The sequence below is a fragment of the Sciurus carolinensis genome, chromosome 7, assembly GCF_902686445.1.
Source record: "Sciurus carolinensis chromosome 7, mSciCar1.2, whole genome shotgun sequence".
NCBI lineage: Eukaryota > Metazoa > Chordata > Mammalia > Rodentia > Sciuridae > Sciurus > Sciurus carolinensis.
Window position 1 is genome coordinate 109,237,063 of NC_062219.1, and position 119,244 is coordinate 109,356,306.

Consider the following 119,244-nt stretch of genomic DNA (forward strand, 5'->3'; position numbering starts at 1 on the left):
GGGCTGAGAAAATGAAGGAATCAGAAGTAATGCACTGTAGGTTTGAACCTGGTTGACTAACTGAATGGTGTTACCAAAACCAGGACAAGGGATATACTTTGGGAAATGTTCTCCTTTAAAGAGGAATGAAGAAGTGCCTGGTAGGGAGGGAAAAAATGGGTAGAAGGTGACTCTAGGTGATATAATGCTAAGACATGAAAAAAGTTTCAAAAAAGAATTGTTTTACATGTTAAATGCTTCAAGATGACATATGAAAAAAAGTCCATTTGCTCAAAGTCCTTGGTGACTCAAAAGAGAATGGCTTAGGGAGACAGATGATCAAGAGCTTCAGAGAGAAGGAAGAGAACAAGTGATTATGATTTGGGGTTTTGAGAAATTTGGAAGCAAATGAAAGGGAAAAGACAGGGTGGTAATCCAAGGATAGTGAGAGTCAAGGAAGATTTACTGTTGAAATTTTTGGAATAAGTGATATAAACACATTTTTAGGCAAAGGGATTAAGGATTAACTAGGGGGTCAGAGCTCAAGAGCTAGCTACCGAGCCCTGGAAATCTGTGCTAAGCAACTATGGGAACCCAGTGGTGGCTTTCTATTCAGTAATCTTTTGTAATTTCTTCAATATCCTTTTGTGACCTTTCCCATGAGTCCCAGAGAGAGCAGAGAAGATGGCTTCATGGATTCCCAAGGACTAGAATTTTCTGGGGACACAGTGGAATATCAAGAAAGAAAGATATGATGCAAATTTGACAGAGAGTGTTTAAACATCTATCCACAGCATCTGGGTTAGTGGGAAGGTAGGAGAAGCTGAAGGAGTTGGAAGTGGGGCCTCAGTGAAGCCAGAGTCCCATGAAGTGAGGAAGGGAAGGGAAGAGGGTATTCCCACTTCCATCCCCAATTCAAACTTAATCATCTATTTTGAAATTACTGCAGTATCAGATGGTGACACTGTGCACAACATAGGGTGATTGACATTCAGATGGGATGAATGTCATTGTCATTGAAGTGATCGAGGAAGTGAAAGGCCAGGAACTTGAAAGTGAGGGAAAGGATAGAAAATGATGGCAGAGTGAAGAGTGACTGTGTGAGCCAGGTGCCAGTCTTCAAGGAAGAGAGAAGAGCAAGAGGAGATGGATCAGTATGAAAGGAGTGGGAAAGTGACAGGGAGAGGGAAGAATCTGTACCTGGCAGCAGGGATGGGCATGGTCACCCAGGGAGACAGCAAGAGATCAGAAGGTGAGCCCTCCCTACGCTATGCATACTGCTGGGTCACAGAAATGCCTCAAGGGAGAAACTATCTATCCTGCAGACCCAGGAAGACCTGCCTCACCAGGGACTTCCACATTATCACAGTCCTGACTCCTGGATGGTGAGGTGATTTCCCACAGTCGCGTCTTTGAAGGGAACTGCTCTCTGTTTACTTATTCACTTCACCTGAGATACTGAATGGCAAAACTCAGCCATTCAGTGGTCTGAGACAAGGACCATCCCTTGCCTAATATTGAAGTCAGAGGTTAGAGAAATTTAGCATTAAAGCCATAGCTTTCTTCTCTTTTCCATCACTAAAAAAAAAAAAAAAAAAAGAGGTGGAAAAGAAAAAGGAAAAAATTTAGTGTACTTTCACACCACACTGGCTTGTTGCTAAAATTCCATGAGTCAACCCAACCAACCAAATAAAATAAGCAGAATTTTTATCTGGATGCAGTATGCCTGAATTTAGTTGTTACAAACAAATTCCTCTCTACATCATCCAAATGCAATAATTGATTTTTTTATCCTTCCAAAGATTTATACACTTAAAAGCAAGTTGTCTTTATGAAATTTTTAGATATATTCATTGAGGTTTTACACAATCTCTTGAACTGTATTAAAGGGAATAGAGACTCCTGAGCTGTCAGTACAAGCAAGGACCAGCCCCTGCTGGGCCTGGACCACTTATGTGTGGGACCCATGGGAGGTACTGTACCTCAAGGGGACTTTCAGGATGCAAGGTTCCATTTCATTTGGAAGAGATGAACAAATCTGAGAGAGATAGAGGCAGAGTGCAGCCCTTTCCTCAGTGACTGAAGATAATTATAGTCTTTCCTAGATTTCTTTTTCTAGTAACTTTTTTCTACCTCGATTGCAGGTGGAGGATAAAAAAAAGTGCTTAATCTGCGACTCAAAATGAGTGTATGTATTAGTAACATCACTCTTTTCTTTTTTAAAGTCAAATTTAAGAAAAACAAGCATCTATATTACATACCATGTAGAATTAAAAGTTGATACTTTGCATTTTCGTTTTTGGTTTTACATCAGACATAAAGCAGCTTAGTCCTATTCCCTGTCTTCCTCCTCCTGACTGGTGTTGTTAATTATATTTTAAACTTATATCATTGTGCATTTATTTTTCTGCAACTGATTTTTCCCCACTTTTTCCTCTAGTTTTTTTTTTTCACTTATTAATGTTATCTATTCATGCTGGCACAAATAGACCTAATTCATCAGTCCAGTAATAATGCAAAATTTTTTTATCCATTTCCCTAGTTTGTGTGTGTGTGTGTGTGTGTGTGTGTATGTGTGTGTGTGTGTGAGAGAGAGAGAGAGAGAGAGAGAGAGAGAGAGTTTCTTTGGGTGCTAATTATTATAAAGAGCATTACAATTGAACACCCTTATATTTTCTCCTTGTATACATAGGGAAGACTCTCTGGAATGTATACCATGACCAGAATTTTGAGCTATCCTGGATGATGCTGAACTGCTCTTTAAAGTGATTTACCAAATTATACTTTAGTAATTGGTAGTAAGTTATTAATTGCATTCTTCAAACACTTAGCTTTGAGAATTCCTAATTCCCTAAAACACTCAGTTTATGTATGTACAGATGTATGTATTTCTTTAATTTTTCCTTTTTTTTTTTTTTTTTTTTGTATGGGGGATTGAACCCAAGGATGTTTTACTTTCCAGTTACATCTCCAGCCTTTTTTTTTTTTTTTAATTTTGAGGCAGGGTCTTCTCAGTACATTGCTGAGATTAGTTTCAAACTAGAAATCCTCCCGCCTCAGTTGCCTGAGTTACTGAGATTACAGATGTGCATCACCATACCCAATTTGACTCTTTTATTTTTAATGGAAGTACATAATGCTCATTTGCTCAGGTGAACCTTTCTTTTTTCAAGAACAAGCCCACTCATGTTCCACGTACATGTTCCCTCGTTGATAGGCCTGATCCTATGGTTACACATTTCCTTTCATCTCTCAATGAAATAATGAAAATGAGGGCTCCTTAATACTGCTCCCAGCTCTGTCTTCTGTGGCAAATGTGATGTCAGTAGATGGCAAAGAGAAAAACTGTAAAGGGAACAGGGCTAGCCTCTGATGCAGGAGAACCAAAGCTGGCATGACTGGCCTTGCCTCACAAGCTCTTTTATTTAGCTCTTGCCAAAATGGCTACCTGGCATGACAGGGGATCCCTGAGCACCTTGCAGAGCACATTTGTTCTGGTACTGGCCATGGTTGTTTCTACTCCAAAATCAAGATTCATTCTTTCCAGGAAAAACCAAACTCACACACTGAGCTGTTAGGTGTGTCATTTCTCCCCTCCAAATAATGGAATCAATTGCAAAATTCACTGTAAAGGTAAAAACAAAACAAAACAAAAGGCTGCAGGTACATGGGTTTATTTCTGGAATCTCTGTCCAGTTCCATTTGTCTATGTGACAGTTTTTCTGCCAGTGGCATGCTGTTGTGGTTACTGTGTCTCTGTGGTATGTCTTAAAACAGGTATTGTGATACCTCCTTTTGTTCAAGATTGCTTCAGCTTTTATTCAGCATATTGTCTTTTGAATTTCATAAGAATTTTAGAATTATTTTTCTGGTTCTGTGAAGAATGGCATTGGTATTTTGACAGAGATTGCTTTGGGTAGGATGGACATTTTAACAACATTAATTCTTTCAATCTAGGAACATCTGAAGTCTCTCAATAATTTTGTTTTATTTATTTTTTCTTTTTTCTTTTTTTAAATGCCAGGGCCTTGCGCTTCCTAAGCACATGCTCTACCATTGAGCTTTGCCCTCAGCTCCTTCTTTAATTTCTTTTAGCACTGTTTTATAGTTTTCATTCTAGAAGACTTTCACTTCTTTAGAAAAGTTTTTCTAGGTATTTTATTTTATTTTAGTTATTGCAAATGAGTTTGCTTTCCTGATTTCTTTTTCAGCAAACTCATTATTGTTATATAGAAAAAGTATTGACTTTTTGTATTTTTAATTTATATCCTACTACTTTGCTGAATTCATAGTCTTTTGGGGTAATCTTTAGGATAACACACACACACACACACATAAAATCTAATCATTTGCATAGAGAAATAGTGACTTCCTCTCTTCCTGTTTGTATAGTTATTATTTATTTTTCTTGCCTAATTGCTCTGGCTAAAATTTCTAGTACTATATTGATTAAGCAATAGAACTGGACACCTTTGTCTTATTCTTGATTTCAGAGGAAATTGCTTTCACTTTTTCCCCATTCAGTGATGTTAGCTGTGGGTTTGTCATACATAACCTTTTTTATGTTGAGTTATGATTCTTCTATGCATAATTTGTTCAGGGATTTTATCATAAAAGGATACTGAATTTTATTAAGTACTGTTTTGCATCTATTGAGATAATTGCATGATTTTTATCCTTCATTCTATTGATATGACATATTAATCGATTTGAATATGTTGGATCACATGTTGTATACTTGGGATGAAATCAATGGTGAATGGTTTTTTTGTACCAGAATTGAGCCCAGAGGTGAGACACTTAACCACTGAGCCTCATCCCCAGTCTTTTTTATGTTTTATTTTGAGACAGGGTCTTGCTAAGTTGCTTAGGACTTTGCTAAATTGCTGAGACTGGCTTCAAACCTCAGCTCCTACTACCTCAGCCTACCAAGCTACTGGAATTACAGGTGTGCAAGACTGTGCCCATCCTTGTTACTGTTTTGTTGAGAATTTTTGCATCTTTATTCATCAGAGATATTGTTCTATAATTTTTTTAATTGTGTCTTCGTCTGATTTTGGTAATAGGGTAGTGCTGGCCTTATAGAATGAGCTGGGAAGTGTTCCCTCCCTTTAAAGTCTATGAAACAGCTTCAGAAAGTCAGCTATTTTGCTGCTGTGACTAAATGATCTGACCAGCTTAATTACAGAGGAAGAAAGGTTCATTTGGAGGTTCATGGATTTAGAGGTCTTAGTTCAAAGGAGGAGGGCTCACTTTCTCATGGCTTGAGGTGAGCCTGAACATCATGGTGGAAGAACGTGGCAGAGACAAACAGCTCACATCATCAGAAAGCAGAGAGCGACTCCATTCTCCAGATACAAAATATATACTCCATAGCCACGCCCCAATTCCCACCTCCTTCAGCCACGCCCTACACCACTTCAATTAATCCCGTTAGGGATTAATTCACTGATTGAGTTAAGACTCTTAAAACCCAATCATTTCTCCTCTGAACTTTCCTGCATTGTCTCACATGTGAGTTTTTGGGGGACACTTCACATCCAAACCATAACAGTCAGCCTCTATCTGCACTGACGGTTTTCTGGGGAGACTCTGAACCTTAGCCCTGCCAAGGAGAGCCTCTTTCCCCCAAATGTGTAGACAGGGTTTCTCTTCTATACTATAGTCCCCGGTGTCTGAATCTTACAGGTTTTGAGTGTCCTCTTGCTGATCTGCAGTTTTGTCAGTCACCCACCTTGAAACACAATTATACACCTGTTACTTTGTTTCTTCTTTAGGGAAGAGAAGGTGAGGGCTGAGTACCTCTACCTGGCAATCATGTTCTCCCATCATTTACTTTGGTCATCAGCATGCTTAGTTTATTCTGGTTTTATTTTACATACTTGGGGAACATATACAATTAGTCAAAATATTTAATAAAATGATTCTGCCAATGCAAAGTCCTAAAACAGCTAGTAAGTTATATATATATGTCAGAGTTATATATCACCTGACTCTTGTCAAAAGATCATTTTAAAAAAGATGAAATCATAACTCTTTTTTTTGCCCGTTTTTTTATTTTTTTAATTTATTTTTATTGTAAACAAATGGGATACATGTTGTTTCTCTGTTTGTACATAGAGTAAAAGCATACCATTTGCATAATCATACATTTACGTAGGGTAATGATGTTTGATTCATTCCGTTATTTTTTCCTTCCCCCCCACCCCTCCCACCTCTCTTTTCCCTCTACACAGTCCCTCCTTCCTCCATTCTTGCCCCCCTCTCCCCCCCCCCTTATGTGTCATCATCCACTTATCAGTGAGATCATTCGTCTTTTGGTTTTTCAAGATTGCCTTATCTCACTTAGCATGATATTCTCCAATTTCATCCATTTGCCTGCAAATGCCATAATTTTATTATTCTTTATAGCTGAGTAATATTCCATTGTGTATATATATATATATATATATATATATATATATATATACCACAGTTTCTTTATCCATTCATCAATTGAAGGACATCTAGGTTGGTTCCACAGTCTGGTTATTGTGAATTGAGCAGCTATGAACATTGATGTAGCTGTATCTCTGTAGTATGCTGATTTTAAGTCCTTTGGGTATAGGCCAGGGAGTGGGATAGCTGGGTCAAATGGTAGGTCCATTCCAAGTTTTCTAAGGAATCTCCACACTGCTTTCCAGATTGGCTGCACTAATTTGCAGCCCCACCAGCAATGTATGAGTGTACCTTTTTCCCCACATCCTCTCCAACACCTATTGTTGCTTGTGTTCTTGATAATTGCCATTCTAATTGGGGTGAGATGGAGTCTTAGTGTAGTTTTGATTTGCATTTCTCTTATTACTAAAGATGGTGAACATTTTTTCATATGTTTGTTGATTGCTTGTAGATCTTCTTCTGTGAAGTGTCTGTTCATATTCTTAGCCCATTTGTTGATTGGGTTATTTGTATTCTTGGTGTAGAGTTTTTTGAGTTCTTTATAGATTCTGGGAATTAGTGCTCTATCTGAAGTATGAGTGGCAAAGATTTTCTCCCACTCTGTAGGCTCTCTCTTCGCATTGCTGATAGTTTCCTTTGCTGAGAGAAAGCTATTTAGTTTGAATCTATCCCAGTTATTGATTCTTGCTTTTATTTCTTGTGCTATGGGAGTCCTGTTAAGGAAGTCTGATCCTAAGCCAACAAGTTGAAGATTTGGGCATACTTTTTCTCCTATAAGATGCAGGGTCTCTGGTCTGTGAAATCATAACTCTTGTACAAATGTGAAATAAACATGCAACAGAGATTTGATCTGACTCATGAACTAAGAAGGGGACAGTAAGATGTTAAAACTCCTTTAAAAGCAAATGTTAAGAGAAAACATTTATAATTTATACATAGACATCTAGGAACTTGATAATAGAAATAAAACTAGATAACTTCTTATAGTGCATGAAAATATAATGTTCGGAATAATAATTTATCCAGACTGAAAATCATTTATATCTCTACCACACAAAATTGATTTGCATTTCTATGAAAAATAATAATTTGCATCACTATCAGTTTCTACATCTTTCAGGATTACAAAATAGACAAAGATAATTAAAGGCATATACCCCTATAGATTCAGCTTCCATCAAAGGGTCTGCTAGACCCTGTTGACAGGATAATCAGTCATTTGTTTCCATTTTAAAGCCTTTCACTGTCTTTTCTGACATTGACATTTCCAATAGAAATAATACCCATTAATTAGGATCCAAATTGAGAAGTCATGAAGAAAATTCAAACAATTGATTAAATAAATATGTTTTATTATGAATGTGTGCTTGTATTAAATCCCAATTCTGTTCACAAAATGAAATATCTGGAGTCACACATATTTGATGATAGATGAGCACATGGGTCTCTGTTATGGTAGCTGGTACTTCAATCAGGCAGACTCAACTGGAGCTTCTTAGTCAAGTACAGCCTTTATGAACACAAAAAGTTTCCCTTGATTCAGGGAAAATGAGAAGGAATCAGAACGTATGCTGGAAAATTCTATTGGAAACCTGTGGTGGAGGTGTTCAAAACCAAGAAATGACAAATGATGCTGTGGCTTTAATAATGTTTTGAAGTTCAAGCAAAAGGCAGAAGCGAATTTCCATGTTGTAGCAGCAGCGCTGTGGCGTGACCCTAGACCCCCTTCTGCATTTCCATTCATTGGGAGCTAGGAAAGGTGCAGGGAGTCCATCAGGAAGTGCTGAGTCAGCCCTGGTGCAGGGCTTCTAGGTGAAAAGCTGGCCTTCCGTGCTGGTTCTCCTCCTGTCCCCATGGTCTCACTGTTTTCTAACCTTTGTCCAGCCTGCGTTTCTTCCTGCCTCTCCTGCCTTTATCCCCTTCCCCTTCGTCCCTCTTTCCTTTTCACTCTTTCATTTGATATTCCCTTCTTTCTCCCTCTCTTCTCACCTCCAGTAACTTGGCGTTCTCCTTCACCCTTACTAACTTCAGTCCTCTTTCTTGTGGGCATGGCTAAGGTTTCATTTTCTGAACAGAGACCATCACTGACTCATAACAGTCTACGTGAGAAAAACAACGTTCAGCACACGACCAATAGTGGCATCTTAGCAAATACTAAAACAACGTCCCCTGTGAAGTTGCTCAGTCTTGGCTGCCAAAGTTTAAACTATAAAATTCTAACAACAAACTTGTGTTTTCCTATTTTTTTTTCCTTTCCTCTGAAGTGAATGGGTGACTTTAAATAACAATGTTCCTCCTACTAAGCCTGAACTTACACAAATCAAACACTCTGGCCCTGGGTTCTGGGGGTATAATGCTGAAACATTCAGTTCAAGACCTCATGGAGTGAGAGCCCATAAGGCAGAGGGACAAACAGACAGGCTTCCTGACTTTGAGTGTGATGAAAGAGGTAAGTATGATTTGCTAGGGAAGAATAGTAAAGGGGCACAGAAATCAGAAAATGCATTCTGGAGGATGTGAGAGTCAAAGGACTGGGTGTTGTGGGGTGGGGGACATTCTTCTTCCATAAATTGAGAGAGGTGGAAAAGGAGGGACTGTGAAAGGGACTGAAGAAAGGACAGGTGGAGGAGTTCCTTGAAGTGAAGTAGTAAAGGTTAGCCTGTGTTTTGTTAAAGCTTCTGGCTTTTATTCTTAAGCTAATAGAAGATTCGAAGCATGGGACTCATGAAGACTGCTCTTGAGAGAGTTTGCCCTTGCTGCTGGGAGGACAATGGACTGGAGGTGAGCCACTGACAAGGAACAACTGGTGTGATTTTAACTCAGTGATACGTTTGCAGTCTGTGCCTGCTCACACCCAGAGCTCAGCAGCCCCACACCCTCACCACTTTGCACCAGGCTCCAAGTGTATTGATCATCACCCCATAGAGCAAAATGGAGCTAGTCCAGGTCACTTGACAACTCAGCCTGTTAAAATCAATGCACCCAAGAGTACCTGTGCCCATGGCTGGCTTCATGGGTACACAACCTATACAGTTGCACAGAGACCTGTGCTCAGAAGTAACCCCCGCCCCGACTTGGATTAGTGTCCTGTTGTGCCATCTTGAAATTTAAAATTTTTGAATGAGTGGTCTTGCATATTTATCTTACACCAAGTCCTACAAATTATGTAGTGTCCTACTGCCAACTGTGAATAGTAGCCATCTGATAATTCCTTAAATCCTAGTATAAAATGACCTCAGGAATATAGGACTTTTTCCAAGATTAGGAGCAGCATATCTAGACTTTCCTAAGATAGAGCAGAGAGGGTCTATCCTGAGGCATGGTGGAACTGACTTCCCTAACCTGTTCTCACCTGCCTCTCACCAGCTGCTCTGTAAAACCACATCTGGACCACAGCCAGAAAATGCTTCAGTGCAGTGGAAGAGGATGAGGGCAATCTTGACCGTTGCAGAGTTAAACACTTGGAGAAACCCCAGGAAGAAAGTACTTGGGGAAAGGTAAAGCTGGTTGTCCCGTCGGCTCCCTGCTTGTTGCCCTGCTTATTCTCATTTTCATGGTTCGCAGCTTGTTTATTCTCTTCTTTCCAGTGGTCAAAGAACAAGTTTAAATTTCTTATTTCCTCTGGGGAACCTAGAGAGAGGCATGAGGCACCAAATACAGGAAGTCATGTGGAGAGGATCTCTTATTTATTACAGTCCCCATATTACTTCCCTTCTCTCAGCCTCCGCCCCCACCTCCAGCCACACTGTGTCTCCTTGTTCTTTCCTGCAGCAGAGAGCAGAAGGCAGTTCACCTCTGCTCCCTGAGGTCTGGAATCCTGCAAGCCCTGAGTGTCTGAAGGCTGTTCTTGTGAAACTACACCCTTCGCTGGTTGTGTGATTGATTGGGGCACTCTTAAGTTTCACCTCAACTAAGGGGTTTTGGGGAAGATCTTCAGTACAGGGCTGCATTTCATGAGACTGAAAACCACAGAAGAGAAAGGTAGGTACCTACACAATTTTGCTTTGTCTTGTTGAATGTGAATCAAGTTGCTCTGAGCTAGCTGTGAAGGTCCAATGTAGCACTTTCCGTTGGCTGCATGTTTTCAAGCTATGTGTCCTGTGGAGATTTGCCGATTTATGTGATCATGAGAGAAAATAGTGAGAGGGAGATGAAATTTGTGGTTTTGATTCTATACATCTTTGGGTAAAGAATCCAACATGGTACAAAGTACAACATAGTACAAAGAACATAGTACAAAGAACATAGTACAAAGAACATGAAGCCAATTCTTATTTTCTTTGTAGGGAAAAATCTTATTAGGAATAGTGTTTTTTGGTTTCTATGTAAAGGGAAAAGTTTGCCAGCTGCCTTTTTAATAATATAGCCTCCTACTATGATTTTTAAAATTAATTTCTGAGCTTTTTAGTTAAAGATGTATTAAAATTGACAGAGGATTTGGTAATAGAAACAAAACAGGTGCTTCTCATTGGAGATACCTATAAATTATAAATAAAATAAAAAGCACTTTATTCAGGGATCTGGTGGACTTACATGTTATTTTCCAGAACTTTCTATGAAAAATAGTTGCTCTTCCCAAGGTTTTCTGGAATTTGTTATAAGTAGTGACAATGTGTATCCTGTGATAGCTGAGAAATCTGATTTTATTTATTCTGTTGTGTTCATCGTCTGCAGAGATGGTGTGCATCTTTATCTGGCTGCTCTTTTTGTTCGCTGTTGAGTCCAAGGCAATGTTTTAGTTGAGACCTAGAGAAAGGTTAATGCATATTCAAATAACATTACATATTTCTCTGGATTATTGTGGGGGTTTTATGTTTTTATTTTCATTTCGTTTTGTCCTCATAATCAACTTTTCCTCTGGGAGAAATATTTTATACTGACTTCATGGAACATCAACCAATTACCCCTATCCTGCATTCCATTTTCCATATCCTACAGAGTTCTTGGGAAGATGCAGTGCAGATCATGTCCCTCTTCTCAGTGAAATATGTCATTGTACTCCACTGCTTACAGTCACATACTTCACCTGCAGTCAAGGGGCCTGCTGCTTCACGTGTTGCTTGGGAGCTTGTTGGAGATGCACATTCTCCATCCTTCCCCAGACTTATTGGATTTACATTTTACCCCGATTCCTGGGTGATCAGTCACTGACTTGAGGAGGGTAGATGAGACTTTCAAGGCCCGTTTTGCCTGCCTCACCTCTCAAACCCAGAATTTCTAACCTTACTGAATCTTGCTTCCATTTCCCCAGCTAGTGAGTGCTCTATTGCCCACCTACGTCTGGGCATGCTGTTCTTCCTGCCTGGATACCTCCATTCATTTATCTTCTCCACCCAATTACCCATTACAGCCTGATTTGCACCCCTCATTACCTCTTATCCAGTCCACCGCTTGCTGAGCATCCTCCAGGGCTGTGATTTTATGGCACTTAGTAAAATAATTCTGTCATAGCCCTTACCACCTTAAATGACAGTTGTTCTGTTTATTCTCTTCCTTGAGGAGTCATGGGTCTTTTATTTCTGAATCTGTGGCACTTGATACAATGCCTGGCATGTAGTTGTGCTCAGTCAACGTTGGTTGAATTCAGGAATGAATGAACGAATGTGTACCTTGCCTGAAGAACCTGAATTGATTATCAGAATGAGAGCTAAGTGTTTCCAGGAGCTTCCCAATCCCTATAACATTTTCCCACACTCTTTTTCTCTGAGACTTTGCCAGATGTATTTATTCAACAAATACTTTGAGTACCTGCGATGTGTCACACTTTCTAGAATCTATTTCTCCATGTGTCTGTGGATAGCCTCTCTCTCTCTTTGGGTGATTTCCCATCAGTGCTCCTATTCTTCATCACTCCAAGTCAGGGATTAGCTTTTCAGCAAATACATATTGTGCACTTTGCACATACCAGGGAGATTCCTACATGCAAGGATTGTGGCAGCAAATGACGCAGATGTGGTTCCTGCTCCATGCAACTCTCCCTGTGGAAAACTTTTTATCATCCTCTACCCTGTTCCTCCTTAAGGAAAACCTCAAGAAGCCTGCCCTCTTATAAGCATTGGCACGTCCAAGTAAAGACATCAGAAACAAAGTAGGAAAAAGTAGAGCTATGCTCTGGGGTCCTGGGTTTGCTCCTGTACCTTTGGCTCTCTTACCAGGTTGACTTTAGGTGAGACCACAAACTTTCCCAAACCTTGATTTTCTCAAGTGGTAAATAAGACAGAGCCACAGGAGAAAAAAGCCCTCAACTTCATGGAATGCACAGAGCAGACCACATTTAGGGAACCTCTGCTTTCTTGCTGCATGATAATAGAAAGACGATTCTCTGTAATTCTCTGTGTCAGAGCAGCAGAAACTCAGGGGAGCTATTTCGTTACTATGCCATGTTCTCAGCTATAGATCTTAACATTATCCTTTGGGACCTTTCCCCAGAGCACAGGGTGGCAATGGCTCCTCAGGAGCATGCCCTGTGATTTAGAGAAGATCCACTAGCTATTAATTTGGGAGTGCAGTGTCAGTTTGAAGTAGGGAAGCTGAAGAGGGAGGTAGTACCATCCTTAAGCATCCTGTGGTTTTGGAAAGCAGTCCAAAGGAAAGGAGGTGGCTCTACCAAGTGGTGCAGGAAAAATCCAGAAGCCTGTAGACACAGAGCCAGTCCCATATGTCGATCCTCACACAGGGCTCCTTTTCTCACTACATGCAGGATCTTCCTCTTCGCTCCTAAGGATTTGTGTGTTAGCCAGATTTTACCTGGAATCAAATGTTGGGGCAGAGCATGGTATCATTTGCCCCAGGCCTTGTGCTCCTGTAGGGTGCATGGATTGCTGGGAGACAACCAATACTTTCTGTTTGTTCTCGAGGCCTGACCTGCAGGCCTAAGCAAACAGCTTTGGCAGTCTCAAGGGACCACTTTGGCTCCCTTCAACTCTTTCCCTACTCCTCCATCATCTGAAGCTTCCAGATGAAATACCCCTTGGACATCTGGAATTCTTTCTTGCTTCCTGCTGCTCATCTATCCTGTCACCTCAATATTTCCCTCATGACCACCTTGGATACAGCTCACTCTCAGCAGCACGTTCTTGCTGGTCATTTCCTAATTGTTCAAATTCCATTTTATCTCTATTAATGAGCACAAGTTATAGCAGCAAAAGAGATGTTAACTGGCATGGGGAGTTTCCAGTGGAGTGCCACAGATCTCAGACTGCAGGTGAGACCAAACTTGGCTAATCAGTTCAACATTGTTCTTTTAACCAGAGGCATGTGGTGGGTTAGAAAGAGGCAGACATAGTTTTAAATCCCCCTTTGGCTACTTCCTTAAGTAAGTAATTGTACTTACTACCTTTTAGTTTTGTTTTTGACAACATCTGCTAATACATAGCAAAGTGTAGAGAAGATTGGTGAGCCAAACTGCATAGTACATTTCTTCAAGAAATATATCATCTCTTAAGAGGAAGCTCACCAAGGCGATGAAAATGAGAAAAATATCATCTGCAGAAGAATATTTGAAAGAACACTTAGGGGATATTTGAAGGAAGAAGTAAGTCTTGCAGCACATGAAGGCTGCTTTCAAATATTTAAAGGTTGCTTCCAGTGGAAAAAGAGAAGGCCACCAGATCAATTAATGGAAATTATAGACTAACAGATTTCAGCGGAATATGAGGAAGGATTTACACACCATCAGAATGGTCTAGAACCAGGAGAGCTGCCTTGTGGCGTGGTGAACGTCCTGTCCCTGGCAACATTCCATCACCCTGGAAGACCAGAGACCGGGGTGTTCCCAAAGCGATGCCTGCACTGGGTGTGGTCTCAGCGATGACCTCAAAGGTTCCTTCCCGCTACCAAGAGTCTCCTGATGTCAGTGCCCTAGCCCAAGCCATCAAATAAAGGACTGAAAAAAATCTCCAGGTCAGAGTGAGGGGGGCTGACTTTCCGCTAGCTAGTCCTCCTTTTCTGTTGCAGTGATTTTAAAATAGGATCCTTGTAACAACAATGGGTTAGGTTGGACTTCCAGGAAAAAGAGAAAAAGAAATGAGAACAATGAGGAGGGAAAAGTTCATCCCAAATTCCTCTTCTTGGGTTACTCTTTAACTAGATGGTGGGTTATTGCTTGTGCTGCAGAGACATTTCTATCTGATGGAAAATTGCCACGTTTTGGTACATTTTCAGCCGAAGTGGTGCCTGGCAGATATTAGCAAGACTCAGAGTTTCGTCCCTGATTTCTTGTCTATCTATAGATTGGAAGGACTACGACGTGGACATATGTTCCAACCACTTGGGAAATCTAATTTTGAAAAGTAAAAGCAAATGGTTCTATCATTCTCTAAATTATAAGGTCTATGGTGGGATAATCTGACTTGTGAGGGGAGGAGGGAACTGGCTGGAACTGGCTGCCTGCTCTGCACCCACCTTTATCTCTCTCTAAATAAGCTGCATTATTTACAGCCTCTATGCTAGCTGAAGACCTGGACACTTCTAAAGAAGTGAGAATTTAGCCTACGGAGGCCCAGGCGGCCCTGGGATTCTCTACTCTCCATTTATCCTTCCTGGACTCAGAAGAGCTATCTGGTCACACAGCTTGGGATCCTCATATCTTTTCAAAGACACTGGGCAGCATCTCGGCATTCTTTTTCCTTCTCCAATTTACTTCTCTTGCTTTGAGATCCTGGAAGAAGAAAAACAGGAGTCCTTTCAAACAGAAGTGGGTGTCAGCAAGTGCCACCATTTGTCAAATTGAAACAAAGTCTTGATATATTTTATTCTCTAGGTTTACCTAGGCTTGCTTTCTTAAAAACAACAATATTAAAACAATCTCTTTGAAATATAATCAACTGTGCAGGGCAAAATCATAGAAACCCTTGCAGACTGTGTGTTTATTTTTAGATGCACATCAGCCTACCCAGCATAGCAAAGCAACTGTCTAATGTCCAAAGCATGGCCCTGGGAATTTCCTCTAACAAGGTTGTGTTTCCGCCCATTGTTGCAGTACAAAGGGCAGAAGGAGGCTGGAGTGGAGGCTCATGTCAACCCCACCTAGAGTGAAATCTGGGACCTGTCATCCCTTGGTCCTTAAGGTTGTGAATGCAGCCATCAGGGGTATGGGGGTGGTCAAGTGGGAAGTAGCTTGTGATTCTGGGCAGATGCAAATGAGTAGACGTGGATGATTATTTCATCTAAAAATATCTCAGAAACTAGCGATGACAATTCCAAAACAAAGGCTCTGCTTTCTATTTGTAGTCAAGTATCTAACCCTTACCGGTGCTGTGAAGTGGACTCTTGTATAATCCTGAAACAGGGATACCATTTGAGGATGCTGGGTTGGAATGCAATTAACAAAGCAACTTTAAATATGTTTCATGTAAAAAAAAAGTCATAAAAGAACATACAGCTCTAACTAATGCACACATGTATACATACTTGTTACTTGTAAGAGCAAGTATCAGATCCTGGAATCACTCAGATTTTTGCTATTATCGTAGGTCATTTACTGATCTTTGATTTACTCATCTACCAAATGGGTAAAACAGATTCCATATCTTAACAGTTTTGGAATACATAAAGTACAATGCTACAAATAATTGAACCTAAACTGGACTTTGACTTAAGATTTTGCAATTTGGTTCTAATATGCTGTGATCTCCTTGCAAGAAATCTCTGTTAAAATATTTAACATTAAGCTTCCAATTTTTGTTTATTTCTTTTTTGCTACTGCAATGAAAGAGCTAGCAGAGCTTTCATGTCTTTGTGAAGCTCTCTCTTCAATGTGCCAGGTACACTGTTTTGGGGTCTCAGGGAGATGAAGAGGTAGGTCTCAGGTCTGCACACAGCAGTCCACAGCTGCCCTGACCCATGTTGAGCCTGTGATCTGCATTCCAGCAGCTTCATCCCCAGCCCCTGCACAATCAAAGGCCCAAGGAGCAAGAGGGACTTGCACGTACAAATGTCATCAGGGAAGGGTTGTTGGGCTTTGCCAGCAGGTGGAAATCCAGGCCACCTCCAGGATCCCAGATGCAGGAAAGCATTTTCTAGCCCTTTGGTGAGAATGCAAGAATCTTAGTAAAAATGCCTTTATGGATTGTTTTGTTTGCAAGTGTTTATTATCAGACACCCTCAGGGGTTCACGGGGCAGGTTGAGAATGTCCAAAGTGAGGCCTGGGAATTTCCTTCCACAAAGGCTGTGCTTCCTCTCTTTGTTATTCCTCAAAGAACAAGTTGAAGCTTTACTAGAGATCCTTACTTAACCCTTTCTCTTGCTTGGGCTCTTACAACTCTCCTTCACAGAAAAATTACACTGCCACCTAAGAAGCAAAATGATATTTGGATTTCAATGGTGTGCATGCACCTGCAGATGTGCAGGTACCTGTGCATTCATGTCCATGTGCGTGTGCTTGTGTGTGTGTGTGTGTGTGTGTGTGTGTGTGAGAGAGAGAGAGAGAGAAGAGGAAATAGGCAATAAACATTTCATTTTAAAATTTATAAACATTTAAAATGTATAAGCATTTTATTTAAAAAGATTTTCACTCAGTGTGATAACATGCACTTAATGATTGATCAGATCAGATAAAACATCTACCTTCTTCGACTTAATCTGCATTCCTGTTACAAATGCTGACTCAATTTCAGTTCCCTGTCTCCACAGCAGGATCCTTGAAGGATTATAGTTGGTTTTACTCCTTTAGAGTTTGCTTATTGGCTAAAGCAGGGGCATGATGAGTTGAAAGATCTGTCAAAAAATCAAGAATTATTTGTTGAGTTTACTCCACATGCCTGAACACTACTAAGCACTGAGGGAATGCAAAAGCACTGCCTGCAGAAAAATTTCAGAGCACATGACATATTTATATATACATACAGATACAAACCTTCATTTATTGTGAGGGTGCAATGAAGCCAGATAATTGTTTGGGTTAAGGACAGAAAAGATTAGAAAAGGGACATGATCCCTTGTCCATCCTGGGACTCTTCAACGTTTTCATGGTGTCTTTACTGTCCTCAACCCTCCAAGCACCAGCACAGGAGAGCACCCACATGCACACTGACACATCCACACCTTGCTCTCAGGAGGCAGTTTGCTATCTTGAAGGAAATCCCTTGGCCTTGTCACACCGATTCCATGCTAGTTTCAACCTTGACACTCATCTCTTGGTCCTCCCCTCCTTCCCTAAAGGAAACATCCAGAACTTCACTCTCACTGGCTCCTGTCCTCCCAATGACTTCACTACATCCCCTTTTATTGGCTCTTTTCCACTGACATATAATTCACATCTTAAAATAATAGAAGCAGCTCTTACCCTCCCATGTTCCTCTTCATCTGCCTTTCCCCTCAGAATTCTTGAATCAAGGATGTTTGTGTCTTTCTCTCACCACTAACCATTCCCTGTTCTGTGTCCCTGATCCCAGGTATACCTTCATAATCACCCTTGCCAAGATTCTCTATCACCATTATGCCCTCAAATCCATCTCATTTCATCATCAAAGCATCTGGAGCCATTGACTACTATGTCTCCTGGTCTTGTTGCTCTCTCTTGGGATGCCACAGACTTCTTTCTGGCTTTCTTCCTTCTCCTCTGGCTATGACTTCTTAGTTTACTGTGCAGGTTCCTTTCCCACTGCTTTCCCCTCAACTTCCTGATAACTTGACCTGGGTCACCTTCTTTTCTCTATCCTCCCTGTAGCCCTGCTGAAGTACATTCCTCTGCCTAGAATTTTCTTTCTTCCTTTCTCTGTTAACTACTCTCTGAAGCCTATTTTAAATGTCACCAGCTTCATCCCCCCATCTCTCTGCAGAACTGGCCTCTGTTCTAGGTGCCTTGAGGCACTTTCCCCATGCCTCCCTTCCAGTGCTTTCCTTTCAAACCTCAGTGCACGTTCTCAGGTGCTTCTTTCCTAGGACAGGGTGCCATCCAATTCATGTCTTCATTCCTAGTCCCTGGCATCATACCTGGGGCACATTAGGTTTTCTATAAATGTTTGCTCATTAGGAATGCAAACGTGTCTTTTCACAGTAACTTAATTCTAACCAAAGTAACATCTTGTACTGTTTCTGGATGGTTGTGATAGCAAATTTTAATTTTAATGTAATATTTAAATTATTCATGTTTAGACTACTAACCAATTTGTTACCTTTTCTCAACATCAGAATCACAATTCTGAACACTTCCTGAATTTTTAATCCTTGTTTAAAAGCAAGAAATGAATGACAATTTGGATTTCAGGCTGTATTTCAATCTACATTCAGGAACAATTTCTGAGTGTGTCATGAATGGTACTGTATATTCATTCACATACCTTAAGCATGGTGCTGTGAAGTAACAGAAATAATATTATGTCAAGGCTGCTGCTTCACTGTGCATGGTGGCATTGCATAGATTTTCCCATAGTTGTACCTGTAGACTTGTCCTTTCTTCTTTCAAAGCACAGACTGCCAAGTTTTCCAGAGAACTGTGGTGATCACAGAGAATGAGCCTGTGTACTGAGGCAGTAGAGAGTCCATCCAATCTCCTCCCTCCTAGGAGCATGAGGGACAGAGAAGGGTCTTAGGGTATAGGGCAGAGGTTCATCCAACTCAGAGTGGTGGGTGAGGTTCTATGTCCCTTTTGGCTCTCAGGAGAAAGTATGTGCCCTGCTAATTTTGGAAAAATCTAATTTCTTTAAAATCTCTATTTTGGGTTTTTATAATAATATGCATAGAATATTAGTATAAGAAATGTAAATGACAAAGGAGATACTGGTGATGCAAAGCATGGTTTGTCTAAGGGTGGTCTAGAGACCAGAACTGATTGGAGTGTTGGCCAAAATGCAGATTCCCAGGCTTCCGGAACCTATTAAATCAGAAACTGTGTGTGTGTGGGGGGGCAGTTGGCACAGGTGGGACAGCAGTGCTGCAGAATCCACACTTTCCAACCAGCTCCAACCTGTGGATGATTTATGTCCTATAGTATTAAGACAGAGTTCCACACAAAGCAGTTCTCAAAAATGTTTGTCCAGGCAGCAAATTGGTCATTCAGGAATATGAATGAATTTGTTGGTAAAAAGGATAGAATTTTTAAAATAAAAATATACAACCAAATTGCTAACATAACCTGACATGTAATTAGAGAATGAAACTGGGCTGCTTATAATAGAAATTAGTAATTTTCTGCAAAATTAATCTATTTTCCCATCTGTTGTCTGTAAGCTCTACTTGCTTATTTTATCAGGCAATTCTGCCCATTGCTTGTATGCCTAGGTTTTGTATCTAATGTAAATTACAAAATCTGAGTGTTGTTTTTTACTTGAAACTCATCTCAAGCAAATAATTTCATAAACTACAAATTTCAGTATTGCATGAGTTCATTTATTGTACTGAATGAGCCTTCAAAAAGTCAGACCCTTAATTAAGGAATTGACTAATAAGTATTTCCAATTTACTAATATATCCTAATTATGTTTTTATCTCAAAACTAAACTGCCAAACCACAGTGTGTACACATGCGTGTACACACACACACACAGACACACACTGATGACACACAAGGGTCATGAGTGTGCAGTCTTAGTGGGGGACCTGTAGGGCACTGTATCAGAAGAAGAGATGGAGAAAGAAATAGTGGGAGTTTAGAGAGGCAAAAGCAGTTTGGAGAGATAAAGGGAGACACACACACACACACTCACACACACATATAAAAAAATAGAATCTAAAAGTGTTCTATATGGAGGTTTCTAAGAAGCTTCTTAGGACTTTCTGGTTCTTTTTGGTCTGGGGAGGGGAGGGTGCAATGGGAAGTAAGCAGCACTTAGCCTGACCATGATGGTCATTTCACGAGACCTACGTATACCAAAACGTCACCTTGTGCAACATAAATGTAAACAATTTTCATTTGTCAGATATATTTCAATAAATCTGGGGGAGAAAAGGAGTAGGAAGAGGTAAGCTGGTTGTGGATGCAGAAACTGTAATTATTAAGGGTTTTAACTGAAGACAATTGTGTATGTGTGCGTGTTGGGAAAGAAAAACGATGCCCCCCCTGGACTAAGCCAAGAGCTTGTCTATCTGTCAGTATTTCTCGAAGTGATTCCAGAGCTTCTGATCCAGTTGGTTTAGGCCTGAGGACTAGGGATCAGTATTTTTTTCAAAGTGAGAACCACTATGATAAAAAATAATCATGCTGCATCTCAGTGGTTATTAAGCTTTTGTATAATTCAGAACCACCCAGAAAGTGTCAAAACACTGGTTCCTGGAGTCCACTGCCTGTATTTTGAATTCGGAAGTCTCAGGGAGGATTTGTTTTTCTAACAAACTTCCAGGTGGTGCTAAGAGAACTTGTTGCATGTGTATACTGAGCAGAATCTCGGAGTGCAAATCCAGGAACTGAGTCAAATTATTTGGGCATGTCTTTAGTCTCACTAAAATTTGAAATGTCCTGGAAGGAAAAATTACTAAATCTCTTATCTTCTTTGCTATCAATGCTTCTCTTACTAACATTTTGGTAGTTTAAGAAAATCCAACCCAAATATTTCTGACAATTCTGGTTCATTTTGGTCTTGTCAGAGGTCAAAATATGGTGACTTGTAGGGTTCTTTGGAATTTAAAAAATTAGTTCTCTGAAGTTGGTGTTTGCTAAGCAGGAAGCCACTTGTCGCCCAAAACAAACACTTGAGTCAAGCATTTGCTCTTTTGGAGGCCTCAGAGCTGTGGCTTTGGAGCATGTTTCTCTATATTCTAGAACAGTCCAAATCTGAGTCTCTATGAAATGGGCTGTCAATGTGGAAATGGGAGATCTGTGTCTCTGAGTGTGGTCAGCTGGTGAAGACCTAAATATATCCTAAGGGCTGTTATTTCCTTCTTGAAAGATAAGGCAGGAAGAGGCTGGGAAATCCAAACTCAACTGGACAGATGGATGGGGAAGAAGGGATCCTGTGTGCTTATTTTCCCCTTTGTTTACAAAACCAAAACAAATTTTAAAATCCAAAGGCCAAAATACCTTCTCTAATGTCACAGTCACAAATGAAATCACTCACATTCAACATTTGGAAGAAAAAGTTGGATGTGAAAAATAAGCAGCAGAATTAATCATTAACATAAGCAAGTGAGGAATCAGAATGAGGCCCACAGGATCGGATAAAGAGAGCAAATCATAAGAGGAAAGTTTCTGGGAAGTTTTATAATCAGCTCTGCAGCCTGAACTAAAGCATATTAAAATGGAAATACCATTCCAAATTTCTGGAAGCACCTAGGATTCCTCATTCATCCAAGGTGGATTCAACTCCATTCACCACCTCTATTCCATACAGAAGGAAGGGTCTAAATGTATGTTTGAAGATTTCCTATACAATTTGTCACCTTTAGTTTACCAGTGAAATTAGATGGTACTCCCTATTCCAGATCCTCACAAACAAAAATCAACCCTTACTGAAAGTCACTTTTGAGTTTTGAAACAATGAGTTCAAAGGGAAGTCGCTAAAAATAATTCGAATTAACAGTGATTGTATAAAAAGGAAATAAATGGAAAACTACTTTCGTTGAGTACTAGAAACAATACGCTTTCATTAACCTGCTCTTTCCCCTCATTGGTTTAATTTTCACTCTGGAATTTTAGTTGAAGTCACCCAGATGTACCAGTTTGGTGGTCTATTTATTTGCTGTTTCTGCACAACTCGCCACAATCCTCCCAAACCAGGGCCTTCTCTCCCCTCCATATCTGTCAGCCCATCTGGTTTCTACTCAGCTTTAGCCAGGTCTGCACTATCTCCAGATACCTGAGGCTGGTTACTCAGTGACGCTGTGAAAGCAAGTTTCCCACCCTAACCAGTAGAAGAGGGTCACTAATTAAAAGAAGAATGAGTCCCAAGGACTGTGGCTTTGATATAATCAGTAAAATTGAAAGAATGGAAAAATAAAGTGAATCTGGAGAGAGGCGAGGGCTCCCTGTGAGGTATTGGAGCACATCTGAAGTGGCTTTCAGAGTGTCGCCTGCATTGTAGTCAACTGGAGAGCTTGTTAATGGAGAAAATTCTGGGACTCCACCTGAAGATCTGGAGAGAAGGTCACAAGAAGGGTCTGGGGATCCTGGTCAATGGATGCCCTGAAGGCTTATTAAGTAGTCTGCCCATGAGATTCACTGAGACCCAGTCCAAGGTACTGATCTCTGCCCACCACAATGGTCCTTCATATGGCGGGAAGAGGAGATGGACTTGGAGATGTCATTGATTGCTTAGAGGACTTCTCACCTTTAGGGGCCTCAGCCACCAGAACCTCAGTTTCCTTTTCAATAGCTACCCCAAGCTTCTTATTCTCATTGCCTTCTTAGACGAGAGAGCAAGAAAATACAGAAATAGATAAGTGCTACCTGCCAGTCAGCAACGTTTGTCAAGGGTGAGAGCAAGGTGGGAGGAACTCATCTTCCTTGGCCGTGATTCTCTGCTTAAAAGACTGGAGGTGGTGGTTGTGAGGCCAGCAGAAGGGAAGGGAAAGAGCGTGGGATGCCGTAGAGGGCACTGGGACATGCTCATTCTGCCAACAAAGCATTTGCAGGGCTGGCTTGGGAACTTGTTTCCAGGATTAAAGAAGGTACATATTTCCCAAACACACAAAATGAAACTGCAAATCATATTTATTCACAAACAACTCATGATAGGAAACATTTCTCATTATTGATACTCAATATTGTCTTGGAACTAGAGCGATAACTACTGGAAGGCACTTTGCTTGGGGCACTGAGGACCACATTAGAAGGGAGGTGTTTCGATGGCCTGAACTGCTCTGGTCAAAGATAAGAAAAACTAAGGATCTAGTAGAAAACCCAACAGTGGGTAGGGGTGAGCAAGGGTCAGAAAGGGGACTTGCAATAACATGGAAGAAAAGGGCTAGATGCCACCTGCACCAACATATACACCCCTATTGCCCTGGCCCTGCTTCATGTATCTTTATAGCATTTTTGCTCATCTGATATAAAATGCATTTGTTTGTTGTCAGTTACTCTATCAGTCAAGGTCCTGGCAGAAAAGAAGTGACACTTTTAAAGGTTAACTGAAGAGATGGGGTAGTTAAGTCAACAGAGGACCAGTCGCATGGGGCGCTGCCCTCAGACATCTCTTCTCCTCAGGCTCAAAAGGGCAAAAATTCTGGGGAGGTAGATAGTATCAGGGGATTCTGTCCTGATCTGTGGTTGTGGGTAATGGGGGATCTCACCAAGGCCTGAGGCTGAGGAAGGAGGAACACGGCCACTGCCAAAACCACAGTCTGACTGAAGGGCAGAGGTACGATTACCTGGCTCTCCCTTCCTTCCATCCTGCAATCTCCTGCTGGAATCTCCCACTCTCCACCTTTCCCATTGCTCTCCCAGAGAACAAGGTGCTTCAGGGTGCAGGGATGGTCTCTTGGGGGCACTGAGCAAGGCTGAGAAGGGCAGAGATGGACCTGGAGGGTAAGCTGAGGCCAGCCAGCACCCTCCGGGGGAGCAGCTCCTGAGTCACTACTCATCCACACCACCTACAACAGTATCTGGAGTATAAATGTTCAATCCATATTTGGTGATGGGATGAATGCATGCATGTCTTGGAAGAAGAGGCATGCATGCTGAACAAAGAGTTAAGCCTCTTCCTAGGGTGTGCGATATAAATCCCATACTGTCCCTATTATCATACTCTGTTGAATACAGTCTTCTGTCATGTGAAGGAAGTTTGGAGGGGGACAAGCTCTGCAGCAAGACCTGGAAGAAAAGAATGAGAAGATACTTGACATCTAGACTATATATATATTTAGTTACTTGGAAGTTGGTTTTACAGATTTCTACATCAAGCTGTAGGACCTGTTGAATTTTGCTGACAATAGACTCTGAGCAAGGATCCAAGTGCCGCATGTCCAACAGTACAATTGTGAAGGTATGCATGTCGGGGGAATTCTGCAGGTGCCAGACTTGCAGGAACATTAAACCGGAACAAACCCCCACCACGGGCAGGAGGCAGCTGCTCTGGGTTCTGAAATGCCATGTCAGTGTCTCCTCCTTGAGAGACTTGAGGTGATCTATAGGGGCCTGATACCCTAAGGACTGTTTCTCCTACAAGATAAGTTCTTTAAATCGGATAGAGGTATGGATATTGCTGTCAGAGGCTCTGCTTTCCGCACAGGAGTCATTCATCCCACATTCTTGATTAGGGAGAAGTTCAGAAGGTAATAGGACAGCCTGTCCCAGAGGGCTGCTTCACCCCTGTCCCCCAGCAAGGCTTCCTGCTTCCTTCCTTCAGGGTCAAGTGGAGCTAAAGCTTGTTTCCCTTCTGACCCCAAGTCAGTACCACACACTACACTTATTTTTTTCAGGTGGCCGGGGGTCTTGGAACTGTTCTGAAAGAGAATCATGAATGCCTTCCTTCCTCTCAGTTGGAGAGACATTTCCAGATGGAGCTAATTAGGAGCAAGTGGGGGACTAGGTAAGGGAGCAAGGCAAGATAAGCTTCCCCTGGAGAACATGGGAAATGCCTAGTGAATCTTGGGGTTCCTTCTCCCTGGCGTCTCTCCCCACTTACATTTGGCATTGGCAGGTCTTTCCTCCCCCATCTTTACACCCGAATCCTAAAAGGGTTGCTCCAAGTGAAGATGGAGGAAACTAGTTCCAAAACGAAGGTCTCCTATGCTGGCATGAAGAGTTCAGGACACACTCCGGAACTGGTGACACCAGGGTGGGCCCCAAGTGCCGGTGATGAGGTGGTGCTCTTGCCTTCTTTACTCCAGTTGGCAACATGTAGAAATGTGAATGTGTGTGGTGTTAGGTGCACGTGTACCAAGAGATTAAAAATATATCTGGCTTTCCCTCTCTTAATGCTCCAGGTCAGATGAGGCAACCAGAGGGGTGTGGGCCTGGAATAATCATGTAATTGTTGATGCGTAGCTGTGTTTTGTGTACTGTGTTTCAGGTCTAAAAATAATTTAGCAGTCCTTAGACACAGAGTCTGGTAAATAGAAGGCAGTGTAATTAGGAAAGGTCTGGAATTTGGAAACCTAGACCCCCTCATTGAGGTGAGATAGGCCATTGAGCTGTGGGAGGCTGGGTGCTTTCCATGAAACAAGGCCTCTGTTTGGGCAGTGCTAGAACATTTCAAAGTGCAGAGCAGAAGTAGCCACCACAAATGCCTTTTCCATTCATTTCCCATCTGAAAACCTTAGAAGGCATGGGCTGGAGCCCAGGACCACTCACCTCCATGTTTACTAACCTCATCATCAGGCCAAGGGGAAAGTCGGTTCATCTCCTAGAGTTTGCCCTTATGGTATAAAGCAGAACAGACCAGTGAACACCAACTTCTTGGGTCTGGAGGGACTGAGAAATGAATGGATTTGCAGCCAGGCACTTGATACAAACAGCTAATACCTCAGTATTGAAGAAAGTGAGGGAGGTTACTAATATGTATAGGAGATTATGTGTCCTCACATCTTCTTTAAGATAATTCCCTATAGGGAACATAAATAGTGTTCTTGGCCTGTTAAGACTTTGCTCAGTGTTTAGTTTCCCAAAACTCAGTCATGACCTCCTGTCATTTTTCAACATTCTGCATCTCTGTATTTTTAAAAGACACATTCTTCCTTCTCCCCAAGGAGTAGAACTTCAGAAAATTCAATTTATTCTCACTTGTGCTTCATTTTTCGTCCCCACCACTGCTGCCACAGCCTTGTGCTTCTTCTCAATGAGCTATTTTCAGTCTCTTCTCAGAGCTGAATTCTAGAGCCATGGTCCTTCATAGACGCAGGCATGGGCCAGTATTTTATCTTGGTTTCTTTCCCAAGCAAACATTGTCATTGTGTCTGATATACTATATATTCTTGAGGAACTTTTTAAAAAGAATATATCATCCCTCAGTGGAATTGAGAGGAGTGTTAGTTCAGGGATATAACTGTAGGACGTAAAGCAGGGGTCCAGGAGCAGGGACTCAGTAGGGAGGTGGGATGGTACTTGGGGGATGGTAATTTTTACCACAGAGATGGCTCGTCTCTGGTTGACCAGAAGGCAGTGTTGAACTATTCATGCTATTCTTATATCATAAGTCTTGGAAAATTTATTGAACATCTGTTATGTGCTGGAGATTTATGTCTGTTCCTCAGAAAATATTTTTATTCTGGTCAAGGTAGTAGAAGACACTTCATTGTTCATGAGGGATTTGCTGAATTCCTATAAACAAACAGGTGAGCTTTAGGGGGCATTAACATGCACAGAAAACCTTGCGTGGATATGTTAGCAACCAAAACCTGCTGTGATTTTTCTTTTGAATGTACTGATTCTGCTAATGGTGTTTCCTAGCTAGTTGAAAAAGAGACAAGGAGTGAAATAAAATCTGACCTTTATTCATTTATTAATTTTAAAAAGCATTAGTTGAATACTTGTGTTCTTTTTTATAGTTACCTAGCATTTTATTTCATCTTTTAAACCCTCGCCTCAAAATTATTCGCTTATATTGTTGAGAAAATTGTTTTTAAACTACTAATTCTTGAGTGTTCAGCTCCTTTTCCTCCTCCTCTTCTTCTTCATCTTCTTCTTTTCTTCTTCCTCCTTCCTCCCTCTCTCCCAGCTCCCCACCCCAACCTCTGGCAGTCTTGCCATGTTGCCCAAGCTGGCCTCACACCCTTAGCCTCAAGGTTTTCTCTTGCCTCAGCCTTCACAGCCTGCCCAGTAGCTACAGGCATGCACCAAACACATCTGGCTTTTCCTCCTTTCTTAAATAATTCTTAACCTAGGTTCATGGATCCCACATGAATAAAATTAAAGGAGTCCACAAAATTACATGGGAAAATAATCTGCCCCTATTTTCACTAACCCCTAATTAAAATTTAGTATTTCTGCTAATTAGGAAATGAACCCTAGCAGTATTAGAGGTACCTGTAACCATCACCAATGGAAAGCAGATTTGAAATATTATATTACTGTATTGTAGATTCTCAAAATCTATATTCTAACCACTTTAAAATTGTGACTGTTATTACCCCTGGATTATTAAGTCTTTTACTCAAACCAATTAATAAAGAAGTAAATGTACTTTAAATCACATCATTTTAATTGTATTTCAATATGATTATTTCCCTTTGCTATCTTGTATATTTTGGTTTTTTGCATTTATAAACATTATTCTAAGAAGAAATCCAGAGATTTCATCAGGTAGTATAAGAGGTCTACGGCACAAAATCTTCTTTTAAATGTTGTTTTAGTCATCCTTTCAGTGAGAGTCAGTAAGACAAGAAACCCTTTTGTTCTTAATATGTCTAAAAATATTTTTATTTCACCCTCACTCATGGATAGTATCTCAAGCATGGAGCTAGATTGGGTCACCCTAGAAGCAATCCCAGGAGAAAAAGGAGAGAGAGGCCCTACATCAGGCCTGGGATCACCAATTTCTAGAGATCAGGCAGAGGAAGAGAGGCCATGGAGGAGTGATCAGAGTGAGGGCCACAGAAGAGACCAGATGATGGGTTTCAAGGGGGGAGACACCCTATCAAATGGTGCCACAGGTCAGGGAAGATGAGACTGGGAATAGAACCCTGCTAGGTAAAGACTCTGGGACCCCTGAGAACAGCAGTGATCCAGGACCAGGGAAAGAAGAGTGATTTGTCTGACAGTGGGGCCCCCAAAGAGAGCTGAGCAGCTGGAGGCAGAATCTGCTTATTGGGCTCTTTGTTTATGGTTTGGCTGAAGCTGTGTTGAGTAGGAAGATGAGCATTTCCATGTAACTGACTGTTTTCTCAGTGAAGCATGAGGCAAGGCTCTTGCTGGAGGAGAGGGTGTGTGATGGTCGTTGTGAGGAGTGATGAAACCAACTTAAATTGTAGAACCGCCAGGCTCTGTGATTGTAGCAATTTCACCATGGTGGTAATATATGAGCTGTGTACCTGCCCTCAGATACCCGTAAGAACTGCTCTGAGCATTTGAAAAAGCCCACTCTTGCCTCTCCCTGGTTCAGTTTCATTCACATGGGACAGCAGAAAACCCTGAGTTGGGGACAGGGGAGGGGAGATCTCTTTCCTGACGGATGTGACCAGGAATCCTAAGGACTATAGAGAAGAGCACCCGGGTTTTTGATTTTGGTAACCATCAACACAGATGAAGAATAGGGGGGAAATCCAGATGGCCGGACGAAGAGGAATATGATGAAAAAGAGGCTTCATTCACGAGGATGCAGCAGGAAGACAGACCTTCACAGGTCAGGAAATGGGCCGCACCGGAAGGCAACCCCGAAGTCAGCTCCATCCTGAACTTGGAGCCCCTGGAATTGTGAGAGAGTACATTTCTGTCGTTTGAGACACATCGTCTGCCGCATGGTCTGTGGTACTCTACTATGACAGCCTGAGCTGTGGCCAACATTTCTAAAAATCACTGATCCAATGCTCTGTGGAACTCATCTAGCAATGTATGAAGGTCCCCATTTCTCTACGAACTCACCAATACTTGTTGCTGATTGTCTTAACTATCCTGAAACCACTCACTCTTGCAAAGGAAAAAGAATGATCACCAACAACAAGTGGTGGTTTCAACCAAGCAATACCAAGAGCCAGCTTCGTTCTCAGGAGAGAGCACTTCACCCCTCACCTCATGGTTTCCTGAGAAACTTCCCTAGTAATGAACTATAGAAACGATCCCTTCAGACATAATATTGATCCACAGTATTACCTAACTCCAAAGTTCCTTTGTTGATGTCTGCCTGGATGATCTATCCATGGATGAAATTCGGTGTTGAAGTCCATAATTATTATTGTATTGGAATCTGTTTCTCCATTTAAAGATACATTAATATGTGCTTTTAATTTGGAAAAAAAAAAGAACTCTGCTGTGAAATCCATCCTCCATTGCTCCCCTCTCCTCTCCACCTCATCATCTTCCTCTTCTTCTGCTCTCTTTCATGTTAAAATCTCTTTAACTGCTGACTTACACTAATTCACACTAATATGTAACTTTCTGGAAATGGAATTGTATGATATCAAGCTTTCAAAACTATTTGAGTCAGAGGAGAGGCTGTTTCTTCATTTTTAACCAATTTTTCCCTAAAATTGTAATTTCAGGAATTAGGGGCAAATAGATATAGAGGTTTTGTTGTTGTTGTTATCATTTGTCACTTAGGTGACAACTTATACATCCGGCATCATATTTTTCAAACCACCATGGTACCATTCACTATACTTTCAGTTCAGTCGTATTCCAGTTTGGAAAAAAAATTACTTAGTATTCTTTCATGGAAGAAGATGGGCCTGGAAAATTTTGGCTAATTTATTTCAATGTCCTTTTTTGCTCTAATTAAATCATGAATCAAGAATCATAAAGAAAAAACTACCAGATAGGCATGGTGATGCATGCCTACCCAGCAACTTGAGAGGCTGAAGCAGGAGGATCACAACTCAGAAGCCAGTCGGACAACTTATAAAGACCCTGTTCCAAAATACAGTTTAAAAAATGACTGTGGGTGTATCTCAGTGGTTAAGCACCTTTGGGTTCAATCTCTAGTACAGCAAAGAAAAAAAAAAAGTCAAGACTACCAGCATAAGTAAGTAAGTATAGTATGATTTCTTTCAACACTCAGAAATCCCTGCTCCATCTCAGACATGAGTTGTATATGGATAACCTCCCTGCTTCTACCTGTGAAAATGTTCCAGTGTAAGGAGATGATTGTCTTAGTAGACTTCCTTGGGAGGGAGCTGTCTTTTGACGAGCACCTTGGAAACAATTGAGACCTAGACCCCTGAGAAGATAGTAGAGGTTTACATGCATAAGGTCAGGAATGGATGATGTTTATTCCTGTAGAGGGGGGAGCTGATGGAAGAATAGACTGCAGAGAAGAAGGGGAGAAAAATCTACCAAACTAGAGAGGCTGGCACAAGAGAAGGTGGAGCCTGTGAAATGGCACAGTGGAGGGGTGGACAAGGCACCCGACAACAGTGATGTCCACTGTTCCAGTCACCTTTCAAGCAGGTCTTTGACTTCCTCACCTCTAAATCTTCATGTTCACATTTTCTGTGGGTGTATGTTTCATGGAATTTGATAAAGAAGCTGCATCTCCTTTGCACCAACCTGGGGCATCCCAGATGCCCATATGTGGAAAGTGGTGCTCTGAACTTCCATAACTGGGATAGGGCAATTTTACCTAGAGTGACAGGGGTCCATGATCAACATTTAGGTTAGGCTTAGTTCTCAAACCCAGTCAGACCTGGATCAACTCTGGTGTTCCTGTGGTGGTCACCCCATTTTCCAGCATCTTTCTAGTTAGAATCGGATAAGAATGTAATGGAAGCATTTTAGCCAGTTTGTAGCTGGAGATTTTGTCTATGTAGGACAAAACAGCTAGCTAGCATGATGTGGACTTAATCCTAGCCTGGCTTGGAGTGTGGTCTGAAGAAACTCCTGGAATAAGCTTTCTTGTTGACTTATTGATGGGGCAGGTTTGTTTATGGGTGTTGTCAGAAGTTGAAGGCCTTTATCACCCCTTACAGTTAAATATGGGATTCAGGAAAATGTGTAGGACTTGGTGGTTATTGGAGGAGATGACAAGTGTCATCTCTATTTAATTAATAGAGATAAACAATGGCAGATATTTGACTATGCTCACAGTGCAGAAATGTAATAGGACTTTTCCTCTGGATGCCAATTATTCTACTTAGAACCATTTCTCCTTCCAGGAAATTAGAGATAAGAAGGGGACACTAAGATGTAATGTTAAGGGGACTGAATGGAAAAGTGGAGGACCTAAATTCTAATTCTTGTTCTCACATTAGTAGGTTTTGTCGCTTAAGTGTTTAACTAACGTTAAACCTTTCAACTTTGCCCGATGCTAGGGAATGAGAACAGATGATCACCTGGCCCCCCTTCAGGCAAACATTCCTTGATTCTGATTTTTCTCCTGGCACGGATGACTCTCCAGCTCATATTTTCCAGTCCTTTTGGCAATATGGGTGTTCCCTAATTACCTTTGTAAATTCTGAGGAAATTATCTCTATAATAAGGGGGCTGTATATTAGGGCCATAGGGAAGGTTGAGGCCTTGAAAACAGCTTAGGACAATGGAATGTGAATGGAAGATGCTCTCAAGGCTTTGTAGGTCCAAATTCAGGACCTACCAGATATTTGCAGATAGCCCTTGCTGCCACTTGCAGTCCCCAATCACCCACATCAGGATGCACAACAAAGGAGCAAAGGTTAACAGTGGATTGGTCACCCAGTGTGCATGGTCCAAAGAACATGTATGTATGCTCTAAGAGGAAAAGGGTGGCTTCCTTCTTTGTAGATTCCCTCCCAGGCTGAAACAAGGAGGGCCCAAATTCTCAAACACCCTTGCATGATACTGGGGCAGGGGGCAGGGACTGGAGGAAGAGAATTGAATGACACATTCACTCAATCAATAACTATAACATCATATACATCATGAGGGTGACACATGTCATGCCATGGCGTCAGCAAGCACCTTCTCCTACATGGATGGCTTGTCCTCTCTAAGAACTGAAGATGGCACTTGCAGAACAGAATCAGAATTGCCTAAGGAAAGGTCAATAAAGACCAAGTGAAGGTCTTCAGACCTCTCCATTGCCCTCTGTTCATACCTCTATGGAGTCATACCTTAAGTTTCTCTGTACCCAGAAAAGACAAGGAAGGTAGGAGAGTCCAAAAGAAGGTTCTACTTGGAATATGTGTGAGATTTCTGGCAGAGGCTGGGGCCATCACTGGAGGCATAAGCAGCTGTAGAAAGGAGTTGTCAAGTGTGTCCAGTTGGCTCAAATGACAGAAGCCTCAGAACCTCCACAGCCAAACACCATCTGTATCTGAAAGACGAGTACATGGAGAAGGTGTGATGACACTCTTCAACAGTGGACAGTGAAATCTAAACCCAGGAGGCTGCGGCTGAGCACAAATGTGACCAATCCCATTAGTGGAGATTCTGCCAAAATATTCACACAGGAGATAAGAATAAAACCATTTATGTACTATAAAACTGCCCAATTATTTATTGGTTCCTTTCAGGCATAAGGACAGGTCAGTGCCAGTGAAGACTCTTCCTGGCCTTGATACAGAAATACCAAGAGAACTGACCCTGGGCTACATCGGGTCAAAAGGGTTACCAACATCTGGTTGAGGATATAAAATAAAAGAAGGAAAAACAAAGGATTTACCCTGTCAAGATGTGGAAGTGGGAGTGTTTTTAGAGTTGAATCATTACATGCTTTTTTGTATATGCTGCTCTGGGGCTGGGGCATTACTGTAATAATTTTGCTGGTGTGTTACACTTTCAAAATCGTCAGTCATGTCTTCCCTCAGGGAGTTTACCTTCTAGTGAGGGAATGGCAGCTTTTGACAGCCCGAAGTGGAACAGTGCCCTGGAGTGTACTGGAGGTAATGCATGCTATGGTAAAATAATTAAAGGGGATCAGAAGAGCTGACATGTGGAATATGGTGGTCAGCAAAGGACTGGCTAAGAAAGCTGTATTTGAGAAAAGTGTGAATGAGGTGAGGGAGTCGTCACCAGAAAATCTGTGCAAAAGAGCAGGGACATGGAAACTGCTGGAAAATATTTATTTGTTTGGTGCTGAAATTTCTGTCTGAGTAAGTAGGAGCTCTGTCTCTAGTAACACTGTACCCTGAAGTTGTACAAGACCCTTCCTACTTACAAACATGGTAACAAGACTGGGGTATTAACTACTTGGGCTATGTTGGTGTTTTGCTTGAAGAAGTTTGAGTTTAACTTGCCACCTGCTCCAACATTTTAGAAGTCAAAAGAAGGATATATGTGTCAGTCAATTCCAGCTGTAGTTATGACAGGACAAGGCCTCTCCATCAGCAGTTTATTCTGGGCTGCAGCCGACACCATATGGTGGTTCCATTTTTTTATTTGCATTTGTTTTCACTGTAAAGTGTGTGCAGAGAGCACAGAGTGTTCCTAGCAACAAGCAGGGGCCTGTGGGTGAGGGGAATTGCTTCTCAGGGAAGGGACAACCACTTTGACAGTGCTTCATTCCTCGTCAGGGAGCCAACTGCACCTAACCACTGAAGTGCAAGCACAGCATTTTGAAAGAAGCATTTGCCAGGGGCTAACTCTGAATGTAGAATATATCCAATTACTTAAGGCAAAATATATCCAATTCAATTGGTAGAACACAATTGAGAATCACTACCTAGAAGTGGAAAATAAATTTTGAAGGTTCATTCTCTCTTTATTCAAATATTGTCAGCCTTCCATATTCTCTTGGTTCAGAATTCATGAATTCCATCAATCTCAGACTGAAAATATTTGGGGGAAAATCATCTTTATATTGAACATGTATAGACTTTATTTCTTTGTCATTATTTTCTAAAAAATACAATAGAACAACTATTTACATAGCATTTACACCGTATTGCGTTTATTAGATATTATAAGTAACCTACATGATTCAAATTACATGGGAGGATATGTGTAAGTTGTTATAAGTAAACACAATGCCAGTTTATATAAGAGACTTGAGCATCTGTGGGCTTTGGCGTGTACTGGGATTCCTGAAACCAATCCAATAGGGATGACTGTACTTAACTTTTGCCTTCAGTCTACCCATACTGTACCCTAGTGCAATTGCAGGCAAGAAAGAAAGGAGACCAAGAAGAGGTGGGGGACAGGGAAAGAGATGCGCTCAGAGGGAGTAGAGCCACGTCTCCAGATAACAGCCAACCTGCTTAAGATTTTCTTGAGCTTCATGGAGCCTCTGACGAACTCAGCGTGGTTATTATCTCATTTTCACCCATAGTAAAACTGAACCTCAAGGAGGTCAACTAAGGTGCATAAGGCCACATAAATAGACCTGGGTGGGGCAGCTCTTAGAATCCCTACAGTCTGACTCCGGAGTCCTTGCTCAGACATTATGAGGGCTTCTCTAAAACCCTACTTGGGGTTCCTGGGGGATTTATTTCCCTAGCAGATTCCTGCGCTCCAGGCCACGCCTCATTTATCAACATTTTGTGGGTGGAGCTCTGGATATTGAACAACATTTGAATAGCATTCTCCAAACAATTGGACAATAATCTATCACTTCCCATCTGTAGTCTGACTTTGGGTAGACCACTATTTCTCCTTCGACCTCAGTTACCTTACTCGTAGGATGAGGATGAATAGGGTTAATTGCAGCTCAAAAACTGTGATTCAGAGTTAAACCCAACAACCTGACTGCAGTTTGCCAACTGGACCTTTTCCAGGTCTCCTTATCTTTAAATATCAGTGTTATCGACATGATATACAAGTGTCACTGAATATGTAGTCTGATGCACAAATGTTCATAGTTTCCCAGGAAACCTAGGAGAACTGGATATTCCCTTCAGGTGGAATATTCAAAGTGTACCCCTCCTCAAACCCAGGGTCGGGCTTCTCAACCTGAGGGGATTCCTTTATTCTCTGACTTCTTGACACTGCTAGAGGTGAGGAACTTACTGATCACGTAAATCTTCCCCACGCAATCTAAACTGGTGGTCATCTTTAGAATTTTTAAACCAGGCATCCAGCACCACTCCTTAGCTCCAACCCAGTGTTGGTTTGAGCTGGTTTCGTTTTTTTGATTCCCCCCGCCCCCCTTCAGAGAAAGAAAAGCAAGAACAAGGGGCATTGGCCAAACAAGTCTGTCCACTTGGTGGAGAGGTTTCCAGATAAGAGAATCTGAAGGACTTCCCATGGGCGTGAGGGAAACTGCACACGCCATCCGGGGAAGAGGACCAGGAAATCACTTCTTGTTTTTAAAACAGCAGCGAGGCTCTCGGGGATGGTTCTGTGAGGTTTGGAGGATCACAGCTGGGGGAGACCCCAGTGAGGCTAAGCGTAGGCACAGTAGCTGCCGGTCTTTGCTCAAAGTGTGCCATGAGTCCTGCTTGGCTCTCCCTCCACTGGGAGTGAAGTCCCTGGGGAGGCTGCAGGGCAAATGGCCTTGTAAGGGAAGCTTTTGGTCGTCTGTTCAGAGCAGGAGCCAGTCTGAGAACTTCAGTCTTGCACTGGTAACAAGTGATTCTCCTTCTGTGGTCTGTCTCCCATTGTAGCAAGTCCTCCGAGGGACCCAAGTCACTCTGGCATTCCTCTTCAGGCATCTTCCAACTCTGATTCTCGTTACTTAATTTTTTTCTTTCCTAGCTGCGGTGTGTGCAGGGAAGGGAAGGTATGGTGTCAAGAGCACCGTGCATTCCAGTGGTCCAGATACTAAGATTATGTTTAGGAAGATTGTCAGGCAACTAGCTGCGATTCTGTTGGATTTTCTCTTTAGTACAGATTGTTTGCGGTTTTAAAAATGAATTCTCCCGTTCCTGAGCCAGAAAATATGATCAGGACTACAGCATCTGTGAACAAGTGTTCAGTTGCCCTACCATGAGCATTTCAATGGCCAGGTAGTCATTGTGGTTGTGCTGAGAAGGTGGAAGCTGCATCTAGACAGCAGGAGGAGCCTGGCATGGTCTCTCAGCTCCCAGTCCAGGGTCAGGGCGAGGGAGACCTCCCAGCCATGGCTGATGGGACTGGAGCTTGTGGTCAGACCACAGATGGAGGTCAGTGGGAGTGTTGGGGCTTAGGAGCTGGGCACACTTGTTTTGAACCTTCTAGAAAGAAGGAATAGCTCTGTAGTGTGTGGCTTGCTTTTTAAACCATGTTTTCTTATATTTTGTACAAAGGCAGACCTTAACTATTTTTCCTTTCATAAGAGCTTAATGCGGTTGACTTTTCCATTTTTGAATTACATAAGTAATACGTGAATATATTCTTAAAGACTATCTGTTTAGTTTTTTAAGAGCTATGTTCCCCAGTATGCATATTCCCCACCCCAAGATTATCCCATCAATACTTTGCTGCATTACCAATTGAAGGACTTATTTTCTGTTCTTCCCTGCCCTTATGACAAGTGGGGACACAGGAACACAATGTATTTTCTTGGTCAATTCCTGTCCTGACCCATGACAACACCGTGGAAGGTTAAAATGACCCAGGGGGAACACAAGTAGCTCTTTTAACACTTAGCAAAGTCTGAGAGTTTTACTCATTTTTACCACTACTACTTCTGTGTTGGTTTTGATTTTGGTGATTATCAATATTAATAACTTCCTTATGATGAAGTTCTAGATTTGCTAAGTAGTGGTTTGGGCTTTTCCTTAAAAGAAATCAGAGACAGCCTTTTCTGGAAATGAAAGAGGGGAAAATAAAATTTAAAAAATGACCTAGATAGATTGATGGGTAGATGGATAGATAGATAAAGTGGTTGGCACAGGGAAGCTGGGGTAAAGGTAGGAGAGATTCCCTTTTTATCTGATGGATAATAAATGCAATAAACAGAGATATTAATTTTCCATCTCTTTCAGTCTTCTTTTAAAGGTGGCATTTTATTTACTTATTTATTTGTGGCACTGGGAATTGAACCCAAGGATGTTTACTACTGAGCTACATCCATTTTTATTTTTATTTTGAGACAAGTTTTCACTAAGTTGCCCAGGGTGACCTTGAACTTGCAATACTCCTGCCTCAGCCTACTGAGTAGCTGGGATTACAGGCAAGCACCTCCACATTCTAATGAGGTGACCTGTTAGATCTGCCCCCATCCCCTATATATTGTTAAAAGACAAGTAAGTGAATAAAAAAAATTAATATGGGTCATGGACAGAGACTTTAGAAAGATGGTACCAAGCAGCAACATGAAACCCAAGAGGAACTACAAAATACTTTCAGGTGCTAGTTTGTATTTTCTTGCCTTAAGATTTCTCCACTTGGCTCTGCTGGTTTTAGAGATTCAATAGTACACCATTTTGTTAAAGCTGTCTGCCTTTGTCTTTTCTCCAGATTGGTGGCTAATTTGATTAATAATCTCAATGCAGAGTGTTAACCCTACTGAAGCCTTGCTCCCTGTAACTTGTGGATTTTACAGAATCCAATGAAATGTCCTAGGCAAACAATATGTGCTCTTCTCATGCATAACTATGGAGCTCATACATTTTACAAGGTCACCTTGTGTTGTATCCCAATCCCAAGAAAAGGAAAAAAAGAAATACTAATCATTCTTTGCATTTGCCACTCTCTGAATTGAATTAAATGTGAATAACCAATAAATCAGGACTGTTTTATAAATTATAAAATGTGTCTCTTTTCTACTCTGACATTTCTTGATATAGTTCAAATTGGTAATGCTTGTCATGAAATGTTTGTCTCTGTTATAAAGAGCGCCAGAGGTGGGGGTCTTCTGAATGGATCTCATTTCCCCTAGTGCCTGTGAGTTTCTGCAGTGAGTTCTCCTGGAAGAATTGTTAAATATATGCATTGGCTACTGGCACGCCATGAATGCATGAGTTATTTACCAGCTCAGCACTTCAAATCACATCGTATGACTCTGCTCATGATGGTTGAGAGAACTGGAATCTTGCCTATTTCCTAAAGATAATCACAAAAGTGAAACCTTTAAAATCACAGCCTAGTGAAATTACCTACACTAGAGAGACTTGCAAATGCTGTGGAATTTCAAAGACAGAGAATCCTTTCCTGTAATTAGCTTAGATGCCTCATGGGAGGCAAGGTGCTGGCACGGAGAATCCTAATAAGTGATACTGATGAGTGCTTACTGTGTGCTAGGCACCATGCTCAGCACTTTGCAATGATTGTTCATTGATTTAGTTGTTCCAATAATCCTGTGCCTCAGGTATTATTATAATCCCTATTTTAGAAATAAGGGAACACACAAAGGTTAAGTCAGTTGCCTAAGGCAAATGCCTTGGGAAGTAGTGGAGTCATAATTCCATCTCAGGCAGTCTGACTTCAGAGTCTATATGCCTAATTTGTGTGCCACACTACAAAGAACACAACAGTGTAGCCAGATAAGTAGCTGAGAAGAAAAATACAGTGAAGTACAGAGAATTATCTCTGGAGAAGACAACAGCAGCATGCTATGAAAGTTAAACATTCAGACATTGGCAATAAACTCAGCTACTTGCTGTATGACTGGGCTATGTTACTTACTTTACCCAAGCCTCAATTTTTTAGCTGAAAAATGGGGGAAATAATAGTTCTCACAATATAAGATTGTTGGGATTGAGTCTAGAACCTGCATAGTATTTTGTCTAATGCCTGACATGAAATACATTTTTGCTATGTATGTGAAAAAACAAGATTTGAAATGATGAGTGAAGCTAAGAAGGAATAGAGCATTTCACTCGCTGAGAACAGTGTGAGAAGAGGCGGAGAGGTGGCAATCTTCAAACAATAGTTACTGTCAGTATGTATGATCGATGTTGCAAAAGAGGGTACAATAAAAAACTTGTGAGTGGGTTAGTCTGTTCTCTATCCAGGGGTTAATGGTAGAGAAATGAGGCAGAGCTGGCTGTATGTTAGGTTGTGGTGCTCAGGCTTATCAGGAAGCAATCTGAACACCCTCAGGGCATTTGAGAATGTTTAAAGTACTTGAATAGGATATATTGGCCATCTAGGGAAAATAGTGTTCTAGAGAGATTTACCACAGCTGCTGTTGTGCTAGATTGTGTTAGGGGTTAAAGGAGAGAGGAGTTCATTCAGGAGATCTCTGCAACCATCCATCCCAGTGTGAGGGGATAACATCCAAGCCAATAGACTGGCCCTGGAGAAGAACAAGAGCTCTGAGAGTGCCCGTGACAGGTCCTTGATAGGACTCAGTGACTGATTGACTGGGGGGTCCTACTCCTGCCTCGCTTCCTATGTCCAAGAACCCCCATGGGGCCGAGAGTTGGGAAGATAGCGAAAGAAGCTGTCAGTTGGTAAGTCTCAGGCAAGATAGGTCAGGAGAGACAGTGGTAGAGAGAAGGCAAGTTTAGCTTTAGATGAGTCCAATTTAGACGCAGGGGGAAATAGCACAGTTGAAGATCGGTACCTAATATTTAGCAAAGAAGCCAGGGTGGAAATAAAGTTTTGGGAATGCTCACATAAGTTGATAATTAAAACTATAGAAATAGACAAACTCCTGAGAGAAAGGGCATCAAAAGAGAAAAGCCAGGACCAAGGAGAAGTATTTAGTAGCGCTCATCGTGTGGTGGTTTTAAGACTAGATGGATGGAGTGGTGGAAAGAGGAGAGAAGCAGAAACTGGAGCAATAGGAGAAACAGAAAAGGAAGAGGGTGTGACAGAGAGGAGGAGGCCAAAGATGGCAGCAGTACCCGGCAGGAGCCAGGGGGACTGGGATGATGGATAGGGAGCTAGTTTGGGGAGCTAGAGAGGTACCTTTCTGAGCTCATCTTTGTTAAGTTCTTTCACAAGGAAGACTGAAGTCAGATTGATTAAATTAAAGAAATTTTGGAACAACAAAGAATGGTAGGGGTATTGTATTTTTCAGGGAAAAAAAGTCATACTTTTTTTTTGTTTGTTTTCATTTTGAATAGCACATGCCTTATCATTAAAGTCTAACAAAATCTTTAAAGGGAGAAATAAACATTTAAGAGAAGTAAAGCCACAGCCATGGACAGCAATGCCAGGTCTCAGTGGTGTGGCCAAGGGCAATATAGCAAGGAACTACAGAAGGCTAAGATGGTCCTTCCAGCGATTAAAATGCTGGAATATTTTAAACCAGGTGAATAAATTCTGGCTTAAGCCCCCAGAGTGCCTCCTTTCCCCACCTCTGCTCAGCCACCCAGCCCCATCTCCCTGGGATCTTCCCTAGATCTCCCTGCTATTCAGCAATAGAGTTGCTAACGTCTGGCCCAGCAGCAGACCCCAGGCCTCTGCTCTAGATGGAGGCCAGAAACTCTTCTGATTGGTCTATATCGTTGTTAAAATACTCAGCTAGTCAACAGAAGAACCACAGCATGGTGAAGCCTAAACCTGCTCCCAGGCCCTCTAATTCTCGATCCAGCCCTGCTGCCAAGTGCAGGGCTGCCCTCCATGTGCAGTTGGAATGCATGCCTGGCATTGTTTTGCCTGGCATCGGGAAACCCCTCCACATGATAAATTAGGGCAACAAGATAGACTAGATAGGAGCAGAGTTGAACTTAGTGTTTTCATAAAGATAGCGATCTTTTGCTTAAAGGTTAAAATCCCCTGGTGACTTATAACAAGGCAAGAAGGATAAAAGGTTATCAACACGGCCCACATGTGCAGTGTGTTTTGGAAAACTTGATCCCATTGTGTACAAACAAATGTTCTCTGTAATCTGATAGTGCTGAGCCACTCTGACACAATGCTGCCGCAGAACGTTATTTCAAGCAAAGAAAAATTAAATAGGGAAGAAAAAAACAACTTCAATACAGTTCTTTAATTGGTATTGTGTTTTGTGTGTGTGTTAAATAAATATTTAGCTTATAATCCTGCATGTGCAAGGGATGAATCATCTAATTAAATAAGGCCTGCAAAGATAAGTCTTATTTCTACAGTTGAAAATACGTATCTGATGAAGGCAGGCTCTTAAAGTTGCACTTGAGAATTTTTAATATACACTACAATTCAGGAGGGAGGTTACTGATGACATCCTATCCTTATTGCAGCCTCATGGAAATGAGCAAAGAGTAGTAATCTCAGCCAAATTTGCAATGACTGTTGTAGTTCGAATCTGGAATGTTCCCCAGTCTCATGTATTGAAGGCTTGCTCTCCAGTGCAGCAACATTCAGAGATGGGACCTTTAGAAAATGATTGGATCATGAGGGCTCCAACCTCATCAGTGAATTAATATACTTGATGGATTAATAATTTGAATGGACTACTGGAGGTGGTGGAAATTAGGCAGGTGGGGCATTGTTGGAGGAAATAGATCCTTGGGGGTGTGCCTCTGGGGACTGTATCTTGTCCCTGGACCTTCACTCTATTTCTTCCTCTCTGCTTCCCAGCTGCCAAGAGCTGAGCAGCTTCCTTCTGCCATGCCCTTCCACCATGATGTTTCTGCCTTGGAGTCAGCCAACCATGACCTGAAACTTCTGAAACCATGAGCCAAAATAAATCTTTCCTTCCTAAGTTGTTCTTTTCAGGTGTTTTGTCACAGTGACAAAAAGCTGACAAATGTACAATCCTACAGAAATTTGGTACTACAATCCATCAACCACCATCGGCAACTCTGTTTTGAATTACTCTCTAGTAGTAGAATGATATATGTATATATCTATTTTCAGTCTCTTAACCTAGTCTCAATTTTGATAAGTACATGTTTAAATGAAGAGTTTCCTGTGCCTCATTTGTACACTAGAATACGGAGGTAGAGGGAGGTAAGAGAACAAAAACTTGTCTAGTTAGCCAGCCATAGGCCAAGGGTTGGTACAAATCATGCTTCCGTTGATATTATCCTAGCATGCATTAGGATTAGTTCCTTTCTTAAAGGGAAAGCTATGCTATAACATCACCTATGTATGTGAGATGAAAGCTAAGTAGCTTATACATGGGAAGAACCTCCACTGTCTCTGCCACTTTAAACCAAATTTTTTGAGCCTCATGGGCTCATCATCTCCAAGTCCTCACTTCCCACACCCTTTACAGCTCTTCCCAATGAGATTCCCCCTTGATAAGAATTTATCATGTCTCCAAACCCAATAAGCAATCTCAGTCCCTCCTTCATGGACCTCTTAGCATCCTTGGACATAACTGAGCATGCCTTCCTTCTTGACACTCAAACCTCCCAGCTTCCATGACTCTACTCACCTTCTTTACCTCCTGCCTCTCTAATTTCATTCCCAAACATCTTGGTGTTATCATCTTCTTTGGACCTTAAATGGTTGGAATTATGTGAAATTGGGTCCCAAGGCTTCTTCCCTACTCTCAACAGTCTCCCTAATCAATCTTACCCAATCATGTTGTTCGACTATCAGGCCCAAGACTCAGTTCACCTCACTCCAAACAGGTCTTCTGTCTCCTTTCAGTGTTCCATCCACCCTGAACTTCTTGCAGTGCCTTGAACAGTGCTTTTCCCACACCTCAGGTCCTTTACATGATCTGTTTTCCACCTAGAAGCCCCTTACTCCTCTCCTTCCCACCTCCCCTTTTGTTTTCAGCTAACTCCAATTTATGCTTCATCTCAATTAAATGCCTCCCCTGGGACACCTTCCACACACTTCTAAGACCAGCTCACATCCCTCTGCTTTAGATTATTTATTTATTCATTTGCTGTGCTGAGGATCAAACCAGGGTCTTGCATATGCTATGTAAGTGGTCAACCACTGACCTACAGCTTCAGTTCTTTTTTAGACAGTTCAGCTCAGTGGTTAAAAGTATCGTTGAGAGGACTGAGTGACAGTGTCCTTGAGTTAGACTCTTTAGGTTGAACTTCTGACTCATGTAAATTATTTAACCACTCAAAAGCCCAGTTAATTTTCTCTCATGCTATTAGTTAGATACCATAGTATAACCACTTCATTGGTGCTGTAAAGGTTAAGTAAGTTAATACAGTCAATGCTCACATCAGTTCCTGGTACATAGTACATGATCAAGAAATATTTGTATTTTTATTTTTCTCCTTGGTAGCACTTTCCCTTGGTAGAAAATTGAGTAATTCTTTCTTTAATAATGACCATTTATCCATTAGACTCCAAGCTCCATGGACACAGGGATCATTGTCCTGTTTACTACTATTTCCCCTGCACCTAGTGGAACACCTGGCACTTAGCTGGAGTTAACTAATGTTTGTTCAGTGAACAGACTTATAAATGAATAGATAAGTGAGGGAATAAACAGGTTTTCTTCGTGGAAAATTTACAATGATAAACCTACTAGAAGCAGGAGGCTGACCGCCTACATTAAGTCTGGGTAGGTTTTAGGGGAAGTGGGGACACATGCCTGGAGCCTTTGTCTAGGGGAAACCTTTTACCAGGGCATTGAAGGATGAGTAGAATTTGAGTACACAGTGATTGTGCTGGGCCTAGGGAACAAGAAGGAATGGAGATTAGTAAACCAAATAAATTTCAGGATTTTTTTTTTTTTTTTTTACTTTTGTCAAACACTGAAAAATAGTTTGAAAATAATGATTTCTCTCTTTCCCCATGATTAAATCTCAAGATCGGTTTTTTGTTTTGTTTTGTTTTGTTTTGTTTTTTTGTTTTCTTTTTTTACTTTTGCATGAACATGGGAAAATCTCTAGCCCTATTTTAGAGTCTGAAAAAGCAACCGATTTTGGAAGAAAATGTGATGGATGCTTATTGATACACTGACTCTTAAAAATAAAATCCAGGTCATGGAAGGCCTAGAGTACCCGTAAGAATGAGTGATTATCTTTATTCTGAAAGCAGCAAGGAACTAACAGGGAGTAACCTGGGAAAAGATGTTACCTGAAGGTCAATCTTGCATTCATGCAGAGATGGAGCAGAGAGGCAAAGGACGACAGCTATCACTAGGGTGCACTGGGGCAGGGAGGGCCTGGACTATGTAGCAGGTCAGAGGTGGGTTGAATAAATGTAAGAAATGGTTACAGTGAGGCCCAGAAGATAATCCAAGTGAGGTTGCACTCAAGCGAAATAACTCTAAGGAATTTAGACTCTTAGAACAGTAATGGGAACTTTGAAGGCCAGTTCTTATACCCCAATTTTGAAATCATTGAGTTCAGTCAAATCTCTGGCTTTGCCAATAAGAAAACTCAGACTCAGAGAGGTGAAGTGACATGCCCCATGTCACACAGCTTTTGATGGCAAAATGAGATTAGAACTCATATTTCCAATTCCTAGTGAGGTGTTTATATATACAGAAAAAATTTCCTTTTACTCTTGTTCATATCCAGCCAAGAAGATCTCTTAGTTCAAATGAAATGGTAGCTTTTCCCCAGGAGATTAGACTGTTTAATTTATAATTTTGCCACTATCACATATCTGCAGTGTGGTCTTAGTGAGCCACTAACAAAGCTCCTATTCCATATCTGAAAAATGGGGATAATTTAGTAGAGATGTAGGCTTAGGGAGAGGATTGAGTGACACAGTTCTTGCAGAGAGCTTAGCACCTTAGCACCATGCTGGAACATAGTGCACACGGAACAATGAGTGGGTTTTATGATCATCACCACCGCCAACACTATTCGCCATTCCATCATAGATGGTCTGCCTGACTATAGGACAATATTATTGTTTAGAATTTATAGAATCACGCTGATCTCGGGAGTTCAGACCACTCAGTTCCTCTCTGACTTTGAGTTATTCAGCCCCTGCGTTGCCTTAGTTTTCTCATCCCAGACACTGAGGGGCGAGGGTGTGTGAGCCAGGGCGTGGGAGAAGCGGGGAGGATGGGAGGAGCCGGGAGGACACGCGGAGGCGGAGCCGCGCAGAGTTTAGCAAGCCACTCATTTCCAGAAATGCTTCCATCATTGCCCTGCTGGCCGCCTCTCAGCCTGGTGATCTCACGAGGGCTCTCAGTCCTCATGAGCCCCATGAACCCACGTTGTGAACGTGCTTCGGATCTTGCAGACACACAAGCCCGCTTATTTTCTCCTCTCCCAGTCACTTCCTTACCCCAAATAAAATAGGCATGGGAGGGGTTCTAGCAAGGAGTTGTCCTGGAGTACTGGTGTTTTGTAAGACTTGGGAGAACAGATCAGGTTCATAGTGACAGATCCTGAAACGTAATCATGCAGAATGTCATTCCTGACCGCGAAGAGACCCTGATCCTCCAAGCGCAGCACCTCTGAGAATCCCCAGGACTTATTCCTGGCATGTGACGTCAGCATGTGCTTTCTTTGCTCTCCCTCTTTCTAAACTTTACAGACAGGAAAACAAAGTCAGAGGAGATCAGGAAGTTGCTCAACACTACAGGGCCAGTCAGAGGATTAAATCATGTTTCCCAGTTTTTCCTAGATGTAGCCAGCTTATAGAAGCCAGGGAGTCAGGGTAGTGTCCAATATTTTCATTTAAAAAGAGAAAGAGATTGGGAATGATGCCAGATACTTCTCTTTCTCTCCCTGCCCCTCTTTGTCACTCAGTCTTTGTCACCCTTTACTTCAGAAATCTTAGAACAAGTAGGACCTTGTAGGGGGCTTACTAAAAAAGATGCCCTATTGAGGACAAATTGCCTTGAATGTGGGTGGGCATGCTCCATGTTTTTAACTAGAAGATTATGACTTTTCTTCCAATGAGTTGAATTGATGTCTCTATTGGCTTCCTCACAGTTGAGCACACCTATGAGCTGGAGGGTTTGTGTTAGATTATTGATGTAGCTAACAAAGCTTTATAGCAGCAACTTTGAAACCAAAGTGATCTCCAGTTGTATCATGTTCCTGTTGCTCAAGCCCACACCACACTGTCAAATACTGTGACTACCCCCAACCCCAAAGTGGTCCTCCTTTCTTTCAAGTGGAGAATCCCTCACTGCTACTGTGTAACTGACAATTGCCCGTGGTGGGGTCTTTTCTTCATCTCCATTTCTTGGGAATTGTGATTTTGGGGGAAGGGAGCAGTCAAAACATGAGTCAACAGAAAGAAGAATACTGATTTTATCAAGAACTATGTCTCAGGGGATACCAGGGGAAGGGGAAGATGGAACAGTATTGGCCATTGGCCTATACAAAGGGACCAGACTTTACCATTTGGGGACAGTATAATTTTTGCTAACCAAAGGAGGGGGTGTGGAATGCACTGCCAAAATAAAGAAACGACAGAAAGATACAAAGCTTGCTTCAGTGCCTTTAGTGTCCAAGTACCTCCCAGTGGGTCAGGTACTAAGGAGGTTCATTAACTAGTCACTCTATCCCTTCTCAGTATGGAACCAGCTAGTAACCTGCAATAAGATGGGGCCTGAAAAGATGAAGCTGCCTCCTAACTACCTGACTCACCCCAGGGAAAGTTGCTGCCAGCAGGCTGCACCAGCCTCTCCTATACCCACAAGAGACTACTTTTCACTAAGGAAGGGAAAACTTCTAGTTGGAGAACTTAGTAACGCATTGCTCTGATTTCCCTACAGCAGACACACCTGATGTTAAAACATCTGTACACATAACCAAAATTGCAAAGCATCTTCCCAAAACCACTGAGTTGCAGAATTTAAAAAATGTATTTGATAGCCAGATCTACTAATTGGGTCAGTTTTCCAAGACCTTTTGCTTCCCTGTTTTCCATGGGGGAAGAGGAAAAGGCGGCAGTCAGCAGCTGGTGATTGAAATACAATTCTCTGGCATGTAAATCTTGGCCAACATAGTGTGTTATCCTGGCCAAAGTTCCCTGGTGCTCCCTGGACTCCTGGCCAAGGCCTGACCTTCCTGGTGACTGCCCTAAGGCTGCCCTTCAATGACTACCCTTGGAGGACAGTCCTCGGAATTCCAATGACCATCAGAATGGCGATGGTTGCAGCCTGCATCTCCAGAGCTCTTCACAATTTTTAATCTCATTTGAACCTCAGAAAACTCTGTGTACGAATTAGGGAGGTATAAATATCTCCATTTTACAGATGGAGAAACTTGACTCTGCTAGTATAAGTGACCTACTCAAGGACACAGCGAATTATAGTGATACTGTAGCCTAACCCATCTCCTCTGTCTCGTAGTCTACTGTTCTTTGAACAAACACTCGTGGGCATAGAAAGGTCAGTGAGGAAAATATTCTGTCCAAAGTAGATTGTCTTTGTCTCCAGATGTTGGGATCGTTTCATGCAATTTAAATGCAGTAATAATCTGGTTACCAAAAATGGTATATTTTTCATCACCAGCATTATAAACAGTTTTAAAAATAAGTACACTAGCTGAGATATATTACAATATTAATAATATATATCATATAATATGCTATCATGTTATAAACTTACATTTTTATGACTAAGTCCAGGAGTTTTCATAATAATGAGTCATAGCCTATTTATATAGATCATTAAGTCAATTTAAATTTATCATATTTCCATTTTAGGCAAAACAACTTGAATGTGAAGAAATGAAATCCCAGAGGAGAACCTCTTTGTGCTTCATGTTTGCTGTGATTTATTCTTCCCAAGCAACGCTGAACTTGGATTTAGAGTCTGTTGTCCATCCTTTAGTGAGTAAATCCACGTCTGCTCCCTGCCACCTTTGTCTGATTTCCTAGGATTGTCACAGACAGGAAAATGGTTCTTCAAAGAAATTGGGAAGGGATTTTGAGAAAACGTTGTAAATGAAGTGGAGAGTGAATGTTAATGAATGTTAGTGTATTTACTGGGCCATGTCTTTCCATATTCTGAAACCAGTGGTGATACCAAGGAACATAAGTGCAGCTTGAGAGAGATCTCCAAGGCTGGTCACCTAACTCAGTCATAACCTCTAGACTTCCACGTGGTGACACTGAATGACAATAAAGCAGATTTGGAGGACTGAGCAGAGAATATGCCCTCAAAGGATTCCCCTTGAGCATCAGACTAGAACACATTTCAAAGGACATTGATCTGTGTGCATGTCATAGTCACAGGTTGCTATAGCTCAAGAGTTCATGGATATCATTTAAGACCTTTGTGACAGTTGTCCAGGTTGTTTTGCTTTTGGAAGAGCCACAGAGTTTAGCTTAAGTCAAGGGAGTGACAAGTGCCCCTTCCTCCTTACGGGAATTCTTGATTATTCCTTACTTAGGCTTTTCCCTGCTCCAGAGACAGGGCATATAATGAGTTGGGAAATATTGAAAAATTTGGCATTTTACATCTTAGCTTCTTCATCAGTAGAACCATGGTGGTTCTGGCTTCCTATGATAGTTATGAAAATGGAATTGTTTGATATGAGGACTAAAACTCATACCTGTTAATAATAAATGCCACACCAGTATTTGCTATTTTTGTGTCTCACACTGGAATGCTATTTTTTCTACTGATTCTTTTTTTTTTTTTCCAGATATTGTAGTTCTATTTTACCCCACCACAATCTTTAGAGCTTAAGTGGTACATTTTAGTTTTACAAAATCTTTCTCTTTGTCCTACTTGGCACTTTTTGATTCAATCTTTTGTCTTCTATTCCAATTGTCAATCCTGCTTTTCTATTTGTGTTTGGCTAGTTTTTTGTTTAGACTATAGTGTATTATTCTGCTTTAATGGTTCTCTGGTAAACCAAATATGTTTCAGCTTTTGTCCATTTTTCTCTTAAATTCAAGCAAATTGGACTTTGATTTGGGGAAAGAATTCATTCACGTTTGACATTATATTTTATATGCTTGATCAGTATCTTTTCCCATGATTTTATGCACTTTCTTCCACTGTTTTGGTGTCTTTTATCATTTGACCTAGTTTTCTTGGTCTTTTTTTCTACTTCTTTTGTGGCTTTGTGGGTATATATGTTGTGTCTCTTCTTAGCTCCAGAATGCAGGGTATGACCTATGCAATGGTCTTGTTGACGAAAGCTCAGTCCTTGTCTCTGATGTCAATTCAATAATGAGGACATGGTTGTGAGAAAAAGGAAAAAGAAGGTTTATTGCTTTGCTAGTAGAGGAGAAACAGGCTACATTTCAGGTCCGTCCTGACTCGGAGTGGGGGTGGGGTGTTGTCCAGAGCATCTAAAGGTTTGTTAACATTCACTTGTTAATTTGGGAGATATTCACTCCCTAAATCCTTTGGCAGATACCTCTTTCCTGTGGAGCACAGATAGCTAAGGGTAATCTGCTCCCTGACCCCAAGTTAGGGATGGGGAGAGGGAGAAGAGAAAAAGGCAAATTTTTCACTTTTAAAAGTGGACCACTGTTACAGTATGGCAACTTGCTCATGAAAATAGAAAAGGGAAACTTTATACTTTTGAATTCACAGGGTCAGTATGGTTACTCAAGGTATGTAGAGAGAAAGTCAGCTCTTGAGTTGACCTCTGCAACTTGGTTAGATTTCTTCTGTTTCAGGGTCTCTAGTATTCCTTTTCCCTCCCTCTACTTCAAATCTCATTTATAGTGAGAGCCCAAAAAAAGTCCCTCCATTGCCAGGTGGCACAGGCTGCTCAGGGTATAAGACCTAACCTCTTAGGGTTGTTGGTGGAATTTGAACTTTGTCTCTCTGGAAACTCCCACTGCCTACCTACCCGCAAAGCTCCCACTTTTCCTATCTAGATCTGCCCTTGAAGGTTCTCTGTCTTTATATAACCCAAAGGCTGAGGAGCCCCATTGGAGAGATGCACTTTAACCTGATCAGTTTATACAATAAACTGCTGTCCAGTTTCCACAGCTGATCTTCTACTTTCTTAAATGCAACATGCGGGCTTTTAAAAAATTATGATGTAATACGTATAGCAAAACATTCATTATCTTAACCAGTTTTAAATGTACATCTTGGTAGTGTTGCATACATTCACATTATTGCATAGTCAATCTCCAGAACTGTTTTCCTCTTGCAAATGTGAAACTCTATCCAATGAACAATAACCCTCCCCCTATGCCTCCCCCAGTCCCTGGCAACCACCTTTCTACACTGCCTCTATGAAATTTGATCCCTCTCTATACTAGGTACAATATAAGCAGAATCATGCAACATTTGTATTTTTTCGGCTGGCTTATTACATTTGTAATAATGTCCTCAAGGTTCATCCATGTTGCAGTCTATGACAAAATTTCCCTCCTCTTATAAGACTGGATAAAATTCCCTTGTAAGCCTGTACTGTAAGAAAAATGCAGCTCAGTTTGGGTCCCAAGGCAGCTCAGACCCTTGAATCCAGGGGAGCAAGCACTCTGGGGTGCCTAGTCTGGGTTGCAGTCCAGTGACGGCACCCAGAAAGCCACTCTGGACATGAGAACTCACAACAGAGATTTTATTAGGCAGGCGACCAGAGCATCTACTCTCGGGGCTGGTAGAGAGAGAGAGAGAGAGAGAGAGAGAGAGAGAGAGAGAGAATGGTTGGTGCAGGAGCTTCTCCTAAGTAGTGGAATTTTGTGGGCTAACAACCATCAGGTCAATTGCTGAGAAGGGGGCTCACAGGCAGACTAGTGGACCAATAGCTGGCTAGGATGTTCACAGACTGCCAATCTAGGTTGTAAGATGGGAGGGGGAGAAATGGCTGCAGTGTAAAGGGCAGGGGAGCAACTTTATATTATATTCCCCCATTTTTATTTTTATAAGAAGATCTTTTTTTGGGCATATGGATGAAGGTCCATCTTCAGTAACTGCTTCCTACTGGGGTGTGGGCGTAGAGCTGATTCAGGGTGGAGAGATGCATTGTGGCAGGTGGGAGTTGCGGACCCCATAGTTCCTCAGGGGAGTGCACTTGTAGCCAGGCTCAAATTCTTTTCCTGTGAGATCCTGATATTCCTGTAATACAAGCTGATTAATAGTCTGATTAGAAATGTTTTGAATTTGATTTTGTACAAATCTTAATGCACAGGGAGCAAAGGCCAGTATGATGGCAATTACATGGAGTGGGGATATGAATGGAAGAATAAGTTGCCATAACTGGCCTGAAATGGGCCACAAGAATCCTCTGTTAAGTTCATTCCTTCTCCTCTCCAAGTCCTCCTGTAGCTGTTTGATCTTGTCCTTAACAATACCTGATTGGTTGACACAGAAGCAGCACTCTTCCTGTAGGAAAAGACAGAGGTGCCCCCCTTTTTGACTGTTAGGAGGTCTAATGTATGACGATTTTGGAGAACCACCACTGCCAGGGAGTCTAGCTGATTTTGGAGGGTAAGAATGGACTCTGCCACCCTTGAATGTCCACAATGAGTTGATTGGAAAGCTATTGATAGTATGTTAAAGAGGTGGTTATTCCTGCTGTCCCAGTTGCTATGCCAGCAGTCACCCCAAGGATAGCTAGCAAGGGTATGAATTGTATGGCTCTTAGGTCTGGGCCTTATGTTGATTGTGAGGGGTATTGGGACCTCCTTATCTCCAGGGACTATGACTATAGCAGGAAATTAGAGAACAAGAACACAGATGCCCTACCACTCTGGAGGAAGGCAGTGATAGATAGTCATCCCACAGAGAAGAGACACTTTGGCTGATGGGGGGCAAAGAGCATTTGTAGAGGGTGCATGGTACTCTACCTGTGAACACTCCCCTTTCCTTAGTGAGTCCACAGAGTGCTTTTCATTGGAGGATATGCAGATTGGAAGGGAGGCACTCCTGATAATTTTGGGGTGATATCCGCCTGCCTCTGAAGGGATGCTGTTGAAAGTCAAAGAGCTGTTAAAATTTATGGCACTGGCCAGCAGGTGAGAGAGCCCCGCTCTCATGCACATCCAACATCTCTGTGCCATGAGAGGATTAGTTAAATTGAGTACGTGGTGTGTGGTGGCAACTATCTGTGTTAAGAGTGGATCCTGGGGGATTGGTTTTCAGCTAATGGAGAGGTTGAGGGGATGGCAGGTGGGATAAAACAGGTCACGTAGGATCTGGGGTATTTCTGTGAACAATTCCTTGTGGTGTACTTGGTCTGTTACGCCTCCCCCGTCTGATATGCCCCAGTGGGTTTGATAGGACCAGCAATAGGTGTCAGGATTCCACCTTTTGTTCCATGTTTGTTGTGAGTCCAGAGACAGGTGTAGCTGGCACTGGGGAGTTTGACTTTTCCTGTCCAATATCTTGGATTGCTGTTCTTGCAAAGGGAAGTTGACATGTAGCACCGATTGTGAACTTATGTAAAGTGGGTAAAACATTTCTGGGGACAATAGGAGTCGATCTTTCAGCTGTCCCGTTGGCAATCGGGGAGGGAGGAAATGGTTGGCATTTGAACAGATCTATTGAGGGAAATCCCAATGGTTAGGAAAATGGCAGACAGGGCAAATGGCAGGGGAGGCAAGAATGGAGCTAGTAGTTCAGTCCTCATGACGGGGTGTGGTTGTCTGGTGCCTCAGTTGTCTAGTCCTCAGTCTCTGGAATGGGAGAAAGGGTGGAGGGCTTGATGGCTTTCAGCCTGAGATGGAGAGGTCCCACAGGGGCGGCCAAGTATTGGTTGGAAGAAGCCTGCAGGTTAGAAGCTGGAGAGGGGTTTGCGGATTGAGAGTAGAGTTTAACATGAGAAATGTGTAGCCATCCTGGTAAATCTTGCACCTTGACAGCTGTTGGTGTAACCAGGATCACCGTTTGGGGGCCTTGCCATTTGGGAGATAGAGGGGCTGTGGCCTCCTGAGGAGAAGAGATAAGAACTTGGTCTCCTATTTGAAGAGGTTGAGCCAGGGGGCCAGACAAAGGTTTAAGCAGGGAAGAGTCAGCATAATCCCACAGAAATGCTCGAATGTGGTTAAGGAGAGGAACAGATGTATGAGAAGGAAGAAGGGAAGGAAGGGGCACTATCCCAGGGGGAAGGATGGGACGACTGTACATCAGCTCGAAAGGGGAAATATTAGCAGGTTTCTTTGGGAATGAGTGAAGATGCAGAAGAGTAAGGGACAGGAGTTTAACCCAGTCAAGGTGAAGTTCTAAAGAGAGCTTGGTTAAGGCATTTTTAAGAGTTCAGTTTGCTCTTTCTACTTTACCTGATGACTTTGGGTGAAAGGGAATGTGGAAATGCCAACCCCAAGGGCCTTAACAAGTTGTTAGGAAACTTGGGAAATGAATTCAGGCCCATTATTGACTGGAAGGAAGTAGGTACTCCAAAGCGAGGAATGATTTCATGAAGGATGAAGGTAGAGATGGTTAGTGCCCTTTTGTTGGAGGTGGGGATGGCTTCAACCCATTCTGAAAAGGTGACTATTATAACCAATAGGTATTTAGACTTTCTTACTGTGGGCCTGTGAGTGAAATCAAGTTGCCAGTCTACCTCTGGAACGGTGGCATAGGCTTGGTGAGTCGGAAAAGTGGGGGGCCTGACAGCTGTAGGATTGGTTTGTAGGCAAACTTCACATGTGGAGGAGAGTTCTTTCAGAAATGAGATGTCAGAGGAGGATAGTTGCAGATGGTTCTTAGCAAATTGTAAGAGTGAAGAAAGTTTGGGATGGAATAAATGGTGGAGGTAGGAAGGTATCACCCTGTTGGGAGGCGGTGGAGGTAAGGGATCATGGAGAGCCATAATAGGGACTGATGTGGATGAAAGGGCAGCCCTTTTAGCCTCCTCATCTGTCTTGTTGTTGCCTGAAGAGATGAATGATTGGTCTGTCTGATGGGCTCGGCAATGTACAAGGCCTATAGTTGCTGGGAGGTGAAGCGCCTCAAGGAGGTTTAAGATGTAGCTAGAGTTGCTGATGGAGTTCCCTTTTGTAGTAAGAAGGCCCCTCTCTTTCCAAACAGCAGCATGGGAAAGGATGATGTGAAAAGCATATCTGGAGTCAGCGAAGATTGTGAGGGATTCTCCCTTTGCGAGGGTGAATGCACAGGTGAGGGCTATTAGTTTCGCCTGTTGGTTGGTGATGTTGTTAGGTAGTGGTCCTGCTTTTACAACCTTTTCCAGAGAGACAATGACCAATGGCATATTCAGCTCATCGGATCCCTTCATGGAGAAAAGAGCTCCCATCAGTGAACCACATGAAAGTCGGGCTGTGTAAGGCCCCCTCCTGAACATTGGAGGGACAGGGGAGTAACTCCTCCAGAGTCTCAAGGCAGCTATGGGATACTGAAGCATGTATGTTGGAAGGCGGGGTTAAGAGGGTGCTAGATTTAAAGGAGGACATGTCTAAAAACAAAAACGGGGAAATATAATATAAAACTGCTCCCCTGCTCTTTACACTGCAGCCATTTCTCCCCCTCCCATCTTACAACCTAGACTGGCAGTCTGTGAACATCCTAGCCAGCTATTGGTCCACTAGTCAGCCTGCGAGCCCCCTTCTCAGCAATTGACCTGATTGCTGTTAGCCTGCGAAATTCCACTACTTAGGAGAAGCTCCTGCACCATTCTCTCTCTCTCTCTCTCTCTCTCTCTCTCTCTCTCTCTCTCTCTCTCTCTCCCAGCCCTGAGAGCAGACGCTCTGGTCATCTGCCTAATAAAATCTCTGGTGTGAGTTCCTGTGTCTGGCGTGGCTTTCTGGGTGCTGTCACTGGACTGTGACTCAGACTGGGCACCCCAGAGTGCTTGCTTCCTTGGATTCAAAGGTCTGAGCTGCCTTGGGACCCAAACTGAGCTGCATTTTTCTTACATATACCATGTTTTGTTCATTCATCATCCACTCATGGCACTTGGACTGGTTCCATCCCCTGGCCTATTGGGATAATGCCACTGGGTTTGCATGGGGGGATGGGGAGAGGTGCCTATTCCAGTGACCACCCTTAAGTATCGAGGCTATATGTACAGTTCTGGCTTGAAGCCCAGCTCTGACTCCCGCTATCTTTGGAGACTTTGTTAAGTTTCTTTATCTCTGAAGTTAATCCTCTGCCATAAATAAGAATAAATAGCATCTCCCTAACAAGTTTGTTGGGAGAATTAAACCTTCAGACATGCATGCCTTAGCACTGTAACTAGCTTAGAGCCCCAGGGCTTCTGAATTGGTAGTGATTTTTCAATATTCTGCTACAAATAAATACCTGTTAATATCCTTATATTTAGGGGACATTCTAATAGGACTATTACTGAGATAATTGTACAACATGGCACCAATAATGTTAAGTTGAGATTCTAAGTTAAAAAAAAAAAAAGGAGCAGTGGGTGGTGGGGCTCCAGGGAGGACTGTGGTTTGAAACACAGGGGCAGGGGCTTGGTGACTCCCTTGTTTGCCATAGCCTTCCCTGGGGATTTTCTTTTCCATGAGTTAAAAGCCACCTCTCATTCCTGACTAATTGTCCACCCTGCTCCTGGCCAACCTGCTCCACCCCCACCACAGTTATTTGGAAAGTCATCATGTCTGAAAGGTGGGGCGCTTCCTGGAATTGGTGACCTTGTCTCTTCCGGCTGAGGCTCAGCCATCAGGAAATCCCCTCCGGATGGACAGAGCTGGCCACTGTGGCTCAGATCCTCATCTGGGCCCCTCTGCACAGCATATGCAGGGGAAGATGGCATGGAGACCTGCTTTCTGTCTGAAGTAAATATACAGCTGAGTCTTCTGAGCCCTGGGGGCATCTGTGCTCCCTCATGAGTGACATGTCTCTGCACATTGTTTTTCATAATGTGAGAAACTGAGGCTTAGAGGAAGTGAATGACTTTTCCAGTTAGGAGAAGCTGAGGTGGTGAGATTCAGTTCATGGTGTGACTCCAGAGCACTCTGGGGGAGGTGGCAGGGAGCCCTGTATTCAAATTCTGTATTCAAATCCAGGTCCCATGATAGGCAGTCCAGCTCTTCGCACCTTCTCAGATCTGGGACAGTTGGGGTTATTCACCACTACCACCTCCTCCCCCAGCTCCCTGAGGCCTTATTGCTGTCAGTGGGCCTTTTCTCCATTAGCTCTGATGACTGCAGGCTTAGCTTAAAGAGTAAGTTCCTCTCATGAGAATCTTCACTTGACAACAGAGTCCAGGAGGTGGCAGGGATTAGAGGCAGTGCTTCCCAAAGAAAGTTGCAAACATTCAGTGCTCTGAAAGTCTGCCATGATCTCCATAAAGATTCAAGAAAGTTTCAAAAGGCAATGTTTCCAAAAAGGTGACCTCACACCTAGGGATATGCTGGTTAAAAGGATGGTTTTCTCTACCTTCCCCAGACCTACTGAATGAAAGTGGGGGAACAGGAGCCAAATCATTTTCATTCTCACAGAGATTTGAAATACTCTGCCTTAGAGAACCAAAGTGGACCTTAATTGTTACATTCAGCAGACAGCAGCAAGTCTAGCCTGGAAAACAGGCACAATAAAACTTGGGAAAGCTTCCAAATGTGACCCCTGGAAGTCACGGTCTCCTGGGCTGTGAGGCCCCCAACCACAGCCCACAAGTAGCAGACAAAGAAGTTTCCTGGTAGCCACCTGCTCCCTGCCCCCAGGCCCCAGGGAGGATGGAGGCAGGAATGCACTGAAGAACCTTCCTTCTGCCTGGGCACAGGCCCAAAGCAGGCTCCAGGGGAAACCAGCAGGAACCAGCCTATACATTGACTTTGCGCCTTCAGTTCCTGAATACTTAAGCACTTCTAAAATAGCCTCAGTGCAAATGAAGCAGTGACTGCGCTTTTGGAATTCCAATCATCATCCATCATGCCTGTATTATTTCTCCAAGGGCATTTGTGAATGTTCAGGTACACGTCCCACCCCACTTCCTACTGACTTTAATACTTCCCTCAACCTGAGTCTCCTAAGGGGATAAGGGAGACAAAAGACCAAACCTCACACAGGGCTGTAAACCGGCCTTATCTGATAAGTGTAACTTAATAAGGGCAGGGAGACAAGCCAGGGGAGCTATTTTTGGGAAAGGAAGAGGAGAGCAGACGAGATTGCAGAGATAGAAGAGAAAACTCCTGCTGAGTGAAGAGAGATTGGCTCATTGAGACAAATCCAGTCTCCTGTGCATCACCTGCTATGGCAGTGCCCATGTGGACCAAGTGCAGACTCTGGAACCAGGCTAGTGAACTTGAACCCTCACCCTGCCATTAAAGACGTGTGACCTGAGGCAAGTGATTTGCCCTCTCTGCACCTTATTTTCTCATCAGTGCAATGTGGATAATAGTGACCCCTAACCATTAGATAATCCTAGCACAGAGTGTGGAATACATTTTAGGAATCATGTTTATTGCTGTTATGAGGTGACATACCTAGAAAATAATGGTAGGCAACACAGATGCAGAGTGTCTTCTGCCTCAGGCGGTGCTCATTAGATTTGAATTTATAGGAAAGGACATGTCTCTGGGGTTATCTGGGAAGACTTCAAAGAGGCGCTGTTCCTCTGTTAGCTTTGAAGGGAGTTTGGGTTGGATGCACACCACAGGAAATCCCACCTGCAGGCAAGGATGAGTTAAGAGGGCCAAGATAGTTTAAAGGGAAGGGATAGGCTTGGTGACCAGCTGCACAGCTGAAGATGAACCCATCAGTAAAGTTGGTCAGTGTCTCTTCTTCAACGAAGAATCTGCATGATGAATAGAGATGAACTTCACAAAGATGAACCAGGCAGCCATGTGTAGAGATGAGTGACACCCCAGAAAAGTATAATGCCTGTTCCCTAACAGCATCTACTATGTAACCAAAGCTACTCTCATTTCTTTACGTTTAGTAATCATTTGATCTTTACAACAACCTTATAAAGTGGCTAGAGATGGTTAGAACTGAGGCACAGAGATGTTAAGGAACTTGCCCAAGTTCACAGAACTATTTTATAATGAAACTAGGCTTTAAACTGAACATCTACAGAGTCTACATCTACTGTACCAGATGATAATAACTGAAATGTTCTAACAGTTTACTGTATGCCATATTGTAGTTTGCTTAGTTCTTATAAAAATCCTGCAAAGCTGGCACTAGTATTCATATTTTAGAGAAAAGAAAGCTGAGGTTCATTGAAGATAAGTAACTTCTCCAAGTTCACACAGCTAGTAAGTGACACAGCCTTGTATGTGGGCAGTCTGAGTCTAGAGCAGGCTCTCTTCATTTTTACCTTAAACAGCAATGGAATCATCTAAGAGAGAAAGGACCAGAGAAGGACCAGAGGAGAAAAACATAGTTCTTAAGCCCTAATATAGCAGAAATGTCAAGGTGGGGCCAGGCCTGAGTGCTAAGAAGAGTTGCAAGACCTGTCTAATAGGGCAGTGGACTGACTCGGGGTTCAAGTTTAGGTGGAAGAGCACAAGTTTAGAACATCATCAATTATCTTTCTTGACACTGAGAAATTCAGCTATGATGATTTCTTTTGCTTCTGGATCTAGAGACTGGTCTATAGGAAGTGCATTCCGAGGTCACACTACAGAGGTGACTTCCTGGTTTTCCCAACCTTTCCACTGCTGTCTCCTGTCATCCCTGAGTGTATGGTGCTGGCCCAAAATATGCAGCCTTAAGCCAGTTCAAACACCTAGGGGTACATGAGCAGGAAGCCAAACTGAAAAGACTTCTTAATATTAATCAACAACTTTCTCCAACGTTCTTTCAGATTCTACAAGAACATGAACTAACTGCTGCAGAACCACTAAGGCAAAAACGAGCAGGTAAGTAAATTTGGCTTTCATGGTGGTCTCTTTTGTAAGTCCAATCAAATGGTATGTGTTATAACATTTTTAAGCACTTTGATCTCCATAATTCAGTCTCCAAGCACATCAGAGTCAAAAGTACTTGATCAAATGACATAAATGGGTCATAGCAACACATTTCAATCCCCTTTCCTCTCCCATCATCGTTACCTCCTCCTATCCCCAGGACCTCCCTGTGGCTCTCTCTTCACCTGCCCTCCAGCAGCACTCAAAAGCCTGCTCCTCTCCTCCCAACCTAGCAGCCTCTCTTTCTTCCCACCTTTTAAAAATTTCTCTTGCTCCATCCTTTGTGAATCGACCTAACCACTAGGCTCAGATTCTTCTATTTCCCACAACAATTTTCCACTAAATTGCAAAGAAGTAGTCTGGAAAATACAAGACTCTGCCCTCTGGAGAGTTTGGAACAGGGAGAGCTGTGACCACGAACAGAAAGAAACACTAATCTTTGTGTCTTAGTCTGTTTTTTGTAGCTATAACAAAATATCTGAGACCAGGTAATTTACAAAGAATCAAGGTTTTTGTCTCATGATTCTGGAGGATGGCAAGTCTGAGAGCATGGCATCTGGTGGGTATCTTCCTGCTGTGTCCTGACAGGGTGAAGAGCATCACAGGGTGAGACAGAAGAATGTGCTAGCTCAGTCTCTATTGCTCCTCTTAAAAAGTCACTAATGCTATCCGGGGACCCCATCCTCATGACTTCCTCTGATCCTAGTTACCTCTCAAAGGCCCCACCCTCAAATAACATTAACATCTACATATGCAGATTACATGTTCAACACGAACTTTTGGGGACACATTTGAACCACAGCACTTGCATCTGGTCCCAAGTGCAGGACCCTGCACAGGTGTCAGTGCACATCTGCAGGCTAGATTCCCGGACTCCTGATCTCCCATCAAAACAATCTTTCAGAGAAACGAATATGTCATTTCTCTCCATAAAGTCCTTCATGAGCTTGGCGGAGGACTCAGAGCTAAAAGCCAATCATCTGTTCATGGCTCCCGGGGTCTTACATGCTCTCCCCATTTGATCGCCTTCTGTTCCCTTTCACATAGGCCATGGCTGCCCGTCATCCTCATTTGCTTGACTGGAGGACTTCTACTTACATGTCAAGTTTCCCGAGCTCCTGCTGGGCAAGACCTTCCATCCATCCATTTCTCAAACTGTCAGGATGCTTTCCCTGGGTTCTTATCGCCCTTGAAACATTTTCTATCTCTTCATCTGTCCCAACCCATTGTAAAGATTTGACTTCCTGTTTACCATCCCTAGTAGTTAGGTGCTCCCTTGCATCCTCTTCATATCTGTAGCCTGGCATTGAGCCCAGTTTCTCTTTCAGTAAATGAGCAAACAAATGAAGAACTTGCATGTTTATGTCCTAGCCATCTCTTTCTGAGTTCCTACTGGTAAAAGTCTTCGAGCTGAGGGGCAGTGCCTCTTCTCTAGAAGGTGAAACTTCTTAACCAATCACATTGTGATTGAATCATTTTCAGGCATGTTGCAACTTGATTTATTTAGCTTTGTGGTCCAAAAGAGACACGAGGCAGTCAAAGAGAGTAGCCTTGCCCTGAGGACAAAACACAGGTGTCTGTGAGAGTCCTTCATGCTTCAGTAGCCAAATGCAACTGTTGCTCAGTGCTGGAAATGAGAAACTGACTACAATTTATTAAACTCTTGAAATACTTGTTGGAAAGTCCTAGCGCTCCTGGGATACCCTCCCTCTTCTTCTCCTTTTCTTTTCTTTTCCTTCACTTAGACTGCATTCTCTCATCCCAGTGGAATCCCACTCTCCCTCTCCCTCCTTCCTGCCTGTGGCAACTTGAACTTGCTGTGCTTTTAACACAAGTATCGTTGTCCCCTCCCCTCTGACAACCCTTTGAGCCCTTCTGTACCCTGTGACAGGTATAGAGTCAGAGATGTGCCATTTGGTGTTTTGAAAGACCTTTTTTTTTTTTGGTACTAGGGATTGAACCCAGGGGCATTTTACCACTGAGCCACATCCCCAGCCCTTTTTCATTTGTTATTTTGAGACAGGATCTCACTAAGCTGCTCAGGGTCACACTAAGTTGCTAAAGCAGGCCTTGAACTTTCTATCCTCCTGCCTCAGTCTCCCAAGTTGTTGGGATTACAGGGATGGCCCACCACACCTGGCTTGAAAGACTTCTATTACTGTTTTTAAATCAAACTCTTTTGTGGATGAATTTCAGCTCTGTGTTTCCACTGAGTTCTTCCTGGGCTCAGGCTGCTGGCTTCCTCAGGAGCAGTTTTACCCCACAGCTGTAAAAGTTAACTTCTCCCTGTGCTCCTGAGCCTGATGTTTATGACCCACTGTGGCAGTGTGAGGGGGCAGCTGGTGGGCAGGAAACTACCTCCACAACTAAGGATTTGACATTCCAAAACTTTTCCAGGCATGCTTTCATTAAAAACAATCATGACAATGATAAATCACTATGAAAATATGTTTTCCACTTATTATACAAGGTCCTCTGAGCTCTTGGGCCTCTCGAGTCTTTTGGGAAGTGTTAATGAGTCAGCCCATCATCTACAGAAGATGGATTGGACTTGGTACTTTTACAAAATCACTGAAGTAAGAAATGATCATAGAAAGGCCCAGCTGGAGGCCCTAGGAAACAGGAATGTAAGTAGCAATGAAGAGCTTGTCTCTCCAGGACAGTGACAGTGATGAAAGAGAGGAACAGGAGAGCCTCATCCAGCTGGATGCCATGTGATGGTGCCTCTGTTTCCTTGGGGTGCCCCTTAGGTGAGGTGCTGGGGCTGGGCTCTAATCCTGAGTGGCATTTCCTTTCTCATATGTACACATCTCCCTTTTTGAAGCCTCAGTGATATACATAAGGATACAAAGTTTCCAAGAGCAAGAAAACTAGGTCAGGAATTTTCTTTTGAACTGCTGGACCAAATTTTCAGAGTTTGGGATAAAATCATATTTAAAGGTAAAATACATTTTCATTTATTCTCAGCATAGTGTGGACTTCTACCTCAGTGACTCTAGTTAGCTACATAGTCTCACTGGTCTCTTGAGATACACATACACACACACACACACACACACACACACACACATACATATCATATATATGTGTCACATGTATATTTATTTATTTATTGGTACAGGGGATTGAACCCAGGACCTTGTGCTTGCAAGGCCAACACTCTACGAACTGAGCTATATCCCCAGCCCATCACATGTATATTGTATCTACATATCACATATCTGTCTCACATATATTATATATAGGCATCTCATACACATGCACACATATTATCAGAGTCATAACCTTACATTTTGTTTTGTTTTGTTTTGTTTTGTTTTAGTTTGTTTTTTGTGTGTGCGTTTTTGGTACCAGGGACTAAACCCAGGGGTGCTTAACCACTGAGCTTCATCCGCAGCCCCCCTGCCTTATTCAAAGGGTCTCCTTAAGTTGCTCAAAACCTCACTAATTGATGAGGCTGACTTTGAACTTAACAATCCTCCTGCTTCAGCACCCCCAAGCTGCTGGGATTACAGGTGTGCACCACCATGCCTGGATCCTTATAGAGTTGTTGAGAGGATTAAATGATGTTATGTACATACTACTTTGGAAATGTTAATAAAATTATCTGGGGTTTATTTTCTTTTTAAAATCATTTTTTAAAAAATTAAAAACAAAGTCAACTGATTTATTTATAAAAATAATGCTGCATTTGATAGGGCCTGCTGTGTCCCTGGCACAGAGAGGTATTTGACCAGTCTCAGATAATTACCTGAAGGTGGGAAAATGGGTGCCATGACAGAGGACTTAGCCTTTTAGGAAAACTCTTTTCCAATGCTACTGGAAAGAGAAACCTGCACACAAACCCAGAACCAGAGACAAGAATAAGTGTGGAATGACCTGGGAGAGCAGAGTGACTGGTGGGGGCAGAGCGGACAAGCATGTGTGGAAGCATGAAGAGCTACATCAGGAAGTGCATCCCTGCTGACTAAAAGGCTGGCACCAAGAGGGACTGATAAAAGCCACATGGTTCTGGTGATTATAGATGAACTAGATGAAGAAATTATTACCTGAGAGACCAGCTGGGAGACTCAGCAGCCTGGATATGGGTCCCTGGCTATGGAGAAAGATAGGCAAGAAGCAGAAAATACACCTGCCTAAGACCATTTGAGAAATGGAGTCAAAGGACTGGAGCCAGATGTGACTGGCAGGGGGGTTAACATGAACAGTGGTCCAGATGCCCCTCCAGGAGAGGGCAAACCTGGGACACTGTGTGCTGAGGAGGCCACTGGGAGAGACTCGAGTTGGAAGGAAAGTCTTATTTTCGAGGTCTACAGAAAAGCTCAAGATTAAATCTAAAGGGGATCTTCACGTGAGGACTGAAAGTAGACATTTCTTATTGCATTGCACTAACCCAAATGTCAGTTGCAAAAGTTCTTCACCCTGGGTCTCTGAGCTTCATTGGGAAGCATATCTCAGGGACTGGCCCTGAAGAGTCCTCCCTGGGTTTTCTTTGGCATCCGAAGAAATGACTGGTAGGAAACAGAGGGCAAGAGAGGGGGTTCCAGGCTGAGAGGGCAGGACACTCAGAGCCTGCCCTAGATGTGTGATACTTCTTCACCTTTCAGCCAGAACCGGGTCCCTACCAGGTCAGGTCACCAGCTGCCCAAGCGGAAATCCTGACTTCAGTGGACCTGTCAGTGCAGTATGCTGGCCCTTTTTGATGTGGGGCCAGGAAATGCTGAGCATTTCCCAGTTAGAGGAACAGGTTTTGGTTTTCATGGCTTTCATCTTTCCTGTGATAACACGTGGTGATCAGTGCTCTGGTGGTAGAATGAGTTGAAAGGCTCTAGGCTCTCTGATGGGTGTGTGTGTTGGTTTAGAGCTTGACATTGAGCATCAGGAGTGTGTTTTGTTTTGTTTTGTGTTTAATTCTGGTTAGTGTTTGGTTCATTTAACTGTTTCACTGTTGAAACCTGATGAAACTAGTGTTATTTCTTCTCAATATTCAAGTACATAGCTGTATAGAATATAATCATGATATTGATTTTAATCTGCTTTAACTATTACTACTGGCTATGATATACCAGCCACTGCTAAGGGTATTCATGTAGGATCTCAATTCCTTTTCATTTTATTTGTTCTTTTTAGATATACATGACAGTAGAGTATATGTTGACATATAATACATACATGGAGTAAAACTTCCCATTCTTGTGGTTGTACCTGATGTGGGGTTACACTGGTCGTGTATTCATATATGAACACAGGAAAGTTAAGTCTGATTCATTCTACTGTCTTTCCTGTTCCCATCCCCGCTCCCTTCCCTTCATTCCCCTTTGTCTAATCCAATGAACTTCTATTCTCTCCCAGCCCTTATTGTATGTTAGCAGGATCCCAATTCCTAAACAATAATTCTGTAGAGAAAATCTTACCCTGAATTTACAAATGAACAAAGTGTAGCTCACAAAATTTAATGAGCAGCCCAGGTAAGAAGGCCTTCCACTCTGCTCTCTGAAGATCCACAGTGCAGGATCATAGTGAAAAGTTGCAGTTTTCAACATGTGTTTCTGGTTCTTGCCTATGTGGTCCCATTTCATGACTCCAAAGCAGCTTTGTAGAGTGAAAAGGACTGGCAGATGTCTCAACTCACCAGATCTGTCCCATCTCACTTTATGTGGGACTAACTTTGATGATTTGGGTCCATACTTCACAATCCGGTGGTCTATGTTGCATGGTGCAGAACTCCTTCTCCATCCACGCCTGCTAGGTGGGCCATAGCCTGGAATTCTGACAGTTTCCCCCTTTCTAAAACCCAAAGGGAGAATAGGATCCTTTGATTGTATCTGTTGATGGCAGGGTATGACATAGATAACCACTTATTGCTGTCACTTTCTATCAGGATAAGGAAGCATTGTCCCTTTGGTCAAGAGAAAACAGCACCAAACTCCTTTCCCCAGGTTGAAGTCGGCAGGCTTCCTTCTTCTGCAGGTGGGAGATTAATTTATGCATCTACTGAGGCTCTGATTCTGAGAAGCCACTGTTCCCACCAGCCTTGCCAGGCAAAAGTATTTTTGTTTTCTTAAACAGCTATGATTAAGACACAGAACTGCTTGTCGCAGTTTGTGGCCAATTTTCCAGAAATGTCTCTTTAAGATAAGTGGTGTGAGGTTGGCAGTGACTTATGGGAAAGGAGAGGGGAAATCCTGGTAGGTTTGTGCCTCCTGGGCCTATGATATGCCTATGTCTGTGTCTGCTGACACCTGGAATTGGCTGCCTTCCACTCAGGGCATTGGTGAGCCAGAAAAACCCAGACAAACAACACAGGGGGCAAAGGAGACTGAGAAAAAGAAAACACACTGAACTATCAGCAGCAGCAGAGGAGGGTGGAGGGCATCTAAAATACACAGGCAGAAGTGGGGAAGCTGTCCTCTGTCCCTCCTGGGTCCCTTGCAGCCTGGAACAGGACAAGGAGCATCACTTTCCCGGGCGTGGAAGTTCTCAGGTTGGAAGAGCATGGGAAGGCAGGGGTTGTTGGCATTTCTAACCTGGGGCTCTGGGCCTGTGGGAGGGGACTGAGACAGTGTGCTGCTGACCCCATCCCACATGGGGTATGCTGATCCCTGAGCATTGGGTCCTTGATGCTGTTCTAGGGTCTAGGTGATGAGAAGGAGGGACCCGAAGGGGGAGGATATCTTCCTATGGCCCTCAAATGAGCCCAGAGGGTTGTTACTCAGGACTTTCCTGTTCCTTTGACCTTCTGAGAGTGATATTCTCCCAGTGACTTTCGGGCACCCCTCACTTCGAGTCTCAAAGTTTTCTACTTTAGAAAGGTCTTTTCTGACCGTGCTACAAAAAATAACACCCTACCCCATGGTCACTGTCATTCTGTTCACTTGCTCTTCCTTATTTTTCTCCTACAGAGCTACCTGACTTAAGAATGCAAACATCATTTGCCCCAGTATAAGAATCAAAGATTCATGAATTCAGGATTTTGTGTCTTTGACTAACACAGTGCTCCCAGCACCTGGCACAGTGCCAGGAAATAGGCCTCCAACAAGTAGAATAACTATGCATAAATCAGTAAATCAAGGAACAAACAAATGAACCTGGCAAGACTTACAAAATCCACAGTGGTAGATGATGACAGTGAGTCACGATACTGTTCTCCTGAGTATGGATTTCTAAGATTTATTATGGTGAAAAACATGAACAAATTTTTTTATGGTTCATCCATTTATTATGAATAATTTTGCTTTTTGATTTGATTTTATTTACAAATATACTTTAGGAATTTTTAATGACCTTTAAGGATGTATTTAACAATGATACCTTATATCTTTATGCTATTTTGGGCTTCACAAAATGATTATGTTTGTTATCTTCTTCACTAGAATTGTGGTAGGTTATGATTAAAAGAAAACGGACTTTGGAGCCAGAAAATTGTATTTTCAAATCCCAGCCCTCCCACTCACTATCGTGTGCCTTCAGTTTTATGAACTTGCAATGTGGAAGTACATGTATACGGTCCTCAAGGCCCTAGAGACTGTTGAGGGATGAACAGATGGCACCTGCTATTGTCATTGTTACTGTTATTGTCATTGCCTTTGATTTGCTCAGTATCACTGGGTGATGGGCAGGATAAGCAAGTATCAGCTTTCTTGAGGCAAAAGAGGGCTGCCCAGGACCCAGGAATTGATAATGTGCTGGGATCAGACCCTGGGATGAAGCAATGCAGATGAAGAAGTGTGTGATAAGGGGTTGTTACTGACCCCACCTATCCCAAACAGACACTGTCCAGGAAATCCTGTTTACTCTCATGGGAGGAGAGTGCACTGGCTTCAGCAAAGAGGATCTTGGAGCTAGTGAATCCTCCAGAGGGATAAACATTGCTGCATTACTCTTCAGGGAAAAGAATGTGCTCCAAGGCAGACTTTGTAAATATCAGGCAGGGCCCTCCTTGCAAATGTTCCCAGTGGGCAACATAATGTGACCAGAGTTAGACTCACAAATTAAGATTAGCAGTTCTTCCAGGAAGCTTGTTTTCATCACAGAACCATTTGAACATCAAGAAGAAAATAGGAAATTGGAGGCAATGCCATAGTATCATGATAGACAGATTCCATACGGTTTTAAAACTTATAATACATTTTTATAAGACTATAAATATATCGTTAAATACATTCCTACATCTGCACAGACCTTTTCTATAGTTTGAGTTAATTACAGCAGTTTGAATGATACCCAGTGAAATATTTCTCAACAAAGTCTACGGGTGAAACCAACCTCCTAAGACAAACCAACTCTAAGTGAACAAATAAGATAGAACAAATAATGCAACTTTCTGCAATAAACATTTAACAATTGGAGTTTCCCATGATAAACTTTCTCATGGTGTTTCACGTTCATAGTCCTTGGAATATTCAAAACAAATCTTACGATGTTATGGGAAAAACTTTTGTCCTTCTAGGTAGCAGATATCAAATTTTAATTTTATGGTAAAATATATATCATACTTTCAGATTGGATTTAAATTTGAAAGCAACAATTGTGTCAGTAGTCACTGCTCTCCCCCATTTGAAATATTCTCAATACATGTATGTGAAAAATTCTTATTCTTTGAAGTTTCTTTATAAACTAAAAGCTGAGCCCATAGCTTCTGCTTTGTTGTGTATTCCAGCCAAGAAAGGGTCAAAGTTTTTCTCAGTGACAGAGAATTGAGTTTAGGACTTGATTCAGAGAAGTGGATTTAATAAGCATTGGGTGTGTATCCATTAGATGGTAAGCTCCAGGCCCTTTGAATGAGTAAGACTATGAGAGTGGAGGAAACAGTTCCTGCCCTTGGGAAGCTTACCACAGGAGGCCAAGACATGATGTAATATAGGAAACCAAGAAAGAACTATTCTAAGATTATATGTTATATACACAGTCTGGCCTGCCCAGAGTGGGTGTGTGTTGGGGAGCAGATCCTGGTAGACTGCCAGCAGGCACCTAACTACTTGGAGACAATTTGGGGAAGCAATGAAGAACTAGAAATCTCTTTTATTATGCTTTTCCAATTTGCCAAACTTTTGTCAAGCACCTATTGTGTTCTGCATTTTGGAAATATACAAAGGAAGAACAAAGAGCAGATGGTCTGTGTGCATAGGCTAAGGGCAAAGGAAGTTAGCAGGATGACCTTTCCCAGAGGTCTTCAAGTCATGCATGGTGCCATTCTTAGAACGTGTGTATGTCAACTGAAAGGTGCTGAAAACACACTGGCTTATTCCTGCGGGTCAGGACTGTGAATTTTATTGTCTGATCTGTTGCCAGAGCCTCCCTGCTAGTTCTTCCTGCTTCCATTCTTGCCCATCACGGTTCACTCTCCACACAATGCTCCTTGACCTTGGACACCAAGGTCCAGAGTTGGTAAAGAGTAGACAAACTTGTCTTTTTCTCTTAAAGAGTTCATTAGACATTTTCATGGGTTGATGTGCCCAGCATCCACATGTACCTTTAACTGCTACAACATCTGTCTTTATTTCTCTCCATGCCCATGGGAAGTCCTCACATTCTTCATGTGCTTGCATTTCAGTTGCCACGAGTAGCCCTGCCTTGGAGGAGTACACTGTTGATATTGAGATCAGCTTTGAAAATGTATCCTTCCTGGAGTCTATCAGAGCCCGCTTGAACAGCCTCAGTTTTCCAATTCAAGGAAACAACACTGACCCATCTACTGACATTTTAAGCATAGAGCTGACAACTGGTGAGTAAGACACCTGTTGCTTTAGAATGGATGGTTGGGTGTATCAGGAGAAAAGCTGACTGAGATCCTTTCTGTAGGGCACATTATACTTAGTAGGCAAGGGAAATGACTCAACAGGCCTGTTGGTGTAATTTTATGACTTCACAGCTTCCCAGGATAAACTCCTATCAGTAAACTCTGCAGCCAGAGTTTCCTTATTTGACATGGTTTGCTTAGTAGTTTCTATGATGGTTGCCATAGAGTTCCAAGATATGTTCAGATCCTTCATGACAGTCTACTGGATCCTCTGCCCCAGGACAATCAAAGGGTACAGCAAGGACTGGTTCAAGGTATTAATAAATATCAAGTTCCCTTCTTTTTGGAATCATAGGTCAGGAAATAGGGGCTGGACACATACTTGAATCAGAAGCAATGAATTAAACAGAACCTCCCAGGCCATGGATTGGTTGCTGACTCACTTCCAAAGTCAGCAACCTCCTCGGGGTCTCAGGGAACCATCACCAGAGACTTAGTGTTCCATAGGGGTCATGTGATGAGGCTGCCCATTGTCCTAAAAAAGTTACTTCTCTGTAAACTGGAAAGCACAAACAGATGTTGGGATTTTTTATTCTAAAATGAAGATAAGAATTAAATTCTTATTTTTCAATTATTTTTGGATTCTCGTTTTTATGTGTTTTATTTCAATCCCCATAAAGGTCTTTCTTTTTTCATTTTTGATTCTAAGCACATGCTACTTGAATCTGTCATAGCTCCCTTAAAGCCCCTTTTGATGCCATATCTCACCAAATTCTACCATGAGAATTAATCTCCTTGAGTTAGTGGTTTTCTGATTAGATGTCAATATGTGGGTCCTCCCGCAATCGTGAGTTTATTCTGTTTCCCAAATGTTTTTGTGCACAGAGCTCTTTCTCTATAGAGTAGCTCATAAAATCCTTTGGAACATACATAGAAAACCTCCCTCTGTATGTTCCTGCTCAACACAGATTCTCTGCCTCTGAAATTATTTTCCCTATTTATAGAAAAAAATTAAATACTTGACAGATTTTTAAACACTTTTGTTTGTTTTTCCAACTTTTGATGAAAACCTTTGGTGTCTCTGGTGCTAGAAAACAAATTTAGTAAATAAAACAGACCAGTAGGTATCCAATAAATAAATGATTTTTAATTGAACAGCTTGTGATCATGGATGCTTGGTCAGTACATTAGTTCATATCACCTGTGCTCAATATAAATGTATTAGCAAACTGTCTCATATTCATTTTATTCTATTAGAGGTGACAAGACTTTAAGGGGCTCCATGAATTAAACCATTTTGGAAACTTGAATTAACAAGTTTCCCTTTTAAAATGCAACTGCCCTTGAAAAGTGTGATTTGTCCTTCCAGAAAGACTGGTCATTCACACATTAAAGAGTGAATTTCTGATAACTGTGAAAGAGATTTGACCAAAAACATGCTTCAAAAGAGCAGAAAGGGCCTGAGGCTCGTGGACCTCAGGACCAGCAGAGAGCAACCAAGGAGAGTTGGCCTCAAAGGGAAGGGGCAGAGTGTGTGATTCAGGTCAGGCTTGTTGGCCATGCTACTGATGTCTAAGAATGATCATCCTCTTCCCATGCCTTCCTCTATGCAAGCTTACAACAGCTTTCCTTATGATCCTTTTCAGAAATATGATTTTATTGTTAGTGAGTAAAGCTGAGGATATAAGGCTATACAGTGTGTGTAAAGCAACCAAACAACACCTAGTAATAGCTGGTTTGGAAATGACAGTTTTGCCATCCCCCTGACCATGTTTGCACTGTACATGGGAATCCACGGTCCTTCAAATTCTTCTCCTATACCCCTTCTCTTCCCCCAAATCAAAAACAACACTTTAACAGTGAATTTTCAGGTCAATAAGAGATTTTGACAAACAGATTCTTTTTGGCTGTTCTCAAATTACCCCAGCCAATACCTGCCACCCTTACTACCTCATATGCTTTCTTCTGTTCCCAACATTTCTGCCCACTCCAACCTACTGCTGAGAGACAGGACTGTGTCAGAGTCCAAGGAATAATTGGAACTTGTTTGTCCTTCCTGCTTCAGACATGACTATTTGATGACTTTCCTTTGCATGGGATTTGGCCAGGTTACCCATCTGCAGGATGAAGAGCTTCCAATGATAGGACTTTGGACCAATTTTACAGCCTGACTCAAAACATTCTGTTTTCACAGCATTTTTTATGTCCCCATTGAAATCAGAGTCCACTTGGGCTGTTCATACTTGACTTGAAATATAAAAGGCTCAAATTTATTTGTAGTCTGTATTTATTATCTGCTGCTGTGTAACAAGTTACCCCAAACCTTAGGATTATAAAACAACAGACACTATTTATCTTGCAGTTTCTGACAATCAGAAATCTGGGAGCAACTTAGTTGGGTGGTTTTGGTTCAAGGTTTCTCATGAAGTTGTAATTGAGCTGTCAACTAGAGCTGAAGTCATCTGGAGCTAGAAAATCCACTTCCAAGCTCACTCAGGTGGTTGTTGGCAGCCTGTAGTTCCTTGTTACCTGTTAGCTGGAGATCTCAGTTCTTTACTATCTGCCTCTCCATAACATGTCTTCATGCCATGGTAGTTAACTTCCCACAAGAAAAATGGAGAGAAACAGAGAGGAACAATCAAGAGGAAAGCTGCATTTTTTTTATAGTATGCAAAGCAATCATTTGAAATGTAAAACTTTGAAATATTTGCCCATAATGTTATTTTAATATAGTTGGTTGCACTGAATGGATGTGGGTCTCTGTCCCAAGTGATACTTCTGTGAACATAAAGTGTCTGCAGGTGTTTGCCTCCAGGTAGGTCACTGAAAGACAATGCAAATGAGGACAGTTCCCCAGTAGCAGCAACCATAGAAATTAACAAGCAGAAACCTGGTAGACATTGGCATCTTTCTCTACAGCAAGATGAGTTTCAGGGCATTTTAGAATTTGCCTTCCATTAACTCCTGGATTATCCTGTTCCTCAGATGTGTGCCACCAGGTCACAAGTGTGGAGATTAAACATAAGAAATTCTCAATTATCCACTTGCACAATGTGCATCTGTATCTTTTTCAGGATTTGTTGAATGTCTCACACTGGCTGCCATCATCCACCTGCCTGTTTTTGCCACTCTTATTCTCCATGTCAGCTGGTCAGCACTTTAGGAAATAATTTTAATACATGCTCAAAGTAGACAAAAGTCTGCTGCCCTCATAAAACCCACATAATATATATCTAGCTTCAAATAATATTTTGTACCAGAGTTTGTTTTAAATTATTAGTACATATGTTAGTTTATTCTGAATAATTTGTAAGTGTGGATAATTAAGAAGAGGAAAAAGGGGGAAGAAAATAATTCACATAAAAGCTGCAGTCTTTAATCACCTAATTTCAGAAGCTTTATACCATCACTTCTGCCATATTCTACAGGTCACACAGAACCACACTAGTACAGTAGAAGAGGGCACTTCAAAAGAGTATGAATACCCAGAGACAGGGATGGACAGGGGCCACCTTGGAGACTGGCTATCACAGACAGTGTCCTGCAATCTGTTTATCATCATAGACATTTGGTGGCTATTTTCTATTAGGCAAGACCCTCCAGAAGGTGACTCATCATTTACTCGACAGTCACTTAATAATCTCAGCACCATCATTCAGATGGCCATGTCTGATGGCACTGTGGGACATATGTGCATTCAGGAACTTGTGCAATCCTCTGGAACTTCCCAAAAGAGCAATATGAAGTCAAGTTAGAGTTTCCTTCAAGTACAGATGCTTGCAGCCCATAAATGCAAATGTGGTAACTACCTTCTCTGACCTCCCTCTTCTTGTTGATGGTAGTCTGCAGGCCTACTGGAAACGAAATCTGGTGCTCCTGTGAGACAGGCTATGGGTGGCCTCAGGAAAGGTGCCTCCACAGTCCCACTTGCCAAGAGCATGGCAGCTCCCTTCCAGGGCATCGTTGCAGTTGCCTTAGAGGACTTCCTCCAAAGGGACCTTTCTGCCAGCTCCAGGGAGGTAAGTACCTGCTCATAAATATTGGTTGAGTGATTCTACTTTAGCTAAAGCAAATGATTCTCTGTTTGTCTGTATTCGAACACCAACATGAGATTATTTAAGTGTTGCTCTGTGTTGCTCAGCAGATGTTACCCTGAAAATGAAAGTCAGACTAAATGTGGGATTTCCAGAAGACCTTAAGAACACATCCTCTGCCCTCTATAGGTCTTACAAGACTGACCTGGAAAGAGCGGTATGTTTTGGCCCCAGGAACCTCTTAACCAACAAACTGTGTGGGCTAAACTGAGTCTATTTCATTCATAGTAGACAGTAATCTATGATGTGAATTTGAAGTATTTCATACCCATCTTGGATGGTGAATTAAGAAGTGTTCAAATCAGTGTTCAGGAGAGAGTGTGGTCAAGAAATCACCTTGACCTACAAGTAGAACTTCTTCCCAAGGTAGATATGATTCAGATATGATCTGGTGGCATGGGTTCACTAAAATATATTCAGAGGCACCAGTTGTTTCATTTCTATTCTTCATATACCAAATGTATGAAAATCCTAACATCTGGTTGGCAGACCAACCTAAGACCAAGCACAAAGGTTTCAAACCTCTCTACACTACAGGTCATTAGACACTTATACTTAAGACCATTTAAATCTAATTATGTAAAAAAAGAATAAATCCTGCAAATGCTAATCCATTACAAGATGCTATCCTAAAGGACTTTGCACTGGGTCAACTTAAAAACTAAATGCTACGCCTGAGTTAACTCACTTGAAACAGCTTCCCAACTGGTGTGGTGTAAATTATTCAAGTGGCCCAAGGTAATGACTTTCCATAATTCTCAGGGCAGCTAAATCTCTGCCTCAGGCTAGGAGCAGCCTCTTGCTTATCCCAGTGAACCACACAAATATTGTCATTTTCCCTGGGTGCCCTGATGGAGTGCCCACCCAGAAGAACTCTTGGACCTCTGATTAGTATGTTTGGCATGTCGTAATTCTACACAGGAGAGCCTTCCTCTCATACACCAAAGACAGGGTACGCATTAACCTTTGGATCCCATCCCCACAGGCACCCTGCCCACCTACCAGCTAACTTTGCACATTGTAGCTGCTTGTAAATTTAATTTGGGTCAAATAGAATCTCCTGTGGGGTTGGTGTTCAGAGGAACACAGTGGAATAAAAACATCATCAAGGTTATATTAACTCAATCAATGTTGCAATATCATCAAATGAGGAACAGTTACTGAGGTGGCCTCCCAGGTGTCCCTCCTGGACCTCTAGCCACAGGGGATGTGGTTGAGTTCCAAGCTCTCTCTGAAACCCTTGATGGCATTTGCTTCTACCTAGTGATGAATGAACTCGATCTGTGTCAGATATGGAGACTCATTTGAAGGCTTCATTGGACCTTCCCTGGCTCAGCTAGGATGCTTTTGTTCAACCTTGCTTACCTCTTCCACAGAGGACCTGATGGCTTTTCCTGCCTTCCCCACTCCTCACCATTTTTTTTCCTGTGCATCTGTCTGAGCAATTACTTCCCCCCCACATTTAATCTTGTGTCTACTTCTCCAAGAACCCAGACTGACACAGATAGTTATGAAATGTATCCTCAAAGATCTGCTAATGCCAGTACTAACAAAATATACAGAAGAAAATTTTACCCAGGGTGATTAGGAACATGTGCTTTCTACTTGGTTTTTAAGTCTTTTATATTTCTCAACAGCCTCTAATATGTGATACTCATCTTGCCTTATTTTCCAGTTCCGGGAGGGTTACAAAATTTTACCAGGCTTCAAATCCGTGACTGTGACAGAGTTCACGTAAGAATGCTATAATTTGTTCATTTCTCTTTGATAGCAGGGATCAGCATGACTGTTAAGGAGGAAAAAATAAAACATTAGTGGGCATGATGTGGTGTGCTCAGCAAGAACAGTTTGGTAGACAAAAGCCAGATTACAGGGGTTAAAAGGGAAATGAAACCCTGAGAAGAGCTGCTCATCCCTTACAGATGTACCTATACAGAAGTAAGGACAGAAAAAGATGTGGTCAATTTATGTGTGCAAGGATTTTGCAAAAAGATAAGCTTTCAATCTAGAGAGTTTCGAAATTTAAAAATGAAATAATGTCTTGTACCAATGCCTTTATGCAAGAAAATTCTTGCTGACCAGTCAGGACCGCTGGCTCCCCTTGGAATTGGATACCCTGTAGCCTTGTGTGGGTTTGCACACTCTTTTGAAGACTTAGTTGCCAATCTTAAAAATCAGGAATCTGTATGGGAACATCTAAAGTTTGGGTTTCATTTACATTCTGTGTATCTGGTAATAGAGGCCAGAATACCTGTGTGACAGTCATCAGCAGGTTCTGCATGGTGGCTGCCCCCCATGACCAGGGGGTGGGACTCTGTTCATTAATTCCCACATGCGACTTTTTTTCACCTATATTACCTATTTGCATACTTTTGGATTATGCAAGTCCTGTCTAGGGCTTTTATCCAGAGTTTGAAGACAGGTTTCCTTCAGCGATTCCCTAAGCATAATAGTCCCCCAGGGGTGGTTCCTGCTATCTGTTTCCTCATGCAAACAAACCACAAGCATCTAGACTCTTCCAGGTCAATTGCTTCTTTACTGAACTGAGTGGTCTCTGTCCAGCAAGGGCAGTGTGGTTGTGGCATATGAAGTCAAGTCTACAACACCACCACCTGGATTAATTCAGAAAGCCAACGAGCAAGTCACGCAGACCCTCAATCAGACCTACAAAATGGACTACAATTCCTTTCAAGGGGTGCCTAGTAGTAAGTGAAACCTTGCAATATATTCCCATTGGTAGATTCTATATAGATATGGTAATGGTGTTGATGGTTATGCTTAAACCTAGAAAATCACATTTTGACATATTCTGTGAGAGAGACTGTCCAGTTCCTGGCACATAGGATTATGTGCCATCTCCCTATCTTTGGTCAATACTTGGCTAGTGTCACTGCACTGGGATACAGGGGAGAGGGGAGTAAGGAACTTACAGCAGAGTCATCTATTTCAAGAAGAAGCTTTCCAGGTGATTGTAATGCACCAGGAAGTGTGAGAACCACTTTACATCAGTGGTGGTAAAGTGTGTGTGTGTGTGTGTGTGTGTGTGTGTGTGTGTGTTTGTTTTAGATATTCTCCCCCACTTTACAAATGGGGTTCGAAGTTGGGTTCTAGTATGTCAGTAGGAGGTTAAATCTATTAGTAGTTGGGAACTAGTAAGCGAAGCCAGAAAGGTAGGATGCATGTAGGAATAGACCAGCAGATGTTCTGTATAACTCAGGTTTGCAGTCTGGAGCGAAGAGCAATCAATCATTGGAATCTACTATAGGGGAGGGCACTGAAAGAATGGTGTGGGCACAGAGGAAAGGGCCGCTTGATCAGGAGTTAGCTCAGCCTCACAGAAAGTTCATATCCTCTGTTTTATGTTCTCTGCAGTTATTTTCAAACATCACATCATTTATTAATATAAAATATTCTAAGTGATAAAACTAGTTAAGGGAAGTATGAGAAATATGTATAATGGTAGAATGTATTATAAGATGTAATAGCAAAATGAAAATTCAGACTAAATAAGATAATAAAACATAAATAAAAATCAGAAAATTAAAGAAAAGGAATAAGTGACCTGAAAACACAGTTTACACAGTCACCATCTCAGCCATACTGCCCTTCCCTGACCGTGACACCAACTGACCAACAGACAGATGTGCTTTCTCTGCCCCGAAGAGTTCTTTTTGTTTGTGGTTCTAAGGGATCAGGAGAATGGCAGTTTTTGCATAGTTAAATTGAAACTGTGATCTTCTTTTCCCAAAATTTCAGTCATGTGGAGGATAGTCAGTCATATAAATGAGTAAGTGCCCAGGTTTTAGTGGTTGGACTGATTGTCCCTCCGGGCACATGCTGCTGATAATACAGTTCACATGGTGCATTTGTATCCATGACTTGAACTTCCAAAGAGCGATGGAGTCATTGAAAATGGCACTCAACATTCTCTCCCCACTACACAGTCTATATCCATCTCTGTCCTCCCTGGAAGACCAGAGTGGGATTCTGTGATATGCACAGCCCTAGAGCAATAAACATGAATTGGTAGCACTCAATTCCACAGGGAACTCAGATACCATCCTGCTCTCCAGTGTAGGTGGTGTTCAACCAGAACACAGACATCCAAAAACTCATGTAACTGGATGAAATTTTCTTCTCCTCTTCCTCCTCCTTCCCCTCCCTCTTCCCCTCCTCCACCTCCCCTTATAGTCGTCATCGTCCTCCCCCTCCTCCTCCTCCTCCTCCTCCTCCTCCTCCTCCTCCTCCTCCTCCTCCTCCTCCTCTTCTTCTTCTTCTTCTTCTTCTTCTTCTTCTTCTTCTTCTTCTTCATTGTGTGTGTGTGGGTTGGGCATAGGAGAGAAAGAGGGCAAGAAAGAAAACTGTTGAATGAACAAATTCATATCAGGAATTTATTTTTAAATCTATCTTCATGAAATGCAAAAGGCACATGGCAGTCTTTATAATAGATTCATTTACTTTATCATACATCAATCCTCTGGTGATATTTTATTAATCAGCAGGTCCCTTAACTACAACACCCATTTTTAGTTATTCCTGCTAAATTTTTATTCAATTCCACATAACCATATAATACTGGCATTCTATGAATCTTACTTATTAGTTACAATCAATGAAAACAGGAACACTTACCACATATTTTCTGTATTCATTCCAGTGTATTATATCTATTTCATATTCAAATGTCCCCTGAGGTAGATGTCATTATCTCCCACAAACAGATGAGGAACTGGAGGCTTATTGAGGGTGAATGATTCACCCAAGGACACATAGCAAGTAACACAAGTTTGTATGACTTCAAAGCTAGTGCACTACATTAAATATTCAGATGATTTTGCTTCCTAATAGTTGAATGTGATTTAAAAAAATCTTATTTAAATGAATAGCCTTTAAAAAGTGGTAAGATACTAACATTTTGACTAGAATTTCATACTACCCAAAATTAATTTTATGGTGATTTATTCCCATGTTTATTATCTATAGCAGGTCTTCCCTGGCCTTCAAACCCCACTCCTCTGGTTTCCTCAACAAATAGCTCATGAAGGACACTACACAAAAACCACAACTTACAAAAACTGCAAGGTTATGTAAGCAAAGGGCATCCATAAAAATGTATACAAAGATAACCAATGTGGTGGTTTTAGCTGTGTAATACCAATGCAGCGATTCTCAGGAATTTGCTGACATCACAGAAATAATAACTGCTGATTTCCCAAGTCCCTTCCCAATGTGACTCTCACTGCTCTCATTTTCCAGATAAGTAAACTGAGGCTGGGTGAGACCAAGCAGGTGCCCCAGGTCCACAAAGCTGCTTGTGGGGCAAAACCAGAACCCAAATCCACACCTGTCTACTTACTAAGTTCTCATACTTAAGGGTCCATGGGGATCAGACCTTGAAAAATTCTTTGTTCCCAAGAAGGTTTTACTTATTATCAATAACAATTCTATTTTCAATGAGTAACTGGTGAGAAGCAGTTGATATATTCCATTCAGTAGCAATAGCTTTGGGATCCCATTACTACCATTAGGAATTCCTAAGTGTCTTAAGACACATGCTGTATAGGTCCCAAACTGGAAGCCCTGCCCTGTTACCAAGCAGGCTATAACGCTGCGGGTCTCCATGGTAGTTTGGGGAGTGGACTGAGGAGCCACATGGGTGCAGCATCATGGGTGCTCAGGAGACCTCCTAAGAACCCCAGCAAGGAACACCTGGCTTCTGTTACATTTATTTGCTCTGGGATCCTAACATCTTCTCTTTGAATTTCCAGATGAAACTAAGTTCACCGTCATACCAGAAATCATCTTTGAAGGGGACACAGTAAGCCTGGAATGTGAAAATGAAGTTTTGTCCTCCAATGTGTCTTGGTACCGGGGAGAGAGACACATTCAGAACAGCAGCAGATTCTCCATTTACACCTCGATGCCCAACAACATAACCTCAGTATCGCGCCTCACCATTTACAATGTCACTCAGGGTGATGCAGGTGAGTCTTCCTTGGTGTCTTGTGTGAGGAATGGAGCTGAATGCTCTTAAGAGAAAACCCTATCATGTGTCAGTGGTGCTGCTCTCTTCAAAAAGAAGTATTGAGACTCAACACTCCACAATGAAAAATTCATCCTGTGATCTTAATATTTCTTTCTAAATTAATTAATGTATTTTATTGTATTTTTTAGTATGCAGTATTTTCTTATTATTCCTTGAATGTTCAATTAAATTCTAAAAAATTTTAAAGTAGAATTGATATGTAATAAGCTGCACATATTTAAAGTTTATTAAGTTTTGACATATGTACACCTGTGAAACCATCACCAGAATCCAGATAGTGAACATATCTATCACCCCCACTCCCAGATTTTCTTGCACTCTCCTGTCATCTTTCCCTTTGACCTGTCCCTACCATCCTGTCCACCCCAAGAAGTCACAGGAGTTTAAGTCTTAACTCTTCATTTTAATCCAAATATCAACAGGGTCACCTTTATTTCTCTGCATAAAAATGTGGGCTGTTGGGCTGGGGATATAGCTCAGTTGGTAGAGTGCCTGCCTTGCATGCACAAGGCCCTGGGTTCAATCCCCAGCACCACAAAAAAATAAACAAAAAAAAAAATGTGGGCTGTTGACACATGAGGCATATCACATCTTGACAGACTGATTTTACCAGAGGGTTAAATAAGATGTCAAAAATTTCTATCTTCTCATTCCTCCAAAGCTTTCCAAAAACTTTTCCCTCCCTTTATCCGTCTTTCACTTATTTCTTACTAGCAAAATCCATGAGAGTGCTGCAATTAGAACAACTCTACTCTGTATCTGTGGCATCAGAAATCTCTGCATTGACCCTCAGCATTTCCCAAATGTTCCTTTAGGAGCATTTAGACCAAGTCCCAGGTGCTTTGAAAATGAAGCTTCATGATGTAATGCCATGATACATGAGACCAGACTATCATCTAAGGAGATACACATGCGTGGTAATAATAAATGATCTTGTATATTCTGTGCAGGTGAATATGTTTGCAAACTGATATTGGATATTTTCGAATATGAGGCTAAAAAAAAAATTGAGGTGATACCCATCCGAATTTTGGCAAAAGAAGAAATGAAGGTGATGTGCGACAACAATCCTGTATCTTTGAACTGCTGCAGTGAGAATAATGTAAACTGGAGCAAAGTAGACTGGAAGCAGGAAGGGGAAATAAGAATTCTAGGTAAGAATGTTAGATAAGATATTCTTTTGCAAATAGGTCTTTACTTGCTTCTTGACCATGTAAAAAATGAGAGATATGATAGGAAGGGGGGGTGGATATCAGATGCCTGTTTTCTTCTTCTTTTTCTTTTTTTCTGGACTTCAAACTACGGAAAAGCGCTAAGTTTGGTGTCAGCTCCTGCTGAGGCATTTAGAACAAAATTCCAAAAGTACAGACAGACCAATGTCATGCTTGGGTTATAGATGAGTTTCCAGTAGCAGAAGACCCAAGACAGAGTACTGATGGCTGAGGTTCATGGCATTTCTAACCCACAGAAAAGCGTGTCCCTCCTTCCTTTCCTTTTCATCTTCAGCAAAGAACTAAGGAGGAAGTCATTGGCTTTTCATGGAGGACTTGGAACTTGTTGTTTCTGTCTCTCCTCTCAGTATTCGCCTAGTTTACATACTTACTTCGATCTTTTCTCTGCGTTTCCAGCTTTTTATCTTTTTCTGTAGACATGTTTGTCCTCGCAGCTACTTCATGTCAATTTCCAATCATGTTTGCTTTGGTTTTAAGGAGATTGAATCTGAAGTCCACTCTCCAGTTTATACTGATAAGTATAATACTAATAAATAAGAGCAGCAATAGTGACTCCATTTTGTATAACAGTTTATGATTAACCCATTTAAAAAATATGTGATTGCTTTTAATCACATTTAAGCTTGACCACAAATTTGAAGCTGGTGTTTTTACTGCTGATATAAAAATAAGGAAATTGAGGACCAGATTAAATGACTTAAATCCAAGGTTGCCACAACATGAAAAGAAAAGGATAAGGACTCACCACAGATCTTGTTTCTCAAAACTGGTGTTTGTCTTGGCCAACTATATCATTCAGCACCTCTGTGAGCTGGTCGGCTGTTTTGGAGGGAAGATTTTTTTCTACCTGGAATCCAGTAGAACCACACATCCAGCTCTTCTCTCCAGGAAGAGCAGTATTACATGCTCATCTTTAAATAAAAACTAATCTTTAAACCAAAATGTGAAAATCATTAGTGTGGTGAGCCTTGATATTCTAAAGCCTTTGCTGTTGGACAATGTAACAAAAAGATTCATTAACATGCACGTTTTTCTGAGCACATTTATTTGGCAAAGCTTATTTCACCTGCACCTTTTGTATGTGACTTTAAACACTGCAGAAGGATGGAAAAGGCATTTCTTAACTGTTGAAAGTACTGACACATGGGACCCTTAGTCATTTCCCTGCTTTTTAAGGAAGAGGAGGTGTAGGCATCCTGAAGGAACTGCCGGATGGGAGAAAGACCTTGCACAATTCCTGTGGTAGTGACTGAGAAGCTTTCAACTCTGAGAGGTGACAAACCTTGCCTCTAGCAGCGGAACCAGGAAGTCTGTGCTGCAGATGCTTGGGGACCTCTCTCTAGCAGCCATACATTCCTAATGCCCAGTGTGGGTTGAGCAGACTGCAGAACAATGAATTTCCTGCTGCAGGGCTGGCTGCCTGGGAACCTGCACAGAGGGTTCTCTGATGAATTTAGCCTCTGCTCTGGCACCCTGCCCTTCTTCCTCTGCCTCTTGCTGCCCCCTCTCTGCAGGTCTCTTTCTCCAAACACCACAACTTTTAGCACCCATTTTCCCCAGGTCAATAGAAAGCACTGTAGCAAAAGATTTCATCCAAAGCATTTGGAATGTTTGACCTCCTCTAGAATCAGTTGCCTTTTCAGAGCACTCTGAAACAGGTAAAGCAGAAAGTGAGTCATCAGCCTTGGGGGAATTTCTTTTCATTTTTTCTTTCTTTCTTTCTTTGTTTCTTTGTTTCTTTCCTTTTCTTTCTTTTCTTTTTTTTTTTTTTTTTTATTTTGGGTCAGGGTATCACTTAGTTGCTTAGGGCCTCACTTAGTGCTGAGGCTGGCCTCAAACTTGCAATCCTCCTTCCTGCCTCAGCCTCTCAAGTCGCTGGCATTACAGGCGTGTGCCACTGCACTGAGCTCAAAGGGGGAATTTCTAACTTTAAGAGGAATAGCATTCAATAACATTCTCCCACTGCTCTCAGGAAAAGGGAAGAGATTTTCTCTAAGGGCATTGTTCTTATCGTAAAAGTTGCTGTGGCAGATTCAATGTGTTCAACTCTGTTGGTTTCTCTTTCTTCACATCCTCCCCATCCCAAGGTAGCTATCATTATCACCATTTTATAGGCGAGGGTCTGGGGTATTATATAATCTTGAGCAGAGACCATCTTTTCTACAGAAAGCAAAGCACCAACCTATTAGCTGCATTCAGTACCTTCCACACAGACCTGGACTTGCACAGCCAGGGGTATCATAAGGAACACTGTGTGCATGGTGCTGATACATGGGTTCTGCTTTGTTTGTGAGTTTACCATCTCATTGGAGCCTTATGTCCACTCTCTCCCAACCAGGGCTACCTATTGTTCCCTGGTTGAGATCTGCATTCTGCTGTTTTGTGTGTTTACTTATGTTCATTTTCTGATTTGACCAAAAAAATCCTTTCTTCAAGCAAGATCTTATATGATTGTCTAACAGAAGGTTTATCAACCTTGGCACTGTTAACATTCTAGACCAGATAATTCTTGGCTGTGAGGATTGTCCTGTGCATGTAAAATGTTCAATAACATCCTTGGTGTCTACCCACTACTGCCAGTAACATACTCCAGATGCAAGAACCACACATGTCTCTAAACATTTCCAAATGTCCTCCAGAAAGGCAGAATTGCCCCCAAGGAGAGCGTATCTGATGTGTACAACAGACCAGAATGGAGCTGCTCTAGTTAAAAAGTGGTGGGAACTTGGATCTCACATAGCTGATTATCCTTAACCCAGCTCCAACCCAGGAAGCACCTTAAAGGAATGCTAGGATCAGCACTGATTCAAACTCACAACACGTATCCAACCCACACCAGGATCATGAGCCCCATTTCTATCTATTTAATCTCTAATTGTCTCTCAAGGTCTAAAATAAATCTTGCTCCTCTCTGATGTCGTTGTTATTCTCCCAACTAAATTATCCCTCCCGTAATCTATGTAATATACTGAGACATTTCTTAGGGAGCCTATCCACTGCACGTTACCATTATTTTAGTATGTTACTTTATGCATTCCATCCTGCATAGCTTATTACCTTGTGTGCTAGTTTGGTGATAAGATTGGATCTTTAAGGATTAGGAAGTATCAATATAAAGGACCAATAAAAAAATACGGGAAAAAAATAGAGTTGATGAGAGGAGAGAAGATTATTTTAGGCATGAATAGAGGCATACAGGTGTGAAGCTGTAGGGCATGTCAAAGTCCCAGGATGTGACCTAGTTTTTATGAGAGCGATGTAGGACAAGACTAAAAGGAGAGAGGCATATTTAAATCATACTAAAAATAAATGCCATATATCACACTAAGGATATTTTACTTTTTTCTATACACAATGGTAAGATTTTAAAGGTAAAAGGAAGATTGTCAGATGATCTGAACTGACCTTTAGAAAAATAAATATTCAGGTAGTGTAACCTATGGGTCCAGGAGGAAAATCACTAATTACAGAGACCCAGCTCCAGTAATATGTCAAGTGCATACAACAAATAGAGGAGCCTGGGCAAGTGGCCCTGGATTGACTAAAAAAATATTTCAGAAGCATAATCTAAAGGATTATTTTCTTAACAGCTGAGTAGAAGTACAATGTGAGGAAATGCAAGTGATTAAAGATGACTTTAAGATTTTTAATTTGGTGAGCTGCCAATGGCAAAAAGAGGAAGTACTGGAAGATGTGCAGGCTTTGTCTGGGGAAAAATAAATAAATTGCACATACTGAATTAGAGGTACCTGAGATGTCAAATGAACACTTGGGAATTTGCTTCTAAAATTTCCAACAAAGGTATTTCTCTCAGAAGAGAGAGGGAAGTCCTCCAAGCACAGTATTAAATAGGAACCATAGCTGTTGCTGAGACTGCCCAGTGAGAGAGTTGAGAAAAGATGAGGAAAGATGAGTATCAGAACCCTTGCAGAAAGATCAGTATCCTGGGGAACATCTGCACTTAAGAAGGGAACAGAAGGCAAAGAACCTGGAAAGGAGGCACAGAAGGAGGGATGAAGACAGAGAAGCTGGAAAAACCTATGGGAGAGAAGGTGGTCAGCAGCATGGGATGCTGCAGTACAGGTAGCATGAAGAGAAGAGGTCACTGTAGGCTTAAAGGAACACTCCTGGTAAAGTAGAGGGCGAATAAGCCCAGTTGTAAAGATTTGCTGACAAACAGAAGTGGCATAGGTAGAAACATCATGGAATAAAGACAGGAGCAAATGCCTGGTAGGTAGAGGAGCTTGTGGATTGGGGAAGGCCATTTTAGGAAACGAAGCCTTGAGCATGCGTGAAGTCCACAGTGAAGGAACCACAGGAAAGATTAAAGATGCAGGGAGAGGAACAGTAAAGGATGCAGTTCAGGTCCAGGCAGAACTGGAAGAAGTGACTGTTCAGAGGATAAGTGGAGGGATGAGCCTTAGAGAGGGTGAGGAGACATGACTATGAGCTAGGAAGTAATTCATGCAAGGTGAATGAAGCTAGAAATCACCTGGGTGACTTGAACAACCATTTGGGGATTAGGGAGAAACACTGATTGCATGTCAAGCAAAGTTTTTCAAATATTGATCTTCCATCCAGTGCTAAAAACATGTGCTTATTTTGGCAACAATCAAGGAGTTTATTCTTTTTCTTTCATTTTTGAAAGATAGATGGTGTTTGAAGAATGTCTTAGGTGTGCATGGCAGCAGATGAGGTGGGAGAAGAGAGAGGGAAGGGACTGGAGTGGGAAAAATCAGATTCTGAGTGTCCCAGAGCCCCAGGCAAGGGGCGAAGATGGTGTGGAGGGTGTGATGTTTCTGGGAATGGAAAGGAACATATGGAAAGAGAGCTATTGTGAAGGACAAACCTGCTGGTAACTGAGAAAACATGATGTCAAAGCTTCCACTAAAACATTCAAGTACACATAGTAGGAGGGAACGAGGTACAAACACGTTTTTGAAGGAGATGAATAGATGTCCCAGAATCATTTGTTCCTTTAGAAATAATAGTAGTCTAAATTAATCTGACATGTTTATTCCTTCCAGTTAAAATCATACCCAAACACATTTGCTTCTCTTTTTTATTTTTCACATTCCAGTGACCGCCACTAATGGTCTTTGTTGGGGACAGGCCCCAGTCAGGCACTATACTAAATAAATATTTTATATATATATAAAATCTCATTGAACACTCCCAAAGTACTGGGCAGTGGCTGCTATTACTTACCCCTGTTTAGCATGTGCAGAAATTTAGGTACAGTGCAAATTAAGTGACTTTCTCAATAATACCTTCTAGTAAGTGATAGAGTTTGGTAAACCTGGGTCCAAAGTCTGCAGACCCAACCATTAAACTTTCTCCCCTCCTCAAGGAATATCTAATTTAAATAGTAACCTTTTAATTGATTTGACTCTTTGACAGTAAATTAAAAAGTCAGCCAGTCATGACAGCAAAAGAATTGCTTATGTCATTACAGGAAACCCAGAGACAAACCTAGATTCTAAATGCAGCAGATACACCCTCAAGGCTAATGGAACCCAGTGCCCAAGTGGGTCATCCGGAACAACGGTCATCTACACTTGTGAGTTCATCGGCATTCATGGAGCCAGAGGCAGTAAGAACATAGATGTGACATTCATCTCTGTGGGTAAGAATTCTTTCAGTAGAATTTTTAGCAATAACTACATTACACTTGCCAATCAACTGGGAATCTACATGGGCAAAAGAAAGTAGGGTTTTCCCCGAAGTGGGATTGTGATTGGAGTAAATCAAACAATGGGAGATAGAAGAGGTTCCCTCTCTGTCATTGAAATTGAGATGGCATCTTTTAAAAATTGGGAATGGTAGGAGTGGGAAATTTACTGTAGGGAAGGAAGTAGCTGCATTGTACTGGGAAGGCAAAAAAATGAACCAGGAAGTAGTTTCACCATTAGGTTGGTTGGTTCTATTGCTACTGAATTCATAGTAAGGACATTCCCCCCTGAGAGTTTTCCCCTCTTCCTCCTACCACCCCATTCTTCCTTCCTTGGATTCCACCATCCTAACTCCCCTCAGCTTCCTCCCCAAGTCTCCTTTTCTGTATTGCCCATTCTAGAAATCATGCTACAGAAAGATTTCATAATCCATTACTCTCAGTATTTTACAGTTGGAAAGAGTGTTTTCTAATATCTCAGTTCAGTTTGGTTAAAATGACACTTGAAAGTGTCATTTCTCCTTATATCATAATTTTACCTATAACTGCAAAAATGTTTTTCCACCTGTCTTATAAAGATGGACTATTTTGATATCTTTTTTGAAAAACTTAGAGAAAGGACTACTAAAAGCTCTACCTGTTGCTTTTATTCATGTTGTGTGCTACTGTAATGTAGCATTGATACAAAGATCACATTGAGGCTCTGTGGGCCTACGTTATCAACACAACTCTGAGTTAAAACTGGGAGTGCATACCCACCTTCACTTCAGAAAATTGCAAATTGCCCAAAATACCCATGAGCTCTTCCAGGCAGTACTATGTTCAGATAACCTAATCCTTCTCCAGTTGTTCATTGTATCTTCACTCCTATCTGTAGAACTGGGGCAGATCATAGGGAGATGTTTAACCTTTGCTGAAAATCACTATTCTGTCAGTTGGATCTCATTGAGAATCAGGAGAACCAGATTCAAGGTTCCAGGACTCCATGCCTTTTCTTTCCACTCTCAGAAAGAGCTAACCCTTACGAAGCCACCTCCAGATCCCTGCAGCCAGGGAAGGCAATGCCAGGGACCCAGTATGCCTTACATGAGTAACTCTGGTGTTGTATCTGAGCACTTGAACCCCAGCTTATAAAGGATACTATGGAAAACCCTGATTTCTTTGTACTTTGATTAAAAATACGATTTTATACTGATTGGAAAACCAGGCCAGCATCAGTGGCATGAAGCTGTTCCCTATGGAAGACTGAAGTCAATGACATTTTGAAATGTCAACCATGTAAACGATATGCTCGAAAAGAATGGAAAGATAGAACCAGAGGCGAAAAGAGTAGGACTTTCACATAACTTTTGCGTTTACAGTGTTCTCATGAACATTTCCCGTGAATAATTTCTAATGAATCAGTCCGGAGCTTCTCAGAAGAGTAGTAAATATATAGTTAAGTCTTTAATTTTAATATATAGTTGTCTTTAATTTTAGTTATATAATTATGTACAGCTAATATTAAGGTGTCCATGCATCCCAGTTTACCTGAGACAGTCCAAGTCTGAGTATTTTGGCAATACACTCTAAGATCCCTCCACTGAAAATGTAGTTCTAGAATTCACTCTTTTGTTTATCAAGCCCAGGCTATATATAGACCCAGAAGTAAGTGCTAGAGATGCAAAAATACAGAAGCATAAGCCTGCCCGGAGGGCTTAGGCTTCTGTGGAGGAGAGATGTCGAAAGAGAGAAATTAAGATACAATGTGATATTATGAAAACTATATTTTAAAAGAGTAGACAAGGAAGTCCCTACAAGAACCCAGCTGTGGGGCTGGGTCTGGGGCTCAGTGGTAGAGTGCTTGCCTGGCACATGCCATGCTGCACTGGTTCAATCTTTAGCACCACATAAAAATAAATAAAGATGTTGTATCCATCTACAACTAAAAAATATTAAGAAAAAAAAAAAAAAGAAGCCAGCTGTTTCTTGTCCCTCTAGGTATCTCAGAGGAGTCTCAGAGGAGGTTGGAGGGGAGCTTGGGTTACTTCTACACCCCTAAGTTTGCAATCTTTTGCCCTGCTGATCATCAGGAGATAATTCCAGCCACAAAAGGGAAGTGCACGAGTTCCTAAGGCATGTGATGGAAGTGAGTACAGTTCAGAGCACCACCGGGAACAGCCTAGAAACAAGTAAAGCCCAGGAGCAGAAAGGTACCAATTCGCGCTGACCCCAGTAGAGTCAGGACGGTCCGTGATTGCTGTCTCTGTCTTTAATTTCACTCATGTCTTGATGTCACCAGAAAGACTAAACATTGGACTTGTCATTTGGTTTTCTTTGTCTTTTCTATTTGCATTCTTTCAGCCAACCTCACCATAACCCCGGACCCAATTTCTGTTTCTGAGGGACAAAACTTTTCCATAAAATGCATCAGCGATGTGAGTAACTACGATGAGGTATACTGGAACACTTCTGCTGGAATCAAAATATATGAAAGGTTTTATACCACAAGGAGGTTTCTTGATGGAGCAGAGTCAGTGCTGACAGTAAAGACCTCGACCAGGGAGTGGAACGGTAAGCGAAAGAGCAGTCTCTGGGTGGTGCCATCTGGACCTCAGGAAACGTGCCATGATAGCATCTGCCCAGGCTGCACCCTAGCACACGCCCACATCACACTAACCCCGGGGACAGTCCCATGGGGGATGATGTCATCATTCCAACATCCAGATGTGGAAAGGAGGCCCAGAAAAGATAATAAAATTGCTTTAGCCAACATCAGTTGAAGAACCAGGATTAGAAATAGTGTCTGATTCCAGTGTCTGAGTCCTTGACATTCTGTTACAAGGATTGTTTTTAAGAATGCTTTTCTAGACTTTTGGGAGTGTTTCCCCTAACTGTGTTATTAAAAAAATCTAGGTAGCTGGGCATGGTTGTGCACACCTGTAATCTCAGCAACTCTGGAGGCTGAGGCAGGAGGATTATAAGTTTGAGGCCAGTCTCAGCAACTTAGCAAGGCCCTAAGCAATTTAGTGAGACCTTGTCTCAAAATAAAAAAGAAAAAGGACTAGGGATGTGTCTCAGTGATTAAGCGCCCCTGCATTCAATCCCTAGTACCAAAAAAAAAAAAAAAAAAAAAAATCTAGATGAAGTTTTTATATGTCTGGTTCTGAAGACAGAAGCACTTTTATTTCCTATTTACATCTCTACATTGTTCATGTTGGGAGGAACTACAAATCTTGGAGAGAAAAATTAATTTGATAGAACTGCCATAGAAAGAGCTTTTACTATGTGATTGGATCTATGTGATATATTAAGTGTTTTGATTTATTTAAAGCAATAATCCTAAGGAACAGTATTATTATTATCCCCATTCAACAGATAAGGTATCCAAGGCCCAGAAATGTTAAATAAATTATCCAAGTTTATTCATCTGGTAAACAGCAGAGCGAGGATGCAAACCTGGCCCCAGTGGGCAACTCTTGACCACTCACTCTGAAGTCTTTTGTTAACTATAGGATTAATCAGTTCAGATTCTGTGAGTCCCATGCCTTCTTTATTTTTTTCATTTAAGATCCTAGCAGAAATAGCTATGTATTTGGGGGTCTGGACTTGCTAGCACATGATCAAGAAATGGTAGCATCTTTCTCCCATGCTGACTTCAACCTGCTGTGTCCAGTTGCTCTTTCCTATTTCTGGGCAATAACTGTAGCTCTTTCAGTCACATTAAACTATGAAGCAGTTCCATCCCTGGGTACTGAAGAATCTGTTCTGATCAAAATCTGCAACACTTTTCTTTATATTCAGTTTTAAGTTTCCCCTTCCTCCCAACAGAAATTTTAAGGGCTTCTTTTCTCTCTTGCTTTTTCTTTTTCCTCTGGTGCCTGCTACTCCTGACTCCTCCAGTGTTCAGGCAAAGATAAAGAAAGAATATAAGAAAAAGGGAAGGGTCTTACTTACCTGTAGCTTCCTTAAAATCTTCCTATATTTTCTCCAGGGAATCTTCCTCAAGTGGTGATTTGTCCTCTGCTGCTGTAGTACCCACGAATCCGAGGGTACTGCCCACTTAGAGACAACACTTTAAAAAACAAACAAACCTCATCCTTGAATACACCACAATCCCTATTTATTTTCTGGGTTGATGAAAGAGCCTTGGAACAGAAATTGGGAAGCTGGTTTGAAACCTGATTCTGCCCCCAACCTTGGAGAAGCATCTTTATTTGAAATTAATTGCATATATAGGGGTCATTGGTTAGTCTTTCAAATATATGGGAAGCCCAGGAAAAGGGTTGGTCAAGAATTTTCTCCTTTAGTATCCAGGAAGGTGTGGTGAGGCCTTATCTAGCTTTAAGGAGAAAACCTAAGACTCTCCTTAACCTTTCTAGTAAATTACTTTCATAAGTGATTATTATCTCATTCTTGCTTCTTTCCACTCAGGAACCTATCACTGCATATTTAGATATAAGAACTCATACAGTGTCGCAACCAAAGATGTCACTGTTCACCCGCTGCCTCTAGAGCCCAACATCATGACTGATCCTTTGGAAGCTAGTGTTTTATGCAGAGGCTCCCATTACTTCAAGTGCTGCATAGAAGAGGATGAAGACTATAAGGTCACTTTCCAGATTGATTCCTTGACCTTTCCAGCAGGTAAGATAAAGACTGCTGAACTGTTGGGACATATTATATCACATATGTGGAGCCAAAATTCTACTCTTAAGCAGAGATCAAGAAACCTAAAGACCGTATCAGAAACACAGTGTAACAGAGTGGACCCCATAGACATTACATTCTGCTTTACAATGCGACTGGTGACCTATCAGTTTGCAGCCGAATCTTTAGCACTGTGAGGGTGTAGTGCATTCTTTTTAGTGGGCTGTTGAAGACAGTGTTAAGATACCTTCATTGGATTTAAACTTCCCCTATGTGGCAGACTAAATATTCTGATAATCCTTCCTGCTATGCTGTCAAATAATCTGCTATAAAAGTGATACAACAATCCTTTGAATGCACAGTTGATCATGCCAGAAAGTAAGAGAAATAACCAAGCAACTAAAACGTAGAGGAGAAGAAAACAGAAATGATGTTTTAGTTAGTGCTGGAGCTTGCCTGCTAGCATTTTCCAGAATCAGAAACCCAGAGCCATGGGTTAAAGGCTCCAGAGGGATAAAAACACACATTGCTCCCTAAGCAGTAACTGAGACTCCCCATCCCACCAGCACAATGCCAGGACCTTCAAAGGGTGACATGCTTAGTAACAGAATAGGCCAGAAATGCAAAAGCCATCTGTCTGAGTTAAGAATTGGGCCTCATTTCTAGGTGGGCAACAAGTTTCCCCTGAGAATTATAACTGTCTTGTCCTCACCCAACTTTGGGCTTTGAATTTATAATGTTTGTGGTTCAGGATCACTAAGATGAAGTGTAAATAACTTAAATTGACCCATTGGTTTGCACCTTAAGCCATCAGGCAATAACAACAAAAATAAGAACAATAACGTAAACTCTCCCTGGTAGAATGTATCCTCAATATGGATTCTTCAGGATTCCCAGAGATTAAGATCAACCACACATGAGTTTACAACCTCAAATCTCAAAATGCAGACCCTTCCTGAGGGTTTTGAAAGCTCATTCATTCTTTAAATAATTATTCTTGGGAATTTGCTCAAAGCAAGATGCAGTAACAATCAATGAGAAGAAAACTATGTAATTTAGTCTCCTATTTTGATATCTAGAAAGGCCAGGCTCATAAAAGGGAATGTATATAACATTAAATATACAAAATAAGTAATACAGACTGAACAAAAACATAAATTTGGGAAAGCCTTTAAAAAGATTGGATTGTTTTTAAAAAACTGCATGTAGGAGCATTTGGAATAAACCTGGATATTGAAACATGAGAATGTTTTCAACATTCTGTGGTCAACATGCATATATTCAGTGCTTTTTATGTGCTAGATACTGAGCTAAGCACTGGGAGATGAAAAGATAACTAAGATCAATGATCTTCTCTATAAGAGCATATGGGTTTGTAAAAAAGAAAGATCCACAAAGAACTGATTAAAATCCTACCTGGTAAAGAGAGGATAGGATAAACACACAGAGCATGATGTAGGTAGTGGAGGGATTACAGGAGTGCTAAAGCAGCATGCATTCTGACCATCAGAAACATATGGGCACAGATTTGGAATCATGAATGGCAGAAGTGAACTTCTGGTTGGTACATATGCAAATGCAGACTGGCTTCTAGGAACCAGAGATTATCTTTATGGAAATAAGTGAAAATGCATTTAAAATGGATGTGACACATTCTGGAGAAATATTTGACAGGTTTATTTACATTGAATCACCTTGATAATATGCATGCTTTGGGTGCTCACGTTGTGACTTCATGCTCTCACTCTATCTCTAGCAAAAGAAGTTAATGGAAAACAAGTGTGCTACAAACACAATTTCATGGCAAACTCATTTTCCTGGTGTCCAAAAAATGTTAATGCATTTTGTCACTTTACCAATGCTGCTAATAATTCAGTCCGGAGCCCAGCTATGAAGGTTTCTCTAGTTCCTGGTAAGTGCCTTTCACATGTTTTTAAATGTTAGAGTCAAGAGCAGGGACTTATTTATTCCTTCACTTCCTCATTCGTACATTCAGTAAATATATGTCAAACACTTTCCCTATGGCATGCTGTGGGTTAACCATGGCAGATTTGAAGAAGAATAAGTCATGTTTCCTGGCCTCAGGCCCAGAGGAAAGATAGACTGATGCAGTAGAAAATGCCACATACATTGGGGTATGTGAAAAGCTGGAACTATTGTGGGTGGCTGCAAGGGCCACCTGGTTTAACTCCGTGACTGGTAGGTGGGGAGGAAATGATCAGGAAAGCCTTACAGATGAAATCATACTTCAGTTGAGCGTGGGAGGCACCAGGCAGATAAGAGTGGGCAAAATCTATGTGCACTTGAGATTCCTTTGAGTTTTCATCAGAGGGAGTATGATACAGCCACATGAAAAGAATTAATGTAAAGAACAGGCAACTGTCTTTCCCATCCTTTGTCACCACTGAGTCAATATGCCCCTGCAAAATTATCTTTGAGACACAAAGCCGTCATCTCTGGAGACATTTCTATAATAGCCCATGCTGAAAGTTCACCCTCAGTCAACAGAGGGGCAAGGAGATCTGTGATGATCCTGGGCATCTCCTCTAGCTATTCCCAGTAGCAGGACTGCTGTACAAAGGATGCACGGCTCTATCACTAAGCTTGTTTGAGAATGATTTGTGGTCATTCTCACATGTGTTGGTCACTGGACCCTGGACACCAATACAGGGAAGCAAATTAGCATTGCATATCTCTTTGAGTCACTGTCACCTGACTCTCTAAGCACAGTCCCTTCTCACCATCTCAACCAACGTGTTTTATCCACTTATCTTTGTGCTCTTTCTTCACACCAAATCTGTTTCCATTTCTTTTTCCTGGGATAGATCATTATTCATTTATTTCAGGATTTTATACAGTGGGTGAGATTTTAATATTCATTAACTAAACAAAAAATCTTGAGGAGAGGATTCTGCTCATCAGAGTTAGGATTCCCTAGAAATTAAGAAATTCTTCAACAAATGTCATTTTCCCATTCTTGTCTCCTTGTGAGCAGAGGTGAAATAGAGTCACCTTTAAGGGAAACCAGAAGGAACAAATGTTTCAACCCATTGCCTAGAATATTCAGGTCATGGATGCCTGGAATTCCTACTATTCTTACACTTTTAAACTATAGTGGTGCTTCTCAACCTTGGCTGCACACTGAGATCACCAGGGAAACTTAAAGTACTACTGAGGTTAGAATCTCAGTCTAGGCATTCTGCTGTATTTGGGCTGGAGTGAGTCTGAACACTGGCAATATCCAAAACTCCCCAAGTGATTCTAACATACCACCATTGAGAACATCTAAATTAAGGCATTACATCCTTAAGTTTCCTGGTAAACAGGACACCTCTCATTGGGAGAAGTGCTCATTTTCCATGGTTTAGATTTCCCCACAGCAAAGAGAAGCTTCCTGAGAATTGGAGGTGTGGGTGAGGCATAGAGGAAATCAGTTCTATTAGGAAAATCAAGTTCAGGTTATGAAAGACAGATTTGTATGGGAAGCAGAAAGGGGCTTTGGAAAATCAGGAACAAAATTAAGAAACTGAGTAAACTCTGAAAAAATTCACTGAAAGTAAAGAGAGATGTGAATTCAAACCTCACAATTCTATCAGACCCTATTTCCACTATCTTTTTGTTTTTCAATTGTCCCTTTTATTCCTGTGTTTCCAATGCAGAAAAGAACATTACATGCCGGGATCCCACAATAGGCGTGGGGCAGCCAGGAAAGGTCATCCAGAAGCTATGCCAGTTCTCCAATGTTCCTAGCAGCCCTGATCGTACCATTGGTGGGACCATCACTTACATCTGTGCAGGCTCCCGGTGGAAGGTGAAGAGAAAAGACTGCATCTCTGCCCCAATAAATAGCCTGCTCCAGCTGGCCAAGGTGAGCTTTAAACCCTTGACTCTGAGCTCTTGCGAGGGACACCTGTCTGGCTCATCAGATTTCTCGGCTCTCAGGGAAATGAGCCTTGGGATGCTTTGTGTTGCTCCCAAAACTATTTTCATTTGTCTATTCCCAAAGAAGATACAACCCTAGAGGTGCTTTAAAATGCTTAAATTCTGCCAAGCACAGTGGCAAATGCCTTTAATCTCAGGGGCTTGCGAAGCTGAGGCAGGAGGATCTTGAGTTCAAAGTCAGCTTCAACAAAAAAGCAAGGTGCTAAGCAATTCAGTGAGACCCTGTCTCTAAATAAAATACAAAAGAGTGCTGGGGATGTGGCTCAGTGGTCAAGTGCCCCTGAGTTGAATTCCCTGGTACCTCCCCCAAAACGATGTTTAAATTCAAATATGAAGGCAAAAAAGTACATGTTCTGTTCTAGGACCAGTTGGAAACTTTAACCATGATGTCTCAGAACCTTGTGTCCAATACCTTCAAGGGATGATGGTACTATCCCCTATTTCATCTCATTTGAATGATTTGGTATCTGATAGCTGTAGTCTTTTCAGAAAAAGAAATAACATGAAAATAATTTTTAATAAAAAGTAATTGGGATTTATGCTTTTGTAGGTCTGAAATTTCCTCAATCCTTAGAGGTAAACTGTACTGCTGAAAGGACCAAGGACCACCTCTCTTGCCATGAACAAAGGCTACTGCTATGTTGCAGGAAGACATTCTTTGCTTCTTCTCAAAATAAATAAATGTTGCTTTCATCCCTAGTCTGTTGTAAGTTAGAGACTCCTAAAAACTCATGAGCTACAGCAAATAAATACCTGAGCTGTAACTGGTGGGTTATAGTGAATGGTGACATCTTTAGACAACCAGCTCATATCCTCTGGAGAAAGGAAAATGGAGAAAGAGAGAAAAATATTGATTTGAGTTTTATCAAATTATTGTTTTTCTCACCTTTTGTCTTGCACCAAAGTTATTGAAATATCTACTATGTGCAAAGTGTTACATAGGTGCTATCAAGATAGAAAAGTCAAATTAGAACTTGGCCTCTCATTTGATAGAGAATATAATGCATTTGAGTAATTACACCATAATTTTCAGTAAAATAAATCAAGAAGTTCTGCTTGACAAACTTAGCATTTGTGTTGAGCCCTGATGGAAAAAGCCTGAGGGATATGAGTTATTGTAATCAAGAAAGATAGAACTTAGGGCTGGGATTGTGGCTCAGTGGTAGAGTGCTCACCTATCATGTGTGAGGTACTGGGTTCAATCCTCAGCACCACATAAAAATAAATAAATAAAATAAAGGTATTGTATCCATCTACAACTAAAATTAAAAAAAAAAGAAAGAAAGCTAAAACTCCAAATTCTCAGTACATTTTCGATGGAAAAGGGCCACACTGATCTATCATGCTTCACCTGATTTATTCATTAAGCACATATTTATGAAATTACGTGCCAAGTTATACAAATTGTGCTGTGTTAGGCATTATGGGATATGGGAAGAATAGAAATAAATATAACACATAGCCCATGTTGTTAAGGATCTTATAATTTAATTGAAGAAGTATTAGAATTAAAACACATGATGATAGCAGAAAGATGTCACAGGTGTAAGGCAGGTGAAATTAAAAATACTATGCATTTCAGGAAGGCACACTCAGCAAAGTCTTCTTAGAAAAGGTAAGCAGGAGTTCGAGAGTTAAAAATCTGAATAGTGATCATTATAGATAGGTGATATAATCTGTCACCCAAATCAGGACACTTCTTGAGAGTGAAAGAGGGCATTCTTCCTAAGTACCCTGGGAAAACACAGAGAAACAGAACCGCTCCAGGAAAAGAGAAACGGGCAGTCACCTAAAGGTCAGCAGAGCAGGTGATGCAGAGAAAAATAAAAGTTGAGGAATGCTCTTCCATGAAGATATCCAAGTGACAATTTTATTCCCTTTTAGTTTTCTAGCAATGAAGTCTGTCTTTCCTTTGCTTCTCACTAGTTCTCAGCTTGACATGTGTTTTAATGTTCACTTTCTGTTTATAAAGTCTGAGTCCATTCTGAAGAGCACACACAGATAGTTTAAGAGGTAAGTTACCGCTAAAATAAGTATATCTCATGGGACATACTTATGGGTGTGGAGAAAAAAAAAATAAAAACTACAGCTTTAGGAGATTTTGCCACGAATGGATTAGTAGGATCTAATTAACAAGTTTTGGCTTTTGTTTAACCAGGCTTTGATCAAGAGTCCCTCTCAGGATGAAAAGCTCCCTACATATCTGAAGGCTCTTTCTACTAGCACAGGCAAGGAGGAACAGGAAATCAGCTCATCACCAGGGAGCCTGGGAGCCATCATTAACATCCTGGATTTGCTCTCAACAGTTCCAACCCAAGTGAATCCAGAGATGATGAAGGTAAGATTGCCTACCTTGCAGGACTTTGGGGTCTTAACCTCCTTACTTCTCAGGACTTCTGTTCAAGAAATGCAATTTCTTCCCATTGCAGCTTCTTCTCTGTCTTTTCCAGAGCAATGACTTGGACATTAGAGTTGCATGACATGCTCCTCCAGAGTGCTTCTAGTATTCATTTGGAAAGATTACTTACGAATCTCTGCTCTAGTTTCTTTATTCAAATAGTATGAATTCTTATCTGCTTTCCAGGAAAATTAGGGATTAATGGTTTTCAGAATATATACAAGGTGGGATTCAAAGGTCTAGTATTAACCATGAACTTTGAAACAATTTAAACACAGGAAAGAGAGTTCACTCACAAGGGTTCAAATGAAGAGACTTTAATGAAGAGATATAGTAATAAGCCAAAGTAAATTCAATCATCTGATCAATCAATCAATCAATCTGTGGTGAGGCACCCAGAGACCAGCAACATTTGTAAAACATTTATATTCCCAGAGAAAGAAGAGAAAGTAGGGCAACCAGAGCCCAGGGAGAGCTAAAGTCTTAGAGGCAAGACCTCTTAGCAGGACCTACAGTCCTAGAAAGCCATAGCTAATACCAGACATGTGCTGAGTAGGCAGTGGGGATGGGGGGAATGGGAGAATAAATCTCTTCTCCTCTCTTCTCCCATCCTCCCTTCACCTGCCAGTGCCTCTTTTTGGCCAAATCCAACAAGGGGCCAACTGCCAAGGAACTAGGTAACAAGGTCCAAAGAGGCTATATATATTTTCTGGGGTTACTATACCAAATTACCACAAACTGGGTAGTTTACAATGACAGAAATGTATTCTGTCACAGTTCTGGAAGCTAGAAGTTTGAGATCAAAGCATCTGCAGGGCCATGCTCCCCTAAGGTTCTGGAGCAGAATCTCCCTTGCCTCCTCTGTTGGCACCAGGTTTTCTTTGGCTCACACGTGCCTAGGTCTGCTTCACCTGGCCTTCTCCCATTCTCCATCAATCTTCTTCCTTAATGTCTCTTGGCTTTGGAGTCAGGCCCACTCAGGAAATGCAGAATGGATACTTACTTAATTATACCCATGAAGATTATTTGCCCTAATTTGCCCAAATAAGAGTAAAGAATCCTTAACCCTTCACAGTATTTAACATTATAGTATTTTGGAGGTCACTATTCCACCTACCATAGAGGCTCATACTTCCAAAGGACAGATGAGGCAAAGATAGGAACAGAAATTACTTTTTTTTTAGGGGATAATAGATGAAAAATGACAAGCCCAAGTTTATGAGAGAGAATCAATTTTTTTTAACAGAAAACAAAGATACTTTTGATGACACCCTCAGAGGTCATTTGATGCTCAGGGTTTGAGAGGGTCTTCAGGCACTTTCTCTTGCTGGGTCATGCCACCCACCAAAATGTCTTTACGGGCTTCAGACTTAATAGAAAACCAAATCAAACAATAAATACTTTTGCCAGTCTGCTGAATGGGCCTTAGTAAGTGGTAGGAAGGTGGCTCTCACAGTCACTATTCCTAAGGGTTGGCAAAGTCCTGCAGTCTCTGAAGGGCCTCACCTCGGCCATCAGAAGGCAGGCCACAATCCTCTCTGCCTGCAATGCCTCATTTTCTTCTTCTCTTTCCCTCTTACCTGTACCCACTCGACCGGTTTCCAGGGAGATGTCATTTTTGTCTCTTTCATGGTTGAAATAATTTTGTTGGCTTGACCCCCTTACAGGATGTGCTGTCTACTGTGAACATCATCTTGGGCAAGTCCATCCTGAGCACCTGGAAGGTGTTACAGCAGCAGCAGACCAACCGGAGCTCACAGCTACTACATTCGGTGGAAAGGTTTTCCCAAGCGTTACAGTCTGGAGACAATACCCCATCGTTCCTCTCCCACCCCAATGTGCAGATGAAGAGCATGGTGATAAAATCCGGCCACACGAATGTCTACCAACAGGATTTTATTTTTGTAGACTCTGACCTCTGGGGCAACGTGGCCATTGATGAGTGCCAGCTGGGACACTTGCAGCCAGATTCATCTATTGTCACGGTGGCTTTCCCAACACTCCATGCCATCCTGGCTCAGGATATTCAGAAAAAGAACTTTGCAAACACCTTGGTGATGACAACCACTCTCAGCCACAATATAACCAAGCCGTTCAGGATTTCCATGACTTTTAAAAACAACCACCGCTCAGGAGGGAGGCCGGAATGTGTCTTCTGGAACTTCAGTCTTGCCAACTCCACAGGCGGGTGGGATAGCAGTGGGTGTCAGGTGAAAGAAGTCAGTGGGGACAGCGTGTCCTGTACCTGTGACCACTTGACATCATTCTCCATCCTCATGTCTCCCGACTCCCCAGACCCTGGTTCTCTCCTGAAAATACTACTAGATATCATTTCTTACATTGGGCTGGGATTTTCCATCTTAAGCTTAGCAGCCTGTCTAGTTGTGGAAGCTGTGGTGTGGAAATCAGTGACCAAGAACCGGACTTCCTACATGCGCCACACCTGCATAGTGAACATCGCCACCTCCCTTCTGATTGCCGACACCTGGTTCATTGTGGCCGCCGCCATCCACGACCATCACTATCCACTCAGTGAGACAGCCTGTGTGGCGGCCACCTTCTTCATCCACTTCTTCTACCTCAGCGTCTTCTTCTGGATGCTGACACTAGGTCTCATGCTCTTCTATCGCCTGGTTTTCATTCTGCACGATGCCAGCAAGTCCGTTCAGAAGGCCATTGCCTTTTCTCTAGGCTACGGCTGCCCCTTGGTCATCTCAGTCATCACAGTGGGGGCTACCCAGCCACAGGAAGTCTACACAAGGAAGAATGCCTGTTGGCTCAACTGGGATGACACCAAGGCTCTGCTGGCCTTTGTAATCCCAGCACTGATCATTGTGGTGGTGAACGTGACCATCACGGTTGTGGTCATCACCAAGATCCTGAGACCTTCCATTGGAGACAAGCCAAGCAAACAGGAGAGAAGCAGCCTGTTTCAGATCAGCAAGAGCATTGGTGTCCTCACGCCACTCTTAGGGCTCACTTGGGGTTTTGGTCTAGCCACTGTGTTCCAGGGGAGCAATGCTGTCTTCCATATCATATTTACCCTCCTCAATGCCTTCCAGGTAAGTGCAGCAGTACAGAACTCTCAGGAAATTTCTATTCCTGTGGGACAAACTAATGATAGAAACATAAACAGGAGTAGGAATGGGGAAGGATTTTAATGCAGAGGAAACCTTAGCCCTAAACAGCAGTAAGATAAGAATGCATTGAGATAGAAAAGGACACCTTCCTTTGCTTCCATGGAACCCCATACCCCTATCACCTGCATCATAACTTGGTTGCATGTGCGAATCTCTTCTAAATGCCCTGATAATGCAAGCAGGAAGGAAGCCACATCCCATAAACTGGATGTTGCTATTTGTCCAAGATTACTTTGGTGCAGTCTATTATCTCTTAAGTGAAAATAATTACGGCAAGTCATGTCTCCAGTTAGTCTCCAGGAGCATTAGCGAGCTCTGTCTTCATGAGAACACCTTTTTTGTTCATCCAAATTCCTCATACCTAAGAAAAAGCTTGGCCCACCGTAGGTTCTCAAAAGTCATTTGATGAAAGTGATTGCTATGTACCACATGATTTCTCTGGAAATTTTTGTTGAAGAATGAGACAATGAATGCCCTATGCATGCTCTACGGTCTGCTTGATTATATTAAAATGAAAAGACATCTTGGCTCTCCTATAGCAATTAACTAATTGCAACACAGGCCAGTTTGTTGGAAGAGTTACAACAGGTGTAGGCAAGATGTTGGTATAAGGGGAAGGGAGGGATTAATTCTGTTTCTCCCAATAAGGGGGAGGGAATAATAGGGAAAAACCTGCCCAAGGCAAGCCCGAAAGAGCTGGCAAGGGGCAAGTGGTCAGAGCTGAAATTGAGAAGTTGCTCCTGGATTCTTGTGATACAACCATAGGAACCTGACTTCTGCTGCTGGGCCTGTGGTTCTGAGGCATAAGGTTCTTACCCAGTGACCTTAAAGATACCCTCCATTGGAAGGAAATAATGTTCTTTCCTCATGCCCCAGATTATCATCACGGCCTGGAGGGGCAGGTAAGAAATAATGTAGACACAGGGCTGTATTCAGTAGCATAACTAGCAGGACATTTAGTTCACAGTTATAGGGAAATAAACATAACAATAATGGGGCACCTTAGTGTGCACTGACCACATCCCTTTTAACATCGTCATGTCCTAGATTCATTCCACAAGCACAGATGGACAGAGAGGTAGGTAGTGCAGAGCATCAGGTTAAGACTGCTTCCTGTTTCACAGGACAATAGAATGCTATTGAAATGTACTTCTCTTAATTCTTTCCCCAGGGATTATTCATTTTACTCTTTGGATGCCTCTGGGATCAGAAGGTAGGAACCATGACAGTTTTAGGCTCATAGAGAAGTCTAAAGTGCAGGTGGCATGTTGAATTTACTGGGCTTCTTTTCAACAATGCAGGTACAGGAAGCTTTGCTGAACAAGTTCTCATTGTCAAGGTGGTCTTCCCAGCACTCGAAGGTAAGCCTTCTCCCTGGAGACTTTCTACTCTGTATCCTCACCTGTTCCACCACCGGTAAGGATGAAGTGGAGTGTTCAGAATCTCTACTTTGAGATTCTGGTTGATGGCGCTACATGCAAACCCCTCTGCCTCCATAACTAATTTTGACTTAGGTTATTCAATTGCTTTTGCATTTTACCACATTCTGCCTATTTGAACACAGCCATGCTGCTGCCACAAAGATGCTTCTCTGCATCTTTAAGTCAGCATTTAAATGACAGATGATATAAACTTAAGGTTAAAAATCAAACTTTCAATGCAAAGCCATTTTCTGGGGGAATTCAAGGCATTAGGGAAAATAATTTGAGGAATAACGATGGACAGAATTTTCTGTAGTGCATTTTGGAGTATAAGAATTGTCCTTGAATATATTTGACTACCTTCGCTTATCAGAAGATAAAAAAAATCCTACCAAACAACAAAACATATACTTGAGGTGGGGTGTGGTTTGGTGGTAAAGTGTGTGTTTAGTAGGCAGAAGGCCCTAGGTTTGATCACCAGTACAGAAAGAAAAAAAGAACAAATGAAAAAAAGAAAGAAAAGAAGGAGGAAGGGAGTGAAGGAAGGAAGGAAGGGAAGGATGGAGGAGAAACATTATTCAAAAGTTGTTTTTTTATCATCTGATTTTTCTAATACTGATGATAAAATTCCATTGTCTCCATGTGGCCCAAGGAGTTGGAATTAGAAATGCAGGGAAGTGACCGCTGGGGGGCAGCAAACCAATCCCCCAAGAGGTCAAATAGTCCTGGTCTAATAAATTTGCTTTTTGATTGTCTCTTTTCTTGTCTTCTAGTCAACATCCATAGGCTCATCTACACCTGTGTTTTCTATGAGTTCTCCAATATCAAGAAGATTTAACAATCTTTTTGGTAAAACAGGTATGTAGTGGCTTCTAGGTGCTCCCTGGTTGACTAGAACAAATTTGCCTTGTTGGGGAGCCTCAACACCCCTATTTTTCCACCCCTACTTCTTGGCATTACCTGAAATAACCTCATTTGAGACAGGGGTCAAATGCAGCAACTTGCTTACATTTTCACAAATCACAAGGAGGTTGGTACAGAGGGCAACTCCCTTTAGTAATAATAACCAATAATAACTCATGGAGAATCTTGACCAGTCTTGGAGGGCTGTCCATCAAGTCATCAGCACAAAGTGAGACCTGTAAGTTGCTCTTGTCATACAGAGTAGATAGTCCTGGTTTCTGTGCTGTGGTACAGCAAAGATTATGTTTAGAAAATCTGACTGTAGGATACCACTCTATGGGTTTGTTTCCCCCTTTTCTCCCTTCTTATAGAATGTGCTTGTTTTATACATTGACATTTACGAAACCATGCATACCTGTGAGGGACCATCTAAGTTAGCAGTTCTATTAGAAACACAGTTAAAATTACCATCTTGGAGGTATGAAGTAAATAGTATATAAGACTTGGGACAATGTTCTGAGCTATTCTGGTAAATTGAAATCCATGACCCATGCCAATGTCCCCAACAGGAAAAGAAGCACCCAAATTCTTGCCAGCTTTTTTGAACTGAATAGATCTCACCAAAATGCAGAGTTGAGAAGTTTCTCAATATTCCAAAACAAGCCCTCTCATATAAAAGTAAATTTTGAATATGCCTATCATTGCTAAATCTACAAAGAACTTAGTAATTTCTGCTTCAGTTTGATGAATTACTCATGAAACTGACAGACCTTCACTTTTCATTTTGAAAGGCACTGATTTGACCTGTCATGAAATGATCAAGTTTCCAGGGGGTGTCAGAACCCTTGGGCTTTCCTAGCACTGTCACTGGGATGTGTTGACCATTTGCATTAAAATGAAAATTTTATTATATTATTCCACCCAGTCAGAAAGTGATATATTATGTAAGGCCAATAAAATGGATTCTTTGTTTCTGAGTCAGTCAGATAAACACTGGGCGTGGGCTCTGTTCTTGGAGAACGAGAGCTTGATATTCCTGCCACTGGATGCTCTCCCCAGGGTCATCAGTACGTCTCCACTTTGTCCCATTTGGAGGGTGCATAATCACTGTAACTTTGGTTTATGTTGTCAGCAGCCCCAAAGGTCCCCCCAGGCAAAGACGGAAACCTTGTTAACAGTTGCAGTTCACGAATCTGATGGTAGGGTGGACACTCTGACCCTTCCCTTGCCCAACACATACTCCTTACGCTCCCTTGTGCACAGTGCCCTCCGTCTGCCCACATGAGTCTGTGCGGCTGCTCCAGTGCTGCCCTTCTGACGCTGGTTCTCGGGCACTTTTGTTGTTACCCCGGGTTTCTGTTTCTTCTGGATCCTGCTTTTTCTGCCCTTATAATATTCTCTTTCCCTCCTTTTCCCCCCTTTTACAAACCTCCACCTTTGGCTCAGCCTCCTGGTTCCTTCCAAAAGCTTCCCCAAGTCACCATAATCAAGGGGACCAGGGAGGCTCCCTCAGGCAAATGTCCCCAGGCGTGTGCATGTGGTGGCATGTGGAGAGGCTGCCCACATTGAGATCTCCCTTTCCTTTCCTTCATAGAAATCTGGCTGCTGGTGTGTTGTGACGTAGTTAGTGCTTGTCGGCTGCCATGCATGCTTGAGAATGGCAGCATTTCTGCGTGTGTTGACTGGCACTCCGGGCCAGGGAGGAGGAGGGCAGGCATGGGTTGGTTTCTGGGCTTGGCTGAGCTTACCCAGCTCCTGGATTAGAGCTCCCCTGGGTCCGTTAGGAGATGTTCACACCCCAGAGTTCATGAAGGCTTATCTGTGAGGCTGAGCCACGACTCTGTTTTCCAGGAACGTACAATGTCTCCACCCCAGAAACAACCAGCTCCTCCGTGGAAAACTCATCCAGTGCTTATTCATTGCTCAACTAAGAACAGAAAAATCCAACCCACATGACCTCTTGGAACCGGTGGACGTGATCTGAGCAAGAGACCCTTTCAAAGCTATGGGTGAAGTGTTCTCTTGGCAGGCTTCTGGGAACAGATGCTGAAGAGTCTTTTCCACTAGAAAAGAGGCTTTCTTTTGTAAAAAGACAGATAAAAGGAATGGTGATGTTTATTTTTGCTCCCCACCCCTACCCCTCTGGTGATGCCAAGTGTGTATAGTATTTAAGTGAAACTCAAATCCCCCAGGCCCGACTTTTCTGTCTATATTGTAAAATAGAATTTTGTAGAGACATTTCACTTTATGCTATTGACTACAAAGATAAGCTTTGATTAAAATAATAAGTAGGAAGCTAGTACCTAGGAAATATTTAAGCAGATTGTAGGAAGGAAGGAAGGAATGGAGGGAGGGAGGGAGAGAGGAAGGAAAGGGAAAGAAAAAGAAAAAAAGGAAGGAGAAGGAAAAATAAAAAAATAAAACAACATTAAGGACCACATTTCAAGGTTTCCATGGTAATGATCTAATATAATCACTCAGATATTTCAACCCTGAGAGGTTAAAAAAAATAACTCAAAAATGGACACTGAAAGTAAGATGAGGGGGATGAGTGTGGTTATCTTCCTGATATTTTCCTAGTTAAGAAGGAGGGGGAAAGACTGTGGAAAAATAGGAAATTACATCATTGGGATGCTTTCAAGTGGATAATGATATTTATAAGCAATGCATCCAGGGCGCCGAGGTTCTCCTAATGTAGACATGCGTGGATTCCTTTGTGTGTCAAGGTCAAACCTAAGTGAATGAACATGCAGAGGAAGTATGACTGCAGGTCTTCAGATTCAAGTAGATCCCACTGCTCACTGAAGGTTTTCAGTTTATTGAAAAAGCCTTCTGTTTCATTTTAGCACACATTTTGAATACCAAAAAGAAAATTATATTTTTATACCAACGACTGGCAAATGTGACATATTGCACTGAAAATGGACTCCAACTGTCTTATATGTAACAGCTTTAACCAGGTACTTCTTCTCTGTGCATTATAGACTAGATTTTGACAATCTGCTGACATTGTACATTACAGTTGTTGTTCTTACTGAGCCTATGATGGCCCTTGGTGTGCTGTAAAGCTCTCTGTGCAGTATTTCTTTCAGTTCCCAGACCAATATACATTAAGAGTTTTGTATGGTTCAGTTTGCATTTACTACAACCACTTGGAAAGCTTCCAGAGAAAAATTTTACAGAGGACTCTTCAAATGACACTTTACCTTGATGCGCAAATGGCAGAACTTATCCCAAGGATTTGATCATTTATGAATTATTGGTGTGTATGTTGTTTGTGTGTGTGCATTTCATCAAAATACAAATATTTATTAAACTGTATCCATATTAGAGTTCAACATGGGCTGTAGATATAGCAGCCCAAATATTGCAGATCCATCCAATCCTGATCCCAAAGGGAAATGTAATAGGAACATGGGGCTACTCATGACAGTGTTCAGTGGGGTCTTCATAAGGACTGGGAACAGGAATGGGGCCCTATTGTTAGAAAGATGGACCAAGAGAGTCTGAGAGTCAACAACCTTCTCCCCTTTTAAACTGAGGCTTGAGAGTTTTATATTAACATTTTAACCCTTGAAAATCTCTCTTTCTTTTAATTTTAAATTCTACCTCTGCCTCTCTCTTATTCACAGAGTACAAGAACGGGGTCCTAACAATGGTTAAAGTCAGTGAACTCAATTTCTACATGTTCATAAATGCCATAGACATCTCTCCCATGTTTGCTCCAGAATTGTCACATCCCTGCCTCAACTGAATTGTGTCGTTTTTAAATTCCCTAAAGGAAATGGTCATGAGGCTATAAATGCAGGACATGTTCTCCAGGCAATGATCAACCTGGGTGCAGAGCTCAGCACTGAGAAGACAGAGGCAAAGGTTCAGGTGGAGGATCCATTGAATTAGAATTAGATATATCAAGAAAGATCAGCCTCTACTGGTTTGGTTCCTGGAGTTATGTCAAGAGAGTAGAGGCGAGCTAGGGTGAAATGCTAGCTGGTTAAGCATGCCAACAGGGGAACCACAGCCCTGGAAGGAGGCTGTGGCCGTCATGTTAAAAACAACAAGGGAACAAGAAACACTGAATTTCCATGGGCTTTGATAGAGTTCCCTTGGGAGTCATTGTGCTTGATCTTATGAAGGGAACCTCCATAATGACAGGAACTTTCCGTGGAATTCCCTCAGGTGTAGATCTGGCCCTCTGCCTACAGTCGTTAACAGAGGCACGTTCCCTTGTTCCCAACACACCCAGCCCTGCACACATGTGCCCACACATGCACGGGTGCACACACTTGCGTTCACACACAGGCAAGCATGCACCTCCCTTTTGACCGCAGCACTGGATCCAAGTTCCAGAAAAGTCCTGAGAATGAAGTATAGAAGAAACTCTTTCTGGTATTCTGCCCACTGCAATATACATAGTTCAAACCTAGCCTTTCCTACGAATATCCCAAAATAAGCAATAGAATTCAAAACTGTAGAAGAGGACCGCCCATGGATTGGCAAATTTGATGAAAGCCAGAGCCTTCTTGGCCCTGAGGTCGCTGATTCTCAAGCAGCAAGGACAGCAGGCAACTAGCAGCAGAGGAGGCACATGGATGCTGATATGGGTGTCAAGTGAGCCCCGTGGTCACCTCACCTTGTACCTAGTGCTTTCCTATTCCTGACATCTCTCAGTGTGTCAGTCAAATTCAAGGACCAAAAACTTTCTTGAATGAAGTTGTTTTAGTCATCTTTTTTGGTTGCTATAACCAAAAGTCCTGACAAGAACAATTTTAAGGAGGAAAAGTTTATTTGGGGGCTCACAGTTTGAGAGGTCTCAGTTCATAGATAGCCGGCTTCATTCCTTGGGGCTTAAGGTGAGGCAGAACATCATGGCAGAATAATGTGGCAGAAGAAAGCAGGTCAGGACATGGCCAGCAAAAAGCAGAGACAGAGACTCCACCCAACAGGGATAAAATATATGTTCCAAAGGCACACCTGCAAGGAGCCACCTCCTCCAGCCACTCCCTACCTGCCTACAGTTACCACCCAGTTAATCCCTAGTAGGGGATTCATGCACTGATTAGGTTCAGACTCTTAGAACCCAATCATTTCACTTCTAAACTTTCTTGCATTGTCTCACATGTGAGTTTTTGGGGAACATCTAATAGCTAAACCAAAACAGAAGTGAAGGCAGTTTCTTGCAAAGAAATCTGAGTTAATATTTTAGAGATTATGAAGTCCAAGCATTCACAAATGAACAATTAATGTAAACTACAGTCATGCTGTCTGGGAATGTTCTCAATCCATCCTTTCTCTACTGAGTCACATGTTTGCCATCTTCCTCCCCATTTCCTCTTGCTTATTTCAGGAAAAAGATAAATAGATGTCCATGGAGTTTTCAGAATGTAAGGTGTTAAGGTCAGAAATGAAGAAACACTGAGGGAGGTTGAAGCCTCTTGTGTGGAGAATTTCAGAGAGGTCTGATTTGGCAGTTTTCAGACACGAAGATGAGAAAAATTAGAGTAGCCAGCAAGGACAGGTGGGAGGTGTGGGGAGTAACTTCCAGGTAAGTGGAGCAGAAGTCACAATCATACAGGAAGACAGAAGGGAATTGTGTGGTCCTAGAGATGCCTGTACGTGGAACACATTTCATTTGTGGCACGGGAGGATGATGTCAAACAGCAGCACTGCATCCTGAACAGAAAGCCAGTGGCCCATGCCCATAAAAGTCCCATTCCCTGAGAGTCCAGAATAAAGAAGGAGTTCACAGTGGACATACCTCTCTTATGTGTTCTCTGAAAGGCAACAGAAAGAGCGTCTCACCTTTTCAAAGTTGTTGACTTTAAGATCAGATGTTATAGGTTTCTAAAATTATGAACTGAGATTTTTAAATCATGTCTTAGTGGTATGCCAGCAAACAGCTGTTTCCTTTCTTTGCTTTTAATAATAAAAAATTGAATGAGATCTCAAGTTTTCTTTGCATAAATGGGCTGCTTTTTTGGTAGTGTGCTGCTGTTGCTCTTTCAGGCTTCCCCACATCAACCAGAATTTAATCCCATTCCCCAAATAGTAAATGATCCTGTCAATTTTCCAGGCATGGGATGAACTCCACTGGCCGGCAGAGCTGATGTCTTTTCTCACACCATCTGCACTCAGAGCCAGTATGTGATGATCGAGCACCTCACAGAGGATTTAAACAGGGTACTTGCAGTAAAGTTTGCAGAACCTGACTGATCATCTGGGAAACAAACAGATGTCCATTCCAACATTTATGCGTGGTTTTGTGGGAGTTTTTCTTGGCAGCTGAAAATAGAGCCTTCATATCTTCTATAGATGAACATCCTCTAGCACATTTGAGACAAACCAAGTTTCCTAAGGTTTCCACTCCCAGTGAATATGGAGTGGACAGAGGAAAGAAGGAGGAAAGATGGGTACAATGATGGAAGCCCATCCTGTGCCAGACACCTGCTCTCAATTTCCAAATACCATTTCTAGATGTTGGGAGTGAGCATGGAGATTTTGGTTGTGGTGTCCCATAATTGAGATACAGTCATCCTGTCTAGTTTTAAGTGAGCTTATAGACCACCCATTCTTTCCCTTTTGCCTATAAACTTTGAGAAGGAAGAGTGTCCATGACAGGTCTCTCTGCACAAATGGAACAGGAGTAGGAACTATGTGAGCCTGTTCACACCCCAGGGGTTTTACTCTTTAATGCAGAGCCAACTGAAGTATGCTGGTAATCATTAAAGACTAAACACAACCCAGAAAAAAGCGGGTGGGACTTATTCTCAGCATGAAAGGCAACAGAGACTGATTGGGCAAGTCTTGGGAAGATCGCTGTTTCAGTCCACTGCTGATGGCATTGAACAACAAAATCCAACACTGACTTTTGGCCCTGCCCCTTTTGGAATTGAGTTTGATTAGTACCATCTTTTGTCCTACATCCTGCCAACCTGACCTTGGCTGTGAGAAGAGGTGTTTGATTTTGATTAATGGAGGAAAACTGTACATCCATTTGCTGTTTTTATTTCTTTCCTGGAACTGGGGACATTTTCTCATGCCCCAGGAGTTCACTCCTAGCTATCTTAGTTGAAGTAGTCTTGACAGGACTCTCCAGCTGGGCTAATGAGTGACAGCTGGCTCCAGCGCTTGGCTGCCCAACAACCGGCCTGCTTCTCCTGAGGCTTTGTCGCCACCTAGTGGACAACAGAGGAGGCGCCTCCCCTGTGGTCCATGCTCAGAAAGAACATCAGAGAGGCAGAGGGCAGGATGCTATATGCAGTGGGCAACATACAGTGAAATTACTTGGATCATATGAACAGGATGAATGGTCAAGACCTATTGGATGATAAAATTCAAAGAGTCATTCTCACTCCCCATCTCCTAACAGTTTTACAGTATGATTCTTGCAGAGGAAAAGGAAATCAGAAAGCAATATGGGGGTTTGGAAACGGGACATTCCAGTCACATAGTTTCGTTGTGCACACTGGATTTTCAAGTTGGTGTACATTTCTGAGAAATACTAGCTGGAATATCTCCCTCATGCTTTTTCCTCCTTCCCCACTGTATCCAATTTATGAAATGATCAGAAAAATTAAAAGCATCCCTAGAAATGTCCTAATTCTGGTCCCGCCATACCAGATGGGCTTCCAGAAGAGTCTGAGGAAGCAAAGTGGATGCCTTCCATGGTTCATGGGACCTTAAGATTTTTTCCATCGTGCAGCAACAAAAGCATTGACTTGGATGATCCTATTCCCTTTTCTAATTTGTCCATTGAGTTCCGTGGTTGGACAGGATTTTTCACTGGCAATTCATGTTGAATCTGCAGCTGTCCAGGGCTGTGTGACAGCCCAGCCTGCAGCTGAGGCCAGATGGTAAGTTTCTTGTGCAGCCTCTGGGCATGCATTGCCAAAGCACCATCTGAGGAGGCCCAAGAGAAGTAAATATGGCCAGTTGCCGAGAGGGCTGGTCCTTGGAGCCGAGGCACCAGCCAACCTGGCCTTATGTAATGAGGAAGATATCTTCCCAGCATGGGAGAATGTCATGGGCCTTGTGGTTCCATTAACAGAAAACAAAACTTCAAAAAGAAATAAACCTTAATATGCAAATACCTCTGGGTAAAAGTCATACACAGCATCTTTTCTCTAAAGAAAAATGATCCACAACAATAAATATTAGCAAACATTTATTGAGATTTTACTATGTACCCAGTGCTGTTTTAAGATTTTTACACATATAATCTCCTTTAAACCCTACAGCAACCCATTTCAAATGGAAAAAAAAAAACCTAAGCATAAAAAAGTTAATAACTTAGCATAATATTCTCCAAATTCATCCATTTGCCTGGGGGGGGTGGGCAGGGGGCAAGAATGGAGGAAGGAGGGACTATCTAGAGGGAAAAGAGGGGTGGGAGGGGTGGAGGGAAGGAAAAAAATAACAGAATGCATCAAAAACTATTACCCTATGTAAATGTGTGATTACACAAATGGTATGCCTCTACTTCATGTACAGAGAGACAAGATGTATCCCATTTGTTTAAAATAAAAATAAGTTAAAAAAAAAGAAAGGTTAATAACTTGCCCAGAGTCACACAGCTAAGAAATGAAAGTGACACGGAGTATGCGTGTGTCACCACCTCACTATGAGACCTTTCTACACAACCTGATGCCGTTACTTTGTCAAAAGTGGCTTCCATAGAGGGAAGAGTCTCCATACCACAAAATGAGACAGGGAGGACTAAGGTGGCAGAACAGGTGGAGGAGTTACGACTGTTCTGAGTTTAAACTCATTTGTAATTTCATGGAGGTGCAGGTTTTGGGCAAACTTTAGAATCCACCTGCTTCTTTTATTAGTCTCTGACAAACAACAGAGGATTCCTGCTGTGTTGCTTTATTAAAAATAGATCTCAAATTAGCCACCTAATTGACTCCCCAAATGATCACCTTGACTCTATGTGCCATCTTAATTTTTAGCCTTCATTTAGACGATCTCCTCCTGAGGTTCCAATCACCAGTGACATTATTTTTATTCTTGTCACAGATCTATCAAGTATTCTCAGAGTGTTGGATGTCACAGAGGAGGAAAATAGGATTTCCCAGAAATGAAGTGTGATGTTGAAGCCGCATTTAAACACAGTGGAGAATTAAGACATCTGTCTCGATAAGTTTGCCTAAGTCGTGATTTTTCCTTGTGAGATGCAAACTAAATCAGCAGCTGATTGGCAACTTAAATCATTTGAATTCTTTGCTTCACCTTGCACAAGGAGATGCAGTGGCTATTCTTCAGCATTGATTGACAGCCGATTTAGTGAATATTAGGGTGGTTAAGAGCATGGGCTCTAGAGTTATGCTTCCCAATCAGGGGTCCGTCACTTCTTCGTTTGTGACCTGGGACAAAGTGACTCTCTTGTGACTCAATTTCTACAAACTAAAAGGGATAATAATGGTACGAGCTTTACAGATTACTAGCAAATTCTTATAAAGCTCACAGAATAAAGTTACTGCTGAATAAATTTGGCCACAATTGCTTTTTATCAATCTGTATGTATATTTAAAAATTATACATATATAAATAAAATACACACACACACACAAAGAACCTAAATTTAGACAAATTCTCTAATCAGAATCAAAATATAGATTTTGTTCCCATCTCCACAACTAATCCCTGGGTAGGAGTCTTTGAAAATAATCCCAAAGTTGACTGACATCCTAAGGAATGACTTTACCAAGGGCTGAGTTTAAATTATGTCCATTATGAATCCAGAATGGGAGCATAAGTCACAGAACAATGGAGTGAGCCTGGTTAGCTTCCCGTATCTGCATCTCATCAGCTCTGGAGAGCATATATATTACACCATTTCTTTTAATCCTACACTAATTCCATTCTTTCCTGTCTTCACAGATGACGCATTGTGTGTGTAGCAGTAGTGTTAGTGAAGGCTCCCTTGGTTATAGGCAACAAAACCATATCTAAAATGAGTTTAAGCAAAAATCTGTACTTACTAGCTCCTATAACTAGGGAAGATGCTAACTTGGGCTAGATTGGTGCATCTCCAGGTACAGCTGGATTCAGGGGCTCAAGCAGTGTGCTTAGTGTTCTGCTTTTTCTTTTGTGGCTTTGCCTCCCTCTGTCTCTTTAATTCATTCCAGGACAGATCTGTGAGGAAAGAAATCTCAGAGGTCTATGGATCCATAGGCAGAGATGCATAAGGAAGAATAACTCTTTGCTTCCCCTTATGTCTGTTCCTATGGCAATGCAGGGCATTGTGACTGGCTTAGTCTGGGTCATGTGTGAGCTCTGCGGAAACCATCATCTCAGTTAGGATTATGTTCTCTGTGACTAATAAAGATTCAAAATAACAGTGACTTAAAATAGAGGTTTACTTCTGTAGTGCAAATATCTGCAGCTAAGCAGCCCAAGTCTTGTATGACATCTTCTCTGCATATAGTCCTGAGTTCAGACACCACGTGTGTATATATTTGTGTGTGTGCATATATATGTGTGTGTGTGTGTGTGTGTGTGAGATTGTGTGTGTGTGTGTGTGTGTGTGTGTGTGTGTGTGTGTGTGTATCTGCTTATCTGCTTTCCCCAGAGTCACCTCATGTCATGGCCCCTGATGACAGCTCCCACTCTGGCCATCACGCATCCCTTAGGACAGAGGAAGGGACTAAGGTGGTATACACCGAGACTCTTGTCTGCTTCCATTCCATTGTCCCAACATGGCCACACTGCTCCACCTATTTGCAAGGAAGGTAGGAGAACACACACTATATTCTGGAGAGATATTTGACCAGCTCAATTTGGGGTTTCTACTCCTGAGAAAAGAGAGAGGAGAGCTGCTGGCCTCCATTTTTGCCTGGGGCCGATAATCTCTCTCCCCTGCCTCCCACTGTGTCCACAGACCCTTCTTCTGATCCTTCTTTTAGATTCTCTTTTTATTCTCTTGACTAGATAAACATCTTAAAATGTTACTGCTGATTTCCATGGGGTTGGTGAGCCACACATGGGTCAAATTGTCCTAGATTTGTCCAGGCCCTGAGGGAAGCCACAACCCAGATGAGGCCATGTCTCAATTCACCCTGGGGTTCCAGGACCAGCTTTGGGCAACATTGCGAAAGGCGGAAGGGATGGGTCTTGTCTTCACTTCTCTCTCACTGTTAGTACGCTCTCTTTTCCACTTCTTCCCCTCCCTCCCTCTCTCACCCTGGTGGACTGCCCTACCCATGTCAGATCTTTCCTGTCTTTCACATCAGTGCTCATCAGAGGTCACCGGCGTCTGGCCCCACCATCTCCCATTCCACACCTACTGGATTTGTGTGTGACTTGCCAAGTAGTACTCATAACCATAGGATAAACACGATACATCTATTTGACGGTGCATTTTTCTTAGACATTTGTGGAACATACGTTGTGAATGTGTTAAAACTAACACAGGAAAGTTGTTTCTCTATGTTCATAAACATACAGAAATGCAAATAGGTGACTAATTGGAAATAAAACAGTATCCAGAATAAAGAAAAACAAGCAAAAAAGATCTTAACATACTGTTAGAGGTAGATAATCCTACATTTCATAGCACCCCTCCAAACCACTAATCTTATTAGGCTTTTCTGCAGCCAAACAAAAATAATAGATTCTGCTATTAAGTGGTTCTGTGACCTTTACGAGACACTGTTCTCTCTAGGATCTCTTCCATTTATTCAAGTATGAAAACTGGACTTGAGCATGCCTGAGACTCTGTCAAGCCATAAGATGAATAATATAATTCACCAGAAAGAAGAGACTCAAGAACAAAGATGTGGGATGGTAATTTGCTTGTCAGTGAGTCAAGGTGGATATTACTTTGTGTACAGTGCAACTGTGGTCCACACCCAAGAGCTGGTTAAAAAGAACTGAGGACTCCTATGAGGAATAGGCACTCCAATGCTTAGTTAGCATTTGAAGGCTCCTAATCAAAAGTGAGAAACATCTGTGGCAAAACTTTAAACCTTCTACTATTGGTGTTGATCTGTTCTTCTTTTTCTAGGGCTTTGAGCTGCAATATTAGATCATTTAATTGTTGACTTTTTCTTCTTTTATTGAATGCACTCTGGGCATTGAATTTTCCTCTTAGTACTGCCTTTATAGTATCCCAGAGATTTTCATATGTTGTATTGTTGTTCTTGTTTAACTCTAAATTTTTTTTATGTCCTCCCTGATGTTTTCTGTTATTCATGCATCATTCAATAGTGTATTATTTAGTCTCCAGGTGTTGGAGTAGTTTCCATTTTTTAAATTTTATCATTGATTTCTAATTTCATTCCATTATGATCTGATAGAATGCAAGGTAGTATCTCTAGCTTTTTGTATTTGCTAAGAATAACTTTGTGGTATAATATATGGTCTATTTTAGTGAAGGATCCATGTGCTATTGAGAAGAAAGTGTATTCACTCGTTGATGGATGGAATATTCTATACATGTCTGTTAAGTCTAAATTATTGATTGTGTTATTGAGTTCTGTGGTTTATTTGTTCAGTTTTTGTATTGAAGATCTTTCTCCAATGGTGAGAGAGGTGTGTTAAAGTCACCTAGTATTATTGTGGGTGGATCTATTTGGTTCCTGGAATTGAGAAGGATTTGTTTAATATACATGGATGAGTCATTGTTTGGGGCATAAATATTTATGATTGTTATGTCTTGCTGATTTATGCTTCCCTGAAGCAGTATGAAATGTCCTTCTTTATCCCTTCTGACTAAATTTGGCTTGAAGTTCGCTTTATCTGAAATGAGAATGGAAACCCCCACTTTTTTACCGAGTTTGTGTGCGTGGTATGTTTTTTCCCATCCTTTCTCCTTTAGTCTGTGGACATCTTTTTCTAAAAGATGAGTCTCTTGAAGGCAGCATATTGTTGGGTCTTTCTTTTTAATCCAATCTGCCTGTATATGTCTTTTGATTGAGTTTAGGTCATTAACATTCAGGGTTATTATTGAGATATGACTTGTATTCCTGGTCATTTTGGCTTTTTTTTTTTTTTTTTTGTAAACAAATGGGATACATGTTGATTCTCTGTCTGTACATGGAGTAAAGGCATACCATTTGTGTAATCATACATTTACATAGGGTAATGGTGCTTGATTCATTCCATTATTTTTTCCGTACCCCCCACCCCTCCCACCCCTCTTTTCCCTCTATACAGTCCCTCCTTCCTCCATTCTTGCCCCCCCCCCATATGTGTCATCATCCACTTATCAGCGAGATCATTCTTCCTTTGGTTTTTTGAGATTGGCTTATCTCATTTAGCATGATATTCTCCAGTTTCATCCATTTGCCTGCAAATGCCATAATTTTATTATTCTTTATGGCTATGCAATGGAGAAAAGATAGCCTCTTCAACAAATGGTGCTGGGAAAACTGGAAATCCACATGCAACAGAATGAAACTAAACCCCTATCTCTCACCCTGCACAAAACTCAACTCAAAATGGATCAAGGACCTCGGAATCAGACCAGAGACCCTGCATCTTATAGAAGAAAAAGGAAGTCCAAATTTTCAACATGTTGGCTTAGGATCAGACTTCCTTAACAGGACTTCCATAGCCCAAGAAATAAAAGCAAGAATCAATAACTGGGATAGATTCAAACTAAAAAGCTTTCTCTCAGCAAGGGAAACTATCAGCAATGTGAAGAGAGAGCCTACAGAGTGGGAGAAAATCTTTGTCACCCATACTTTATTTTTGGTTTTTAACTTGACTTGGTTTCTCCTTTAATTGGCTATTCTTTTAGGGTAGTTCCTCCCTTTCCTGACTTGGATCGTTGTTTTTCACTTCTTCCTCATGGAATATTTTGCTGAGAATGTTCTGTAGCACAGGCTTTCTATTTATTTGTAAATTCTTTTAGTGTTTGTTTATCATGGAAGAATTTTATTTTGTCATCAAATCTAAAGGTAAATTTTGCTGGGTATAAGATTCTTGGTTGACATCCATTTTCTTTCAGAGCTTGAAATATATTTTTCCAGGCCCTTCTTGCTTTTAAGGTCTGGGCTGAGAAATCTGCTGATATCCCATATTGGTTTCCCCCTGTACGTAATCTGCAGAGTCGAAATCAATGAAATTGAAACAAAAGAAACAATACAAAAAATTGACAAAACAAAAAGTTGGTTCTTTGAAAAAATAAACAAAATTGATAAACCCTTAGCCACATTAATGAAGAGAAGGAGAGAAAAATTCAAATTACTAAAATTCATGATGAAAAAGGAAATATCATGACAGACACTATTGAAATGCAAAAAATAATTAGAAACTACTTTTCAAATCTATCCTCCAACAAATAGAAAATCTCAAAGACATATACAGGTTTCTAGAGACATATGATCCATCCAAACTGAATCTGGAGGACATACACAATTTAAATAGATCAATTTTACACAATGAAATAAAAGAAGTCATCAAAAGCCTACCAACCTAGAAAAGTCTAGGACCAGATGGATTCTCAACTGAGTTCTACAAAACCATCAAAGAAGAACTCATTTCAATACTCCTCTGGAACAAGGCAGGGATGCCCTCTTTTACCACTTCTATTCAACATCAACCTTGAAACTCTAGCCAGATCAATCAGACAGACTGAAGAAATTAAAGGGATACAAGTAGGAAAAGAAGAACTTAAACTATCACTATTTGCTGATGACATGATTCTATATTTAGAGGAGCTGAAAATTTCCACCAGAAAACTTCTAGAACTCATAAATGAATTCAGTAATGTAGCAGGATATAAAATCAACACTCATAAATCTAATTCCTTTTTTGTTCATAAGTGATGAACCCTCTGAAAGAGAAATTAGAAAAACTGCCCCGTTTACAATAGACTAAAAAAAAATGCTTGGGAATCAATCTAACAAAAGAGGTGAAAGACCTCTACAATGAGAACTACAGAACACTAACGAAAGAATTTAAAGACAACCTTAGAAGATGGAATGATCTCCCATGTTCTTGGATAGGCAGAATTAATATTGTCAAAATGGTCATACTACCAAAAGCACTATAGAAATTCAATGCAATTCCAATTAAAATTCCAATGACATTCCTCATAGAAATAGAGAAAGAAATCATAAAATTCTTCTGGAAGAATAAGAGATCCAGAATAGCCAAAGCAATCATGAGCAGGAAGAGTAAAGCAGGTGGTATCACAATACCAGATCTTTAGCTGTTCTACAAAGCAAAAGTAACAAAAATGGCATGGTATTGGCATCGATAGGCAGGTAGACCACTGGTACAGAATAGAGGACACAGAAACAAATTCACATAAATACAGTTATCTCATACTAGACAAAGGTGCCAAAAACATACAGTGGAGAAAAGATAATCTATTCAACAAATGGTGCTGGGAAAACTGGAAATTCATATGCAGCAAAATAAAACTAAACCCCTACCTCTCACCCTGAACAAAACTCAACTCAAAATGGTTCAAGGACTTAGGAATTAGAACAGAAACCCTGCACCTAATAGAAGAAAAAGTAGGTACAAATCTTCATTATATTGGCTTAGGACCAGACTTCCTTAACAGGACTCCCAAAGCACCAGAAATAAAAGCGGGAATCAATAATCAGGGTAGATTCAAACTAAAATGTTTTTTCTCAGCAAAGGAAACATTAACAATGTGAAGAGAGAGCCTACAGAGTGGGAGAAAATCTTTACCACATGCACTTCAGATAGAGCACTAATTTCCAGAATCCATAAAGAACTCAAAAAACTTTACACCAAGAATACAAATAACCCCGTCAATAAATGGGCTAAGGAAATGAGACGACACTTCACAGAAGAAGATCTACAAGCAATCAACAGATATATGAAAAATGTTCAACATCTCTAGTAATAAGAGAAATGCAAATCAAAACTACCCTAATATTCCATCTCACCCCAATTAGAATGGCCATCATCAAGAACACAAGCAACAATAGGTATTGGCAAGGATGTGGGGAAAAAGATACACTCATACATTGTTGCTGGGGGTTGTGAATTGGTGCAGCCAATCTGGAAAGCAGTATGGAGATTCCTCAGAAAGCTTGGAATGGAACCACCATTTGATCTGGCTATCCCACACCTTGGCCTATACTCAAAGGACTTAAAATCAGCACACTACAGTGACACAGTCACATCAATGTTTATAGCAGCTCAATTCACAACATCTAGATTGTGGAACCAACCTAGAGGCCCTTTAATAGATGAATGAATAAAGAAACTGTGGTATAAATATACAATGGAATATTATTCAGCCACAAAGAATAAAATCATGACATTTGCAGGTAAATGGGTAGAGTTGGAGAATATCATGCTAAGTGAAATAAGTCAATCCCAAAAAACCAAAGGCCAAATGATTTCTCTGATAAGTGCTTGATGATACATAACGGGGGTCAGGGGAGGTAAGGAAAGAATGGAAGAAGGCTGAATTGTGTAGATGGAAATGAGGGGTGGGGAGGGGGCAGGGGAAGGAAAGATAATAGAATGAGACAAACATTATTACATTATGTACATGTAAGAATACGCAAATGGTATGACTCTACTTCATGTACAGAGAAACAATAGTTGTACTCCATTTGTGTACAATGAATCAAAATTAAAAAAAAAAAAACTTTAAATCTTGCTATCTCATATCACACCAGAAGTTTCATTATTAGTACAAAGGGTGTTAGAAATAATCTTTGCATTGATGAAATAGAATTATCAAAAAAACTATGAGTATAAAACTCTAACAGGCATAGTGAACCTGCTTTGGGGGTAAAACCTTAGGCTAGAACTCTGTCTGGTCCTGGGGTCTCCCTCACTTATTAGACAATCCCATTGACTGATCTAACTAGACCAGTGATTCTTAACCAGGGATGCTTTTATTTTATTACTCTCCAACCCTGTGGGTGGTAAGGTTAAGTGGCAGAAGTAGTCACTTCTTATTTCCATTTGACAGATGGTAAACCAAGATGGAGAAGAGCTTGAGTGATTTCTTACTAAAATGGCACAGCTTAGTTGGGTGGTCAACCAAGCCTGCACTGGGACCTGGCCTCTAGACCCATTTTCCACCTGTTTGAGCAGTGATTCTCAGGGTGTGATTGGCAGGTCAACAGCAACAGCAGCTCCTGGAACCTGTTAGAAATGCAGATTCTTAGACCCCACCCCAGATCTACCAAACTAGACACTCAAGGGGGCCCTGAAATCCGTATTTCAACTAGTCTGAAGGGGAGACTGTTGCACCAGGAGTTTGAGAGTCATGGCCTTTGGGGTTCTTTTGTCATTGCTACATACTCTTTTCTTACCTAAGCATTAAAGAGATTCTTCTAAATCTTTCAAACTTGTTTTCAGTACATTTAAAACTCCACAGAATTGCCATAACATCCATGCTTAGGAAACCTAGTAACCTCAATCAGGATCTCTCAGGCTCCTTGAAGTCTTTTATTAAGTTTCTAGTGGCAGTTGTTTGTTGAGTGGGGTTAAGAAACTCAGCTTTCCTTTTTACTGAATTTATCTGGGAACTTTCTTGTCCCAACTAGATTTTATCTCCTCAGGAACAATGAAAAGTATATCTAAAAATTCCTTAAAGTTCTCTCCTACCTGACACCTTCAGTTTGTTGATGTGACAACTTTACACATGAAAAGCATGTAAAATATACTTTCAATTTTTAAAAATATCTGAAAAAGAGTTTTTGGACAGCTTCAGCTCCCCAATACACATACATACATACAAAGCTGGACACATAGAAAATATTATTTATTTACTGAATTCATTAAAATTCTTTTTTTTTTAGAGTCAGAGAAAGAAGGAAGTTGATGGGTTGCCTAGCTGCCCTGGGTGTGTGTCTGTCTGTGGTGCTGGGGATTGAACCCCAGGCCTTGTACATGCCAGGCAAGTGCT

The 119,244-nt window shown here is 41.7% G+C and overlaps 1 protein-coding gene across 6 annotated transcripts; it reads left to right on the forward strand.

Annotated features, from left to right (window-relative positions):
• The first annotated feature begins 10,152 nt into the window (after nt 1-10,152).
• On the forward strand, nt 10,153-107,330 carry Adgrf5 (adhesion G protein-coupled receptor F5). 6 transcript variants are annotated; one of them, XM_047558094.1, is made up of 23 exons: nt 10,153-10,398; nt 47,133-47,258; nt 58,070-58,124; nt 67,726-67,896; nt 71,754-71,930; nt 72,053-72,162; nt 73,681-73,739; nt 74,568-74,710; nt 77,774-77,989; nt 79,002-79,205; nt 84,739-84,909; nt 87,027-87,146; nt 87,298-87,507; nt 89,368-89,580; nt 91,340-91,495; nt 93,243-93,451; nt 95,684-95,863; nt 97,591-98,985; nt 100,235-100,276; nt 100,365-100,424; nt 101,258-101,342; nt 102,520-102,586; nt 103,239-107,330. In XM_047558094.1, the coding sequence occupies exons 2-22, from the start codon at nt 47,157-47,159 to the stop codon at nt 102,582-102,584; spliced, it is 4,143 nt and encodes a 1,380-aa protein (XP_047414050.1). In that variant the 5' UTR covers nt 10,153-10,398; nt 47,133-47,156; the 3' UTR covers nt 102,585-102,586; nt 103,239-107,330. The 6 variants fall into 6 exon arrangements, with proteins under 6 accessions (XP_047414050.1, XP_047414047.1, XP_047414049.1 ...); XM_047558091.1 differs by lacking the exon at nt 102,520-102,586 and having other exon boundaries at nt 10,154-10,398; XM_047558093.1 differs by lacking the exon at nt 102,520-102,586 and having other exon boundaries at nt 10,154-10,398; nt 72,056-72,162.
• The last annotated feature ends 11,914 nt before the right edge of the window (nt 107,331-119,244 follow it).

Excerpts from the sequence above, each read along its gene's own strand:
- Adgrf5 (XM_047558091.1), top strand. The coding sequence starts at position 47,157 with ATGAAATCCCAGAGGAGAACCTCTTTGTGCTTCATGTTTGCTGTGATT. Across the intron at positions 79,206-84,738 it reads AGGGGAAATAAGAATTCTAG|GAAACCCAGAGACAAACCTA; the intron begins GTAAGAATGTTA and ends ATGTCATTACAG. Across the intron at positions 100,277-100,364 it reads GATGCCTCTGGGATCAGAAG|GTACAGGAAGCTTTGCTGAA; the intron begins GTAGGAACCATG and ends TCAACAATGCAG.